Here is a 144,179-nt window from a genome sequence, read left to right on the forward strand (position 1 = left end):
GTGGGGTAAAAGTAGATGCGGACCCGAGGAAAAATCTATGAAGCCCTGGTAGAGCCATGTGGTTCGAGTAATAGAGACAATATCATCGTCGCTCACGCATTGGTCAAGGTAGAGAGCGGAAGGGTCCCCGTGCGGATTATGAACCCACACAACCATGCCATAAAGTTGTATCGGCAACAAGCCATCGCCATACTGACATGGACCACATTCCAAGATGTTCTTGACCCAAAGTTAGGAGTGAGCCAACATAACACCCTCGCCCTCAGCGAAAGTGAAAAGGATTGGTGGGATGATATCCACATTGGAGATAGTAATACCCCAGCCGAACAGCAACAAGGAGCGCTCCAAGTGGTGAAGGAAAACTCTAATGCGTTCAGTCAAAGCCCCACTGACTTTGGAACCGTTACTACGGTGAAACATCGCATTGTGACCGGAGCTGCGTTACCCATTAAAGAAAGGCATAGACCATTGGCACCGGCCTTATACCAACCCGTTCGGAGAATGCTCGAGGACATGAAAGCCACTGGCGTGATACAAGAAAGTCATAGTCCTTGGGCGGCACCGATGGTGTTAGTGAAAAAGAAGAATGGACAATTGCGTTTCTGTGTCGACTATCGTAAATTGAATAAGATCACTCATAAAGATGCATATCCGTTACCCAGAATCGAAGAGTCACTCACCGCCTTAAAGTCTGCACAATATTTCTCTACTTTGGACTTAACCAGTGGTTACTGGCAGATTATGATGGCTCCTTAAGATCGAGAGAAAACGGCATTCACAACACCAATGGGTTTACACGAATTTAATCGGATGCCTTTTGGATTATGTAACGCTCCAGCGACCTTTCAAAGGGCCATGGAACATTGTTTGGGTCATCGGAACTATGAAATGGTTTTATTATATCTTGACGATATAATTATTTTCTCCCGGTCGTACTCGGAACATCTACAACACCTACAAGAAGTGTTCCAACAGCTCGCCAAGTATGGACTTAAATTGAATCCTGCCAAGTGCCATCTACTAAAACCCAAAGTTCATTACTTGGGTCACCTTGTAAGTGTGAATGGAGTGGCTCCCGATCCAGAAAAAGTCAAGGCAGTCCACGAATGGCCTGTTCCCAGGACTATCAAAGATGTTCGGAGATTTCTTGGATTTGTGGGATACTATCGGCGATTTATGAAAGACTTTGCCAAAGTGGCATCCCCTTTACACGAACTTCTGCGAGATGTACCCAAGAATGATCGGGGGATGATAACATGGACAACCCGACAGCAGACGGCATTCGACCACCTAAAGAAATTCCTGACGGAAGCTCCTCTGTTGGCCTACCCCGACTACCAACAACCCTCCATTCTCTACACCGACGCGAGCAAGCAGGGGTTGGGTGCCGTATTGGCGCAGGTGCAAGATGGCAAAGAGAAAGTAATTGCTTATGCTAGTCGTGGTCTTAGAAAGACAGAACGAACAGCGCTTTCAAATTGGAGTTTTTGCCGTTGGTGTGGGCTATCACCGAAAAGTTCAGAGATTATTTGGCCGCAACCCCTATAGCCTGTAGCCTATACGTGTGATGCCTCAACAAGATATAGCCCCTGGCTAGTCCAAGAAAACCCTACATTCCCCTTGCTACGTGAGGCATCACTGTAAACTGGCCTAGAGACAGCCTGAACACCCTTCTTCCATGCAAAAGAGAGGGCGATGTTCACTGTAACAAGGGAACATAAAGGACCCAGGTTGCACATGGGGAGAACGAGGACATTCTCCCACGCGCCCGCCCTGCAGGGTCCCGCGACCCCGGCGGGAAGGATCCGGGAACTTAGGAGAGTCAGTTAGAAGTGCGTAGGAGCGACAGTGAGGAGACTAAGGAGACCGGCGAGGACGGGACATGACGGATCAAGCACCCAGTGTGATCAGCGCTGTTTCTCTTCCCCTTTCAGCTTACCTTTTCGCGGCCAGACCCAGCGGTGTCAGCGGTGGACGACGAGCGGCAGCAGAGAAGGAGCCGCCGCAGCTGAACGGAGAGGCGGACCCGACTCGACCGCACGGAGGACGGCCTCAGCTCCTGCCCATCAGGAAAGCAGCGGGTGGAGCTTGCTGTGGGGACCGGACAGTCCACCCTTCCCCGGAGAGGATTCCTGGTGACAGCTCGGCTGCGGAGACAACAGGTACAGCTGCAGCCGACCGGGAGCCATAAAGCAAAGACCCTAGAACGGTACCAGCGCTCTGCATTCTTCCCCCAACACTGCTAGGGCCCTGCATAACCTATTTCGGCAGTGAAAAAAAGTGTATACTCAGCGCTATATGTACACTGTTTTTAGTTAAACTATAGTGTGCAGTCTGTCATATAGAATAATTGACTCAGTAGAACTAAAAAGATACATATAAATGAATTCTTTATCCAATATCATTAAAAATGACACATTTCAAACAAACAAGCAGCATATATTAGCAACAAATAATTAATAAGTATTAATAATAATTAATATAGCATACAATATGGTGAACTTTCTTTGTTATAATACTGTATAAAATTGAAATACACTGGCGTCCCAGTGTTTAATAAAATGTCCCGCAAGGAATAATCACAGCCTTGTAATGGTGAGCTTTTATATAAATTGGTGTATAGTTACCCATGTGCTGGTTCCTGAGAATTTAAATGAACAGGGTCCGTTTGAATATCTGTGCACATATAAGGGTATGTATTTAGTTGAGCTGATTAAAGCTGGTTTAGAAACTGCCGTGTAATAACTACGGCTGTACTCCGGGCAATTGGAGAATCTTGATAGCCTGTATATAGGACTCCAAAGAACTCGCTTCCTCGTCACGGGTGTTAGACCTCACTGTGGAGGCCAGCAGCAATCACTCAGTGCGGGTGAACGGAGTCCCGGATGTCTACAGCACAACACAGAAATCAATGTCAGTGCTCCAGCTGAAAGCCGCCGGCTGAAGCGCCCGGCGTTTACCAGGCCGTGATGGATTATGGCTGTGAGAAGCCGTATGCAGGATCAATCAGCAGGTATAGCCGAACAACTGGACATAGAAAGTGGGCGTCTATTTCAGCAGTGAAGAGTAAAGGAGAGAGAGAGAGAGAGAGAGAGAGAGAGAGACAGCTCAATCCTAAAAAGAGAGAGAGAGAGAGATCAGTCCTAAAAAGAGGGAGAGAGAGAGAGAGACTGATCAGTACTAAAGAGAGAGATAGAGAAAAACCATCAGCTTGTCACGTCAGAATAACTCTCCGTCACAGATATTTGAGAAGACAGCTGTCTGTGTACAAGGATAATACAGCGTAGTGACTGCCCTACAGCAATAGCACTCTGTTGTCCTCACCACTAGACAGCTATTATAAACTGAGTATGTACCCCTCTAATAGTGAAATGGTTTCCCTTTTCCCTGCTTCAGTCCGTCAGCATCGTTAGAGAAGGTACCCAATTGGAGGCCCAACAGCCGCGGTCACTTGCAAAAAGCCACTAGGAGAACTTCCCACGTTACCTATCTACCGACAGGGAACTAATGCATCTCCTTGGTGTATATGAAATAGCCGTCAGTATATGTCCCGGTGCCTCTGACAAAACCGGAAACCCCCTGATGTGATTTAAGTTTCCATAACCGTCTCAGGGTATAGCAGGTCCTTTCGCCTACACAAGATCGGCCTTGACTACAGTCATTTCTGTTATTGTCACTAGTTCACATAAGGTACCCAACGTGCACCAACGTTATTCTATTCAGCTGAACTAAGGGAGGGATGGACATACAGGGACTGTGGCGCTAGCGAAAAAGGGACAGTTATCACTTAACCATTCCAAAGTGTTTATATTCAATGATTTGTGTGAAATTGTATTTGAATGATAGTATTGATGTAGTGAAATTGTTACAGAAGAGTTGAGTCCAATTTACACGAATCTAGACTGATACAGTTAGAATGAGAATTACAACCAAGGTTCCAGTTTAATAAAATAATTTTATTGGTTAACACAGTCGAAATTATTGACTCAAGTAGTGTGAAGAGAGGAAGGTGAGGTAAACGTATAGCGGCATCCAAGAACCTTCAGTATAGACACCTGCTCCCATCCTGTCTGTGGACCAGAGAAGAGACCTGTGGAAACAAACAGAAAAGGTATTGTTCCTCAATTAATACTTACCCCTGTTCTCGGTCATTAGACATATATAAAAACACATACATATCAAAGCCCTTTTCAGCTAAATTGGCTTATTCATATAAGGTATAAATGGTTCCACCTGTTGTAGGAAAAATATAATAACAGTTCCTACAAAAAATCCACTTACATGTAGTTGAATAATATAGGATAAGTTACACGATCACGTTTAGTTCATTAATAGGAGACTCCTTTATAGAAACTGTCTCTTAAAGTGGTTATTTCAATGTGTCAGTTACAGGGTCAGGGAGTGGTGGTGAGATGAATTACAGATGGTAAAATATGAGGTTAGGCGTGATGGTGAGTGAGGTGTATATCAGCATTTGAGGGAAGGTATCTATGAGTAGTAGTAGATAAGACGTTCTCTATTCAGCACTGATTGATGGGCGACAGTTATTCAAGTGGGTGGTTGGTAAGGTAGTATAGCAAAGGCAGCAATACTTACATCTGTGCCTGCACAAAGGTGGTGCGATATGTGCCTATCACCATAGGTGACTACTGTCAGCCTACCTATACATATACAGTATATAAGGACATTGAGGTGGCTAAAGGTAGGCGATAGCTAAGCCCATTGTGGTGCTAACCACACCCCTTATATGGAACGTACCGCAAAGCACTAGTCACCCTCCACCTCCGTGATGCTGAGACCCCTTATGGCGGCACACAATAGGCCCATCATGAATTTCAGCTCCAGGCCCTTGCGGACCTTAATCTGGCACTGAGCGCATGCGCAGTCTGACGATAATCGCACGATTTGCAATTTAGCGATCCCTACTGTCAGCCTACCTATACATATACAGTATATAAGGACATTGAGGTGGCTGAAGGTAGGCGATAGCTATGCCCATTGTGGTGCTAGCCACACCCCTTGTACGGAATGTACCGCAAAGCATTAGTCGCCCTCCACCTCCATGATGCTGAGACCCCTTATGGCGGCACACAATAGGCCCATCATGAATTTCAGCTCCAGGCCCTTGTGGACCTTAATCTGGCACTGAGCGCATGCGCAGTCTGACGATAATCGCACGATTTGCAATTTAGCAATCCCTACTGAATTAGGCCCACCGCCTGTACCTTCCATCGTGTACATATTCTGCTTCAATTAAATATCTGTATTGCTCTATAGGACAGCCTAAAAGTGTGTACACACAGTGAGATCCTTGCTATGCCCGATTTTGACTATGCGATTTCCCTTGACTATATTGTCAAAATCTTACAGATTTATCTCACCGTGTGTACACACCTTTACATTTGCAAAGTAAAACTTAATGTGAAAGCCAGAGGAGAGGCCTGTCCTGGCCCCCTCCTCTCTAGGAGACCCTTGTGCTGTGCCAGAGTCTAGTGGACATGCGCCGGTCTCCGGAAATGGCGCAGAGGCTTTTTCCTGGTGACTTTCTTACTGCACATGCGCAAAACACTGGGAAAATAGCAGCCGCACCATTTTCCCAGTGATTTGTGCAACGCTGCTGTTGCCGACGCAGGACTCCAGAGGGGTAAGTATTCAAGAAGTAAGTGCAGATGAAAAAATGATGGTCTAATATTACTCACTATATTTTTTGGAGGGGGTTGATTCTTTTTTATCTTTTGATATCAATGCAATTGTTTCTGTCAGGATCTTGGCAGTAAGAATCCTGTCAGCGGAATGCCGACGCTCACAGTGCCGACAGATTCCGGTACGTATTTTAACCCTACCCCTTACCCACCCCTCCTGCAGCCTAACCCTAACTGTACCCTCCCACAGCCTAACCCTAACCATCCACTCCAGCAGCCTAACCCTCCCAACCCTAACCCTTCCCCAGTTCCTAATGCTAAACCAAGCCCTTACCCCAGTACTTACCATCGGGATCCGTCGGGATTCTCACCGTCAGGATTCTGAACACAGGGATTCTGACCTTTGGTATTCTACCTCAGGATCCTGACTGCATCACCTTTCCATGCATTAGAAAAACTGCTGTAAACCTTTAGTGTAGTAGTGTAATTGTTAAGCAGTGTTAGATCTACAAACAGGGTAAATACCGCAAATGATTATTATCTGTTGTTGTCTTTTGTGAATTAATTTAAATAATTGTATTGTTTGTAATTTTACATATTTGAAGAGCACCTTTCAATCATTATAAAAACTACTGCAAACATTTTGTGTAATAGTATAATTTTTAAACAGTGTAGAGTAAATACCAGTACTTCTTCTTATTATTTTTATACAGTATATTGCTAAGCTGTGTAATGAAAGCACACACTGACTCTAGACTTCTTCACTACGGCTTTATTTCATCAGGATGATCACAGACCAGTAACCATTACACAATAAATGTTCATGGTCCTGACACTAGCTACAGTAACAGAGATCTATTCCATAGTCACTGGCCAGCTTTCCCAGTGTTGGTCATCGTCATAAATCTCCCTAGACAGCCTTTTTATACCTTAGACTCCTCTTCCAAGACTGACAGGCAAATGACACTCCCTCCTTGCCTTTAAAAGGAAGCTCTTCACAGCTGTTCTGGTTGTTAAATAACATGCTTTCAACTGCCCCAGTCTGAAGAGGAGAACTGTGTCAGCGTCCGCAGTCTTACCTCCGGCGTGCGTCCGTGGGGGTTACCATTCCAGTGGCTGGCAGGGCTGCGGTGACGGGGAGTTGCTGTAGCGGGGTCCTCTGTGGTGAGTACACGACTTCCAGAGGCCGGGGCCAGGGTCTAGTCAAGCGGAGTGCTGCAGCAGGGAACTGCTGCGGCAGGTCCTCAGGTGTGAGTGCTCAGCTGCCAGAGGTCAGGGTCCAGAGCCTGGTGTGCTGAGTGCTGTGTTCGGGCGTGTCCTCTGTGCTGGAGGCCGCCATGTTGGAGACCAAGCTGGGCCAATAGTGTGTTCCCACTCTGTGTACAGCCAATCCGAGGCAGCCTTCCCTTACAAAAGAGGGCTGGTTCAGAGCAAAGGTGCCAGTGCTTCTAGTTACTTTCTCATGTAAAGGTGCTCTAGCTCTGTGCTCCCAGGTTACTCCAGGTGCCCTGGTTTAGTCAGCTTTTGTCTGGTGGTCCTTTCACTGCAGCAGCCCAGTTGTCTATAGTCTGCCTTTATCCGTGGTGCGCCCATGTGGGTCTCAGGCCATTGAGGGGTTCCGGTTGGGAGCGGTGTTTCCACAGACGTCTGTTCTTAGATTTAGTGATCTTCAGTCTCGTATTTCAAGCCATAAACCACAGTCTTCAGTTCTTCAATTCAGTGTTCTTCAGCCTTATAGTTCGTTACAAATCACAGTCTTCAATTCTTCAATTCTTGTGTTCTTCAGCCTCGCCTTTCAAGTTACAAATCACAGTCTTAAATTCTTCAAATCCAGTGTTCTTCAGCCTCATCTTTCAAGTTACAAATTGCAGTCTTTAATTCAGTATTCTTCAGCCTCGTCTTTCAAGCCACAAATCGAAGTCTTCAGTTCTTCAATTCTGCTTTCTTCAGCCTCGTCTTACAAGTCACAAATCACAGACCACAGTTCTTTAACTTCAGTATTCTTCAGCTTCATTATCCAAATCACAGTGTACAGTTTTCAACTCATTAAAACTTAAGTACTCTTTTCTTCGGTGTCCTCCTTCTTCTTCTTCTTCTTCTTCTTCTTCTTCTTCTACAATTCCTTAAAGGCACATACCCAAGCCTTCATCCCATGAATAGGAACTACATTCTACCTCCTCGCCTTCTGCCTTTGCAGGCAGCTGTCCCTTCAGTCAAATCTCAGTTGTTGGTACCACAACTTAAGCCTAGCGTGACAAACTGCACTGAAATGAATCAAGCAAGTAAGACACATATTTCCTATCCTCCAAATGCATGGTTTTCCTGGGCTTAACAGATAAACTTCCCTAGTTCCTTTGTAGCACAATGCCCCTATTTCCACATATACCCCCACCTAGTGTCAACAAGTCAGACGATTTCCAGGACAGGGCATCCTCATTTTTGTGTAGGACCCCAGGCCTTTGCTCCACTGTAAACTAAACAGGTTGCAGCTCCAGAAACCGACTGATAACCTTGGTGTTCACCTCTCAGTTTCTTGCATCCATTCTAATGTTCGGGTGCACTCGTACCATCGACACACCACCAAGATTAAAAACTTAGACCGCAACTTGAGAATAACGTGAAAGATGCTCTGGAGAACTCCAGGTTGCGGCTCAAAGCTACTCATGATAAAACATGTAATGCTTAAGACCATTGTCCCCTGGGCAGAACATCAGGATTATGAAGGGATCTTCCAACAGACCAGACAGCTATGTGGTGCAATCTGACAGTGTTTTGTATGAGCGCAACAGGTGCTGCCTCCTAGGTGTGTGTGAGCTAACACATCCACTTCACCTGACACCAACTGAGGGTGTCAGAACACCCATGATCATGGACAATGAGTCCCCAGAAGAAGCACGTATTGGGGTGCAGGACAGTCCCATGCCCTTGACTAATAGTATACACCCAAAACACCACTACCCCTTTCTTTATTACCAGGTCTGGGAGAATTACCAGGCCAAAACCAAAATTCCAGGACTATGTTATTTAATCTCCCAAGTTTTCAGTTTTTTTGTTGCACACTGTCTCTGTATCCAACACCTGTCACACTTTCTTACACCTATACACTTGTTTATTGTTGTTTGTTGAACAAGGGGGATATAGATATATGCAGTATGTGTATTGCCTCATTACTACTAACAAATATCAGTCGATGGCCTGATGGGCTGGGCTGGACTTCTAAAGGCCTCTTGGCGGCCATGTTTAGATGGGGCATGCCGTGAGGCCACGCCCCTCTGACACATAACCAAGCCCCATTGTTCTGTGCCTTTGCAGACAGTGCCAGGCACGGAGCTTAGCTCCAATCTGCCCTTGGTTGCAAGGTCATCCCTATGGCCGGAACCCTGCCTTGAGTGTTAAGGGTGAATAACCCTGCCCAAGGTATTGGTGTTGAAAACATTCTAAATTAGAGATTGAGCAAGAAATGTCCTTATGTCCCTCTCTCTTACAATATATTCATTATTTTTACTGGGATAAACCTAGTTGCTATTGAAAGAAAGTAGACACGGCACAGTTTATTGAACGGTTAGTAGTATTATTTATTTATTAACAGATTCTTATATAAAGCAGCATATTCCATTGCGGGCATAGCCAGATTAAGGGGTGATGCAGGGCATACTGTACCCCGGGCCCCCGGCAGAGATACTCGAATATAATGTTTCATGAGCTACAGACAGAGCTTTCTGACCAGAGGAAAGATTAGAGGGTGGAAAGAGCTGTAAGTGACAAAGGGATCCCAGCTTCTCCTCCTCCCCGTATGGGTGTCTGAGTCCTGTGTAAACTGTTATGCAACTAAAACATTGGGGTCTAGAGATAGAGACACACACAGAAAGTCCTCCTGAGGCCTGTCCCACTGTGTCAGTAGTACAGATGCTGCTGCTATTCTTGCATGTGACAAGATAAATTATTTTATTTTTCTATGTGTATTTTAAGGTTAAGTTGTCTAAATCCCAGTACAAGAAAAGTTTATAAAATAGTTGTCTTTCAATTAGGTGGAGCTATAAACAGTACACCGGCATTATTAAACTATTAGTTAAAACTAATATACACCATTGGTTTAAATTTAATATACACAATTTATACCTCCCACCATGACCCATTCCAGGAGGGACAAAATGCTCTCTACCTGGACTTCCTTCTTAATTTATGATTGCAACCACCTGTATTGAAATACCTTTCTTATCAATTAAATAGTTGAACACAGGTGACACCAATCATGTATTAAGTGAGAAGTCCAGGTAGAGCGCATTTTGTCCCTCCTGGATTGGGGCATGTTGGGAGGTATGCACAATTTAATATACATCCCCACCTTCCATCAGGGCCCCCCCCTGTCTTAAGTGCCCCGGGCACTCCCAAGGCTTAATCCGGCCCTGCATGTGGTACCTGGGGCCACATGACAACACACAAAACAGGCCCCGCATACATGTTGGCCTACCAGGAATCTTCCTGGTTTACTCTATGGCAAGTCCGCCCATGGAAACAACAGTGATAAAACTGGGTAATGACAGTCACAGAGGTAGGAAAGACTCGCTCGCAAGTTTATAATCTATAGGGAATAGGCAATGATATTGATAGTAGTACCTAAATAATATACTGTAAATGAAATGCATTAATTGACCATAGTGTAAATATTCAGTAGCTATTTAATATATCTCCAGCAATAAACGTAAAGATTAATGAGCGTCAGTGGTGCAAGTAGAAAATATGTCTTCTAGGTACTGTGCGCGCGCGCACTTCAAAAATTGGGTGTGGCCAAATGCCACATGGGGCGTGGCCAATGAAAATGGGGGCGTGATACACATATAAGGGGAAGGGGCAGATACACATATGACCCCAATAGTGTCAGATACACGTTGCCCCACAGTGCCAGATATACATTGCCCCACAGTACCAGATATACAAATTCCAATAGTTACCACCCTTTATTCCAAGCGCTTTTAGAACACCCCAGGCAGGAATTCAATCTCTTAGAGAGCTGGAGTATATGTCCTTTAAAACAAAATATACAACACAGACATAGTGTAATACTGTTGAAATTTGGTATAAAATAAATAAATAAGGTCCAGACTCGTACCCCAAGTTGTGGTCTACAATAGTAGACAATATCGCCTTAATAGGAACAGATCACCAACTCGCAAATATCCTGGCACCTCTATGGTCCTTTAGGAAAAGTTCCCCTTCTTACTCCACCGAAGATATATGTGAATCAAAATAATTTCCAGATAGTGTATTACCGTAAAATTTATTGATACATACAACATAAAAAGTGATCTACAAGATGGGTTCTCACCAGATGGAATGGTCTACACAAAATGCATTTGTTAATGATAAAACCAGGCGTCCCCAGAGTTGATCAAGTACAGCCAGGCAAGAACTCCACATGTATTCTGCTACCTTCACCTATAGGTCTCTTCCCCCTTTCTAAAAAATGAGCTGTATAATTTTCTCTTTCATCTAGGGGCTGGTATCTATTTCGCGTCTGAATGTTTCTCTGCCATTCAGCTGTATCCCATTTGTTTCTATTTTGTACATAATTGGTACTATAGTTCCTCCAATTAGGGGAAGAATCTTCCCAACGATTGATAATAGAATAATACCCTGGGCGTCTATTAGTAGTTTGTCCATTTTCCTCATTATTTGAGAAATCCCTCCGTATGGGAAGTTTGTTCTTATTACTCAAACTTCTATTGGCCTTCGGGTCATATGGAACTTTAGGTCTAACTGATATTTATTTCGTTTCCTTTTTGTGTATCTTCATTAACCTTTGGGATAAGTTCTAATTCCCGTCTGTCCCTTGCGAATTTGGTGGTCTTCCTAGCTATGATGGCTTTTTCAGATCTATCTAATCTATACTCTATTTTAGCTTCCTTTTCTTTAAAATCTACCTGATCCATGAAGGGAGTGATTAGCTCTCTATAGCTCTTTATCTCTTCATCTAATATCCTTAAATCTTTTTTTCTTTCAGAGATAATCAATTCCATTAGTTTAAAGGAACAATTTCTAGTTATTTGATCCCACTCACTTTTGAACTGTTCAGTGGCTGTAACAAAACTGGCCTTTTTATCTATTTTTAGGCCCTTAGGGATAAATATACATTGCCCCACAGTGCCAGATACACATTGCCTCACTGTGCCAGATACACATTGCCCCACAGTGCCAGATACATATTGCCCCCACAGTGCCAGATACACATTGCCCCACAGTGCCAGATATGCTCCCAGTGCCAGATACAGAAATGCCCCAACAGTGCTAGATATGCTCCCAGTGCCAAATGCCACATGGGGCGTGGCCAATGAAAATGGGGGCGTGATACACATATGGGGGGAGGGGCAGATACACATATGACCCCAATAGTGTCAGATACACGCTGCCCCACAGTGCCAGATATACATTGCCCCACAGTGCCAGATATACATTGCCCCACAGTGCCAGATACACATTGCCTCACTGTGCCAGATACACATTGCCCCACAGTGCCAGATACATATTGCCCCCACAGTGCCAGATACACATTGCCCCACAGTGCCAGATATGCTCCCAGTGCCAGATACAGAAATGCCCCTACAGTGCTAGATATGCTCCCAGTGCCAGATATGCCCCAGTAGTGCCAGATACACATGCCCCCACAGTGCCAGATATGCCCCCAGTGCCAGATACACATGTCCCCCCAGTGCCAGATATGCCCTCAGTGCCAGATATGCCACCACAGTGCCAGATACAGAAATGCCCACAGAGTGCCAGATATGCTCCCAGTGCCAAATATGCCCCCAGTGCCAGATACACATGTCCCCGCAGTGCCAGATATGCCCCCAGTGCCATATACACATGTCCCCCCAGTGCCAGATATGCCCCCAGTGCCAGATACAGAAATGCCCCCACAGTGCCAGATATGCCCCCAGTGCCAGATACACATGTCCCTCCATTGCCAGATATGCCCCCAGTGCCAGATACAGAAATGCCCCCACAGTGCCAGATATGCTCCCAATGCCAGATATGCCCCCCAGTGCCAGATACACATGTCCCCCCAGTGCCAGATATGCTCCCAGTGCCAGGTACACATGCCCCCCCTTCCCCTGCTGCTCACCACTGCTGCTGTCTTGATCCTGTGTGTGAGGGGAGGAGAGAGCAGCGTGCGCCTCTCCTGCCTTTCAGTCTCCGGCGGCGGTGCGGGTGTCTACCTTTAATTCAGCGCCAATCCGTAAGCCAATCAAAGCTCGCGGTCCGGCAGCCAATCAGGAGCCTTGGCTGCAAGACCGCGAGCTCTGATTTGCTCACGGGCCGGCGCTGAATTGAAGATAGACACTGAGGGGAGGAGAGGCGCGCTGCGCTCTCCTCCCTTCAAGCAGCAGCAGCGGAGGGAGGGAGAAGCGGCCCGGCGGTGGTGGGTACGGCGTACCCACAGCTAAATTCTTAAGGGTACGCCGTACCCACCCGTACCCACCCACTTGCACCGCTGATGAGCGTATAAAACTTATATACTGTAAGTGAATAAAATCTTGAAAGCATAGATCACAATGCACAAGGAGTGTGTCTGCAGATTCACGCATAAAGAGCTAGAAAGCCCCCCAGAAATGTATAAAAATGATAGTTCAATAAAAAGAACAATTGGTATGAACTAGGAGTGAATCTCCCCAGATTGAATAATTTACCAGATCTGATGAGAGATATGGGATCTTTCCTAGGCACAATAAGAAAATCTGGATGTGTATCAGCCTCTTGACTGCAGCCTGGGGGTCATTCAGGTGCCCATTGTTGCAAAGTGCCGAATATTGGTACGTTGCGCTTGCGCAGGACCTGTTCTGCACCTGCGCAAATGGGTTCTGCAACATAGGACAAAGAACGGCAGCAGACTGTCAGTGATTGAATGTCTTCTGCCTTTTGGGGGGAGGGGGTGGCAATGGCCTCCATTTGTGAAAATGGAGGCGTGTTGCTGCCGCTTAGATGGTGGGAAGGGATCAGGGATCTCCATTGTGGGACGTAGATTTCCTGGTCTATGTCAGAACGCTGCCGATAGTGAGTGAGTGATCTGATGCTCCAATCCTAGGACGCAGCTCAGATCACTACTGTAGCAGAAGGCGTCTGCTTATAATCACCATACAGCGCTATCACTGGTGCTTCCAAGAAATATATGAGTGGCTTACAGTACATCAGTAGTTCTAGACTCTTATTGGTCTGTTGCCCCTGGACTAAACAATATGCCTGCAAACTCATAAAAATTAATGATCAGACTAATTCAGACTTGCTCTGACAGTAACAGTAATAATAATAATAATAATAATAATAATAATATTCTAATAATAATAATAACAACAACAAATTGTATACAATATGTTTTTTTTTTTTTCAAACTTTCAATAAGTTTTATAAAGGTTCCCCCCTTTTTTTTTTCTTAAGAGTTTATTTTATTTCCAGAACTCAGAAGCCATGAAGCAAAGAACAAATCCATAGAAAATAAAACAACAGTATAAGTACCAGATTTTAAGCATTTCATCCCAATACCACTCAGTTAGTACAACCAGATGTTTACATATGATCCCACATTACGGCAACCTCTCCAGCATTGGTCTGAAGCAGTACATAAATCTTCTGCAGCCTGGCAGGGAACAGATTCCAACTATAATAAACCTTTTAGGCATTCTCTTTGAATAGAGATGAAGTTCTGTGATCCTCTCTTGCATATCAGACCAAGTATAATATAGTTCACCTTTAATTTAGAACTACATTTATTTTAATGCAAAATATCACCTGACGGTGGCAATCATAAATGCAAATATTGTGGACTTGCTACATATATGAAATAAGAAAATGCTGGTAGAATTATGATGTAGATGTGTACATGCAGAAATGGAAAGGAACAATATTTAGTTGTGTCCAACATGCTGAAAGATCATTTCATAAAATGTCATTGCCTCTAAATTATTCTATTGAATTAGGCAAATTCCATAGAATACCCTAATAATCACTGGGGCCAGTATTACACAAATCTCAGTGTTCCAGATGTCGTGTCTTGCAACTCATTCTGCAGACATCATGCAGGACATATGTTTTTACTTTGTTGTACTTATAATCAAGTAAAGTGTGCTTGCATAAATACATCAAGTCATTTTCCATTTGAGACATATTATCCAGGAAGAACGCTATCTGAAAGTAAGTTAGTCCATCTGTTTTCTTTGTATATGAGGTCTCAGTATTACCACAGCAGTGTATAGGGTTTGGTGGAACAGTGTGTATGTATAGGTATTGAATTGACAGTATCAACATTTATTAATGGAAATCTAAAGGGCTCAATTGCTTAAACAGTTGCATCAGTCTAAAAAAAAACCTCATAAGAAATAAACTGTATTTCGTATCAAATAATAGTCCTTTATAGTGTTAAATGTTAATATGATAGTTTCACATTTATACATTCAGAATGTATTTGGTTTTGTTTTGTAACTGACGCAACAATTACATATAAGGGGCTAAAGATAGAAATGTAAAGATTATTTCTGAGATACATCCAAACTATAAAACGCAAAAAGAAAAGAGACATATTTCTCTTTATACTAATAACAATAAATGATATTAGCTATTTACCTCTTGTTGGCATCTGACTTGCCTTTATTTGCCTACTAACTTAGTACTGTCACCTATATCGGGTGTACAAAGCTGCGGAGTGTCACTTTAACTCCCGTTGCGATATCTAGTTGGCCATGGACTATTCAAGTGCTCAAGCTGAGTTAAAAAGGGGTTTATATTTGTGAGTATAAGGATTAGTTGTCACACATTGGAGTGATAACAATTCATTTTATAGTTACCACTTATATGGTGGACACAGGTATATGTTTCACCTACAAGACGCAGCTGCCTTGGGTAAACTCAGACCAGACTTTATAGGGGGCCTATCTATCTATCTATCTATCTATCTATCTATCTATCTATCTATCTATCTATCTATCTATCTGGCTATTTCGCAAGTGGTGCCCTCATCTTTTTCAGTGATCGAGTAGTCTGGTAGAAATGCGGTGCACTTGCATTCATCGTCATGTTTCTGATAGAGATGAGCGGGTTCGGTTTCTCTGAATCCGAACCCGCCAGAACTTCATGTTTTTTTTCACGGGTCCGAGCGACTCGGATCTTCCCGCCTTGCTCGGTTAACCCGAGCGCGCCCGAACGTCATCATGACGCTGTCGGATTCTCGCGAGGCTCGGATTCTATCGCGAGACTCGGATTCTATATAAGGAGCCGCGCGTCGCCGCCATTTTCACACGTGCATTGAGATTGATAGGGAGAGGACGTGGCTGGCGTCCTCTCCGTTTAGAATAGATTAGAGAGACACTTGATTTACTAATTTTGGGGAGCATTAGGAGTACTCAGTACAGTGCAGAGTTTTGCTGATAGTGACCACCAGTTTTATTTATAATCCGTTCTCTGCCTGAAAAAAGCGATACACAGCACACAGTGACTCAGTCACATACCATATCTGTGTGCACTGCTCAGGCTCAGGCCAGTGTGCTGCATCATCTATTATCTATATATAATATTATATATATCTGTCTGACTGCTCAGCTCACACAGCTTATAATTGTGGGGGAGACTGGGGAGCACTACTGCAGTGCCAGTTATAGGTTATAGCAGGAGTCAGGAGTACATAATATATTATATAGTGAGTGACCACCAGACACACAGTGCAGTTTATTTAATATATCCGTTCTCTGCCTGAAAAAAGCGATACACACAGTGACTCAGTCAGTCACATACCATATCTGTGTGCACTGCTCAGGCTCAGGCCAGTGTGCTGCATCATCTATATATATTATATATCTGTCTGACTGCTCAGCTCACACAGCTTATAATTGTGGGGGAGACTGGGGAGCACTACTGCAGTGCCAGTTATAGGTTATAGCAGGAGCCAGGAGTACATAATATTATATTAAAATTAAACAGTGCACACTTTTGCTGCAGGAGTGCCACTGCCAGTGTGACTAGTGACCAGTGACCTGACCACCAGTATATATAATATTAGTAGTATACTATCTCTTTATCAACCAGTCTATATATTAGCAGCAGACACAGTACAGTGCGGTAGTTCACGGCTGTGGCTACCTCTGTGTCGGCACTCGGCAGCCCGTCCATAATTGTATATACCACCTAACCGTGGTTTTTTTTTCTTTCTTTATACATACATACTAGTTACGAGTATACTATCTCTTTATCAACCAGTCTATATTAGCAGCAGACACAGTACAGTGCGGTAGTTCACGGCTGTGGCTACCTCTGTGTCGGCACTCGGCAGCCCGTCCATAATTGTATATACCACCTAACCGTGGTTTTTTTTTCTTTCTTTATACATACATACTAGTTACGAGTATACTATCTCTTTATCAACCAGTCTATATATTAGCAGCAGACACAGTACAGTGCGGTAGTTCACGGCTGTGGCTACCTCTGTGTCGGCACTCGGCAGCCCGTCCATAATTGTATATACCACCTAACCGTGGTTTTTTTTTCTTTCTTTATACATACATACTAGTTACGAGTATACTATCTCTTTATCAACCAGTCTATATTAGCAGCAGACACAGTACAGTGCGGTAGTTCACGGCTGTGGCTACCTCTGTGTCGGCACTCGGCAGCCCGTCCATAATTGTATATACCACCTAACCGTGGTTTTTTTTTCTTTCTTTATACATACATACTAGTTACGAGTATACTATCTCTTTATCAACCAGTCTATATATTAGCAGCAGACACAGTACAGTGCGGTAGTTCACGGCTGTGGCTACCTCTGTGTCGGCACTCGGCAGCCCGTCCATAATTGTATATACCACCTAACCGTGGTTTTTTTTCTTTCTTTATACATACATACTAGTTACGAGTATACTATCTCTTTATCAACCAGTCTATATTAGCAGCAGACACAGTACAGTGCGGTAGTTCACGGCTGTGGCTACCTCTGTGTCGGCACTCGGCAGCCCGTCCATAATTGTATATACCACCTAACCGTGGTTTTTTTTTCTTTCTTTATACATACATACTAGTTACGAGTATACTATCTCTTTATCAACCAGTCTATATATTAGCAGCAGACACAGTACAGTGCGGTAGTTCACGGCTGTGGCTACCTCTGTGTCGGCACTCGGCAGCCCGTCCATAATTGTATATACCACCTAACCGTGGTTTTTTTTTCTTTCTTTATACATACATACTAGTTACGAGTATACTATCTCTTTATCAACCAGTCTATATTAGCAGCAGACACAGTACAGTGCGGTAGTTCACGGCTGTGGCTACCTCTGTGTCGGCACTCGGCAGCCCGTCCATAATTGTATATACCACCTAACCGTGGTTTTTTTTTCTTTCTTATACATACATACTAGTTACGAGTATACTATCTCTTTATCAACCAGTCTATATATTAGCAGCAGACACAGTACAGTGCGGTAGTTCACGGCTGTGGCTACCTCTGTGTCGGCACTCGGCAGCCCGTCCATAATTGTATATACCACCTAACCGTGGTTTTTTTTTCTTTCTTTATACATACATACTAGTTACGAGTATACTATCTCTTTATCAACCAGTCTATATATTAGCAGCAGACACAGTACAGTGCGGTAGTTCACGGCTGTGGCTACCTCTGTGTCGGCACTCGGCAGCCCGTCCATAATTGTATATACCACCTAACCGTGGTTTTTTTTTCTTTCTTTATACATACATACTAGTTACGAGTATACTATCTCTTTATCAACCAGTCTATATTAGCAGCAGACACAGTACAGTGCGGTAGTTCACGGCTGTGGCTACCTCTGTGTCGGCACTCGGCAGCCCGTCCATAATTGTATATACCACCTAACCGTGGTTTTTTTTTCTTTCTTTATACATACATACTAGTTACGAGTATACTATCTCTTTATCAACCAGTCTATATATTAGCAGCAGACACAGTACAGTGCGGTAGTTCACGGCTGTGGCTACCTCTGTGTCGGCACTCGGCAGCCCGTCCATAATTGTATACTAGTATCCAATCCATCCATCTCCATTGTTTACCTGAGGTGCCTTTTAGTTGTGCCTATTAAAATATGGAGAACAAAAATGTTGAGGTTCCAAAATTAGGGAAAGATCAAGATCCACTTCCACCTCGTGCTGAAGCTGCTGCCACTAGTCATGGCCGAGACGATGAAATGCCAGCAACGTCGTCTGCCAAGGCCGATGCCCAATGTCATAGTACAGAGCATGTCAAATCCAAAACACCAAATATCAGTAAAAAAAGGACTCCAAAACCTAAAATAAAATTGTCGGAGGAGAAGCGTAAACTTGCCAATATGCCATTTACCACACGGAGTGGCAAGGAACGGCTGAGGCCCTGGCCTATGTTCATGGCTAGTGGTTCAGCTTCACATGAGGATGGAAGCACTCAGCCTCTCGCTAGAAAAATGAAAAGACTCAAGCTGGCAAAAGCAGCACAGCAAAGAACTGTGCATTCTTCGAAATCCCAAATCCACAAGGAGAGTCCAATTGTGTCGGTTGCGATGCCTGACCTTCCCAACACTGGACGTGAAGAGCATGCGCCTTCCACCATTTGCACGCCCCCTGCAAGTGCTGGAAGGAGCACCCGCAGTCCAGTTCCTGATAGTCAGATTGAAGATGTCAGTGTTGAAGTACACCAGGATGAGGAGGATATGGGTGTTGCTGGCGCTGGGGAGGAAATTGACCAGGAGGATTCTGATGGTGAGGTGGTTTGTTTAAGTCAGGCACCCGGGGAGACACCTGTTGTCCGTGGGAGGAATATCAAGTGAAAAAAAATATGGCGGGTGGGAGGAAGATCAAAGGCGCTGCTGTACACGTAACGAATATAAATAAAGAAAAAATTGTAGGATATACTTGCAAAGAACTGGGTGGTTCCTCGTTAATCTTTTTCTACAGATCCAATGATTACCAGATGTTTACATGCAAAAAAACAAAAATGGACAACAAATGTATAGTAATGTCTATAATGAGTTCAATTTTTGGTGTGTTCTCCTTTGAAATAGAGCCCTGGTAATGTGGAGGTTACTCTTGATAGGAGATAAGGAAAGTTTCTCACCACCGCTTCACAAACATAGGTACACGTACCAAAACTCACATAGAGTTAAATATCACCATACATATAAGGGTATCTTTTTTTACTTCTAATTATAATGCATGGAATAAGATCCGTACAACGAAAACGTACCACACTCACGTTTTCAACAGGTGGTATTCCACACGTAACAGTTTCTTTGAATAGATGAGTGACTCTTCTCTTCCAAAAAGATTCAATTTATTGTAGCGTGATACAATTTAAAAAATAATATAAATAAAATCTCCTTAATCCATTACAAAAAAATCCAGGATAGAGCAAAATGTGGGTCAGAATGGAAATATGACAAAACACAAGTGAATTCCGGACTTACACTTGTGAACACAAATGCTGCATATTACCTTGGATTGATGTGGATGTGGGAGAATTAAAAAGCACTGTCTGATATCACCAACGCCGTTTCGACACAAGGTCTTTTTCAAGGTGGGAGATTTTATTTATATTATTTTTTAAATTGTATCACGCTACAATAAATTGAATCTTTTTGGAAGAGAAGAGTCACTCATCTATTCAAAGAAACTGTTACGTGTGGAATACCACCTGTTGAAAACGTGAGTGTGGTACGTTTTCGTTGTACGGATCTTATTCCATGCATTATAATTAGAAGTAAAAAAAGATACCCTTATATGTATGGTGATATTTAACTCTATGTGAGTTTTGGTACGTGTACCTATGTTTGTGAAGCGGTGGTGAGAAACTTTCCTTATCTCCTATCAAGAGTAACCTCCACATTACCAGGGCTCTATTTCAAAGGAGAACACACCAAAAATTGAACTCATTATAGACATTACTATACATTTGTTGTCCATTTTTGTTTTTTTGCATGTAAACATCTGGTAATCATTGGATCTGTAGAAAAAGATTAACGAGGAACCACCCAGTTCTTTGCAAGTATATCCTACAATTTTTTCTTTATTTATATTCGTTACGTGTACAGCAGCGCCTTTGATCTTCCTCCCACCCGCCATATTTTTTTTCACTTGTTAACCCTTTGTGATCTGGATTTGGGCAGATCACAGGAAGGTAGGATTGGGCAGCTAGCTTTTGCGCCAGAACTCACACACTTTTATATTTCCGTGGGAGGAATATGGCCGTTGACATGCCAGGTGAAAATACCAAAAAAATCAGCTCTTCGGTGTGGAGGTATTTCACCAGAAATGCGGACAACAGGTGTCAAGCCGTGTGTTCCCTTTGTCAAGCTGTAATAAGTAGGGGTAAGGACGTTAACCACCTCGGAACATCCTCCCTTATACGTCACCTGCAGCGCATTCATAATAAGTCAGTGACAAGTTCAAAAACTTTGGGTGACAGCGGAAGCAGTCCACTGACCAGTAAATCCCTTCCTCTTGTAACCAAGCTCACGCAAACCACCCCACCAACTCCCTCAGTGTCAATTTCCTCCTTCCCCAGGAATGCCAATAGTCCTGCAGGCCATGTCACTGGCAATTCTGACGAGTCCTCTCCTGCCTGGGATTCCTCCGATGCATCCTTGCGTGTAACGCCTACTGCTGCTGGCGCTGCTGTTGTTGCCGCTGGGAGTCGATGGTCATCCCAGAGGGGAAGCCGTAAGCCCACTTGTACTACTTCCAGTAAGCAATTGACTGTTCAACAGTCCTTTGCGAGGAAGATGAAATATCACAGCAGTCATCCTACTGCAAAGCGGATAACTGAGGCCTTGACAACTATGTTGGTGTTAGACGTGCGTCCGGTATCCGCCGTTAGTTCACAGGGAACTAGACAATTTATTGAGGCAGTGTGCCCCCGTTACCAAATACCATCTAGGTTCCACTTCTCTAGGCAGGCGATACCGAGAATGTACACGGACGTCAGAAAAAGACTCACCAGTGTCCTAAAAAATGCAGTTGTACCCAATGTCCACTTAACCACGGACATGTGGACAAGTGGAGCAGGGCAGGGTCAGGACTATATGACTGTGACAGCCCACTGGGTAGATGTATGGACTCCCGCCGCAAGAACAGCAGCGGCGGCACCAGTAGCAGCATCTCGCAAACGCCAACTCTTTCCTAGGCAGGCTACGCTTTGTATCACCGGTTTCCAGAATACGCACACAGCTGAAAACCTCTTACGGCAACTGAGGAAGATCATCGCGGAATGGCTTACCCCAATTGGACTCTCCTGTGGATTTGTGGCATCGGACAACGCCAGCAATATTGTGTGTGCATTAAATATGGGCAAATTCCAGCACGTCCCATGTTTTGCACATACCTTGAATTTGGTGGTGCAGAATTTTTTAAAAAACGACAGGGGCGTGCAAGAGATGCTGTCGGTGGCCAGAAGAATTGCGGGACACTTTCGGCGTACAGGCACCACGTACAGAAGACTGGAGCACCACCAAAAACTACTGAACCTGCCCTGCCATCATCTGAAGCAAGAAGTGGTAACGAGGTGGAATTCAACCCTCTATATGCTTCAGAGGTTGGAGGAGCAGCAAAAGGCCATTCAAGCCTATACAATTGAGCACGATATAGTAGGTGGAATGCACCTGTCTCAGGCGCAGTGGAGAATGATTTCAACGTTGTGCAAGGTTCTGATGCCCTTTGAACTTGCCACACGTGAAGTCAGTTCAGACACTGCCAGCCTGAGTCAGGTCATTCCCCTCATCAGGCTTTTGCAGAAGAAGCTGGAGGCATTGAAGAAGGAGCTAAAAGGGAGCGATTCCGCTAGGCATGTGGGACTTGTGGATGCAGCCCTTAATTCGCTTAACAAGGATTCACGGGTGGTCAATCTGTTGAAATCAGAGCACTACATTTTGGCCACCGTGCTCGATCCTAGATTTAAAGCCTACCTTGGATCTCTCTTTCCGGCAGACACAGGTCTGCTGGGGTTGAAAGACCTGCTGGTGACAAAATTGTCAAGTCAAGCGGAACGCGACCTGTCAACATCTCCTCCTTCACATTCTCCCGCAACTGGGGGTGCGAGGAAAAGGCTCAGAATTCCGAGCCCACCCGATGGCGGTGATGCAGGGCAGTCTGGAGCGACTGCTGATGCTGACATCTGGTCCGGACTGAAGGACCTGACAACGATTACGGACATGTCGTCTACTGTCACTGCATATGATTCTCTCAACATTGATAGAATGGTGGAGGATTATATGAGTGACCGCATCCAAGTAGGCACGTCACACAGTCCGTACTTATACTGGCAGGAAAAAGAGGCAATTTGGAGGCCCTTGCACAAACTGGCTTTATTCTACCTAAGTTGCCCTCCCACAAGTGTGTACTCCGAAAGAGTGTTTAGTGCCGCCGCTCACCTTGTCAGCAATCGGCGTACGAGGTTACATCCAGAAAATGTGGAGAAGATGATGTTCATTAAAATGAATTATAATCAATTCCTCCGCGGAGACATTGACCAGCAGCAATTGCCTCCACAAAGTACACAGGGAGCTGAGATGGTGGATTCCAGTGGGGACGAATTGATAATCTGTGAGGAGGGGGATGTACACGGTGATATATCGGAGGGTGAAGATGAGGTGGACATCTTGCCTCTGTAGAGCCAGTTTGTGCAAGGAGAGATTAATTGCTTCTTTTTTGGGGGGGGTCCAAACCAACCCGTCATATCAGTCACAGTCGTGTGGCAGACCCTGTCACTGAAATGATGGGTTGGTTAAAGTGTGCATGTCCTGTTTTGTTTATACAACATAAGGGTGGGTGGGAGGGCCCAAGGACAATTCCATCTTGCACCTCTTTTTTCTTTTCTTTTTCTTTGCATCATGTGCTGATTGGGGAGGGTTTTTTGGAAGGGACATCCTGCGTGACACTGCAGTGCCACTCCTAGATGGGCCCGGTGTTTGTGTCGGCCACTAGGGTCGCTAATCTTACTCACACAGTCAGCTACCTCATTGCGCCTCTTTTTTTCTTTGCGTCATGTGCTGTTTGGGGAGGGTTTTTTGGAAGGGACATCCTGCGTGACACTGCAGTGCCACTCCTAGATGGGCCCGGTGTTTGTGTCGGCCACTAGGGTCGCTAATCTTACTCACACAGCTACCTCATTGCGCCTCTTTTTTTCTTTGCGTCATGTGCTGTTTGGGGAGGGTTTTTTGGAAGGGACATCCTGCGTGACACTGCAGTGCCACTCCTAGATGGGCCCGGTGTTTGTGTCGGCCACTAGGGTCGCTAATCTTACTCACACAGCTACCTCATTGCGCCTCTTTTTTTCTTTGCGTCATGTGCTGTTTGGGGAGGGTTTTTTGGAAGGGCCATCCTGCGTGACACTGCAGTGCCACTCCTAGATGGGCCCGGTGTTTGTGTCGGCCACTAGGGTCGCTAATCTTACTCACACAGCTACCTCATTGCGCCTCTTTTTTTCTTTGCGTCATGTGCTGTTTGGGGAGGGTTTTTTGGAAGGGACATCCTGCGTGACACTGCAGTGCCACTCCTAGATGGGCCCGGTGTTTGTGTCGGCCACTAGGGTCGCTAATCTTACTCACACAGCTACCTCATTGCGCCTCTTTTTTTCTTTGCGTCATGTGCTGTTTGGGGAGGGTTTTTTGGAAGGGCCATCCTGCGTGACACTGCAGTGCCACTCCTAGATGGGCCCGGTGTTTGTGTCGGCCACTAGGGTCGCTAATCTTACTCACACAGCTACCTCATTGCGCCTCTTTTTTTCTTTGCGTCATGTGCTGTTTGGGGAGGGTTTTTTGGAAGGGACATCCTGCGTGACACTGCAGTGCCACTCCTAGATGGGCCCGGTGTTTGTGTCGGCCACTAGGGTCGCTTATCTTACTCACACAGCGACCTCGGTGCAAATTTTAGGACTAAAAATAATATTGTGAGGTGTGAGGTATTCAGAATAGACTGAAAATGAGTGTAAATTATGGTTTTTGAGGTTAATAATACTTTGGGATCAAAATGACCCCAAAATTCTATGATTTAAGCTGTTTTTTAGTGTTTTTTGAAAAAAACACCCGAATCCAAAACACACCCGAATCCGACAAAAAAAATTCGGTGAGGTTTTGCCAAAACGCGTTCGAACCCAAAACACGGCCGCGGAACCGAACCCAAAACCAAAACACAAAACCCGAAAAATTTCAGGCGCTCATCTCTAGTTTCTGATACTGTTTGTGCGCATAACAGTTCTTGCTATTAAAGGAATTCATTCTATCAGCCAGTGGTACAATTTTTTTTATATATATTGTATATTATTATATCCCCTCCTTACTTGCCGAGCATCAGGGACACCGGTGCCTCATTCTTATTTGGGAATAAAGTAAGAAAGAGCAGGTAACTGTGTACCTGGACAAACCATGTTGCACGGCAGCTGGGGCAGATTTATTACGTTCAGAGAGAATTCGATGTGAGAGGGGGTGTCCTAGCTGAAATCCAAATTGCAGTGTAAAAATAAAGCTGCCCAGCATTTGTGGGCTACATGCAAAAGCAAAAGAAAGGAATAACCCAGAGTTCTTGGGCGCTTAGATATGGGGTGCTCTGTCAAGCAGCAGCCGTAAAGACGGGAAGTCACTCCCACAATAGGTAGACAAAAAAAAGCAAATGAAGGCTGCGCTAAATTATTACATAGAACAACAATAATATCTGATAATTCAATATTTAATTAAAAGTGAATATATTTAATATAGGAATATAAACCATCAATGGTAGTTCCAAATAATAACATTAAAAAGTACACATGGTAGACTAAATAAAACCAGGGTTACCCATAGGCCAGGAATATATGCAATATTGGATTCAGGAAGTCCGTTCCAGATTTGTTTCACCTTTTTGAAAAAGCTGCCACACTAGTGCAGCGAAACGCGTCAGCCTACAGGGACCCATGCCAGGAACTTCTACCTAAAAGTCCGGACCATCCCCTACTACATTCCAGCACAAGATCCATATCGGAGGGCATCTGTTATTTGGCTGAACTGTCGAACTTTTGCCACCGCATTGCATGAGGAGCTCACCATTCACCACCTTGGAGCAACATATCCTCTAGCGGTAAAGCCACAATTTTGTATATATACACCTCCTAAATCTGTAGTTGCTAGACATATTGATTATTGGGGGAACAAATCTGGAACGGACTTCTTGAATCCAATATTGCATATATTCCTGGCCTATGGGTAACCCTGGTTTTATTTATTCTACCATGTGTACTTTTTAATGTTATTATTTGGAACTACCATTGATGGTTTATATTCCTATATTAAATATATTCACTTTTAATTAAATATTGAATTATCAGATATTATTGTTGTTCTATGTAATAATTTAGCGCAGCCTTCATTTGCTTTTTTTTTTGTCTACATGCAAAAGCAGCCAGTATTTACCCAGCATGCAAAAAAAAATAAATGTATTTGTTCCCCTTACATTACAACATGCTTTGTACAGGTGCACAGTTACTTGCTCTTTCTTAGGTGCATTCACAGCAAACAATGTGGGCGTTCCCGACCAAACGGAACGACCAATCATTCAAATCATTCCATGTTTATGAAAGATAACGAAGCCAATGCGCGCACCTGCAAGTTGTTAGTGACAGCCTCAGATCTTTTGTACATGCAAGAATATCTTTACAAAGAATTAAGGTTCAAAAATGGTTGAGATAAAAAAAAAGGGGCAGACTAGATGGGCCAAGTGGTTCTTATCTGACGTCAAGTTCTATGTTTCTATGTTTAAGAAGATCTGAGGCTGTCGCTAGTGATGCCATGCTGGCCCTCGCTCCCCCCACCGTCATTCATTGCCACCGTCATTGGCAAGTGTGTATGCACTTGCCAATGCCGGCTCGGCCGCCGCTGGCGATGTTTCATAGTCTCATGTGTAACCACATTTACTTTATTCCAAACATACTAAGCATCAGGCTCACAGTCTCTAATTGAACCTTTGTTGAGCTGTTTAGTTTCCCGTAAACACATCAGTATAAGAATATGTAGGAAAAGCTGACAGGATCTTTCAGAAGGGGCTGGGTTAATCCCACAGACAATTGACCATTCTAGCAGTTGAGGCATGTTATGTTTTGGAATTGAGTGCATTACTCCCCAGCCTGCCTGCCCATACATCCTGCACCCTCCCCCAATTCACACTGTATATCTGATTAACCCTGCAGATAGAAGCAGTACTTCATGAAGTTCTAGTCCTTCTCAAAAGAACAGAATTCCAGAAAATGTTCTTTTAATCTTAGGGAGTGATGCGCTACATATTGTAAAATAAATTGATATTAGAAATCAGAAGATTCCATTATCATACAATATATATATATATATATATATATTTATTTGGAAAATAATTGCTGCATGCATGCTCATATATATATATACATACATATATATATATATATATATATATATATATAAAACTTAATCATTATTATATAAATTATTATTATTATTATTATTATTATTATTATTACTATTATTATATTTCCACTTATTTTAATAAAATTGCCCTTATTTTATTAAAATCAGTAATGTTTTTCGAAGGCTTTTATAGGACAATGGTTAATCCTTAAGCAACATTTTTTTATTGCATAAAAGATCATTCTAAGCATGTTTGCCTCAATCTGCGTAAAATAATATCTTTATATGTAACATTACTGCAATGCTCCAAAAAAAATTATCAAAAATATTATCTATAATCCCCAGATAAGTATGAATATTGGTGAATTGCTTGGCTATCAGTATAGTGCATTTGTCCACATCTGTAATCCTTAAATCTATGAAACTTTTACCAGGTTAGATGTGAAACAGCATCACATGTAGGGTTATTGTTCTCTATCTAATCTTTTGTAGATGTGACTAGAGGGGGTGGTAGGAACCAGATCTAGCAGGGAACAGCCGGTCCTACTACTAGCCAAGTAAACAACCTCTGTCTGTCAGTCACACCTAATTGTGTGCGAAACTCAATGCTTGTCTGTGTGTGCAGACCAGACTGTTCCTATTATTACTTTATTTTACTAGGTTTTATTGTAGCTATATGTTTTATCAGCTAAGTAGAATGCCATTTAAATAATCTAGTTCACTTCATAGCAAACGTTATCTTTATTACATTCATTTATTTGTACATCATGTACACTATATATATATATATATATATATATATAAAATATATATATATTTATATATTTATATATGTGTGTGTGTATATATATATATATATATACTAATTAAAGAATATAAACTGACACACAGTAAAAAAAAAAAAAAGCTATCGCTATATTATAGGCTGCATTTATTGTGTTTGCACCAGTATATGTAGATGTCCAATGCAATAATTTAATTGCTTACATCGCACAAAAACATGATGGTTTCATTGTGAATGTTTCAGTTTGCTTCATAGAGTCTAACATGTTATATGGAATGCATTAAGGTCCATACACACTTAACGATAAAATGAGCGACGTCGCTCATTTTCCCCCTCCTTGAGCGACGTCGCTCATTTTCCCCCTCCTTGAGCGACGTCGCTCATTTTATCGTCAAGTGTGTATGCCGCCAGCGACGACCGATGCGCGGCCCCGCGGGTCGGCAACGATCGTCGCTGTCGGTAGGGCATGCATGAAGGATGTGGACTGTCGTCCACGACCTTCATGCAGGGCTGGCGGGGGCGTGACGTCACTGAGCGATATGAGCGGTCATATCGCTCAGTGCGTACAGGCGGCCGCCGACCGGCCGGCCCGGGAGGGGGAAACGTTAGACGATGTCGCTCACAGAGCGACATCGTCTAATGTGTATGCACCTTTAGGAACACAAATACTACTCTGTTGATTTTACTACTGAATGATCCTTACACAAAGTTTTTCAATAAAATAAACACGTTTTTTTGTTTATCAACTACTTGAAAAAAAATCTAAACAGACGATTTTAATGTTACTTTGTGTAAGGATTATTCAGTAGTAAAATCTACAATGAATAGTATTTGTGTTCCTAATGCATTCCATATAACATGTTAGATTCAATGAAGCAAAATAAAACATTCACAATAAAATCGTCATGTTTTTGTGTGTTATAAGCAATTAAATTATTGTATTGGACATCTACACACAATAAATGCAGCCTATAATATACAGATATCTGTCTTATTTTTATTTATTTTCGCTGTATGTCAGTTTATAATCTTAAAGTAGTTTATAAATAAATATATATATATATATATATATACATACACACATATATACAGTATATACATACTTTCAGTTTATTTTGCGCATTGATCTATTTATTATATGCTATTATTATTAGAATGAACATGTACACTGACTCTGCTTTTTCAATTTTGTAAATTTTCATTTACACTTTTTTTTAAAGATTGAAAAAGCAGAGTAACTTAATGAAAATGAAAAATAGAAAAAAAAGTTTGCCACATATTTTAGTAATTATGGGGTATATATACAAAGACTTGGAGAAAGATAAAGTGGACAGAGCTAAAGTACCAATCAACCAGCTCCTAACTGTCATTTTTCAAGGGCCCTCATTCCGAGTTGTTCGCTCGCAAGCGGATTTTAGCAGATTTGCTCATGCTAAGCCGCCGCCTACTGGGAGTGAATCTTAGCATCTTAAAATTGCGAACGATGTGCGATTACACACCTCGTAGCAGTTTCTGAGTAGCTCCAGACTTACTCGGCATCTGCGATCAGTTCAGTGCTTGTCGTTCCTGGTTTGACGTCACAAACACACCCAGCGTTCGCCCAGACACTCCTCCGTTTCTCCAGCCACTCCTGCGTTTTTTCCGGAAACGGTAGCGTTTTTTCCCACACGCCCATAAAACGGCCTGTTTACGCCCAGTAACACCCATTTCCTGTCAATCACATTACGATCTCCAGAACGATGAAAAAGCCGCGAGTAAAATTCCTAACTGCATAGCAAATTTACTTGGCGCAGTCGCAGTGCGAACATTGCGCATGCGCATTAAGCGGAAAATCGCTGCGATGCGAAGATTTTTACCGAGCGAACAACTCGGAATGAGGGCCATAACCTGTAACATTTGACTCAGAATTGTCCTTTGCTCCCCACATTCAATCTGTCTCAAAATCATGTTACATGCATCTAAGAAACATATCCAAAATGTGATCATATCTTACACAAGACACTGTTAAAACCCTAATCCATGCTCTCATTATCTCCCGCATTGATTATTGCAATAGTCTTCTTACTGGTCTAAAGGCCAGTACTCACCGGCCAATGTAGGAGAGATGTGTGCTGAGTGAACCGCTCAGCACACATCTCTCCCCCTGCTCAGCACAGTGCGATGTGTGCTGAGCGTGCGGGGGGAGTAGGGGGGCGCTCATTTCACCCAGCGGGTGAAGTGAGCGATCCGCTAGATTGGCCAATCTAGCACCAGCGATAGCGATGCGCGGGACTGCACATCGCTATCGCTGTGAGGGGTACACACAGAGAGATCACTGCTTAAAATCTAAGCAATCTAGTCAGATTGCTTAGATTTTAAGCAGCGATCGCTAAGAAGAGACTCCCACCATTACAATCCATTCTGAATGCAGCGGCGAGGCTAATATTCCTTGTTGGACGTTCATCGTCTGCAGACCCACTTTGTCAGTCCCTCCATTGGCTATCTGTATTCTACCGTATTCAATATAAAATACTGTTACTCACACACAAGGCTATTAACCATACTACACCAACATACATCTCTTCACGTATCTCAAAATATCTCCCAACCCATCCCCTTCGCTCTTCACAAGATCTACGTCTCTCATCCACACTTATTACTTGCTCCCATGCACGATTACAGGACTTTCGTCGGGCTGCACCCACTCTGTGGAATGCCCTACCACATACAATAAGACTCTCCTCTAGTCTCCAAACCTTCAAGCGTTCCCTGAAAACTCTCACCTATTCAGACAAGCTTATCAAATTCCAGAACCGCTCACATTACCATCATAGCTCGTCCTATCCAATTATATCCTCACAGTATAGTCGACACATCCCCCACATATTTTTTTCTTCACTCACCTTTCCCCTGAACTTGGTTCATCACTGCTGTGATGCGATATCATGCAGCCCACCAAGAACCTTTACAATCTGGTGAACAACTATGCAATAGATAGCACCTATCCTTGTGTGTCAATGCCTATTTCCCCATAGATTGTAAGCTTGGGAGCAGGGCCTTCCTGCCTCTATGACTGCTTGTTTTTACCCAGTTTTGTCTTCTAATTGTGTCCAGCTGTAAAGCGCAACGGAATTTGCTGCGCTATATAAGAAACTGTTAATAAATAAAATAATAAATAACATGGCAGTTAGGAGCTGGTTGGCTGGTGCTTTATTTTTGTCCACTTTATCTCTTTCCAAAGCTTAGACCCCTAAAATTACTCTATGCATTTTATGCATCGGTGATTATTTATTTATTATCCGTCACCTATTTGGTGCAGCATATGCTGTTACGCTTTGCAAAAAACAGTTATAAAACAAGAATGGGTAATAACAGACAGACATAGAGGTAGGAAGGCCTTGCTCGCATGCTTCCAACTATAGGGGAATAGGCATTGATATTCAAGGACAGTGGCGGATCCAGGGGGGGGGCACGCGGGCCCGTGCCCCCCCTGTCATGTCTGGCACTTAAAAAAAAAAAAAGCAGTCCCTTGAAAAAAGAAGCGGCGGCGCAGTTCACTGGCGCCCGCCGCGATGAAGGGCCCAGTGGCAGCGGCAGCAGTAATGAGTCAGAGTGACTCATTACAGTACGCTGCAGGCAGCCGGCTGTAGTAAAGCCGGAAGTCTCTGAGGAGAGGGGAGGCTTTCCCCTTCTCTCTCCTCCCCTCCTTCACGGTCCAGCCACAAGCGACATGCGACTGACCGACAGCCGCTGTGCTTGGCGGGCCGCACATGAATCAGGCAGGCGACTCGGCAGCACCCGGACTTGGTGGGGCAGCAGCAGCCCTCATGGGCACAAGGTCAGTGAGAGGGCTTCAGGACAGGGAAGTGGGCAGCATGCCAGCACTGACTATCTTCTCTGGTGCAGCCACATAAATAGATTCATATATGTATATATGTATGTGTGTATATATATATATATATATATATATATATATACACATACTGTTTGTGTGTGTGTGTGTGTGTGTGTGTGTGTATATATATATACTGTATATACACACATACTGTTTGTGTGTGTGTGTGTGTGTGTGTGTGTGTGTGTGTGTGTGTGTGTATATATATATATATGTACTTGTGCTTTATTGATTTTTAGATAGGATACATTAGGCTGTTTGCTGGGTTCAGTAGCCCCTGCCTCCCCCCCCCCTCTCTCTCTCTCTCTCTCTCTCCCCCTCTCTCCCCCCCCCCCCCCTCTCTCGCTTTCTCGTTCCCTCTCCTCTCAGTTATTGTGTTAAGCTTCCATGTTTTCTTCTGTCTGTTTCCCCAGCGATACTTTCCCTTCATGTCTCTGTAAACTTCACTACAAATGTCTCACTACTCCCTCCTACTCCTACAGAGACCTTAGGTACCCACTGCCTCTCCCTGTCCCCCTCTCCTTGTTACCCACTGCCACCTCCCCCTGGCATCACCCACTTTTTCCTCGTCACCCTTTCCTCGGTGTTACCCACACTGCCTCTCATTGTCACCCTCTCTCTGTCACCCACTGCCTCTCCGTCTCCCACTATGTCTCCTTCACCCACTGCCTAACCCTCTTCTTCTCCCCTGCGTCACTATAAACCCATCACCCTCTCTCTCCTGTTACCCTCTGCCTCTCCAAAGTGTCACCCTCTTCCCGTTTTATGAATATGACATTCCCTTTGAGGCCATGACCCTTGTTGCTAGGTCATGCCCTTGTTGTGAGGCCCTGCGCACCTTCATGGGACCGCACGCCGAAGGCGTGCATAAGGTGCCCCCCCTGTCATTTTTTCCTGGATCCGCCCCTGTTCAAGGATGATCAATATAACACAATTATTTTCTTTCAATGTTTCAAATTAGATTTCAGGCTTGAAATGCATTCAGTTTTCACAGAAGAATGTGCATATGTTTAATGATATGTATTGTGTCATGTTTGTTGCTTTACTTTACTATGGTCTGGAAAGATAAGCGTTTTCAGTCATTGACTAACCCTTTGCAAATCATGGACAATGGCAACAGACATATATCTTCCGGCTCTTAGACAATGTTTACAGCCATATAAACCAGAGGACAATGTAGTACTTTTAAAATTAGTGGGTCCGCATAAAGGGGGTAATTCAGACTGGATCACTGCAGCCGCAGCGATCACAGTCTGAATTACTGTGTGGAGTGCGCACGCACAGCGGCCGCACTGCGTGTGCGCACCCCGTGAGCCCAGTGAGATGCTATCAGCATCTCTCTGGCTGCGATCACCTCTGGCGGTCGCGGGGCGGGAGGGGGCGTGCCAATGGTGTTAGAACGCTGTTGGCGGGGTGCGGTCTGGACAACGGAGGAGTGTCCGGACCATTGGGGGGTGGGCCGTGGCCGCTGCGACCTGGGACGCGGCCAGTAGCTCCATGCCAGCGCGGAAGCTGCGGTGGCAGGGAGCTACTTGTGCTTTTGTACATGTGCGGGGAAGGGGGGGGGGGGGGTAGGGCCTGACATGCGGGGCGGACTAGCCCTGTGCTTGGCGTCCCCCCACATGTCAGGGTAACTGATCGTATATGTGCTAAATTTAGCACATCTACGATCAACTCTGAATTACCCCCACAGTCATTAACCAACAAGATCTATTAAACTGCCGGCAAAATAATATATTTTAACTAGAGATAAGCGGGTTCGGATTTACTCGGTTCTTAACGCCAGAACTATCGCAAGTTCTTTTTTTCTGGATATTTCTTATTGGCTAACCAAAACACGTGAGGAGATTCGGGTAAATCCGAGTAAATCCAAGTAAAACCGAACCCGCTCATTTCTTATTTTAACATAATGTGGATAATTAAGTTTTCTATAACTTTACAATTATTTAATTAAAAAACCCGCTTGATTACATTTATTGTGCTGCAGTAGTCCTCCTTTCACATGGCAGTAAGCATCCTTTGATATCCGGCAGTAATCTATGTTGCTGCTGACCAAGAAGAAGGTTATCTGTGTCGCTACAAGTTTATTTCTAGTGCAGCTTTCTGTTTACTGTACTTTATGCTCCATTCATTTAATGCATGTTACTGAGGTCACTCCTCTGCTGACCTTCTCAACACATATAAAAATGCAATTTAACAACCATATGCCTAATGCACACATTCCTTCACTGGTCTTGAACTTGTAATTGCTTAAAGCTAGGTCCCCACCTATATAATCAATGGGCCATTCTTTCGATTTTGACCCATTCATTCACGTGAAATCGCCAGAGTGTGTACGCACCTTTTGATGATGCTTTATCAGATGAAAACTGGTCAAATCGTAGCATCACATCTTATGTACTGTTTAATATTCATCTGATTCGATAGTGTCATATTAAACCAAAAGATGTAGTGTATCACTGCTACTGTATGTACTAATGGCCTAATGCAGGAGATTTCACTGTATCTGTAAGTTAACTTTAGTACATAGCAAGGATATTTTTATTCAAAATATAATATCCATTGTAATATTGACTGTTAATAATTGTGACAGTGCAGCATGTATTAATACATAGGCCCTTAATCCCCTATATGTGAATTAAAAAGTTGGTATGAATCATGAAAGCCAAATGTAGTGTTAAGTATTAACTTGATAAAACATTGCAGCTCCATTGGTTATATATATCTGCAGCTGAAGTATCTGCCACATCTGTAGATCAGTGTTCTGATGAGATACAGAGGATGCAGTCATAGGGAGTCATTCCGACCCGATCGCTCGCTGCAGTTTGTCGCAGCGCAGCGATCGGGTCGGAACTGCACATGCGTTGCCGCCGCAGTGCGCCGGCGCATGGCAGCTTTCGTTACCTAGCGATCGCCTCTGAGACAGAGGCGGCCGCTAGGCGGGAGGGGGCTGAACAGTGGCGTTAAGCCGCCGTATAGGGGGAGCGGTCCATTGGGGGGGAGCTGCGCTGGCCGGGAGTTACTCGGGGGGGGGGGGGGGGGGTGCGGCACTGACATGCGGGGCGGACTAGCCCTGTGCTGGGCGACCCCCCGCATGTCTGAGTTTACGATCGTAGCTGTGCTAAACTTAGCACAGCTACGATCAACTCGGAATGACCCCCATAATGTAATACGGATCATGTAATGGTTAGCATTACTGCCTAACAGCACTGAGGTCATGGGTTCAATTCCCATCTTGACATTAACTGTGTGGAGTTTGTATATTCTCCCCGTGCTTGCGTAGATTTCCTCCGGGTGTTCCGGTTTCCTCCCATAATCCAAAAACATTTACTGTTAAATTAATTTGCTCCCAACAAACAAAATATGTTCTTAGGGCAGACTAGATGGGCTAAGTGGTTCTTATCTCATAAATAAATAAATAAATAAATATTCTGTTGTCAAATTCTATGTTTCTATGTAATTAAGTTATTTCATTGGTGCTATTGATGTTTACAATGTTAACATTTATAATATCAACACCACAATGTCGGCATCTGCACAATGTCCACATGTACACAATGTAAACCAGAGCTGGATTAAAGGTAGTGGGGACTCCCACCAATAAAACTGACTCTTCCCCCCGCGCCACTGTCACTTCTATGCCCTTTAAGGTTCTCCTTATATTGAAATAACGGGCCAATGATTGTATAGGTGTGTATGCAATTCCGATGCAGGAGCATTAGCCAATAAGCTATTTACAGTATAAAGCTCCTGCAATGGCCGGGAATGGGTGGTAGAGTCTTAAGAACAGTTTAAGCTTTAACCCCTTCAGTGGCATGCCTGGAAATCTTCCGGACTCGCCAGCGATGACAGCGCTGGCAACCCCGGAAGATTTCCAGCCATACTACTGACTGAGATCCCAGGGACAGCCATGCAGCGGAGTTTAGCCCACCCCCCGGACTCCTATTGGCTGGGGGGCGGGCCTAGCAGTAAAATACCTTAAGCTGATTGCACCCGGCGTTCAACAGGCAACTTGCCTTGCCCCAACAGACGCCCCCCCTGCACCTTCCCTCCCCCCCTCTCCCACTTTAATTTACCCCCCCCAGGGTGTGTTTTTAAATTAAAAACTTGCCACTGAGGGGGTTAAGGGGCCCGACCACCTGATCCCATAGAAGTCCGGACACTGTACTATGTCTGCACAGTGTGTATGGTGCTCGCAGGCAGCTGACGGGGTCACGCTGGGGACACACAGCATGGCTGATCAGGAGTATTTACCTCAATCAGCCACTAATTATATAGGTGTGTACCCACCTTAGGGGAACAGGAGAGAGAGAGAGTGAGAGGAGGGGGAGAGACAAAGAGGGTGTCAGGGAGAGAGAGTGAGCGGTTGAGAGAGAGAGGGGGGAGTGGAGCATGAGAGAGAGAGTATCAAGAAGAAAGAAAGAGGAGTGAGATAGAGAAAGGGGGTGTCAAAGAGAGAAAGGGTGTCAGGGAGAGAGAGAGAGAAGAGAGAGAGAGGATGTCGGAGAGAAAAAGAGAGGGATAAAGACAGAAAGAGAGACAATGAGAGTGGAGCGAGAGAGGGAGAGAGAGTGTCAGTCCCTCTACGACTGCTTTGATATAGAGGCACATCACTCCTGTCAGTCACTCTGTAAATGCTCCGATAGAGAGGCACATCCCTCCTGTCAGTCACTCTGTGAATGCTCCGATAGAGAGGCACATCCCTCCTGTCAGTCATTATACGACTGCTCTGACAGAGAGACACATCCCTCCTGTCAGTCACTTTGCAGCTGCTCTGACAGCGAGGCACATCCCTCCTGTCAGTCACCCTGCAACTGCTTTGATAAAGAGGCACAGCCCTCCAGTCAGTCCGTATGAGACTGCTCTGATAGAGAGGCACATCCCTCCTGTCATTCACTCTGCAACTGCTCTAAAAGAGAGCCACATCCCTCCAGTCAGTTCATCTGCAGCTGCTCTGATAGAGAGGCACATCCCTCCTGTCAGTCACTCTGTGGCTGCTCTGATAGAGAGGCACAACCCTTTTGTTAGTCCCTCAACAACTGCTTTGATATAGAGGCACATCCCTCCTGTCTGTCACTCTGTGAATGCTCCGATAGAGAGGCACATCCCTCCAGTCAGTCCATCTGTGTGACTGCTCTGATAGAGAGGCACATCTCTCCTGTCAGTTACTCTGATAGAGAGGCGCATCCTTCCTGTCAGTCACTCTGCGGCTGCTCTGATAGAGTCACATCCCTCATGTCAGTCCCTCTACAACTGATTTGATAGAGAGGCACATCCCTCCTGTCAGTCACTCTGTGAATGCTCCGATAGAGAGGCACATGCCCCTGTCAGTCACTCTGTGAATGCTCCGATAGAGAGGCACATCCCTCCTGTCAGTCACTCTGTGAATGCTCTGATAGAGAGGCACATCCCTCCTGTCAGTCACTCTGCGACTGCTCTGATAGAGAGACACATCCTTCCAGTCAGTCACTCTGCAGCTGCTCTGACAGAGTGGCACATCCCTCCTGTCAGTCACTCTGCAGCTGCTCTGATAGAGAGGCACATCCCTCCTGTCAGTCACTCTGCGACTGCTCTGATAGAGAGACACATCCTTCCAGTCAGTCACTCTGCAGCTGCTCTGACAGAGTGGCACATCCCTCCTGTCAGTCACTCTGCAGCTGCTCTGATAGAGAGGCACATCCCTCCTGTCAGTCACTCTGCGACTGCTCTGATAGAGAGACACATCCTTCCAGTCAGTCCATCTGTGACTGCTCTGATATCCCTCCTAACTTCATCCTTGGGCACAGTAGTGAATAAAATGATGGTAAACTTAATTTGTTAATTCATTGATATTACTCAACTCAGTAATACACAACCTTCGATAAAGATGAATGTGAAATGGTGTATTTTCCTATTGTTATTTTGTAATGAATGAATTAAGATGAAATTCAGCAGAAATGCATTTATCATTACTATTCAGCACAATTTCTGCATTACTTTATGCATACTAACTAAATTAATGCTCATTCCTGACAGCAAGCAATACACTATTGGTATAAAGTCTATGATAATTTTATGTTACCTTTAGAAGTGGGGGTAGTTTTGGAAAACCAATGTAATATAAGAATCTTAAAACAGAAGTAATGGGTCAAGAAATAAGGCAATGTTATTGGAAAACTGGCACACAGTAGTTACAAAAGTGTCTTGTAGTTTCCTGTAGATCATTACGAATAATAGCAGGTATATTTTGAGATACTGTGTAGTTGACAGACATGCATCACAATATATTTTAATGCTCCCATGTATATCATAGCATTGATGTTAGCAGAAAATAGAAAGCCAAAAATAATTATTTGTACTGATGTATTAGTTTCCTTAACACTCTTCCCGTCCAGTCACCTCTAACCATCACTGAAACAATGGTGAGAAGTCTGAGCAGGCACAAGATGCAGAATTGAAGGAAACCAGAAAATACTGGAATTGCAACCCTGACATGACATGCTCAGTTCTCGCCTAAATGACACCTACTGTGGGGGTAATTCCAAGTTGATCGCAGCAGGAAATTTTTTAACAGTTTGGGCAAAACCATGTGCACTGCAGGTGTGGCAGATATAACATTTGCAGAGAGAGTTAGATTTGGGAGGGTTATTTTATTTCTGTGCAGGGTAAATACTGGCTGCTTTATTTTTACACTGCAAATTAGATTGCAGATTGAACACACCACACCCAAATCTAACTCTCTCTGCACATGTTATATCTGCCTCCCCTGCAGTGCACATGGTTTTGCCCAATTGCTAACAGAATTCCTGCTGCGATCAACTTGGAATCACCCCCAGTATACGTACCACATGCACAGGATTTATGTAGAAGTACTGAATCAGCCAGAAAGTATTTGAGATAATACTATTTTAGAAACACAAAACAGGAATAATATTAAAGGGGATAGTCAATTTACTGCGGCTAATTGTTGCAATTCCACAAGTTTAATAAACAATGTGTTATTATTTTACATAATTACACTTTTCTCTTACGTCCTAGAGGATGCTGGGGACTCCGTAAGGACCATGGGGATAGACGGGCTCCGCAGGAGACATGGGCACTTTAAGAAAGACTTTAGGTATGGGTGTGCACTGGCTCCTCCCTCTATGCCCCTCCACCAGACCTCAGTTTACTACTGTGCCCAGAGGAGACTGGGTGCATTACAGGGAGCTCTCCTGAGTTTCCTGTCAGAAAGTATATTTGTTAGGTTTTTTATTTTCAGGGAGCCTGCTGGCAACAGACTCCCTGCATCGAGGGACTGAGGAGAGAGAAGCAGACCTACTTCTGTGAGTTTCAAGGCTCTGCTTCTTAGGCTACTGGACACCATTAGCTCCAGAGGGATCGGTACGCAGGTCTCACCCTCGCCGTCCGTCCCAGAGCCGCGACGCCGTCCTCCTCGCAGAGCCGGAAGATAGAAGCCGGGTGAGTATGAGAAGAAAGAAGACTTCAGAGGCGGCAGAAGACTTCATGATCTTCACTGAGGTAACGCACAGCAGTGAAGCTGTGCGCCATTGCTCCCATACACCTCACACACGGCAGTCACTGTAAGGGTGCAGGGCGCAGGGGGGGCGCCCTGGGCAGCATATAAACCTCTCTCTGGCAAAAATAGGTATATATACAGCTGGGCACTGTATATATAAAGAGCCCCCGCCAGTTTTTAGTATATTTGAGCGGGACAGAAGCCCGCCGCCGAGGGGGCGGGGCTTCTCCCTCAGCACTCACCAGCGCCATTTTCTCCACAGCACAGCGCTGAGAGGAAGCTCCCCGGACTCTCCCCTGCTTAATCCACGGTGAAAGAGGGTTTGAAGAAGGGGGGGGGGGGGGCACATAATTTGGCGCATTTATACAGGGGCGTCAGAACATTTATAGGTTGGGGGGGCAAGATAGAGCCTGAGCTTGGCGCCCCTGGGGGCGGAGCCACCAGAGGAGGAGGCGGAACTACCGAGACGAAATGGAGGCGGCACCACGGTCGGGAGAGAGAGGGAGTGTGTCAAGGATAGAAAGAGGGAGAGAGAGAGACATGTTAGGAAGAGAGAGAGAGGGAAACAGAGTCAGGGACAGAGAGAAACAGTGTCAGGGAGAGATAGAGTGTCAGGGAGAGAGAGAAGCAAGAGGAGAGAGTGTGTTAGGGAGAGAGAGTGGGACATAGAGAGAGGGAGCAAGTGGGAGAGACACGGGAGTAAGTGAGCGGGAGAGACACTACCTGTTTGCACACTACACAGCACAGCCACACAGGTCTCCTATGAAAGGCGGCACTCCTCTGCATTAGGTCACACCAGGGGCAAACACAGAATTTGTGAAGGGGGGTTTCTGTACGTGTGTGTGTGTGTGTGTGTGTGTGTGTGTGTGTGTGTGTGTGTGTGTGTGTGTATATCTATATATACATATATATAGCAAGGGATCACTCTACACATATAAGACGTGGGTGTCCTCCAACTCCATAAGGAAACAATATACAACAAATCATGTGCCATTCACAAACTTCATAATAAGGGTCAAGCCGACCACTAGTACTGTAGTGATAAAGGTTTTAATAAACTATAGAATAACACTATAACACTAGTGGTCGGTTTGACCCTTATTATGGAGTCTGTGAATGGCACCTGATCTATTATATATAACAGGCTTTGGGTGTGTGTGGGGTTTGGGGGTCCAGATATGCGATATAGTACTGTATGTGTGTTTATAAGGATAGATATATTGCACACATCTTCATCTATGTAAGCCCTCCAACATGTCCATGGCCCATGTTTCCTTTTTTTTTCATTGGCATCTTCCATAATAGGCTGCATCCAGTATTAGAGACAGCAACATGCTTGTCCCTCTCAGCACTTTGCGCAGAGCAATAGAGAGCAGCTACTTCTGCTCTCAGCGCTAGTTAGGTGAACAAGTGGGACCCTGCTAGAGCGCCGGAGGACAAAGACGCACTCACACCGCATGCTTCTCCCGGTCTCATGGTGCTGACATATACAGATGGAGCAAGCTCCTTCTGTGCTAGCACTCTCATCAGGGTAAGTGAAAGTAGCACTGTCTGCATGCAGCAGCGCCTCACTCAGCTCACTGTAGTTGTCTCTGTCACTGGGCCACGCCCCCTAAATAGCCGCGAATCGCGGCACTGATCTGCTGGGAGTCGGGGGCGGGGGTCCCTGCACTGCACGCATGGAGGTTGTGATATGTGGTCTTCAACTGACCGCACATCGCTCCTCCTCTTCATCATCCAGCGCCTCTCAAGTTTTGGGGGGGCGAGCTGCCCCCTTGTCCCCCCTGTTCCGACGCCCCTGCATTTATATATGTACAAACAGCGCTACTTGGTAAACATATATTTATATAGTATTTTTTCCTGGGTCATATAGCGCTGGGTGTGTGCTGGCATACTCTCTCTCTGTCTCTCTAAGGGCCTTGTGGGGGAACTGTCTTCAGATAAGAGGATTCCCTGAGTGTGTGGTGTGTCGGTACACGTGTGTCGACATGTCTGAGGTAGAAGGCTTTCAGGGGGAGGAGGAGAAAATGAGTGTGGTGTCTCCGTCGACAACGCCGACACCTGACTGGATGGATATGTGGAAGGTTTTAAGTGCTAATGTAAATTTATTGCACAAAAGATTAGACACAGCTGAAGCTAGGGAACAGCCAGGGAGTCAACCCATGTCTGTCCCTATGTCGCAGGGACCTTTGGGGTCTCAAAAGCGCCCACTATCCCAAATTGTAGACACAGATACCGACACGGATTCTGACTCCAGTGTCGACTACGATGATGCAAAGTTACAGCCAAAATTGGCTAAATGTATTAGATATATGATCATTGCAATAAAAGATGTTTTGCATATCACAGAGGAACCCCCTGTCCCTGACACGAGGGTACACGTGTATAAGGGAAAGAAACCTGAGGTAACCTTTCCCCCCCACATGAGTTGAACGAATTATGTGAAAAAGCTTGGGAATCTCCAGACAAAAAACTGCAGATTCCCAAAAGGATTCTTATGGCGTATCCTTTCCCGCCAACGGACAGGATACGGTGGGAATCCTCCCCTAGAGTGGACAAAGCATTGACACGCTTATCTAAAAAGGTAGCGCTGCCATCCCAAGATACGGCTACCCTCAAGGATCCTGCTGACCGCAAGCAGGAGGTTACCTTGAAGTCCATTTACACACATTCTGGTACCTTACTCAGACCGGCGATTGCGTCGGCCTGGGTTTGTAGCGCGGTAGCAGCATGGGCAGATACCTTATCAGCGGAAATTGAGACCCTAGATAAGGACACCATTTTATTGACCCTAGAGCATATAAAAGATGCTGTCTTATATATGAGAGATGCTCAAAGAGACATTAGTCTACTGGGTTCTAGAATCAATGCGATGTCCATTTCTGCTAGACGAGTCCTATGGACCCGGCAATGGACAGGTGATGCCGACTCAAAGAGGCATATGGAGGTTTTACCTTACAAGGGTGAGGAATTGTTTGGGGAAGGTCTCTTGGACCTGGTCTCAACAGCTACAGCTGGTAAATCAAATTTTCTACCTTATATTCCCTCACACCCTAAGAAAGCGCCACATTATCAAATGCAGTCCTTTCGATCACAAAGAAACAAGAAAGTACGAGGTGCGTCCTTTCTTGCCAGAGGTAAGGGCAGAGGAAAAAAGCTGCACAACACAGCTAGTTCCCAGGAACAAAAGTCCTACCCGGCCTCTACAAAATCCACCGCATGATGCTGGGGCTCCGCTACAGGAGTCCGCCCCAGTGGGGGCACGTCTTCGAGTTTTCAGCCACATCTGGGTTCACTCACAGGTGGATCCCTGGGCAATAGAAATTGTTTCCCAGGGTTACAAGCTGGAATTCGAAGAGGTGCCTCCTCGCCGGTTTTTCAAATCGGCCCTACCAGCTTCTCCCCCGGAAAGGGAGATAGTGTTAAATGCAATTCACAAATTGTATCTTCAACAGGTGGTGGTCCAGGTTCCCCTGCTTCAACAAGGGAGGGGATATTACTCAACCCTGTTTGTAGTCCCGAAATCGGACGGTTCGGTCAGACCCATTTTAAATTTAAAATCCCTGAACCTATACTTGAAAAGGTTCAAGTTCAAGATGGAATCGCTCAGAGCGGTCATCGCCAGCCTGGAAGGGGGGGATTTTATGGTATCTCTGGACATAAAGGATGCATACCTTCATGTTCCCATTTATCCACCTCATCAGGCGTACCTGAGATTTGCGGTACAGGATTGTCATTACCAATTTCAGACATTGCCGTTTGGGCTTTCCACGGCCCTGAGGATTTTCACCAAGGTAATGGCGGAAATGATGGTGCTCCTGCGCAAGCAAGGTGCCACAATTATCCCGTACTTGGACGATCTCCTCATAAAAGCGAGATCAAGAGAGCAATTGCTGAACAGCGTCTCACTTTCACTGAAGGTGTTACAGCAACACGGCTGGATTCTCAATATCCCGAAGTCGCAGTTGGTTCCTACGACTCGTCTGACTTTCTTGGGCATGATTCTGGATACAGACCAGAAAAGAGTTTATCGATAGAAAAAGCTCAGGAACTCATGACTCTGGTCAGGAACTTATTGAAGCCAAAACAGGTGTCAGTGCATCACTGCACTCGAGTCCTGGGAAAGATGGTGGCATCATACGAAGCCATTCCCTTCGGCAGGTTCCATGCGAGGACTTTCCAATGGGACCTATTGGACAAGTGGTCCGGGTCACATCTACAAATTCATCAGTTGATCACCCTGTCCCCCAGAGCCAGGGTATCTCTCCTGTGGTGGCTGCAGAGTGCTCACCTTCTAGAAGGCCGCAGGTTCGGCATTCAGGACTGGATCCTGGTGACCACGGACGCAAGCCTCCGAGGTTGGGGAGCAGTCACGCAGGGAAGAAACTTCCAAGGTCTTTGGTCAAGTCAAGAGACTTGTCTTCACATCAACATCCTGGAACTGAGGGCCATATACAACGCCCTACGTCAAGCGGAGACCTTACTGCGCGACCGACCAGTTCTGATCCAGTCAGACAACATCACCGCAGTATGCAAATAGGGGTTTGTGAGGACTGCGCTTTCACCTGGTGGTAAATAAAGAGTAGCTGCTATGGAGAGAAGTAAGGTTACCACAGACCTTATTTGTAATGTTATAGGAAAAAATTTTACTCCCAGCGCTTGCTCGATATCACACATATAGCTTGTAGGTTGTAAAATAAATTTTTGTTTTTATTCAAAATTTATACAGAAAGTCATAAATATATATTATATGGTAAAAATATATATATATGTGTTGCTTATAAATATCAGAGTTAAAATTTTGAAATACCGGTATGTATTGATAACATAAACACAAACAAAAACGGGTAGACACGCTGTTAAGATTGGGTCCGGACACCGACACTGTCCTCCCGCGGCAAAAGCTCCATTCAGTCTGCCGGCAGACAACAACGGACTCCGTCCTTACACCAGCGCCCGCTTACACGCCGCCAAGGGGAGCCCCGGGCTGAACACAGAAGACCGCCCGGACGGGTGCATGCAAACACCCCAGCACGCTATAAGCAGCGGCATTCAGCAGGACACGGAGGATCCCCTGGACGAGCGCAGCAGCACTTTCAGACCTCAGAGACTGTGAGTAACGATACAGACTTGAACTGATACACTGTATCCATCTGCATAAAATCCTTTTGGACGGAAACTAAGTAACAACATTGTTACATTCTCCAGGACTATTACCACCCATACTGTTTTTCATAAACAATTTTGAATGACCAAAAGCAACTCACTGTGCACATACATATTGGATAGAGTAAAACGCTTAACAGCGTGTCTACCCGTTTTCTTCAAAACATCCTTAAGAATTTCTCTTCATCTGGTACTTTTCTACTTTTCTATTTTCACTAAACTCTAAGTCCTTTCTTATTTTTGTCTTATTTCTGTCTTGTTTATATGTTTTTGTTTGTGTTTATGTTATCAATACATACCGGTATTTCAAATTTTAACTCTGATATTTATAAGCAACACATATATATATATTTTTACCATATAATATATATTTATGACTTTCTGTATAAATTTTGAATAAAAACAAAAATTTATTTTACAACCTACAAGCTATATGTGTGATATCGAGCAAGCGCTGGGAGTAACATTTTTTCCTATAACATCACCGCAGTGGCTCATGTAAACAGCCAAGGCGGCACAAGGAGCAGAGTGGCAATGGCGGAAGCCGCCAGGATTCTTTGCTGGGCGGAAAATCATGTAAGCGCACTGTCAGCAGTGTTCATTCCGGGAGTGGACAACTGGGAAGCAGACTTCCTCAGCAGACACGACCTGCATCCAGGAGAGTGGGGACTTCATCAGGAAGTCTTCGCACAGATTGCAAGTCAGTGGGGACTGCCCAGATAGACATGATGGCATCCCGCCTCAACAAAAAGTTACAGAGGTATTGCGCCAGATCAAAAGACCCTCAGGCGGTAGCTGTAGACGCCCTAGTGACACCGTGGGTGTTCCAGTCGGTCTATGTGTTTCCTCTTCTTCCTCTCATCCCAAAGGTGTTGGGAATAATAAGAAAAAGAGGAGTACAGACAATTCTCATTGTTCCAGATTGGCCACAAAGGACCTGGTATCCGGATCTACTGGAAATGCTCACAGAAGATCCGTGGCCTCTTCCTCTACGACAGGACCAGTTGCAACGGCATGGCGGTTGAACGCCGGATCCTAGCGGAAAAGGGCATTCCGGATGAGGTCATTCCTACTCTGATAAAGGCTAGGAAGGACGTGACAGCTAAACATTATCACCGTATATGGCGAAAATATGTTGCTTGGTGTGAGGCCAGGAATACTCCTATGGAAGAATTCCATCTGGGCCGTTTCCTTCACGTCCTACAAACTGGAGTGAATTTGGGCCTAAAATTAGGCTCCATTAAGGTACAGATTTTGGCCTTATCCATTTTCTTTCAAAAAGAATTGGCTTCTCTCCCAGAAGTACAGACTTTTGTAAAGGGAGTGCTGCATATTCAGCCTCCTTTTGTACCTCCGGTGGCGCCTTGGGACCTTAAACGTGGTGTTGAGTTTCCTTAAGTCGCACTGGTTTGATCCACTTCAAACGGTGGAGTTAAAATATCTCACTTGGAAGGTGGGCATGTTATTAGCCTTGGCTTCGGCTAGGCGAGTGTCGGAATTAGCGGCTTTGTCTCATAAAAGCCCATATCTGGTTTTCCATATGGATAGAGCGGAATTGCGGACCCATCCTCAATTCTTGCCTAAGGTGGTGTCATCTTTTCATATGAACCAACCTATTGTGGTGCCTGTGGCTACGCGAGACTTGGAGGATTCCGAGTCCCTTGATGTAGTCAGGGCTTTGAAAATTTACGTGGCCAGAACGGCTAGAGTCAGAAAAACAGAAGCACTGTTTGTCCTATATGCGGCCAACAAGGTTGGCACCCCTGCTTCAAAGCAGACTATTGCTCGCTGGATCTGTAACACGATTCAGCAGGCGCATTCTATGGCTGGATTGCCGTTACCAAAATCGGTTAAGGCCCATTCCACTAGGAAGGTGGGCTCGTCTTGGGCGGCTGCCCGAGGGGTCTCGGCACTACAACTATGCCGAGCTGCTACTTGGTCGGGTTCAAATACCTTTGCAAAGTTCTATAAGTTTGATACCCTGGCTCAGGAGGACCTCCTGTTTGCTCAATCGGTGCTGCAGAGTCATCCGCACTCTCCCGCCCGTTTGGGAGCTTTGGTATAATCCCCATGGTCCTTACGGAGTCCCCAGCAGGGCCGTCTTTTCGTATGGGCTCAATGGGCTCTTGCCCAAGGGCCCCAGGAGTATAAGGGCCCTATGCTGATAGCTGAGGTCCCCTCTTTCCAGGGGTTCCAGATTTTTGAAAATCGGCCCTGGGGAACCAGAGATATCGGACTTCAAAGCAGTGGTCCCCATCCGAGCCTGTTAATTGCTCTTCCCAGCCAAATATCTCGGGCTCTGTATGACTTAGAGTTTTTCTGAGGGTACATTTCAAAATCTGTGACTCTCCACTTTCGGTGGACACTGGCAGCTTGTCTCTACTATGCCCAGAACCAGAGATATCAGCCTTCCAGCAGCCGGTCCCTGCTCCAGCTCCACATGCCTAATATGCAGTTTTATATTTTTGTTGGTGGATTTCTCTGGTTCCTGAACTGTGATACCCAAGTCCCAGTACCTCCTAACAGGTGGGACTCTCTAGTTTTTTTTATCCCATTCAAAGCTAAGGAACTTGAGATATCTGCAGTCAAGTAAGCTGCTCTCTCACCAGAAAATGATGAAAATTATGCCCACTCCACTATCTACCCCTCCCTTATGTATTAAACACCCCATATCACCCTGGAAGTCATGTACCGGGGCCCCTTCATTCAGCCCAATGCCTCCTTCTACAGTTTAGTGTTCTCCCTCCCGCCCCATCTGTACAGTAAAGGAGTAATTAGCAGAAATGACTGCTCCAGGTCCTACATGCTGAGCGCAAGATAGAACACACCCTACCACACGGGACATCAAAGCTGCCGCTGATAGCACCCTCCACCCCTACCGCTGGAGGATGAGTAAGGGCCCCAGTGTGTTGCTGTGCCCAGGGGCCCACACTGCTGTTAAGACGGCCCTGGTCCCCAGCATCCTCTAGGACGTAAGAGAAAATAAGATTTTAAACCTACCGGTAAATCTTTTTCTCGTAGTCCATAGAGGATGCTGGGCGCCCGTCCCAAGTGTGGACTACTTCTGCAAGACTTGTATATAGTTTTGCTTACATAAGGGTTATGTTATAGTTTTCATCGGTCTTGGACTGATGCTATGTTGTTTTCATACTGTTAACTGGTTAATATATCACAAGTTATACGGTATGATTGGTGTGGCTGGTATGAATCTTGCCCTTAGATTAACAAAAATCCTTTCCTCGTACTGTCCGTCTCCTCTGTGCACAGTTAATCTAACTGAGGTCTGGAGGAGGGGCATAGAGGGAGGAGCCAGTGCACACCCATACCTAAAGTCTTTCTTAAAGTGCCCATGTCTCCTGCGGAGCCCGTCTATCCCCATGGTCCTTACGGAGTCCCCAGCATCCTCTACGGACTACGGGAAAAAGATTTACCGGTAGGTTTAAAATCTTATTTTTTCCTTTTTATGTATGTGAACTTCTGTTACAAATTACGTTTAAAAAACACAACTGTCCAATTCCACTTCATAGATGACCTCCAAGGAATGCGAGTATCATAGCAACACTATAGACCTATTTCACTCTCAGTACAAAGCCAACAGCTAAGTAAACTCACAAGTTTCACTAAGATTTTTTTTTCTCTAAGGGGCTTATTTATTACTAATTGTGTTTTTCATCATATCAGATACATAACGAATGAACTTGCAGCTCACAGCTCCGATTTATTGGAACTATTTATCATATTTTGCCTGGCAGTACAGTACATCAGAAAGACTCTCTTGCTTTTGTACTTCAAGAGTAGCTCCCAGCTAGCGCAGCTCCTGCGTGCTGGCCGGGAGCTACTCGCCGCTGCCCAGGTCGCAGCGGCTGCATGTGATGTTACGCAGCCGCCGCGGCCCACCCCTGGCACGGTCCGACCACGCCTGTGTTGGCCGGACTACGCCCCTTAAATGGTGGCTTAACGCTGCCATCCCGTCCCTTCCCGCCCAGCGACCACCTCTGCCTGTCAATCAGGCAGGTTCGATGGCTAGCTAAAGACAGCCCTCGGCTGTCTGGCATGCGTCGACGCCGCAGTTCAGGCCTGCTTGCTGCTGTTCGAACACGCACAGCACTGATCAGGTCTGAATTAGCCCCTCAGACCTCAAGAAGTTTGCTACAGATTGTTTTATGCAGTTGCTTCCTACAGTCGCTATCACTGACTTCCTTCTGGATCATATACATTGTCTTTCTAAGGCAAGGACTGCCCCATTGGGTGCCCCTAGGGACACCTTGATGCTCCTACACTACTTTCATATCAAGGAACAAATTCTTCATGAGGCCATGCCTTCGGATGTCTCTGCCCCTATACTGGGGGACCTTCAGGTGTTTGGTGACCTATCCACTGCTACACTGGACATTTTTCAGATTATTTTACCCAGTCACTAAGGCTCCCCAGAAGACTGATATTCTTTATTGCTGGAGCTTTCCTACAAAGCCGCTCATAAGATGCAATGGCTCCACGATGGTATTAACACCCCTGACGCTGTTATAAAGCTTTGAGTCTCATGGAATCTAGAGGACATCTCTTTGAAACATACTGTATAAATTCTGCATAGAGTCTATACACACTATAAAAAGTTATTACCCCTCAATCCCCTCTGTCTGGAGTTGGTGATGGAATAAACAGCACAGCAGTGAACTCACATGTCTCTGTGTCCTTATGGCTGGATTTACAAACATATGAACAAAACATGGTGTCAGAAGAAGTTTAACTTGGACTGCTAGTGCTCTCAGAGTATGAAAGAATCCTGCAGAAGTCTGTAAGGCTGTGATATTCAGTGCCTGCAAAGCCTGCCGTGTGCTCCTCTCTTCAAACAGTGAGTAACCATGGATAAACTAGCTCCTCCAACCGGCATGCTGATGTTTGGTAACATGTCTGAAAACTGGAAAAGATTTAAGCAAAGGTTTAATATATATCTTGCTGCATGTGGAGCTGATACAGAGGCTGACAAAACGAAGGCATCCATTTTCCTCCATGTGATAGGAGAGGATGTGCTGGACATTTATAATAGTTTTCAGTTTGATGAGGGGCAGAATATGGTGCTATCTTCTATAATGCAAAAGTTTGAAGATTACTTTGTGCCAAGGAAAAATGTGACCTATGAAAGATATAAGTTTTTCACATGTGATCAGAAGTCTGTAGATGGATTTGATCAGTATGTTACAGAGCTGCAATCACTCAATAAAACCTGTGAGTTTGGTGATTTAAAGGATTCACTGATTAGAGATCGTATTGTCTGTGGAATACCTGATAATGGACTCAGAGAGAGATTGCTGAGACAGCAAGACCTAACACTAGAAAAGGCAGTGACTATGTGTAGATCTGCAGAAATAACTAGATTTCAAGCCACAAGGAAGTTGATGCTGCTGTCCATGTAGTGCAGAACACAGAGCCAAGCAAACCTCCATTCTCAAGAATGAAGCAGTCTAAGCCACAGTCTAATAAGGAAATGTGTAGTAGATGTGGAAATGCTCACAATCCTAAAATGTGCCCTGCTTATGGTAAAACCTGCATGAAATATGGTGGACTTAATCATTTTGCCAAATGCTGTAAAATGAAAAGGGAAACAAGCAATATGCATGCTGTTAAACAAACAGAGGAATTCTTTGTGGATTGCATTGAACTTTGCAGTGCAGAAAAGAAAGAATGGATTGTCCCTTTAACTGTGAATGAGATTGTCATTCCCTTTAAGCTTGATACTGGCGCGCAGGAGAATTTAATATCGTTTCAAGACTATAAGACTTTTAGCGTAAAACCTAAAATTCATCCAGCCAAAGTGAAAGTTACAGGGTACACTGGGGAGGAAATTCCTGTGAAAGGTACATGCTTAGTGACACTGAAATATAAGGGACAACAGTTTAAAACATCTCTACTGATTGTGGATAAAAATGTGCAACCGATTCTAGGATTAAGTTCCTGTGAGAAACTAAGCTTGCTAAAGAAAGTTTTTATGGTGACATCACAAGTAGAAGATGACTGCAAATCGATGTTTACAGAATACAGAGACTTGTTTGAAGGTCTAGGTTGTTTGCCTGGAGAGCATAAAATAAATATAGACACGCAAGTTTCTTCAGTGATACACCCCTGTAGAAAAGTGCCGTTTGCGCTGAGAGAAAAACTGAAACAAGAGTTAAATCGCATGGAAGCCTTGGGTGTGATACAGAAAGTTGATGAGCCTACTGAATGGGTAAGAGCCTTAGTAATTGTTGAAAAGAAAAATGGACAACTCAGAATATGTCTAGAACCCAGAGATTTAAACAAAGCTATTAAACAAGAACATTTCAAACTACCAACCAGAGATGAAATCATGTTGCAATTTGCGGGAGCAAAATGGTTCAGTAAATTGGACGTATCTTCAGTATTCTGGCAAATGAAGCTAGATGAGGCCAGACAAAGCTTTGTACATTTAATACACCAGAAGGTCGATACAGATTTCTTCGAGTACCATATGGAATATTGTCTGCTCCTGAAGTATATCACAAAAAGATACACATGATTTTTGAGCATATTCCAGGTGTTGAAACAATGATGGATGACATTATTGTCTGGGGATCTACAAAGGAAGAACATGATTCTACATTGAGACAAGTAATGGAACTTGTCAAGAAAGTGAATCTAAAGCTAAACAAGGACAAATGTGAATTTGGCGTGAATACACTTACCTTTATGGGCGACGTGGTCTCGGATCAAGGTGTAAAACCAGACCCAAGGAAAATATCAGCCATAGTGAACATGGAACGTCCTAACAACAAAGGCAACGTCAGAAGATTCCTAGGAATGATTACTTACTTAGGAAAGTTTATTTCTCAACTCTCTGAATGAACAGCCTCTCTTAGATGGTTGTTGGACAAAGATAACGAGTGGATGTGGTCACATGAACAAGAAGAAAGTTGGCAAAACTTGAAACAGATCATTACAGAGCAACCAGTGCTAAAATTATTTGATCCTGCGAAAAGAATAAGAATTTCAGCATATGCTTCACAATTTGGCCTAGGCTCAGTGCTGTTATAAGAACATGAGGATACATGGCAACCAGCAATCTATGCATCAAGAGCACTGACAAGTGCTGAAACAAGGTATGCTCAGATAGAAAAAGAACTTCTAGCGATCACATATGCATGTGAGCGATTTCATCAGTTTGTGTATGGTCAAACATTTACAGTGGAAACTGACCACAAGCCATTGGTAGCTATCATAACTAAATCATTACATGACTGTCCCATGAGAATTCAACGAATGCTTATCAGACTACAGAAATATGATGTACACTTGCTATACTGTCCCGGCAAATACATGTACATTGCTGATACACTTTCTCATGCTGTGAACAAAAGTGAAGGTTTCAAAAGTCTGATGGATGAAGAGATAGAAGCCTATGTTAATTTGATCATAGCTTTTCTACCAGTGTCTCTTGCAAGACAAGAACAGATTAGGAAAGAAACTGAGACAGATGACACAATGAAAGTGTTGAAAGATATCATTCTGAAAGGTTGGCCAGCAGAAAAACATGCGTGCCCGCTGTCTATCCATGATTATTGGATGTACCGCAGTGACCTTACAGTTGTCGATGGTATTATTTACAAAGGCAATAGGTTTGTCATACCTGCACGACTAAGAAAAACTATGCTGTGCAAGATACATGAAGGCCACTTAGGAGAAGAAAAATGTAAGCGGAGAGCGCGTGAAGTTATGTATTGGCCAAGAATGAACCAAGACATAGCACAGACTACAGCTACATGTGAATTATGTCTTATGTATAGACCGAAACTACAAGTCGAGCCACTGAGTCCTCACGCAGTGCCAGAGAGACTGTACCAGAAAGTTGGCGCAGATTTGTTTGATTGTAATGGGAAAACGTACATTGTCGTGACTGATTATTACTCTAACTACCCTGAGGTGAAGACATTACATACAACTACTAGTAAAGCCGTAATCAATTGCATGAAGTCAATCTTTGCAAGGCATGGTGTTCCTATGGAAGTGTTCACTGACAATGGTCCTCAGTTTTCCAGTGCTGAATTTAGACAATTTGCTGATGAGTGGGAATTTGTCCATACTACGTCAAGTCCACACTATCCACGCCCAAATGGGTTGGTGGAAAGTTCAGTAAAAACTGTAAAGAGTCTCATGAAAAAAGCTCAAGAAGGTAAAGAAGATTTCTACAAAAGTCTTTTAATATACCACAGTACACCTTTACAGAATGGACTTTCTCCTGCACAAATGCTGATGGGAAGGAGGATTAGAGCAAATCTCCCGATACATGATGAACTGCTTAATACACATAACTCAGCGTTGGTCAGACTGAGTAAGGAACGTCAACAGGCGAAACAGAAACTGTTCCATGACAGGCGAGCAAAAAGCTTATCTGATCTATAATCGGGTGACCAAGTCCATCTCAGAGATCATGAGAAAGGTATTTGGGGGCAGAAAGGTATTGTGCAAGCACAAGTAGCACCAAGATCTTATACTATACGTACAGAGCGTGGAACGGAAGTAAGAAGAAATCTGGTGGATTTAAGATCTCAACCTAACCATAATGAAGACAACATGACTGAAGAATACCCTTCATCTGACATGTATGATGATCCTCATAATGGTGAACAAACCACGATTCTAGAAAGGTCCAACATGGTAGATGAAACACAGACTGTGTATGAAAGACCCAAAAGGGAAATACGCAGACCTGAGAGACTCATTGAAACGTGTTAGATGATGTTCTTAATATGATGTTAATTGTTGCATTGAAGCGTACAGGGCTTATCTTTAAAGAAAAGAGGATGTGATGTTAGTGTATTAGAATGCTTAATATTTGTAGACACTCCCTTACTAATGTGTGTAAGCCTGAATCTTCAGTATGGTCCCTGGGACCAGGGGGATGCTGGGAAGTGGGTGGTCCAGTGTGTAGTGTGTCTGAAGTTGGTGATGGAATAAACAGCACAGCAGTGAACTCACATGTCTCTGTGTCCTTATGACTGGATTTACAAACATATGAACAAACCCCCCCCCCCCCCCCCCCCCCATTTTTGAGTGCCAAATATCACCTTTTTTACATGTCAAATGATCCCCATAAAAAAAGCTGGTGTAGCTATTTTGTTGTCTAATACATGTAATTTTGTTCTGGAAAACCAGATGATGAATCAGTAGGGTAGGTTCCTGATTCTCACAAGGAAGTTGAATGATGGTCTGATCACTCGGCTCTCAGCTTATGTTAGGACGATGCATCCCATAGAACCCTTCCTCATCCTTGGTGACTTGGCGACCAATCGCTCCTCAATTCAGACGCTAAGATGACCATTTCCCTGTCCCTGTAACTGTTCTTAGAGACTAATAACCCACAAGACATGTCTTTGTTTACTTTCTGGTGTTCTCTGAAGGCAGTAGTTAGGGTCTCGTTGATCCAAGCTGCAGCCCATCTCAGTAAGCTTTCTTGGTGTCGTCAGGCTGAACTAGAGTCTCATTTGGCTGATTTAGAGTCCAAGCACAAAATGTCCCCGTCTAACGGCAAACTCTATCATGCGGGAGGAGGTGAATGTCCTTACTTTGAAGGAGGTCCATTCTATGCTCCTCAAACTAAAAAACAAATTCTATGTACAGGGTAATAGGACAAGAATATTACTGGCGAGGAAATTGAGGGGGAAGCTCAAGTCAGAATTCAAAAGATTTCCAATTTGAAAGGAATGAAAGTTTCAGACCCTTCTAAGATAGCCAATGCATTTGCGAAGTTTTACTCAACATTGTATAATATGTCTAATGACCCTATTACACCTCAACCAACTACTGAGGCTATAGACAAATTCCTTGAAAATATCCATCTTCCCTCCCTGGATGCAACTGGTCTGTGAACCTTGGAGCGCCCTTGGTCTGCAGAGGAAATAGACATAATGATTGACTCTCTTCCCATCGACAAGGCCACTGGTCCTGATAGACATATTAATACATACTACAAATGTTTTAAAGACTCTCCAGTTTTCAGAATCAGAATCAGCTTTAGTGGCAAGGTACACTTGCGTATACTAGGAACTTGTTTTCGTTTTACAGTGCAGCAGCCAGGGGGGAACACGTGGACAAGAGGGGGGGTTGTGTGTGGGGGGAGAATATATGCAGTATACAGATTAAGTAAAAGTACACAGTGTTCGTTCCAGTCAGAAGATCGGAGTAGAGTGACTTGACAGTCAACATGGCGATTTGTCAGGAATTCAGCAGGTGGACTACTTGAGTAAAGAAGCTTTTGAGGCTTCTGGTGGGAATGGCCCTGTATCTTTTCCCGGATGGCAGCAGGTTGAGCTCGCTATAGCCCGGGTGAGGCGGATCACTGACTATCCTGGTCACCCATTTTTTGGCTCTGGACCGGTACAGGTCATGGACAGGCAGGAGGTCAACTCTGATGATCTTCTCAGCAGACCTTACCACTCTTTGGAGCCTGCGTTTGTCTCTCTCACTGGCGGAGCTATACCAGACGATAATCGAGGAGCACAGGACAGATTCTTCAATTGCGGAGTAGAAGAGGAGCAGGAGATTCTGTGGGATGTTAAACTTCTTAAGTTGCCTTAGGAAGAACAGCCTCTGTTGCGCCTTTCTGATGGTGGCATTTGCATTTGGTCCCCACTTGAGGTCTCTAGAGATCATGGTCCCCAGGAACTTGAAGGAGTCCAGTAGCGTCACCACACTATCGGCTATGATTAGTGGGGGTGCTTCAGCTGGTTTATTCCAAAAGTCTACTACCATCTCGACGGTTTTTAGTGGGTTGAGCTCCAGGTTGTTACAGCTTCACCACTGGGCCAACCGATCCACTTCCCGTCTGTAGTCCGATTCATCCCCTTCCTTTATGAGGCCGATGACGGTGGTGTCGTCTGCGAATTTAATGATTTTAACCAACTGGGACTCAGAGGAACAGTCATTAGTGTACAGAGAGAAGAGCAGGGGTGAGAGGACACAGCCCTGGGGTGCCCCAATGCTGATGGACCGAGCTTGTTGTTATGATTCCTGTACTCCAGACCGGAGGAGATCTTATGGCAGGGATCTGAGTACAGGAAAATAAGCTGGTTGTGGGAGCTGGATAGCCTAGTAACCCCTGGCGCCCTAACTCCGTTGTCTCGCCCGTGTTATCAGAAATCCCCTGCGAGACTATGGTTGCTTGAGCCCATGGCAGCCGCGTTCGAAGGGCGGATTATGTCTGCCCAACCCCGATGCCCCCGCAGGTCTTAATGGGAGACAAGGGGAAGTCCGAGACAGGGTGATAACAAGGGGCCCTCTGACTAAGCAACCAGGCCAGGGGTTACAAGCTAACTAACTAAATCAAAAGGTATGTGCGGACTAGCCGCCAGGAAAAAGGACAACCAAGGATCCACTGATCCGACACTCCTATCCGGCACCGCCGGACACCAGAGTGGATCTGTGGAAGCGGAATCCTCCGCAAAGCTCCAGAACACAATTAAACAAAATAATAAACAGAAGCGGACAAGCCGCAACACACGGCTGCGCCGCGACTCACGAACACCACCAGATGTTAAAGGTGCTCGGTCAGACTCCAGGAACAGATGGTAACTTCCGAGTACAGGATCTCTGAGGACAGGAACAACCGAAAAGACCGGGACTGGGAACTCTCTGCAGCAGACACAGGCAAACAGGAAGCTATCACCGGCGTCTGTAAGAAGTCCTGAGGGTGCCTTTATTCAGGCACCCTCCAATCAGGATCCAGACAGGACAATCAAATAGAAATGCCGTGCAGCTTGCATGCTGCACGGCCAGCACATAATCAGGGTAATGAGAATAGACCCAGCAACGGGGAACGCGGCTGAACGTGGCGTCCCCGTTGCTAAGGTCAGAGCGGCTCCGTGCGCCCGGCGTCTTAGCGTTGCCAGGGAGCCGGCGGCTGAACGCGCACGGCGTCCCTGGTTGCTAGGCGCCGGGCCGCACGGCCGAGCGGACCCCGGCGCCTAACAGTACCCCCCCCTTGAGGAGGGGTCAAGGAACCCCTAAAGCCAGGTTTCCGAGGAAATTCACGAAAAAATGCCCTTTTGAGCTTTGGGGCATGAAGGTCTTCATCCAGGACCCACGACCTTTCCTCTGGCCCATAACCTCTCCAATGCACCAAAAAATAAAGCCGACCCCGGGACAACTTGGAATCGAGAACCTTCTCAACCAAGAACTCTTGCTGACCCTGTACATTAACTGGTGATCTCCCCTGAGATTTTTTACGAGGAAATCTGCTGGACGAAACATATGGTTTAAGCAATGAGCAATGGAAGGTATTTCCGATCCGTAAAGTTTTTGGTAAACGTAACCGGAAAGCAACTGGATTGACTTTTTTGATAATGAGAAATGGTCCAATATATCTAGGACCCAATCTGGCTGAGGTTTGTCGAAGTTTGATGTTGCGAGTCGACAACCACACCCTGTCTCCTACTTTAAAAGTGCACGGCCGCCGGAGCCTGTCAGAAATTTTTTTTTCCCGGAAAGCTGCTTTTCTGAGAGCCAGGTGCACTTTTTTCCAAATAAGTTTAAGATGAGAGGTCAGGGCCAGAGAGGAGACAGAGGAATGTTGAAAAAATGAATTAGCTCTGGGGTGGAAACCAAAAACTGCAAAAAATGGAGACACATTGGTGGAGGAATGACAGGCATTATCATAAGCAAACTCCGCCAATGGAAGAAACTCAGACCAGTCATTTTGGAGTTTGGCCGAGTACAAACGCAAATATTGTTTTAGAGATTGGTTAACTCGCTCAGTCTGTCCATTGGATTGTGGATGATAGCCGGAGGTTAATGATAATTTCATCTTTAATGAAGCACAAAAAGACTTCCAAAATTGCGCAATGAATTGTGGACCCCTGTCAGAAACAATATCAGTGGGTAACCCATGGAGTCTGAAAACATGACGGAGGAACAAGACTGCCAATCCCTGGGCAGATGGCAATCGGGGAAGAGCAATAAAATGGGCCATCTTGCTAAAACGGTCCACTACCACCCATATAACTCGGCATCCGGCTGACAGAGGGAGATCCACCACAAAATCCATGGAGATATGCGACCATGGCCTAAGAGGAACTTTCAAGGGCATAAGTTGACCAATAGGCAAAGAACGGGGAACTTTATGCTGTGCACAGACCTGACACGAAAAAACAAACTCTTTAATGTCTTTGGAAAGACCAGGCCACCATACTGAGCGGGATACTAATTCCAAAGTCTTAGCGATTCCCGGATGCCCTGCAACTTTGCTATCATGAAATTCCGCCAAAACAGTTGCTCTCAAAAACTCAGGAACAAAAAGACGACTAGCAGGAGTATTTCCCGGAGCTTGATGTTGAAGCAGCTTTAATTGGGAAAATACATCCTGTGTGAGACCTGCCTGAATGACTGAAGGCGGAAGTATGGGAGTAACAGGGCTGTTGTCTTGAACCGGAAGGAAACTGCGTGACAGGGCATCTGCCTTGGTATTCTTGGAACCTGGTCTGAAGGTGATAATGAATTTGAAACGAGTAAAAAATAAAGCCCAACGAGCCTGTCGGGCATTCAGTCGTTTAGCCGATTCAATGTATTGAAGATTTTTGTGATCAGACAAAACTGAAATGGTGTGGGTAGCTCCTTCAAGCCAATGTCTCCACTCCTCGAAAGCCCATTTAATAGCCAGCAATTCCCGGTTACCAACATCGTAGTTGGATTCTGCAGATGAGAATTTCCTGGACATAAAGGCACAAGGATGTAACTCAAGGGAATCTGGATCCTTCTGAGAAAGGATAGCCCCTACTCCAACCTCCGAGGCATCCACCTCAATAATGAAAGGTAATTCTGGGTTGGGATGTCTAAGGACAGGGGCTGAGACAAAGGCTTGTTTTAAGGCCTGAAAAGATAACTCCGCTTCACATGACCAATTGGTAGGATCTGCTCCCTTCTTAGTAAGTGCCACAATGGGAGCAACTAGGTCAGAGAAAGAGTGAATAAATCTTCTATAGTAGTTTGCAAACCCTAAAAACCGCTGAATTGCTTTTAAATTGGTGGGTTGCGCCCAACTAAGGATGGCTTGGAGCTTTTTTGGTTCCATTCGGAATCCCCTAGGGGAAATAATGTACCCTAAAAAGGATACTTCCGTGACATGAAATTCACACTTCTCCAGCTTGGCATATAAGTGATTTTCACGTAATCTCTTTAGCACCTGACGCACCTGGGTAACATGTTGTTCCACGGAGTCAGAATATATCAAAATATCGTCTAAATAGACCACGACGAATCTTCCCAGAAACTCACGGAGCACATCATTAATGAGATCCTGGAAAACTGCCGGAGCGTTAGATAGGCCGAATGGCATGACCAGATACTCATAGTGGCCCGACTGAGTACTAAATGCCGTTTTCCACTCATCCCCTGACCTGATTCTGATGAGGTTATATGCTCCTCTAAGATCAATCTTAGAAAAAATAACAGCCGAACGTAGCTGATCAAAGAGGACAGAGATCAGCGGCAGAGGGTAAGTATTCTTTACTGAGATTTTATTCAAAGCTCTAAAGTCAATGCAGGGTCTGAGTGAACCATCCTTCTTCTCTACGAAGAAGAAACCTGCACTTAAAGGGGATTTAGATGGCCTGATAAACCCTTTCCCAAGGCTTTCTTTCACATACTCATTCATGGCCACAGTTTCAGGACCAGACAATGCATATAACCTTCCTTTAGGCAACGTGGCACCAGGAATTAACTCAATGGCACAATCATAAGGCCTATGGGGAGGCAAAATATCCGCATTGCCCTTGGAAAACACATCAACAAAATCCTGGTATTCCCCAGGAATATGTGCGGAACTGGCGGCAGCTACTCGGATAGGAAGCGTAATACATTCTTTATCACAGATGGTACCCCATTGTAGGATCTCCCCAGACTGCCAATCAATGACGGGATTATGAAAGGCCAGCCAAGGATGACCCAGAACCACAGGAACTGCTGGACAATGGGTAAGGAAAAACTCAATTTTTTCAGAATGCAGAGCTCCCACCGAGAGCAAAACAGGAGGTGTACATAGAGAAATAACCCCATTGGATAAAGGACTCCCATCTAAACCATGCATGGTGATACACCTACCTAAGGTTAGCTGAGGAATACCTAAGGCCTTGGCCCATGTTAAATCCATAATGTTTCCTGCAGCTCCACTGTCCACAAAAGCAGAGACCGAGGAACAGAGGCTGCCATAGGAAACTTTAGCAGGAACCAACAGTGAATTATTTGAGGAGATGAGCTGCAGACCAAAGTGAACCCCCTCACAATTCACTTGGTCAGGAAGTTTCCCAACTTGTTTGGACAACTACGGGCAAAATGTCCCTTACCTCCGCAGTATAAACACAGACCATAATTTTGCCTCCTGGTTCTTTCTTCCGGAGACAATTTGGAGAGACCAATCTGCATAGGCTCCTCTATGTCTACAGGAATGGAAGGAACCCAGGGAGAGGACCCGACAGATGCCCCTTTTTCAGCCCTCCGCTCTCTGAGCCGACGATCTATTTTAATAGATAGCTCCATGAGGTTATCGAGGGTCTCAGGAGCGGGATACTGGAGGAGACTGTCTTTTATAGATTCCGATAAGCCGAGGCGAAACTGACTGCGCAGGGCTGGGTCATTCCAGCCACAGTCGTTCGACCAACGGCGAAACTCCGTACAATAATTCTCTGCGGGATTCCTACCCTGTCTAAGAGCACGCAACTGACTTTCTGCGGACGCCTCTCTATCAGGGTCGTCATACAATAGCCCTAAAGATTTTAAAAAGGCGTCTACAGACGATAAGGCCGGATCGTCTGTCTTTAAACCAAAAGCCCAGGTCTGAGGATCCCCCTGAAGTAGAGAAATAATAATCCCAACCCGCTGAGCCTCTGTACCTGAGGTAACTGGTCTTAAACGAAAATACAGTTTGCAAGATTCTTTAAAATTAAAAAACTGTTTTCTATCCCCAGAAAAACGGTCAGGCAGATGCATTTTTGGTTCAGGGATGACCCTCGGGGAAGTCCGTAACAGATCTTCCTGTGACCTCACCCGGAGGGACAGATCCTGAACCATCTGAGTAAGTTCCTGAATCTGACTAACAAGAAGCTGGCCAGGGTTTGGCCCAACACCGGTGGGATTCATAAGGCCGACAAAAATCTCCCAACTAAAAAGTGAAAAAATTTACTGTAAGTTAAATCTTTTCTTTTGTGGGCCGGTGATAATGTTATGATTCCTGTACTCCAGACCGGAGGAGATCTTATGGCAGGGATCTGAGTACAGGAAAATAAGCTGGTTGTGGGAGCTGGATAGCCTAGTAACCCCTGGCGCCCTAACTCCGTTGTCTCGCCCGTGTTATCAGAAATCCCCTGCGAGACTATGGTTGCTTGAGCCCATGGCAGCCGCGTTCGAAGGGCGGATTATGTCTGCCCAACCCCGATGCCCCCGCAGGTCTTAATGGGAGACAAGGGGAAGTCCGAGACAGGGTGATAACAAGGGGCCCTCTGACTAAGCAACCAGGCCAGGGGTTACAAGCTAACTAACTAAATCAAAAGGTATGTGCGGACTAGCCGCCAGGAAAAAGGACAACCAAGGATCCACTGATCCGACACTCCTATCCGGCACCGCCGGACACCAGAGTGGATCTGTGGAAGCGGAATCCTCCGCAAAGCTCCAGAACACAATTAAACAAAATAATAAACAGAAGCGGACAAGCCGCAACACACGGCTGCGCCGCGACTCACGAACACCACCAGATGTTAAAGGTGCTCGGTCAGACTCCAGGAACAGATGGTAACTTCCGAGTACAGGATCTCTGAGGACAGGAACAACCGAAAAGACCGGGACTGGGAACTCTCTGCAGCAGACACAGGCAAACAGGAAGCTATCACCGGCGTCTGTAAGAAGTCCTGAGGGTGCCTTTATTCAGGCACCCTCCAATCAGGATCCAGACAGGACAATCAAATAGAAATGCCGTGCAGCTTGCATGCTGCACGGCCAGCACATAATCAGGGTAATGAGAATAGACCCAGCAACGGGGAACGCGGCTGAACGTGGCGTCCCCGTTGCTAAGGTCAGAGCGGCTCCGTGCGCCCGGCGTCTTAGCGTTGCCAGGGAGCCGGCGGCTGAACGCGCACGGCGTCCCTGGTTGCTAGGCGCCGGGCCGCACGGCCGAGCGGACCCCGGCGCCTAACACTTGTGAGGTGAATCCCCCTGCTTTGACCACTTGTATTCTGTCGGTCAGAAAGTCCACGATCCAGGAACAGAGTGATTCCGGGACCCCTTGGCGGAGTAGTTTGTTGTAGAGTATGCTGGGGTTGATTATATTGAAGGCCGAGCTGAAGTCTACAAACAGGATCCTCGTGCAGGTTCCAGGCATGTCCAGATGCCGCAGGATGTGGTGCAGGCCCAGGCTGACAACATCCAAAATGCACCGATTCGCTCTGTAGGCAAACGGAAGGGGGTCTAGATGGGGGCTGGTCACAGCTTTAAGATGGTTCAGAACCAGGCGCTCGAACACTTTCATGACCACAGACGTCAGTACAATTGGTCTATAGTCATTCAGGCTTGTGATATTAGGTTTCTTGGGGATCGGAACAATTGTGGAGGTTTTGAAGCCGGAGGGAACTTTACGTATTTTTAGCGGTTTATTAAATATTTTGGAGAATATGGGGGCTAGCTCACCAGCGCATGCCCTCAGGGCAGATGGGGATACTCCGTCAGGAGCCTTGCTTGGATTGACCCTCTTGAACATCTCCTCCACCTCCTCATGGGCAATCTGCAGTGCTTGGGGTTGGCAATCAGAGGTGAGGGCAGTGGGGAGGAGTTGGTTTGGTTCACAGGGAGCTTCTTTGTCGAACCTGCAGTAGAAGAGGTTCAGCTCGTTTGTTAGCCTCTGGTTCATGGTGGCGTGCTTAGGGGGTGTCTTGTAGTTGGTGATGGCCTGCATACCTTTCCATACGGATACATGGCCCTTGGTTGAGAGATCTTTTGCCAGCTTGTCCGAAAACTGCTTTTCCTTTCATTAGGGAGTTTCTAGCGCAGTTGTATAGTGCTCTATCTTTGCTGCTGTAGGCCTTCTCTTTGGCCTGGCGAAGTTGCCTCAGCTGGGCGTTGAACCATGGCTTGTTGTTATTGTAGATTCGGTAAGTCTTGGTAGGTACACACATGTCCTCGCAGAATCTGATGTAGGATGTTGTGGTGTTGGTTAGGTCGTTCAGGTCGGATGCCGCAGCTACGAAGACCTCCCAGTCCATGAAGTCAAAGCAGGCCTGTAGCTTCACCTTAGCCTCATCGGTCCATTTCTTGACCGTTATGACAACTGGCTTGGCCGCTTTAAGCTTCTGCCTGTATGTGGGGAGAATATGGACAAGGCAGTGGTCGGATAGGCCGAAAGCAGCTCGGGGGATTGACCGGAAGGCAGACTTGAGGGTGGTGTAGCAATGATCCAGGGTGCACCCTTCTCTTGTGTCACGTGTTGTTTGAACTTTGGTAGTTCCTGGCTTAGGTTGGTCCTTTTCAAGTCACCCAGCACAAGTAGCAGAGAGTACGGGTGTTTTTGCTCTATGTCTGTTATGCTGGCGGCCAGGTGTTGCAGGGCTTCGTTTGTGCAGGCTTGCGGGGGGATGTACACTCCCACAAGGACATTTGTGGCAAATTCCCGAGGGGAATAGAAGGGGTTGCAGTTGATGCATAGCATCTCCAGGTGAGGGCTGCAAGATTTGCCTAGGATCGTGACATTGGTATACCATCTGTCGTTGATTCAAAAGCAGATGCCGCCACCCTTCGATTTCCCCGAGAGTTCCTTGGAGCAGTCTGCCCTATAGAGTCCAAAGCCGGGTAGGGACACCAGGGGGTCCGCAGCCACATCTCCATGAAGCAAAGGACCGATGACCCGGCAACGCCTGACTTTGCACTGCCCAGGAGGAGGGACAGCTCATCAAGCTTGTTCGTTGGTGAGCGCGCATTTGAGAGAACGATCACAGGGAGTGCTGACCTGTGCCCTTTCCGCTGCCACTTCACTAGGGCGCCCGCGCGTCGGCCTCTCCTCCTAGCCCTCGGTATCCTGCTAGGGCCTGCATTAAGTCTTTCGCCCTCCATCACACCCTCCGCTGAGCTGGCTGCATAGCTGCTGCATGTGCGAGATGCGCTGGTACAGTTTGAGTAGGCTGCGTCGGGGCGAGCCGGGGAAAGGGGGTCTCAATCGTTAGTCGCGGGCCGCTTGCCAGGATGTGCATGCGTGGGTGGCCTCCCTGGGGTCTGCGCCGGGGGCCATGACTTCGCCGCAGCGTTCGGCCCCTTTTCTGCTGTCCCGGGTGTCCCCTCTGCTTGCTTCTCAGCCAAAGGTTCAATCGCAAGCGCCTTGACAGGTACCATTTGATATTAGGCATGAAGATGAAAGTAAACCATTCATGAAAACCTTGGCAGAGGGGTTAGAGTATGAGGTAAGATACCAAACTTGCAATGAGCTGCATTGAGATAGCCCCAATGTAGCCTGTCAAATGCATTTTCTGCATGCAATGATAAGAGATAGAGAGGTTCATTCAAATATAATATGTTAATTGACAAGAGGTAACACTGTATGAAAATGCAGAGTAATGCAACTGCTACTGTAAATAAACTATACTCAGCTCTGCAGTAGCCTCAAGGAACGGTCCATAGCTTGTGGAAGTCCAATTGATGGTGTAGGCTGATCTGCAGCATCCAGAGCCCGTTGTCAGTAACCGCTGGCAGGTTAGGTTGTTGGTGAAGCTGGGGATCAAGCACTGTTGATAGCTGTTACAGCAGCGGTGATTCCGCTGTTACTTGCAGCGAGCCGATGGTCGCCGATGGGGGTTATCTGTTGTGGGGGAGGGGGGGTCTGTCGGGTGTTCCAGGACTCCGCAAAAATTTTACAACGGCAGTGGGGAGACCGCCGCACACTGCACTATTTAGCGGTCACTGAGGAGCCGCCGTAATATCCTCACTGTGAGCAGCATGGGACTTGCTTGGCAGCCTGCAGGGACAGCGGTTCTGACTCTAGTACCTTACGGAAGAAGGGACACGAGGGAGCAGGGGCGGAGCACGCAGAAGACACAAGTGTGCCCTGCGCTGCCTAAATATAAGCAGCGCGGTCACATACTCCAGTGGACTACTGGTGAAATTCCGGATGGTGCGCCCACGCTGCAAATACGCGGAGGGCAAGGCACCATCCGCACACACGGAGTTACGGCTCTGTGCCAATCTATCTTACTATAAGCCAAATAGTTCCAAAACAGAAGCCCTTCCATTAATTCCCCTCCCTCCACCCCTGACCATTTACACACTCTTCGAGCTGAGCACTCGTATTTGTGGCAGGATAGAAGCCTTAAATACCTTGGGATTCAGATAACCTCTCTGACTTGATCTACTGTAACTGCTCCCCTGTATTGGGTAAGATTTCCTTAACCATGTCCGACTGGATGATGCTATACATTTCTTGGATAGGCCATATTGCGGTGCTGAAAATGAAAATAGTCCTTGGGTGAGGTTACATCGACAGTCATTTTGCTCTCTCCTATGCTCAGATTCAGATTCAATACTTCCTATCTCATAAAGAGTTCTATAAATTCTCACAATTAAGACATTGGCTATTTAGCATTACACAGTCCCACCATGTTGTGCCAATGCTTCTTAGTTATATATGTGATAAGCTTATTAAAGCTGACAGCAAGGGGGGCATAACGTGGTGGTATTGCCCTCTGGCCAAGAAATTCTCCTTAGTGAAGTAGAAAATTGATCTCTCCTGCTCCCTATCAGAAGATGATTGGCACTCATGCATCCAGACCTGCTTTCGCCTATCCAAATGTGTATCTCACTCAGAACAATTTTTTAAGCTCCTCCACCACTTATATTTAATGCCAGTTTTACTGCATACGATATGGCCTTCAACTCCCAATTTATGTTGGTGTAATTAATTGTGGTCACTTCAGTTCTCTTATTCATGTATTTTGGTTTTGCCGCACATCATTTTCTGGTCTCTGGGCCTCGGTTTTGCTGCTTATTCCTATAATTCATGATACCAATATACCTCCTCACACCTTATTAGCCATTTTACATATATTCCGAGGAGATATTTCCACGAACAGTCATTATGTTATGGGCCATATCCTCATCGCGACTAAGTTACTGATAGCCCAGCATTGGCAGACACCCTATGTCCCTTGTATTGATACTGTAGTAGCCAATGTTCAATCCCTTTATGAATTTGAGATTGTGGGCTCCACGTACTCCCCTTCGGCCTCCAGTTTCTCGATACAGTGCTTTGGTTGGTCTGACTACCAGACAATCAAGAAGCCAGAGGCTCGGAGACGGCCCTCTCCCCCCTCGGCTCTATTGTCTGATAACGGTGATTGACTTAGCAGTTATCCCCATCCGTTCACCCGGTTTAGCCATTCTCATTGTAATTTCCTCTCGTTCTTTAGAATTGTTACAATAATTTGATATCTCTAACCCCTTTCAGACCGCCATCTTTTAACACACATGAGCGCGTATAATCCATGTTGCTGTGCGGTCTGAATCGGCCCAGTTGGAATAATCCAGGTTGAGCCACCTGGTATTCCAACTCATGTAGCGAGCAGGGTTGAACACGTGTTCAACCCGGTTCGCTGTGCTGTGTGAACATGCAGCCGGGTGGATGCATCCCCTTTCCGATTCACTCTGTGTGGACAGGTGTTGCCTGGAAATCATGTGATCTCTAAGCACTGCGTCACTGTTGACGTCCCCAACCCAGCAATATGCCGGGTTGGGGACAGCGGCGGCGAGGGGCCTGATGCAGGTGGCATGCGGGAAGCACCCATGTCAGGCTCCAAGGTACGACCCGCCTTGAGTGGTGTGAAAGGGGTATTATTTTGGCTCTACACTGAATTCTCCTAATGAGTGTTGCTCGTTAATTTATTGTACTATACTTTTTCTCATTGAGAACACTGGCTTTGTTAAATACGTTGGTTACATATATCATGGAGCAGCTGACCGTTCTGCATTATTTTTGAAGGAAATTAGGTTCTAAATTAGGTCCCTAAATGCTAAGTGGCATTTTCATAACCCTTTCCAAACTTTCACCTACTTTATTTTTTTCCACTATATTTGTAATTATCCACTCAAAAATAGTGGAATGATAAGAACATCTATATCAATCTGTGCAATTTATGGCATTTGGTGTTTTGAAACAAAATAAAAGACATAAAGACGGTGCTTCTAGGTCAAGCCAAAAGGTCTCTTGTGATCCGGGCATTATCATCTCGTCTCGCAGCTGTCTGATAAGTCATCTGCACCACTCCTGCAAACTAGGAAGGGTCCCACTGACAAAGGCAATTAATACATTATTTTGCACTATAAATAATTATACGAGAAAGTCCACTGTGATTAAATCCTCCTCCTCCTACTCCTCCTCCTGATAGCTAGTTCTCCATTAAATAATCCAGTTATCTACAAGGTCTTTCTCCTGGATGTCAGAACATTTTACTCCTCTGTGCTGTAATCTCTGTCAAACTGACTCATTACATGCCGCTGTGTGCTGCGGGCAACCGCTGCCCGCAGCACACAGCCGCCCAGACAGAGAGGAGAGGAGCAGCAGTACGGGGGTAAGGAGAAGGAGGGAGGTGGATGAGGGAGCCGCAGCAGCGCTTTACTACTGGTTGAGGCGCTGCTGCTGCTGTCCCTCTGCTTCACTATAGGCTGTCTTCCGAGAACAGCCTATAGTGAAGCAGAGGGTCAGCAGCAGCAGCGCCTCCGCCAATAACACAGCGCTGCTGCGGCTCCCTCCTCCACCTCCCTCCTCCTCCTTCTCTCCTGCCCGGGAATCGTGACCAGAAGCTGCACCGAGGAGCCTGAGCCAGCGGAGAGGGTAAGTATAATTCTTTCTTTCTTTCTTTCTTTCTTTCTTTCTTTCTTTCTTTCTTTCTTTCCTGTCTTTCTTTCTGTCTTTCTTGGGACTGTCTGCCGTAATGTGTAAAAAGGGGGAATCTGCCTGCCGCAATGTGTAAAAATGGGGAATCTGCTTGCCGCAATGTGTAAAAAGGGGGAATCTGCCTGCCGTAATGTGTAAAAAGGGGGACGCTGTCTGCCGTAATGTGTAAAAAGGGGGAATCTGTCTGCCGTAATGTGTAAAAAGGGGGAATCTGCCTGACGTGATGTGTAAAAAGGGGGAATCTGCCTGCCGTAATGTGTAAAAAGGGGGACGCTGTCTGCCGTAATGTGTAACAAGGGCACGCTGTCTGCCGTAATGTGTAAAAAGGGGATGCTGTCTGCCATTATGTGTAAAAAGAGCATGCTGTCTGCCGTTATGTGTAAAAAGTGTACGCTGTCTGCCGCTATGTTTAACAAGGGCACGCTGTCTGCCGTTATGTGTAAAAAGTGTACGCTGTCTGCCGCTATGTGTAACAAGGGCACGCTGTCTGCCGTTATGTGTAAAAAGGGGACGCTGTCTGCCATTATGTGTAAAAAGGGGGACGCTGTCTGCCGTTATGTGTAAAAAGGGGGACGCTGTCTGCCGTAATGTGTAAAAAGGGGACGCTGTCTGCCGTAATGTGTAAAAAGAGGAATCTGTCCGCCGTAAGGTGTAAAATGGTCTCTACCTGGTGTAGTGGTGCTACTGTGCGGCGTAATTTGAATAATGGAGACTACTGTGCACCGCTATATGAATTGGTATTATTTTGTGGCCACACCCCTTCCCCACGAAGCCACGACACTATGTATTTTTGCACGCGCTTACGGCGCGCACTGCCCCTGTTTTGCATGCAGGGGTGGGGCTCCGATGCCGTTTCTTGCATACAGTGCTAAAATGTCTAGTTACGGCATTGTTGCTAGGTATCCATTTCTCTGGCCCTGAGCAGGTCCCCCTCACCAGATCCTCTCCAGGAGTGAGGGGGTGGACTTGGATGGGATGGGGGGGGGAGGGCCCAAAGCATTTTGTCGCACCTGGGCCCACCGCTCACTAGTTCCGCCACTGGTCCCCGAACTATAATATACTATACATGGGGCTTAATTCAGATCTGATCGCAGCAGCAAATTTGTTAGCTAATGGGCAAAACCCTGAGCCAGCGGAGAGGGTAAGTATAATTCTTTCTTTCTTTCTTTCTTTCTTTCTTTCTTTCCTGTCTTTCTTTCCTGTCTTTCTTTCTTTCCTGTCTTTCTTTCTGTCTTTCTTGGGACTGTCTGCCGTAATGTGTAAAAAGGGGGAATCTGCCTGCCGCAATGTGTAAAAATGGGGAATCTGCTTGCCGCAATGTGTAAAAAGGGGGAATCTGCCTGCCGCAATGTGTAAAAAGGGGGAATCTGCCTGCCGCAATGTGTACAAATGGGGAATCTGCTTGCCGCAATGTGTAAAAAGGGGGAATCTGCCTGCCGCAATGTGTAAAAAGGGGGAATCTGCCTGCCGCAATGTGTAAAAAGGGGGAATCTGCCTGATGTAATGTGTAAAAAGGGGGAATCTGCCTGACGTGATGTGTAAAAAGGGGGAATCTGCCTGCCGCAATGTGTAAAAAGGGGGAATCTGCCTGCCGTAATGTGTAAAAAGGGGGACGCTGTCTGCCGTAATGTGTAAAAAGGGGGAATCTGTTTGCCGTAATGTGTAAAAAGGGGGAATCTTTGCCGCAATGTGTAAAAAGGGTGAATCTACCTGACATGATGTGTAAAAAGGGGGAATCTGCCTGCCGTAATGTGTAAAAAGGGGGACGCTGTCTGCCGTAATGTGTAACAAGGGCACGCTGTCTGCCGTAATGTGTAAAAAGGGGATGCTGTCTGCCGTTGTGTAAAAAGGGCATGCTGTCTGCCGTTATGTGTAAAAAGTGTACGCTGTCTGCCGCTATGTTTAACAAGGGCACGCTGTCTGCCGTTATGTGTAATAAGTGTACACTGTCTGCCGCTATGTGTAACAAGGGCACGCTGTCTGCCGTTATGTGTAAAAAGGGGACGCTGTCTGCCGTTATGTGTAAAAAGTGCACGCTGTCTGCCATTATGTGTAAAAAGGGGGACGCTGTCTGCCGTTATGTGTAAAAAGGGGGACGCTGTCTGCCGTAATGTGTAAAAAGGGGACGATGTCTGCCGTAATGTGTAAAAAGAGGAATCTGTCCGCCGTAAGGTGTAAAAGGGTCTCTACCTGGTGTAGTGGTGCTACTGTGCGGCGTAATTAGAATAATGGAGACTACTGTGCACCGCTATATGAATTGGTATTATTTTGTGGCCACACCCCTTCCCCACGAAGCCACGCCACTATGTATTTTTGCGCGCGCTTACGGCGCGCACTGCCCCTGTTTTGCATGCAGGGGTGGGGCTCCGATGCCGTTTCTTGCACACAGTGCTAAAATGTCTAGTTACGGCATTGTTGCTAGGTATCCATTTCTCTGGCCCTGAGCAGGTCCCCCTCACCAGATCCTCTCCAGGGGTGAGGGGGTGGACTTGGATGGGATCGGGGGGGGGGGAGGGCCCAAAGCATTTTGTCGCACCTGGGCCCACCGCTCGCTAGTTCCGCCACTGGTCCCCGAACTATAATATACTATACATGGGGCTTAATTCAGATCTGATCGCAGCAGCAAATTTGTTAGCTAATGGGCAAAACCCATCCGGGAGGAGGCAGCCAGGTCAGAGCAGCAGGGGCGTGGCGATGATGGAGGATGACGTTATGGGGCAGGATTCGGGGGCGTGGCCACATGATCACGTCATCGTCTAGCAATGCTGATAATATTGGCATTGCAAGGCAGGGGGCGGGGCTGGGATGAAGCGAATCGCGTCATCTGACCCCCTGACCGCCCACATTGAACTGTGCCATTGGGGGTTTGCTAGGGGATGTGTGTGTGTGTGGGGTGGGGGGGGGGGGCGCTCGGCCGGGAGACTTGCCCACTCTTTTCCGGGGGGCTGGGAGCACCACCCGATTTTTAGGAGAGTTGGCAAGTATGGCAAAACCATGTGGACTGCGGGTGGGGGGGGGGGGGGCTCAGATATAACATTTGCAGAGAGAGTTAGATTTGGGTGGGGGGTGTTCAAACTGAAATCTAATTTGCAGTGTAAAAATAAAGCAGCCAGTATTTACCCTGCTCAGAAACAATATAACCCACCCAATCTAACTCTCTCTGCAAATGTTATATCTGCCCCACCTGCAGTGCACATGGTTTTGCCCATTAGCTAAGAAATTTGCTGCTGCGATCAGATCGGAATTACCCCCATTGTACTTCTCTCTCATAGGGGGTAATTCAGACCTGATCGCTGCTGTGCAATGCGCCGGCGGGTTGCACAACAGCATCGGACATCGGTGCTTAGCGACGGGATGGCGCGAAAAAAAACGCAGGTGGGCTCAGGCGTTTGGAGGGAGGGTGTCTGACGTCACCTCCAGCCCCGATCACCAGGAATACATTGTAGCGGCTGAGTAAGTCCTGGGCTGCGCAAAGACTGCACAAACTGGTGTTTGTGCAGCTATCTGATTGCAGGGCTGCAAACAATGCACCCTAGCGATCAGGTCTGAATTACCACCATTACTGTATAATCTCTTTTTTTTTTAAAACTCTGCAGTAGTTTACCTAACGAATCTTACTAATCTATTTTACTGCTCATAGAACAAAAAACACAATTTTTATTTGGTTTTAAATGCTTTGAGTGCACTTTGTGCAATATGCAGGCCCGGCGCTACACGCTCAGTGAAGGGATGCAGTGCAGGAAGTCGCTGGGACGAAGAGGCGCTCCCCCTGCTCTGCATCCCTTCCCTGCTGCTGCGCCGTCCTGTCCCCCCTGCTGCTGCTGTCAGCTGCAGTGTCTGTCACTGTATGACAGGCAGCGGCGCTGGTAGCATGAAAAGCCCACTCCCCTCCCCTCACCTGTGTGACAGCGGCTGTATGGATCAGATGAGGGGGCGGAGCTACACAGAGCGGAAGGGGCAGAGCTAAACAGATCGGAAGGGGCGGAGCTAAACGGACCAGGCCACTGTAGAGAGAGGGACAGTAATTACAGCGGTAGCCAGCCAGACTTAGGTAAGTGGAGGGTGAGAGAGAAATGTATGTGTGTGTATGGTGGGGATGTGTGTGTGTGTGTGTGTGTGTGTGTGTGTGTGTGTGTGTGTGTGTGTGTGTGTGTGTGCATGGTGCATTACATATAATGACGCTACTACTACTGGGGGGGCATTACATGTAAGTACGCTACTACTACTGGGGGGCATTACGTATTAGGACGCTACTACTGGGGGAGGGGGCATTACGTATAAAGAAGCTACTACTGGGGGGGCATTAAGTATAAGGACGCTACTACTGGGGGAGGGGGCACTACTTATTAGGACGCTACTACTGGGGGGCATTACGTATAAGGATGCTACTATTACTGGGGGGTGCATTACGTATAACGATGTTACTACTACTGGGGGGGCATTACGTATAAGGAAGCTACTACTGCTTGGGGGCATTACGTATAAGGACGCTACTACTACTGGGGGGCATTACGTATAAGGATGCTACTATTACTGGGGGGTGCATTACGTATAACGATGTTACTACTACTGGGGGGGGGCATTACGTATAAGGAAGCTACTACTGCTTGGGGGCATTACGTATAAGGACGCTACTACTACTGGGGGGCATTACGTATTAGGATGCTACTATTACTGGGGGGTGCATTACGTATAACGATGTTAGTACTACTGGGGGGGCATTACGTATAAGGAAGATACTACTGCTTGGGGGCATTACGTATAAGGACACTACTACTACTCGGGGGCATTACGTATAAGGACGGTACAACTACTCTGGGTGCATTATGTATAAGGATGCTACTACTACTGGGGGTCATTACGTATAAGAACGCTTCAACTACTGGGGGTGCACTACGTATAAGGACGCTACTACTACTGTAGGTACATTATGTATAAGGATGCTACTACTACTGGGGGGGCATTATGTATAAGGATGCTACTTCTACTGGGGTGCATTACATATAAGGATGCTACTACTACGGATGGGACATTACGTATAAGATGAATAAGATTGTGCTACTGTGTGGTGTAATTTTAAATTGGGACACTATTGTGTGGCCATGCCCCTTCCTTGTGAGACCACACCCCTTTTATCGGCGTGCACCAAAGGCGCGTGCTGACACTTTGTTGAATATGGGAGGGCGCAAATGTATAGTTTGCAGGGGGGCGTCGAACACCCTAGCACCATAGGGCTGAATTGAATGCAAGTCGATTTGCAAAGCATAAAGTGAAGTTTGTCTCTGTGAATGCTCTTAAATCAGGCATATGCAATGACTGGCAACTCCAAGTAATACGCAAACCAGGAGACGCTCTGAGAACGGCCGCAACGGTAGCGCTCAAGACCGCACAGACTTTTAGCTACTGTAGAGACACGGGACGCCGGTCTCTACCACTGATAGTGATCATTGGACATCTTATTCATCTCCGCATTAGATTCTGAGTGCATGGAACTTTCAAATGAACTGAATGATTTTTGCACCACAGTACTTTACATATTTGATTCATGCAATATTGATTTATGCATTAATGCAATGTATATGTATGCAGATTCAATTTTAATTAATCAGAAGTAAAGGTTTCAGAACCAGCTCAGGTTATTGCATTTCATTGGCAGATCTCGATCATTACACAACAAAGGATTTAACAAGCCAGACTACAGGCATTAGACCAGTGGTTTCCAAACTTTTTTGAATCACGGCGCCCTAGAATATCAGAATTTATTCACGGCACCACTAGGCCAAAAATTTCTTATTGAGAAATTTAGAAAGAAATATTACATTAAGTAGATCGCGTTTATATGTCATCCTTAGGGTCAGTTGTGTGGTGAGGGACAAGATTTGCTTCTGTTTGGCCACATATTTTATGACTGGCAGCCACCAGCACTGGTTTTGCCTATTATATTGACCATGAATAATTTGAATTGGTCCTGGACCACCAACCCAGGGCACCCCTGCAAGTGTCCCGAGGCACCCCAGGGAGCCACGGCACACAGTTTGGGAACCTCTGCATTAGACACTGAGGAATTATAGCGCAGTTAGGTTAATAAACCAACTTTATCCCAATTATTTGAAAAGGGGAGTGGACATCCCCTATAACTGCAGCACACCCCGTTCACATGAGTAACATAACTCAGTGCGCAGACCTTTCCATCCCTTCGCAATCAGATCACATTTGTCCTAAGGTCGGCAGCAAGAGGTGTCACACTGATCTACATGGGTCTAATGGAGAACAGAAAATATAGTGTTAAGTTTGTTTAACTTTCAGGAAAAAGCAGCACCTTATATCACAAGTATTCGGGCCGCTGCGGCCTCTACGTGTATGCGAATAACCTCTAAGAATATATGTACGTTGCGTAGGCACGCGGACACGCAGTGAGCACAATGCAGCTACACGTGTGGGTGAATACACTTTTAAACCCCTAACAGGAATGGAATGCGACACCGATTGTATATGTTATGTTGTGGTCTAACGCAGCAACAAATATTTACTTAAAAGGGGGTTCACAGAGAAATACAACAATACAAGAGAAAAGCTACAACCATTGGATACATACGTTTGTTCGCCTGCGCCACCCGGATCCGGTCCTCAGTCAATCTGGCAACATGACCTTCAGAGAATTAGTCTGGGACCGGCCAGGAGGCTTGGCTTTTATACAATTGTCCAACATAATACAAAGGCATCTGTAATCTCTTCTTTCATAGGTCAAAGGGCTGGTTATTTACAGAACATGAGGGGTAATAGGTCGGTTTGAATAGGTGGGCGATGCCTGGTCCAGGTGCACTTGCACTTGTCCTCCACTGGGTTCCTGCCGAATATCAGGAGTACAGTAAATACAGTGTGATATTAATATTGTATTCCTGTGCATATCTATGCGCAGGAGCATGCTACATTCTGCAAACTGCCATCGGAATATTGCCCTTCAAATACTGTACATCTGGATACCAAACACCACCTCCTAACCTAATTCTGTCCCCTCATATCCTGTAAAGTTGAATCCCACTGTTGCTATACTTCTGAAGCAAATGTAACTTGCTGGTGTGGTGCGTGTAGGCTATGTGTAAATTATGTGCTATGTGGATTAAATATCAGATATGTCTTTGTGGCTTTTCCATGCGAATGCTACCGTATTTACTCATACCACGCGCTAATATGCAGGACCTCGTGAGCCAATATACGTAACGTGCGAGTATGCGCACGCACGGCAGAACAAGCACACGCACGGAGGCCACTCTGTGTGGTGTTTGCACGTTATGCATGTGGGTATAATATTTTCGACTTCGACAATAGGGAGAATAGAGCTAACATGATATTCTCACAATTCAAAATGCCACTGTCAATACATCAGAAGTAGGGAATTTCTTTAACATCTTTACACATTTAGAAAAGTTAGTCACAAAAGAAAACAAACTTTGGTGGGATACACAAACCCTTAAGTGGTACCATAACAATATGGTCATACCAAAAGGACTTAGAATAAAGAAATCTCCTACTTTAAACAATCCCAATGTGACATTTTCTGAGAAATGGAATAATATTCTTATTGACTGTTCACATCAATTAACACAATTGCTGATAGACACGCACACAGAGGAACTAGCGAAGCTAGACTCATGGATACACCAATTAAACTCAGAACTTGAACCGTATGAACAAGACGCAGAATACCGCACTCTGGAGGTCATTCCGAGTTGATCGCTCGCTAGCAGTTTTTAGCAGCTGTGCAAATGCTATTCCGCCTCCCACAGGGGAGTGTATTTTAGCTTAGCAGAAGTGCGAACGCATGTGCAGCCGAGCTCTGCAAAAACAGTTTGTGCAGTTTCTGAGTAGCTCTGAACCTACTCAGCGCTTGCGATCACTTCAGCCTATTCGTGTCCGGATTTGATGTTATACACCCGCCCACCCACGCCTGCATTTTTGCGCAGAAATGCCGTTTTTTCACCTGATTGCTGCACTGCGAAAATCGGCAGCGAACGATCAACTCAGAATGACCCCCTATAACTGAATTGACACTCAAAAGAGTAAAACAAGGTGAGGATAAAATCATCAGCACGAAGAAAAACAAAATACTGAGAGACAAATTTGGTTTATGTAAGAAACCTAAACCCACACATAGAAACACACCGAAATACAGCTCCACCTCCGGCTGGAGGAAACAAGATACAATAAACAAACCCAGAACTATTGATCCACCCAGAACCCCCATTTACAAAATGCTTAGATTGACTTACCAACAGTACATGACCAAATTACATTCAAAGAATAGTGACAGAGGACAAGCTAACACACAATCCAGAACACTTACAACACCCAGCAACTCAACTATAAGTACAGAGTACGATACCTCATTTTCCATACAAGATATAGAAGAAGAATTCAATCAGAACTTGGCTAGACACTCATTAGAACAAGGCTGGTTAGACATTGGATCAGAATTAGCAGAAATCACTGCACAAGAACCCACACAACACACCAATAGAGAAAAACAAAGTACGAACAAACCAGAAGAATCAGAGCGAGAGAACCCTGCAAAGAAAATCACACAACCATCATGTGCAGGTTCTTTTTTAGAGCTAAGGACAGACCGCAATTAACATGAGGGGTCTGTCAGAACACCAAACAAACAAACCAAGAGAAAACTAGTAGAACACGACAATCACATCAGTGCACTTCACAAGGGACTTAAATTTGCACCGACAGTTGCTATAAACAAGTTTGATACACACTTGGATATACAGACATTTACACGAAAATTAACACGTAAGAAATTCTTCCAAAAGACTCCATTACCACAACACAAACCGCCAGAGGAAGATCCATGCCTACATACAAGCCTCAAACCAAAGTCACAATTTTTACTCCAGTTACATGATGGGCAATCATATAGCCACATCCACCAGCACGGTAGAGAAAGAGGTAATGAAATTAGAGAATAAACAGAAAGGATCAGAGAAGCAGAATATGACAAACACTGAGCAAAGAGCACTTAAGGATTTGAGAGAAAACAGAAACATCATCATAAAACCAGCAGACAAAGGGGGGAGGGGGGGAAACCAGCAGACAAAGGTGGGGGGGGGGGGGGGGGGGATAGTGGTCTTAGACAAAGAAGATTATCTGAAGGAAGCAAACCGAATACTAGACAACACAAACCTATCACAATACATTGATACTTACCTACAACCATATGTCCAACAACAAAAAGCATACCTGAGAGACACTGCTGATATCTTAAAAAGACTGCAACTGATCACATGGAAAGAAGACTACTGTCTGGTTACCAGTGATGCTAAATCACTATACTCAATCATCGTTCATTCACACGGTATAGCCAGTACACTATATTATCTGGAACAAGATAAGAGCATGACTAAAGAACAGAAAGAGTTCATCATTAAGGGTATTGAATATATACTCACACACAATTACACATGGTTCAATGGCCCTCATTCCGAGTTGTTCGCTCGCAAGCTGCTTTTAGCAGCATTGCACACGCTAAGCCGCCGCCTACTGGGAGTGAATCTTAGCTTAGCAAAATTGCGAACGAAAGATTCTCAAAATTGCGAATAGAAATTTCTTTGCAGTTTCTGAGTAGCTCGAGACTTACTCTGCCACTGCGATCAGTTCAGTCAGTTTCGTTCCTGGTTTGACATCACAAACACACCCAGCGGTCGCCCAGACACTCCCCCGTTTCTCCAGCCACTCCCGCATTTTTCCCAGAAACTGCAGCGTTTTTTCACACACTCCCATAAAACGGCCAGTTTCCGCCCAGAAACACCCACTTCCTGTCAATCACATTACGATCACCAGAACGAAGAAAAAACCTCGTAATGCCGTGAGTAAAATACCAAACTTCTTAGCAAATTTACTTGGCGCAGTCGCAGTGCGAACATTGCGCATGCGCAATTAGCGGAAAATCGCTGCGATGCGAAGAAAATTACAGAGAGAACAACTCGGAATGAGGGCCAATGACCAATACTACCTTTAAGTCACTGGGACTGCTATGGGGACGAGGTTTGCACCAAGTTACGCAAACTTGTTCATGAGCAGGTGGGAAGACGATACCATGCGGTCTGACCGGGAACTTGACGCAAGCCTCGTCCTCTGGACAAGACATATAGATGACATTTTCTTCATCTGGCAAGGTGCTCACGACTCACTTACTAGATTCATCACACATATCAATAACAACAACCAAAACTTAGAATTCACCACTGTATACAGTAAAATGAAGGTAGAATTTTTAGATCTAAATATATTTATCACAGATAACGAAATACATACCAACACGTTCAACAAACCAGTGGATGTCAATAGCTTCATACTAGCCTCCAGCTGCCACCACCCAAACTGGTTGAACAGTATCCCAGTAGGCCAATTTAAAAGACTCAAGAGGAACTGCTCTCGAGTCAGTGATTATGAGACACAAGGACAAGAACTGAGTATAAAATTTAGGGAGAAACAGTACGATACAGAAAAGGTACAGACAGCATATACTACGGTTAAGGAAAGTGATAGGCCTCCCCTCCTACAATACAAAAAGAGACCAGAACAGAAAACAGACAAAGAAGAGATCCTTTTCATAACACAATACACGAAACAAGCAAATCAGATTAAAAAGATCATAAACAAACACTGCCTGATTCTACTTCAAGGTGACACACTAGCAGATATCATACCTCCAAAACCAAAAGTAGTGTTTCCGGAAAGCACCAGACATTAAGAAGAAGTTGGTACACAGCTACATACCACCCAGAGGCGGAACTACCGCCAGTGCAACCAGTGCGTTGCACTGGGGCCCGCCACTTTCCAGGGGCCCAAAGCATGTAATGAGTCAAACTGACTCATTACATGCCGCTGTGTGCTGCGGGCAACCGCTGCCCGCAGCACACAGCCGCCCGCAGGACACAGGAGAGGAGCGCAGCGGTCACAGGGTTAAGGAGAAGGAGGGAGGTGGAGGAGGGAGCCGCAGCAGTGCTTTGTTACTGGTTGAGGCGCTGCTGCTGCTCTCCCTCTGCTTCACTATAGGCTGTCTTCCACCGCTGTGAAGCGCATCCTAGCATTCACAGCGGCGGACAACAGCCTATAGTGAAGCAGAGGGACAGCAGCAGCGCCTCCACCAATAACACAGCGCTGCTGCGGCTCCCTCCTCCACCTCCCTCCTCCTCCTTCTCTCCTGCCCGGGAATTGTGATCCATCTCTGCCAGAAGCTGCACCGAGGAGCCTGAGCCAGTGGAGAGGGTAAGTATAATTCTTTCTTTCTTTCTTTCTCTTTCTTCATGGTCAAAAAGGGGGACTGTCTGCCGTGATGTGTAAAAAGGGGGAATCTTCCTGCCGTAATGTGTAAAAAGGGGGAATCTGCCTGCCGCAATGTGTAAAAAGGGGGAATCTGCCTGCCGCAATGTGTAAAAAGGGGGAATCTGCCTGACGTAATGTGTAAAAAGGGGGAATCTGCCTGCCGCAATGTGTAAAAAGGGGGGAATCTGCCTGCCGCAATGTGTAAAAAGGGGGAATCTGCCTGACGTGATGTGTAAAAAGGGGGAATCTGCCTGCCGTGATGTGTAAAAATGGGACGCTGTCTGCCGCTATGTGTAAAAAGGGCACGCTGTCTGCCGTTATATGTAAAAAGGGGGACGCTATCTGACGTAATGTGTAAAAAGGGGACGCTGTCTGGCGCAATGTAAAAAAAGACTAATCAGTCCGCCGTAAGGTGTAAAAGGGTCTCTACCTGGTGTAGTGGTGCTACTGTGCGGCGTAATTTGAATAATGGAGACTACTGTGCACCGTTTTATGAATTGGTATTATTTTGTGGCCACACCCCTTCCCCACGAAGCCACGCCACTATGTATTTTTGCGCGTGCCTATGGCGTGCACTGCCTCTGTTTTGCATGCAGGGGTGGGGCTCCGATGCCGTTTCTTGCACACAGTGCTAAAATGTCTAGTTACGGCACTGTTGCTAGGTATCCATTTCTCTGGCCCCGAGCAGGTCCCCCTCACCAGATCCTCTCCAGGGGTGAGGGCGTGGACTTGTATGGGATGGGGGGGGGCGGACCCGAAGCATTTTGTCGCACCTGGGCCCACCGCTCGCTAGTTCCGCCACTGATACCACCAAAAAACAAAACACAACTACTATGGACGGAACACATAAAAATGGGGGCTTCTACCACTGTGGGACCTTCTACCATATATATGATGCCCTTGCTGTGGCATGTTATGTTGTTCTGTATTTTAAATCTTGTGTAATTTGAAACAGACATTACTGCAAAACATCACACCTACCCAAGCAGTAATGTCTGTTTCAAATTACACAAAATTTAAAATACAGAACAAAATAACATGCCACAGCAAGGGCATCATATATATGGTAGAATGTCCCTGCCCGCAACAATACATAGGAAGGACAATACAATCACTCAAAATTAGAATAAACAAACACATACAGAATATAAAAAAAGGTTCGGAAGAACATCCACTTTCCTTACATTTACAAAGAATATCATGAATCAAATCCCACACTACTCAAGTTCACAGGGCTGAAGGAGGTTAAGAAAAACTGGAGAGGGCGAGACTACATACACACCATCAACAGGGAAGAACTGCGTATGATAATCAATATGGGGACCCTAACACCCAAAGGCCTCAACCAGGACAATGAAGTACGATCCATAATTTGTAAATGAAGATAATACCTTTACATCCTGGGTTCAAACACTCTCTATAAGCCCACTAGTATCCACGTAAATACATTCATAACAACTAGGTAACAACTTTTTGATAGGATGAATACATTTATACAGAAAACAGGCACAAAATTAGACTATTTTATTCAATTCACACTTATTGAAAAAACATAATACAGTCTGCTGTTACATATTCACATGCAATGTTCAAAACAGGCTGCATGAACAATGGGAATTTATGTATAAAAAAAATGTAAGATCTAGTAGCAAACAATTTAAGTTATTTACTTGTATCAAGAAATGTTACTGTTATCAAGAAATCTGCAACATTAAACAGTGGTGGGCATTCCGAGTTGATCGCTCGCTAGCAGTTTTTAGCAGCCGTGCAAACGCTATGCCGCCTCCCACTGGGAGTGTATTTTAGCTTAGCAGAAGTGCGAACGAAAGGATCGCAGAGCGGCGGCAACGTTTTTTTGTGCAGTTTTAGAGTAGCTCTATACCTACTCAGCGCTTGCAATCACTTCAGACTGTTCAGTTCCTGTTTTGACGTCACAAACACACTCTGCGTTCGCCCAGTCATGCCTGTGTTTTTCCTGGCACGCCTGCATTTTTCCGAACACTCCCTGAAAACGGTCAGTTGACACCCAGAAACGCTCACTTCATATTAATCACTCTGCGGCCAGCAGTGCGACTGAAATGCTTCGCTAGACCCTGATTCTCAACTGCTGATATAAGCAAGTAAAGCTACTGCCCTGGAGTCACTGCAAACTCATTAGCAATTGTGTACACATTCACAGCCTATACAGAAAAACAAGGAACATTGGGTCTAAGGGTTGGCCATGTACACAGACTGTACATGGCAGTAGCGACGCAGGCGGCATGTTTTTGTATGTACGAGCCCGCAGGTGATGGCAGATACACCCCCCGAAAACAGCCATGACACTCTAGCATTTTTGCAACCACTCCCTGTTTACAGTTTACACCTCCAAACGATCACCCCATGTCAGCCATTTTCCCATGAATCCCTAAGTATGAGCATGGGTCACAGCGGCAACTTGGCGCATGTACAGTGCGATCACAGCACATGTGCGGTCTGCCGATAATCGCTCACTTGCATTAACATTGACCACAGCATACAAACATGAATTAAGCCCATTGTACTTGCATTAGTTTTGCAGTGGTATATAAGCTGAGGGAAGCGGTCATCATACCGCTAGTCGGGATCCCAGACGCCATAATTCCAACGCCAGAATCCCGACTAGCGGGAAAATACCACAGCTGGAATCGCTGCGCCACAGGTTTTCCTCCCTCTGTGGGTGTCCACGACACCCATAGAGGGAGAATAAATCCTGTGGCGAGGGCAGTGCCAACGAATCACTGTGCCCGCAGCGTGGTGAGTGCAGCGAGCCCACATGGGGATTGCTAGCGCTCGCCCCGCTGCAGGTATACCCGTGGCCGGGATGCCGCTGTTGGTATACTAACGGCTGGGATCCCGCCCACTGGTTTTACCTACAGATCCCTAAGCTAATGCTCTCTTTTATCAGCATTTTGTACATAATGTGTCTCTAAATGCATGTGTCCTATAATAGGAGTACAAACAACAAGTCTACTGTGTATAATAAGATATTGCCACTCATGTTCAAAGGCTTATCTGAAATATTTACCATTCTGATCAGCTACTGTAACCTTTAATGTAGAGATTTACATATAAATCGGTACATTTTATTAGTAATTGAAGAGGTGAGTGGATGAAGGTGTTATGTTACATTTAGAATACATTCATCCACTCGCCTCTTCAATTCTTTCATAACAACTTGTATTTATGTCTTATGGGTCTTTAAACCAGAAGCAAATATTGGTTTTGTATACAATGCCTATACACTGTAAATGAACACCCAACTCCAACCTCCAAGTTACTTCAATGAGCTTTGCAGTAACATTTATATAAATATGTAAATGTTTTAATTTAAAATGAATAATTAGAAATACATCAATTGGTTATATAACAATAGAGTTGATAAATGGTTTTGTTTTAACAGAAAATCAGTACATACAAAGGAACAGAAACGTAAGACAATGGACCTGACAATTAAATCACACATTGCTCTTCAAGGCAATGCACAATAAATTGTCAGAGCCTATTGCAGCTTGATGGCCTGATCACATCTGCAGGATCTAAAGCCTTTCACTGTATTGCTGATTGCAGGTCAGTGAAGGACACGTCTGGACAAGATCAGGATTATGCTGGCCATACACTTGTGAGAGATCGGGTACAATCATGCGATTGCAATAAATCGCAGCGACAAATCACATGGATCACACGCCAAACGCATGTGTCCCCCGACACCAGAGCCGGCCATAGGCATAGGCAAACTAGGCAATTGCCTAGGGCATTTGATATGCCTAGGGGCATCAGCAGCTTCTGCTGATTAAAATGATATGTGGCATGCCTATATTCTGTGTGTAGCATTTCGTATGCAGATACAGTCACAGTCTCACACAGTATATAGGCATGCTGCATATCATTTTAATCAGCAGAAGCTGCTTGTGCATCCTAGCCACACAGTAATGCAAATAAGATGCATTTTCATAAAAAAAGGTTACCAACGTTAGCATTGAGGCAAGATTTATGAGGACACATCTATATCCAAGCAGAGGCAGAAGTCACAGTGTTAGTGGCAGTGTGATTGCTGTGTGCATGTGAGTGGGTTGGTTGTGCAGTAGTGTTCGGAATATGTGTCAGGAGCATTATGTGTGTCATGTAAAAATGCATTAATAATGTGCAACATGTGTAAAGGGCCACTATGTGTGTCATTATGTGAATAAGGGCATTAATAATGTGCGGCATATGTGTAACAGGGTACTACTGTATGTGTGTCATTATGTGTATAGGGGCACTAATAATGTGCAGCAAATGTGTAGGGGGCACTATGTGTGTCATTATGTGTATAAGGGCATTAATAATGTGCTGCATATATGTAAGTGACATTATGTGTAAAAGGGCATTAATAAAGGTTGTCATAATGTGTAAGGCGCATTATGTTTATAAGGACATTAATAATGTGTAAGGAGCATTACTGTGTGGAATTATGTGTATAAATGCATTACTAATGTGTGGCATTATGTGTAAAAGGTGCTCTACTATGTGGCGTTGCGTATAGAAAGGGCACTACTGTGTTGTCCAATATGAATAAAGAGCAATAAGGTGTGGTGTAATGTGAATAAGGAGCAATTCAGTGTGATGTTATATGAATAAGGGGCTCTACTGTGAGGAGTAACGTTTATAAGGTAAAGTGATACTACTGTGTGATGTAATATGAATTATGGACACTATCGCATGATCAAATGTGAATAAAGTTGCAGTACTGTGTGGCGTAATTGGAATTGGGGTTACTATTGTGTGGCCATACCCCTTGCCAGCAAACACACACCCCTTTTTGGGCTGTGCGCCAAATGTGCGAACTGTTCCTATTTAAAATATAGGGGGTACAAACATCAAAATAAGGACTGCTATGGGTGAGGGATGATGGTGCTGGGAAAGAGGTGCAGGGTCAGAGGCGGAACCAGCGGTGGTGCTAGGGGACATCAGCCAAAATCTTGCCTAGGGCATCATATTGGTTAGGGCCAGCTCTGCCCGACACGATGCACGGGCATGCTGGCCGAATCTCGCATCTCAAGATATTATGTGCTGCACATAATATTTATCTCATCGCATGTGTGATCGCATGTGGTTTTTAAACATATGCAATTTATCGCACTACGATGTGCTATCTGTGTTGTGTTGACCTAATTTCCTGGACACTCCCATCCACCCCTTGTGCTCAAGTATATACTGGAAGAAGGAGGACGCACGCTGCTCTGCTCTCTGCCAAACAAGGGGGCAGATGTAGTAACCTGGAGAAGGCAAAAGGAAGTGATAAACCAGTGATAAATGCAAGGTGATAAACACGCCAGCCAATTAGCTCCAATATGTAAATTAGGAGCTGATTGGCTGGTGCATTTATCACCTCGTACTTATCACTTCCTTATGCCTTCTCCAGGTTAATACATCTGCCCCAAGGTATTCAGGCTACCCCACTGATCACCAATGTTTTATTATGCTGGCTCACTGCCATACCTCCCAACATGACCCTCTCCAGGAGGGACAGAATGCTCTGTTCCTGGACTATTCTCTTAATGTATGATTGCCATCACCTGTGCTGAAACACCTTTCTTATCCATTAACCTATTCAACACAGGTGCCAGCAATCTTAAATTAAGAGAAAAGTCCAGAAGCAGAGCATTGTGTCCCTCCTGGGGAGGGACATGTTGGGAGGTATGCACTGCTCACCAATGTGTAATGGCCCCACACTGCCCACCAATGCATTATTATGCTGGCCGATTACAGGTCGCAAGGGGCATGCGATTTATCGCATGATCATATGCACATCGAATGCCGGAAAAAGCACTTCATATGCGATTTATCGCATGGGGAGCCTCAAGTGAAATTGCAGTGCGATATCGCATCCCGGACAATCGCACGTATGTATGGGCACAATTACTGTGTGGCTGAGTTCTGTTGATGAACTCCTATGTGTAGCAATATATATTAATATATTTACCAACCATTTCCAGTGACAGTCACAGATTTTAATTATTTGTTCTTAAAAGTTTTTCTCTGTTGAAATGTCCTATTGAAATTATTTATTTTCTATCCTCGTTGTCTTTTCTTATTTTAATGACTCCATCAACTAAATGATTGCCATCACCTGTGTAGAACTAGTTATTTGATGAAAAAGGTGTTACAGCACATGTGAGGGCAATCTTAAATTAAGAGGAAAGTCCAGGAAGAGAGCATTTAGAGTTCTGACTATATAAAGTATATGAAAAATACAAAGAATATATTAGAAATATCTTCATTGTATTATTCTAATAATTTTTATAGTCAAAACTCTGGAGTAAACAGTCTATGACAGGTGAGACAGTGCCTCCCCTGCCTACCTTGTCCTCACATCTCTGATCAAAACTCACCAAATTTCCAGAAGTATACACTGCTGCACCTGTGTATAATGCCCACATGAAGCCTTTCATTCAGATATTGGCCCTTATTACGAGTTGTTCGCTCACTAGCTGCTTTTAGCAGCCGTGCAAATGCTAAGCCGCCGCCCTTTGGGAGTGTATCTTAGCTTAGCAGAAGTACGAACGAAAGGATCGCAGAGCGGTACCAACATTTTTTTGAGCAGTTTCAGAGTAGCTGCAGACCTACTCCTAGCTTGCGATCACTTCAGACCATTTAGTTCCTGTTTTGACGTCACAAACACGCCCTGCCTTCAGCCAGCCACGCCTGCATTTTCCCAGGCACGCCTGCGTTTGTATCTGACACGCCTGCATTTTTCAGCACACTCCCTGAAAACGGTCAGTTACCTCCCAGAAACGCCACTTTCCTGTCAATCACTCTGCGGCCAGCAGTGCGACTGAAAAGCTTTGCTAGACCTTGTGTGAAAGTACTTCAGCTGTTGTGAAAGTATGTCGTGCATGCGCATTGCGCCGCATACGCATGCGCAGAAGTGCTGCTTTTTTGCCTAAACGCTGCGCTGCGAACTAAAACAGCTAGCGCACAACTCGGAAATGACCACCATTGTGTGTAAATCTGGCTCTGATACTCCCCAGTGCAGGGCCGTTTCTTGGGGCAGGCGAGCAGTGCAACCGCACTGGGCGCCCGCCGAGGCACTAACTGTGGCTCCCTGCTTCCCCCTCCTATTTCTCCCCGAGTAACCCGCACGGGGGGCGGAGTTTCATGGAATGACGTGGTTGCGTTGTTACGTCACGACGCAACCCCGTCACTCTGCGAAACTCCCCCCCCCCCAGCGGAGTACAGAGGAGGATCCATGTTAGGAAGAGGGAAAGGCCGGCGCGAGGAGCGACTGGTGAGGCGGGCCGAAGAGCGGTAATCGCCTCTGTAAGTAGTCTCTCTCTCTCTCTCTCTCAATGTGTAAAATGGGGACACCTGCCGTAATGTGTGAAATGGGGACTTTTGCCTGCCGTAGTGTGGGGATTTAATGTATCAAGGGCATTGCGGTGTGTGGCATAATATGGTGCAGGGGGCATTACTGTGTGGGGCTTAATATGGTAGAATTTTTTTTCCTGTGGTGGTCATGATCTGTTGGAGCAGGGTCAAAAACTGGATTGTGAGGTAGTCTTTTCAGACAAGGCCATGCCCATTTAAATGAGGCCGCACCCATTTGGATGAGGCCACGCCCCCTTGCCGTGCGCGCGCAAGTTTTTTTTTTTTTTTTTTACATCTAGGTGTGTGGGGGGGGGGGCGCACATTTTTTTATGTCATGGGGGGGGCGCATTTTTAAATCTCGCACTGGGAGCCAAATTGGCTAGAAACAGCCCTGCCCCAGTGCCTACCTACTGAGCCATTTACCTCACCGTACGTCCCTGGATACAATGAACAAGACAGAGTACAGGAATGTAAGACAATTGCCCTGGCAAGTAAGTCACACATTGGTCTTGAAAGCAAAGCACAAACACAGTGACAGAAGCTGCTGCAGTAGAGCAACCTGATTACAGTTGCAGGCTCCAAATCTATTTAGTAAATCATGATCACTGGGCTCAATTCAGAGATGGATGCAAACCCAATTATTATGAGCGATTATCGGCTCTTTGCACATGCGTCTAATGCTGGGTATACACAGCCAAAAAATGCCTGTCAGACAGTACCGATGTCACAGGCAGACACTGTGAGATCTCTCAGTGTTTGTCAGCTGGGTGGCGGATTTTACCTGGGGGGGCTGCAGTCCTGCAGCCCATAGGTAAAAACCACCACTGCTTGTGACACAGAAAAGGAAATTGGGAAAGAGGCTAAGAGCCTCCTATATAAACATTATCATTGCTTATTGTAGGTGCCACAAAAATAACTGTCCATATCATATAAAATACAATTGCACATAACAAGAGTGGGCTACTAGTACACACGAGACTGATGAAGGAGGAACAGAAGTGACTCAAAAAACTTTTATTCAACATTTAAAAACTAAAAATCTTCCTATAATAATAATAATAATAATAATAATTTTATCTATATAGCACTTTTTTCCTGCAGGACTCAAAGTCGCTTTACATACATCAAAGAGATGGTACATTGCACAAAGGCATTACAATTACATAAACCTGAAAAACATCCTACATAAATATAATACAAGATTAAAGCTGCTCCTCACCTCTGTTAAGTGCATCTGCGGCCACAAGAGGCCGCCACACAAACCAAATTACTCACATATGAAAGTGAATGTGATACTGCAGGGAGAAGTTACAGTCTGCTAACTTGCTGCTGCTAACATTAATAATACTGATCTGACTGTTTCACACTTACTGCATATGGAGAGAAAAGGCTGGGGGGAGAGAGAGAGTGGGGGTAAGGATAGATAGGGACTGTAGGGGTGGATAGTGAGGTAGAGGCAAACAGGGACTGGGGAAGAAAAAGAGAGGACAGGAGGGTTGGAGCAGATAGGGACTGGGGAGAGAGAAAGGAGTAGGGGCCGATATGGACTGTGGGGGTGGGAGAGGGGGCAGGGGTTGGGGTAGATAGGGACTGGGGAGAGAATGGAGTGGTAGGGGCAGATAGGGACAGTGGAGAGAAAGATGCAGATTTTTTTCAATAAAGTCAACTCTGTGGTGCCACCTATGGCCACTGGACAGTACCTGATTGAGCTCCATTAAGGACACGGACACACACACATAACCCATGTACACTGCACCCCTGACCATATAGTGCCCCTATATACACTGCACCCCCACCCTCTTCCATATTCTGCACCCCATACCATATACTGCCCCTAGATACACACTGCTCCCCCCATAATCCTCCATATAGTGACCCCTATATACAGAGCACCCCATTCCTCCATATACAGCTCCCGCCATATTCCACATACTCTGTACCCCCTCCTCCATATAATATGCTGCAAACCCGGTTACTTGCCATCCCAAGACTCTGGAAAAATAACAGCAGTAACCAGGAAATGGATGCAGGAACCAACAGATGGTACCGCAGTTCTCAGAGCAGGGGCACTTATGTATGGCCACTTACAGGCGGGGGTAGAAGGTGAATCAGTCTGGCAGGAAGAGGTGAGACACTGTCAGGTGAGCAGTGCTGTGACCAGGAGGAGTAGGGGTCGATGCTGGGGCTGAAGATGATGCTGGTGAGGAGGAGGCAGATAACCTGATAACCGCAGGCAGAGCCGGCCCTAACCAATATAATGCCCTGGGCAAGATTTTGTCTGGTGCCCCCTAGCACCACCGCCTCTGACCCTACGCCTCTCTCCCATCACTATCACCCTTTACCCATAGCATTCCTCATTTTGGTGCCTCTACCCCCTATATTTTAAATTGGAAGAGTGCCCACATTCGGCACACAGCCCAAAAAGGGGTGTTTTCTTGCTGGGAAGGTGCATGGCCACACAATAGTAACCCCAATTCAATTTACGCCAGACAGTAGTGCAACTTTATTCACATAATATCATGCGATAGTGTCCCTTATTCACGTTACATCACACAGTAGTACCACTTTACCTTATATACGTTACTTCTTACAGTAGTGCCCCTTATTCACATTACATCACACTGAATTGCTCCTTATTCACATTACACCACACCATACTGCTCTTTATTCACATTAGACCACACTGTAGTGCCTTTTCTATATGTTACGCCACACAGTAGAGCACCTTATACATACAGTATAATGCCACACATTAGTAATGCCTTTATACACATAATACCACACAGTAATGCCCCTTACACATATGACACACATTATTAATGTCCTTATAAACATAATGTGCCTTACATATTATGCCAACCTTTATTAATGCTGTTATACACATAGTGGGCCTAATTCAGTAAGGATTGCAAATTTTGCTGGTCAGGTCTACAATAATTGCCTAACATTAGTGACACCTCAACCGTAACTCCATCAGATACAATCACCATCCAAAGAATCGTGGAGGATCATTTTAATGACATTGTATAAATAGCCATGTCACAGGCAATTTGGAGGCCCTTGTACAAACTGGCTTTGCATTACTTAAGCTGCCCACTCTCCAGCGTGTACTTGGAGAGACTTTTCAGCACAGTCGGGAACCTTGTGTAGGAGGTTACTTCTTCAAAATGTGGAAAAGATTAAGTTCATCAAAATGAACTGGAAATTCCTCTTGGAAGACCTTTCCTGGAAATTACATCAAAGTACAGGGACTTCTGTAATGGTGGATTCCAACTGGGAATTAATTTTGTGTGAGGATGATGTACAACCTGATGAGGGTGAGGATGGCAATTATGATGACATCTTGCCACTGTAATGCTGTTGCCTTAAGCTGATTGGTAGCTTGTTTTGTGGGGGCCCAAACAAACCAAGCACTTCAGCCACAAAAGTGACGCTTCCTGTTGCTGAAGTGCTTGGTTTGTTAAAGTGTGCATGTCCTTTTTAATATCCAACATAAGGATAGAAGGGCCAAGGACATTTCCATTTTGGCAAAATCTGCAACCACTAAAATCACATGGTGGGGGCCGCCCTGCACAGGGCAAAGCTGGCGAGCATGTGTGGCACCACCCCATGATGCAATCTCAATTCAATTGCGACCGCAACGCAAATATCTCAAATAGATGTTGACCGTGCCTACGCAGCATGGCTGCGTAGGCAGGGGCATCGCCGTCATGTTTTCGAATGCAGGTGACATCATCAGCCAGCCTAGAAAAGGGCCTCCGATTGCTGCATTGCCGTCCCAGGACACCCATCGCCTGTCAATCATGATGCAAATGCATACTTCTGGGATGCAATCTCATCATGAGTGCCACACATGTGCACTGCAGCTGCGGCATGTGCACAGATAGACGAAAATCATATGGACTGACCTTGTGATTTGTTTATTATCATTCCAAAACATATTATAAAATAAAATTGTAAGCGCTTCAATTGAAATGGCAATATGCGGATTCAGAGGGACACCAAGGTACGTGCCACATCTGTCATTTAGGAAAATTGTTATTTTATTTTATTCAGGGGCAGCAACACAGTATGCAAAGATGTGCACTAGAAGGGAGGGTGAAGGGGTGCCATTCAGTGTTGTAAGGTGCAGTGCGCTGATTAAATAATTATGTTTCGTCATCACCTTCATGTCCCTGACTGCAGTGCTGCTGACTCAGGTGGGTGGCAGCCATCTTGCAGCTTCTGGCTGGTCAAGGTCCCGACATGTGTGTGGTGTGTGTGTGTGTGTGTGTGTGTGTGTGTGTGTGTGTGTGTGTGTGTGTGTGTGTGTGTGTGTGTGTGTGTGGTGTGTATATCTGTGGTGTGTGTGTGTGTGTGTGTGTGTGTGTGTGTGTGTGTGTGTGTGTGTGTGTAGCCAATTGACATGACAGCAAGCAAGATGATTCACAGCTTATGTTATTCTATGACTGCTCAGTCTCTAATTTCTAGCCTAGTAGCAGTCTACATATTGGCCACAAGATGTCTTCACACCATTTATTTTTTTTAATTTTGTTTGCTAAATAGCCAATTAACATGAACGTGAGATGATTCACAGTCTATATTATTTGGAGGAACATTTCAGTGAAACCTTCATTGGTTCAGTAGTTGTAGTGTTTATCCCGCACATACATACAGATCCACTTGAAATCTTCCTTTGTCAGACTTGGCCCTGTGAAGCTGGATTCCCTCCACATGTCGGAGGGGAGGGGCAGTTCAATTTGCATTTTCACCCTGCTACCACTCTGCTACTATTTAAAACTGTATAGATTTGGAAGCTGTTATAGAATACAAGAATGTAGTGCATTGATGGTTTTGAGTATTCCCTTTCTTAAACCTTTGCAGTGAAATCTGCCATACAGCCATACACTGGGGCAAAAAAGTATTTGGACAGCCACCGATTGTGCAAGTTGACCCACTAAAAAAGATGAGAGAGGTCTGTAATTTCCATCATAAGTACACTTCAACTGTGAGAGACAGAATCTGAAGGAAAAAAAACAGGAAATCACATTGTATGATTTTTAAACAATTTACTTGTATATTCTTGTGGAAAATAAATATTTGGACACCTACCAAGCAGCAAGATTTCTGGCTCTCACAGACCTGTTACTTCTTCTTTAAGAAGCTCTTCTATCCTCCACTCTTTACCTGTATTAATGGCACCTGTTTGAACTGTTGTCTGTATAAAAGACACCTGTCCACACCCTCAAACTGTCAGACTGCTACCTCTACAACTTGGCCAAGACCAGAGAGCTGTCTAAGGTCACAGGGACAAAATTGTAGAGCTGCACAAGGCTGGGATGAGCTACTCAACAATAGGCAAGCAGCTTGGTGAGAGGAGATCAACTGTTGGCGCAATTAATAAAAAATGGAAGAAATACAAGATCACTGACAATCTCCCTCAACCTGGGGCTCCATGCAAGATCTAACCTCGTGGGGTATCAATGATCTTGAGAACAGTGAGGAATCAGTCCAGAACTCCACGGGGGGACCTGGTCAATGACCTCGAGAGCTGGGATCACAGTCACAAAGATTACCATTAGTAACACACTACGTCATCATGGATTGAAATCCTGCAGCACCCGAAAGGTCCCCCTGCTTAAGCCAGCACATGTCCAGGCCTATCTAAAGTTTGCCAGTGACCATCTGGATGATCCAGATGAGGATTGGGAGAATGTAATGTGGTCAGATTAGAGCAAAATCAAACTTTTTGGTATACACTCCACTTGCCGTGTTTGGAGAGAGAAGAATGATGAATGGCATTCCAAGAACACCATACCCACTGTGAAGCATGGGGATGGAAACATCATGCTTTGGGGCTGCTTTTCTGCAAAAGGGACAGGACGACTGATCTGTATCAAGGAGAGGATGAATGGGGCCATGTATCGTGAGTTTTTGGGCAAAAACCTCCTTCCCTCAGTAAGAGCATTGAAGATGGAACGTGGCTGGGTCTTCCAGCATGACAATGACCCCAAACACACCGCCCGGGCAACTAAGGAGTGGCTCCATAAGAAGCATTTCAAGGTCCTGGAGTGGCCTAGCCAGTCTCCAGACCTCAACCCAATAGAAAATCTGTGGAGGGAGTTGAAAGATCTTGTTGCCCGGCAACAGCCCCAAAACATGACAGATCTAGAAAAGATCTGCATGGAAGAGTGGGACAAAATACCTGCTACAGTGTGTGCAAACCTGGTCAAGAACTACAGGAAACATTTGACCTCTGTAATTGCCGACCGAGGTTATATTACAAAGTATTGAGTTAAACTTTTTCTAATTGTTGTTCTAATTGTAAAGCGCAACGGAATATGCTGCGCTATATAAGAAACTGTTAATAAATAAATAAATAAACTTTTTGATTGTCCAAATATTTATTTTCGTCAAGAATATACAAATAAATAGTTTAAGAATCATACAATGTGATTTCCTAGTTTTTTATTCAGATTCTGTCTTTCACAGTTGAAGTGTACCTATGATGGAAATTACAGATCTCTCTCATCTTTCTAAGTGGGTCAACTTGCACAATCGGTATATACCATCACCATGTACTACTGAGCTGTATGGCTAATTGTTTTCATCACTTAAGGAAGCCAAAGCCAGTCCAAATCTTGAAAATGATGAATGGGCCATTAGGTCCCTCACAAGAGAACATTGTTAGCATGGTCAGGCAGTAACTGTACACACAGTGCAGCCATTATCCTACTGAATCTACCTTCGGTACAGAGGCCCTCATTAAGGTATACGGTTAGCATACCGCTCGTCGGAATCCCGGCTGTCACAATACCAACGCCGGGATCCATTCGGCATCCCGTGGGGTGGTAAATCATACCGAACCCCTCATTAGATGTTACTACAGACATTATATAAATGTGCACAGATACATAATTCAGTGTAGCTAGGAGAAATACTGAATGTGAAAATGGGAAGTGGAGATTAAAGAGGAGGCGAGGTGGCAATCATTAGCAGACCAAAGAGGGTAGGAGGGAGTGTATAAGGAAACAAGGCTTGGATGTAGGGAGAAACAGTGAGGTTGAGAGCTATGTAGGTGAGAGAACGGAGTTTAACTATAATTCTGAGTGGTATAAGGAGCCAAAGGAGAGACTAGTAGAGATTGGCAGAAGAGGTAAACATAGAAACAAAGAATTTGATGGCAGAAAAATTAAGAACCACTTGGCCCATTAAGTCAGGTAAAATGACAAGAGAAGACAATGAGGTGGGCAGCAGAGTTGATGAAAGACTGGAAAGGGGTGAAGTGAGAGTCAGGACTGCCAGAGAGGAGCAGAATTCAGCAACTGAGGTGGGAAATGATAAGAGAATGAATGACAGTTTCAGTTGCTTTCGGGGTGAGGAAGGGCCTGATTCTGGAATAATGCACATATGGAAACAGCAGGATTGCATAAGGGTTGGATATGTATGTATGTGGGGGGATCAGGGCAAAGCTAAGCATGACACCTAAGGCACTGGACTTTGGAAACAGAAGCGAGAGAGGGACATTGTCCACAGATAGGGTGGCAGCAGGGGTTGCCTTGGCTAGGGGAAAGACAATGAGTTCAGTTTGCCAAGGGAAGAGGTGTAAATGGAGAAGAGAAGGAGCCCAAGGACAGAACCTTGATGGACCACAATGGGAAAGGGAAATTAATATGCCTGTGGATACAGAGAAGGAACAAGTTCGAACCAGAAGAGTGCGCATATGTGAAGCCTAAAGGAATGGTGGATTTGGAGGAGAAGAAATGATCAATGCTGTCAAATGCCAATGTGAGTTCAATGAGTATAAGAATAGAGAAATGACCTTTGAATTTGGTGGTGAATCTGTAATAGGGACTGCTCTCATTGGCATCTACCTCAGTCCAGCGAGTATGACATTCACAGCTGATTTCATTTAAAGACCACAATATAAGTTGTAAGAGATCTGGACACTGCTGATCACCTAATGGCCAGATCTTATCTAATGTAGGGACAGAAGTACTAAGCATTGGAAGGTGAAAAGGTGGAGAGAGATAAATACCAACCAATCAGCTCCGGTCATTTTTCAAACACAGCCTGTAATATGGCAGTTAGGAGATGATTGGCCAGTACTTTAACTCTCTCCACTTTATCACTTTATCACTATCCAAGGCTTTGTACATCTCCCGGTTTGTGTATGAAATCCAGCGGTCGAGATTATGCTGCTGAGAATGCCAATGATTTTAGTGTGAAGTATTTTGCCCTTTACCCCTATCCCACCCCTCCCGCTGCCTAAACCTAACTATTCCCCCCTTCCCCCGCAGCCTAACCATAACCCTCTCCCTAGTGGCTAAATCTAACCCAAAACTCTCATACTCACATTGGGGATCCATCTGCATTCTCAGCGTCATGGTCCCAGTGTCAGGATTTTGACCATTGGGATCCCAACTGCTGGGGTCCTGACCGCATCTCCATCTCCCAACCAGTCACTAAGGTACGTTGCCAAATCAGATGTGACCAACTGTACATGTTTATTAACATCCAGTCTGCAGTATGATGCTTGATGATTGAGGGGTCTACTGTAAGTACTAAGCCTTGGAGAAAGAGAAAGTGGACGGAAATAAACTACCAACCAACCAGTTTGATGAAAACTGTTCCGTGATTTTCTGTATCTAAGATGTGTGATTTATTAATCAACATATGAAATGTGTTGTCTATACACTTAATACATGCCCAAAGACAAACACAACAAACCACTATTTGGATCCATATGGCTGGAGCCAAGGGATGTAGAATGAACGCACAGCACAGCAGCATATAACAGAAGAGTATCAAACCACCCATAACTCTCTACCTAACCTCGGAGTAAAGAGCAATCACACCGCAGATAAACTATAATCTGAATATAACATTGCTTTAACCACTAAAACACACTACTTTAAGTGCACTTTCAGGGGTGGTACATGACTTTCCATGAGGGTTCTGCTATTGTACACATTTGTGAACACATTAACATTTCTTGATTGTAACACTAGTGAACAGACTGATCGTCAGTCTCCTGGTATTGTTTATTCTTTTGTCCAAATTGTTTATTTTCAGTAATTGTAATTAGCAAACCTTGTTTTCCACAAAATATGTCTGCTCGGCTGTCTGTGTAGGGGAAGTAAAGTTACTAGATAGGATTACTCCAGAACAATAAACATCACTCCTACTGACAGACCTGTCTGCTGCATAGTGAAGAACAGCACCATTTACATATTATTGCTTGTTCATAAATACACATTTTACCACAGACTGGGTTACACCAATATTTGTTCCACCTGCCTGATATGGTGTTATGTTACAAAGATCTTTAAGTGCAAATATTCCCTTGCTGTAGTTTACGGATTCACAGCAAAAATGTGCTTTTGGGACCTTATAGGCCTATTTGCTTATTAATGCCATCAGTTTTTCTGGTGTGGGAGATTAAAGTGGCTGTAAATATTGAATTGCGCTAAACAGACAAGTTGGTCACTGGCACAAATGAGCAAGCAATGCAGATCTGATTTCAGACTTGTGACCGGGAAATTGATGGGTATAGCATAAGAGCAAATTCCCGAGTCACAGCCCATCTCTGGTAAAGGGAGTTTGCTGTCAGACATACCGAAATCCCAGGTTTATGCCTGTTCCATACTTCCCTACTCTCCTTGATCGGCCAGGAAGCTCCTGAAAATCGGGTGACCCCCCCCCCCCCCCCGTTCTCCCGTCCCCCCGAAAGTGTAGGCAAGGCTACCAAGTCCCAACATCGCTGCACAAAAGTGGGCGGTCCAGCCAGCCAATGACGCGTTTCTTTCTGAATCGCGTCATCCTAGCCACACCCCAGATGTGTTTTGCCGTTAATCTCACATTATATAGGGGGGTGTGGCAACAACGAGGTGTCCTGGCCGCATGTCCCCATACCGCCCCCTCGCCTCCACCCCCGCCCTCTGTGACCAGAGGTGTAGCAAGGTGTCATGGTGCCTGGAGCAAAGTGTGTTTTGGCGCTCCCTGCCCCTGTACTGAATTGAAGGCATGGCCACCAGGGCCGGTTTAGACCTTGTGGCATCCAGGGCGAAAATTTCTTTTGCCCCCCCCCCCCCCCCCCCCCCCCCACAGGTTAAATATAGTGCGCGCCGAAGGCGCGTCAAGAAATAGGAGCGTGGCTTCATAGGGAAGGGGCGTGGCCGCAGTTATGCACCCTGTAGTTATGGACCCAGTAGTTGTGCCCCCTGTACAGAGCTGGATTAAGGCTATGGGGGGCCCGGGGCACTTCAAACAGCATGGCCCCTAACAAGGAAGCAGGTGAATTATTTATGGTGGGATGGCGGCACTTCCGTAATAAATCCACAAACTGCAGAATACTGCAACGTGCCTGACGACAATGTACTTAAACTTCAAAACGTTGCAGAATTCTGCAGTTTGTGGATTTTTTACCGAAGCGCCACCGTCCATGGGTGGTGTATATGGGCTCGTCAGTGAGGTCCTCCGGAGGGCACCGGGACTTTACTTCTGCCAGCGATGAAAGGAATATCTGCTTTGTATGTACTGTGGAACCAAAAGTCACTGCTCCCTCCGCTGGTCAGAAAGGAGTGAAGCTCAACATCTTGAGGTTCAGGCAGAAAAGTTGCCTCAAGTTATCGTCTCGGACTCCCTAACTTCTAACAAGGGTGCTAATGGTTCCCTGAAGGAGGTCTATTATTGGGATCCCGGTGCCCTCCAGAGGGGACTTTACTTCTAGTCAACGGTTGTGCTGCCCGTGTCCAGTATATATATATATATATATATTATATACACACACACACACATACAGTATATGTTTACAAATACTCACACACACACATATATATATATATATATATATACACACACACATATATATAAATATATATATATATTACACACAAACACACATTACGCATACACACCAAGCCAACACGATACAGAGCCAAATATTCCAATTTAATAAATTGCAGCATTATAAAAAAAAACTAAGAAAAAAAAATACAGCCAGCTTACTTTTGTCTCTGCTGCTGGCAGGCTACAAGTGACACTAGGGATTGCCATCCGTAAGTGACAGGAGAGCGAGAGCTCGTCCCTCCACTCATGCACCCTCCGCTGGCTCCACGTTCCACGCTTCTTTTTGCACTGCAGCCTGCATGCCCAGTAAATGATTGAGCTGCAGGCTGCACGTTTACTCTCCATTGGACAGCTGAGCCGTCGCAGCTGTCCTGCACTTCTATGCGGTGCCGCGGCTGTAATTAGGTTGTCAGGGCAACCCATGGGGAGCGCAGCGCCGCAGATCGGAGGTCTGATCTGTGTGCAGGCGCAGGAGGCCCTTTTAGGAAGGGGGGCCTGGGGTACTTACCCCCCGGGCTCCCCCCTTAATCCGGCTCTGCCCCTGTAGATTTGCCCCCAGTAGTTGTGCCCCCTGTAGATTTGCTCCCTGTACATTTGCCCCCTGTAGCTGTGCCAGAAGTAGCTGTGCCCCCAGTAGGTGTGCCTCCTGTAGATTTGACCCCAGTAGTTGTGCCCCCTGTAGATTTGACTCCAGTAGATGTGCCCCCTGTAGATTTGACTCCAGTAGATGTGCCCCCTGTAGATTTAATGTAATATTCTAATTTTCTGAGATTTTGGATTTGGGGTTTTCTTAAGCTGTAAACCACAATCATCAAAATTATAACAAATAAAGGCTTGAAATATCTCACTTTGCATGTAGTCTATAGCCCATTTAAGTTGAATTACTGAAATAAATGAACTTTTGCACGATGGGGGGATGGGGGTTAGAACACTGGTGAAATCTTGCATCGATTTCACCTGTGTATGCAATGAGCTGGGCTTTTGTATTTAGTATCAAAATTTAGGTCGCTGGTTCAGACTGGGTGTGCAGTGAATATACATATCAAGACAGTCAATAATGAAATGTAAACGTATTATGTCGTATACATCACATAAACAAGTTGTGTCTATGTTGAGACCTTCTATAAGAAAAAAAAATCTTGAATTTAAACTAACATTGTAAATTGTTAACATTCCCCATAAATGTTCTGTTTTCTCCCTGTCAAATTAACAGCCGATCGGTGTTGGTTAAATCTGTGTAGAGCTGATGTAATGTGTGCTGCTGATTTGCAGCAGCCTGTGTGCTGGAATGTGAGATCATGCTGCAGTCCTGATGAAATTAGCCTTTGTGATTGCAAACTAGGAGATGAGTTACCACCATTCAGACCACGGGAGGCAGCAGAGAGCAGGGCTGTGTTACAGCTGTTGTGGTACGTGAGGGGATGTCTGTCCTCTCCATTCCCATAGTCTAGCTGTATAAGTATAAGTTGCAGGCATGACATCTCCAAGGACCGAGGACAGTAAAGCGCAGACCACAATATGTACAGCATACCCCCAGCCCCCCAAGCATGTGCTGCACATGCAGCTGGCCGGGAGTCTGTGGCTATAAGTGTACACCACTGCTAAATATAACCTCGGTGCAAATACTGAGCCAGCAATATACATCGCATAAATACGTTCATCTAGAGCCAAAGCAACGCTTCTTGTTTGTGTGTTTGTTTTTATAGCTAAAACTACTTATATTTGTTATTCAACAATTACAAACCTTGCTTTCAAGTAAACGTTACAGATTGATATCACCCAATAAATATGGCAATGAGAATTGACAACGTTTATAGTTACAGTCAGTATACCCCATCTTCAGGGCATGTTTTGTTTATTGTTTGATTTTATGTTTAGATTTTTATTTATTTATAAATAACAATTTGTCCTGTTATACTAAGCATAAACAATCTGTTACACCGTTTACATTTTTATTCCGTGTGTCCTGTCGGTGTGGACCTAGGTCACCTTGTGTGAAATGTACACGTGTCACCATCTTACCCCTTCACTGGAAACAAAAAATTGGGGCCCATTTATCAAGCCTTGGAGAGTGATAAATAGCACAGTGATAAAGTCCCAGCCAATCAGCTCCTAACTGACATGATACAGGCTGTGTTCGAAAAATAACAGTTAGGAGCTAATTAGTTGGTACTTTATCACCGTGCTATTTATCACTCTCCAAGGCTTGATAAATCTGGGCATTGTTCTTTATACTGAATATAATTTCCATCCCCAGGGATGGCGTTACCCGGTTATCAGTGTAAAGAATGATGAGAAATTGAGTTTTTGATGGAACAGGATTTAGTATTGTCGTGTTTGCTGCCTTTAAATCCGGAATAGTCAAATGATGGCACTGAGATGTCATTAATGAGAGAAGTATACAGTAATGAATGTATGGCTAAACAAATATGTACATTAAAATTTAACCGAACATTTAATTTACGAGATAGGACAGGAGTTACCAATTGCTCAGTAAACATGAGTTTAGGGGCAGTGAGCGTGAAGAATAACAGGGTCAATGCTATATTTTCTGATCCCGATTTTATTTTTATTCATCAGTTATGGCGTTTTTATACAGTGGATACTAGACATGGATGGGTGTTTATCTTTTTACTGTATTTCCAACTTCAGCGCTGACTTGCAATAAAGTCAATTGCTGGCATGCAACAATGTTTCCAGAATCCACCATCCTGCATACAGGGGATACGTTTACAGCAGCCCATGGCTCTATGGCAATTGGAGAACTATATGTACTAACCGACCCCGACAAGCTGGAACTTGTAGTACAATTAGAGAGCCTAAGGTGAGAAAGAAGCTGCCACTTGATATCAATACATATACTTTCCTCCTTTGTTTTGCAGCTGTATTATTATGTGCCTATATACTCTGCAACATTTTAATTGTGCAGCTTTTCAGTCCCTCCCAACCCTTTAAAATAAACAGCTCACATCATGTACCTTAAATAAGCAGAAATGTCGTATAATGAGGGATCGCAGTCACGTTTTTTAAAAAAAACTAGAAAGCATGTGCTGCAGATCAGTGTGAGACCAAAGGCAACAATACAAAAAAGTCTGAAAAACAAGCAGGTCTTGCATGCACACTTACTGCTCTATAGAAGGCTGCAGTCACAGAGGTCTGCACAGCATTGCAGTAAGATTGCATCACTCGCTAACTTTACGAAGGATTAATGTTTGGGATGCATTGTAGGAGTCGCTGATGAATGCAGGCAGAATACACATCATGTATACACATCTCTTATAGTGGAATAAGAAAAACATGTTGATCGGATTAATCAGTTTGGGGGAGGGAAGATTTGGCAGAGGAGAAAAAAAAACACAAAGGTGCAAAATAATGAAAGCTGAAAGGCGACTGCAGAGAAATGAGCTCAGTGCAGGAGTGATTTGCTGAAATGTCTTTGTCTGAGATCCCCCCACCCTCCTCTCTATCTCCTGCCATAAACACTCTCCCTGCCTGTACTGCTGCAGACACTGGCTCCGGGCTGCCAGTTCTCCCAGCTGTGCGGATAGGGGGGCGGGGCCACAGAACTGCTGTAACCGGGCAGGAAAGAACGTTGCGAACGTGAGCTGATTTGTGATTGGGTATCACGAGTAGTGGGCGTTCCCTGGGCTCTCAGTCAGGACGAGCCTCCGCACGGCGGCTATATAATGGACGGGACGAGTGAGAAGGTTGCCAGTGCCAGGGATGGTAACTCGTAACGGGGTGCGTTGTGCAGTACTCGGGTAATAGCTGCCGGCGCACACTCTTAGCACTTAACATAAGCAGTTGGACCTGAAGTTTTACTTTATCCGTCTCCTTCCTTTTATAAATCCTTTATCCTCAGCCCTCACTCCAGCACTGTAAGTATCCGCTCCTATTGTTCTCTTATATCATTTGGGTTTAGCTGGGTATTCCGCTTGTGGGGTGTCATTAATGTGAGGCTTGCTTGCCTGTATTGCTTCTAAACGGGTTCAGCGTAAAATCTGGGGGTTAGGAGTAAGCCGGAACAGTTCCTGACTCCGGAACACAGATGAAGCTGTGTGCAAGTCTCTCTGTGCCGTTTTCTCTATGACGGATGTCTCGTACAGCGGGACGGGCACAGAGCGCTGCACAGCGGCAAAAGTCGCTGTAGGGCGCCGTTCCGGTGTCCGGACTGTTCCGGCCGTACTGCTTCTATCCCATCCGCTTGAGGGCAGCGGCTGCGGGTCAGGAGGGGGCTGTAACCTCTCCCTGCACTATGTGCTGTGTGTCCTACTAGGGCCACGCACAGACCGGTCATCAGCGATACAGGCTGCTTCAAGGAGCTGCTCCGGAGTACGAGTCGTTCCGGCTTTCACCTAATCACGTTAATGTATTACATGTAATGTAATTTTAGAACAATGAGTTGTGGCTGTATAAAACTTATTGTGTTAGACATTAAGTGGCCTAGTGAACCATATTTTGGGTAGTCCCTCATCAGCTTAGAACCCCTAATATAAAGGTTACATGTGCACATCTGACTAGTTTATTCTTGTCCTATTGTAGTAATATACTGACCTCATACTGCAGCACCTGACTTTCTCCTTTGTTTTCTTCTCTTCCAGTGATTGCAACTTGTTTGGCACAAGCCCTAGAAAGCATTAGCCATGCCTGCCAGGGGTGGTATGTTCTATCCTATGGTTCTGTCTCTGCCTCCACCAATCCTTGAGGAACCCCAGGAACTGTGGAATGGACAGTGTGCTGACTTGTCACAAAGATGTTCCAGTGTCACCAGTTCAGATTGTGAATCTCTCAATAGTAGCAGCAGCTCATCCTCCGACTCTGACTGTGGTAAGTGGTCGTACTACATTACTGCTGTCTTATCTGACTTTTGCTGCAACCCTATTGAATGCTCAGGTGGTAGTGAAATCCTTACTGCTTTGCCTGTTGTACGGTGTTGCTTTAAAGTTTACACTGCGCATACATCTGTCTTCAGACTTGTGAGAAAACGGAGTGGCAACGTCTCTAAATGTAGCTTTCCTTTTTCCTTTACAGGCTTTGATGACTTTGACAACATTTCCATACCAGACTCTGAGCTTCTCTGTGACCCAGAAGGTGAACAGCTGTGCCCCAGTCTCATCAAGATGATAAAACGCAGCCTTACCAAAGCAAAAATTAAATCCCTGCGATGTTCCCAGCTCCTCCTGCCTGATGATCTCCTCATCCACTTGGGCCCTGAGCTGATGCATCTGGCTTACAGTGAGCCTTGTGGACTAAGGGGTGCACTTATTGATCTATGTGTGGAGAATGGCAAGGACTGCCACACTGTAGCACAACTAGAAGTTGATCCATGTGTAGTCCCTACTTTCCAACTGACAATACTGTTCAAACTGGACTCCAGATTATGGCCTAGAATTCAGGGCCTTTTCAGCACCAAGCCGGTCCCTGGGTCTGGACAGTCCTTGAAACTAAGCCCTGGGTTTAAGGTTCTTAAGAAGAAACTGTACAGTTCTGAAGATCTTATTGTTGAAGAATGCTGATCATTCATGAACTGAAAAAATGAAACTAAATGTCTGTAGTTTGGGGTCCTGAAATCCAGTGAAGGCTTAGTGGGGTAGAGAACAATGACTGTTTTTCTTTGGGTTTTGGGGTGGGTTTGTTTTATTTCCTCCCTCTGAGGTTTTTGTGGGGTGGTTTTGGCTCGTTTCTTACTGTTTCCCCTCCCCCCTTGTTCTGGCTTTGCCCTCTTCATTACCAGACACCTTCCATTTTGTTTGTCTTTTCTGATAGTTCATGGGGGTTTCCATTCCCACTGCCAAATTTCATGAGCAACATTTGCTGTACTGTGACCCTTGCACTGGGTGCTGCAGTACTCTTATGGCTGTGACTGTAAATTGCCAGTGGTATGCACACAAGTATCGAAGTTTGACACCATGCACTGGGATTACTGCAATTTTGTATTTTGTTTTTTTATGCTTTGGCAGCTGGTCTGCACTAACTGTGGTTTAGCTCTACCTCTCATAGAGGATGAATAGTACTAACTGAGAACCCAACAAACCAAGGTACAACTTTCCTCTTGGGACCAAATGTGTCTTGGGTTCCACTGTTTGCACCTCACTACTGATTCATTGGCAGCTAGAAGAGGTTCATATTGGTAGCTATACTGCAGATAACCTATCTGGAAAGCACTAGAATTCATTCATTTGTCTCTGTATTCTGACATGCTGCTTTTAATATGGTTTTAGAATAATATTTATATACACTTGATGTTCAAGTAAAAATCCACACAATGTGCCTTTTTTTACTTTTCTAATAAACTGTAAAAAAAAAAAAAAAAAACCTGTTGTCTTTTTAAAAATAAACTACTTGCATGTAATATGTGGGTCAGGAATGATGATGCTGTAACTGATGACTTAGGCGCTTGATGTCAATATAAAAGTCTCGACTATGCAAGACGGCAGACTTAGCGGCATGGTCTCTGCTTGCTCCAAAACCTACATTCTGCTTATTTTATGACTGTCATCATACTTTCCTCTGATTAAAGTCCATCTGTACTTGTACACCAGTTGGATACACTGAGCATACATCTAGGGATAGCACAATGATAGGCACTGGATTCAGTATGTCTTGCCGGTGGTAGACCCTATACACTACAGTCACTTTCCAAAAGGAATAAAACTTGTATTACACACCCAAGCAGGTCACAATGCTGAAATAGTGGTTTACATGTGACTAACGTCATGTGCATAGGCTTCACTTAATAGTATGTATCGGTACACTACATATTACTGGGACTAGATTCTACTTAACCTCGATTTGTGTCTTCCATGAGCTTCACAATTCTCTATGCAACTGTCCTTTTCCCACCTGCCAACAATGGGAACTGCTGTAGCCACTGTAAAGTATCAGCACTTCAGTAATTAAGCATCCCAGTATTGCCCTAAGGATACATGCTCCAGCGGCTGCACCAAAGCACACGTAGGAGATATGAGCTCCAATAAACTAAAGGCCCGATTCATATGTATACAAATGCAGTGGTTTATGTGGTCTCTAGGTTGACAGTCATTAGGTCGACCACTCTTGGTTGACATGGAAAAAGGTCTACATGAGTTTTTCAAATTTATTTCTTTTTAACCATTTTCATACTTTTATACATGTGGACTACAATTGGAAATGGTAACCTATGCTGAGCGCAGCGAGGCACGTTGCCTGAAGCTCTTGTCCTTTTTCCATGTCTACCAATATCAGGTGTTGACCCTATGATCCACACCTGGTTTATGTACATATCTGATGCTTGTGCAGACTGAGTCCTGAGAGATCACACACACTGCCTCCAGTTGACATGCTGTTTGGTGGCAGCGCTGTCTGCATCTCATAGGAAACGGGGTATGTTCGCCCTGCTTCCTAGGATAAGCTAGTGTCTATGGTCATGATGGTGACCTATTGCTGCGTCTTTGGTTGTAGCACTCTGATATAAAATGTTGACAGGAGGTGTCATTCCTTCAGATGCCTCCTGCAGACATTGGCCTATTTTTGCACAGTCTTTGTCCAAAGGGGATGCGGTCAGGATGCCGCCGGCCGGAATCCCGGCGGTCGAAATACTGACGCCGGAATCCCGACCGCCACAATCCCGACATATTCTCCCTCCGTGGGTGTCCACGACACCCATAGAGGGAGAATATAATAGTGTGCTGAGCGTAGCGAGGCACCATGCCCGCAGCGTGGTGAGCGAAGTGAGCCCGCAAGGGGCTGCGTTCCGCTCGCCACCCCTGTCGGGATTGTGTGGTCGGGATTCCGGCGTCGGTATTTCGACCGCCGGGATTCCGTCCGGCGGCATTTAGTACTGATCCCGTCCAAAGACTCACCTGCTGTACAAAATTGTCCACCTATGAAATTGTGTTCATGGAGAAAAATGTAGCAAGCAGAGTGTATGGTCATATACTCTCTGTGGTTGTGACAGGTACCTGTACTTCTACATTGGAGTTCATTTTTACTACTTTTGTTATCTGAAGCCAGTAAAAAAAAATTGGATAATGGAGGAAACTCAAATGTTTCACACATATATTGCTTTGGTGGGAATTGGCTTCGAATGCAGTGGGTAATGCCAGCTTTTGCTGGTGGTGCCCTACAGAAGTCTATGGGCTACTCTCCATATTTTCCCCTGGGAGCGATCAAGTTGATTGCCACGTTCTTCTGCGCAGGTGCAGAGGGATTTCCATGTCCAAAACCCGGAGGTCTCGACATCACAAAGGACAGCTCTTATCAGAAGAGCTGTCCTTTGGGATACTAATTGCATAGGTAAGTACATATGTGATTAGTGTCTATGTGGGAGGTACCACATATTGGGGTGGGATGTACTAAGCATCACATCCGCGATGTGGTACATCTCACCACTTAGAGCGTACATCCAGTACTAATCACATATGTACTTACATAAGCAATTAGTATCACAAAGGACAGCTTTCCTGATGCCCTTTGTAATGTCGGCACTTCCTGGTTTCGGACCTGGGAGTCTCTCTGAGCATGCACAGAGTGACATAGGGGCATGTGGAAAGAAACCCATAGGCTTTTACTGGGTTACCCATCACATTCCGGAGCTTGGTACATAAGAAAAATGTGGCAAAAGTCAGATAAAAGGAGTTTTGAGTTTTTTTGTAGAGATGAGCGGGTTCGGTTCCTCGGAATCCGAACCCGCCCGAACTTCATGTTTTTTTACACGGGTCCGAGCGACTCGGATCTTCCCGCCTTGCTCGGTTAACCCGAGCGTGCCCGAACGTCGTCATCACGCTGTCGGATTCTCGTGAGACTCGGATTCTATATAAGGAGCCGCGCGTCGCCGCCATTTTGCACACGTGCATTGAGATTCATAGGGAGAGGACGTGGCTGGCGTCCTCTCCGTTTATAGAGATTTGAGAAGAGAGTGAGACAGAGAGAGACACAGTAGTAATTTGGGGAGCATTAGGAGGAGTACTAGTACTTGCTGAAGTGATAGAGAGAGATAGTGTGACTGTATTATCTGACTTGTGGGGGAGACACTGACAGTGGGGAGCAGTTAGAGTCTGAGAGCAGCACTCAGGACTCAGGAGTACATAATATAACGTACAGTGCACACTTTTGCTGCCAGAGTGCCAGCCACACTGCCATTGTTTGTGACCACACTGACCACCAGTATAATATATATTGTGATTGTCTGCTTAGGACTCAGGAGTACTACTTGCAAGTTGCTGATAGTGTGACCAGTGACCTGACCACCAGTTTAATAATCACCACCAGTTTATGAGTTTAATATATATTATATATATATATATATATATATATATATATATTTACCCAGGTGCGGCACTCGATGTCTCACAAAACAGTCAAGAGATAATTTGCTGGTCAAACAACGTTTCAATGCTCGTAAGCACTATCGTCAGGTTTATTAGAAAAAGACAGACAAAACATACCTTATATACACGTGCACCCGTGGAACGCACCGCGCCGACCGCTGAGGAAAAACCACCTCTCTTTCGGCCGCGGCTGATTACGTCATTCTAAAGTGACACCCATCACCATGACAACACATACACATTTAAAATAACGGACCTGGAATTACAAACAACACATGATTGATAAATTTTTAGAGCTAAACTTACGACTACTCACATTCATAACTCATAATGTATAATTTATATACTTATACTTATTCTTTATCCAAAACAACTGAAACTCAGATATTCGTTTAGTCCCCGCGGCGCTACTACATCCAGTCGGTGAATCCATTGCACCTCTCTCTGGATTAGTAAACGATTCCTGTCACCCCCTCTGACTGGTTTTTTCACCCAGTCGATCATTCTGTATTTGATACTTGGAATGGAGTGTTTAGCCTCTGCAAAGTGACGAGCAACAGGTTGCTCCGATCTCGTGTTACTATTTAGTGCTGCTCTTATTGCAGATCTATGTGCTGCCATACGATCCTTAAATCTCCCCTGTGTCTTCCCTATGTATGAAAGACCACAGGGGCAGATTATTTGATATATCACATAACACGAGTTGCAAGTTAGATGGTGACGGATAAGAAATTTTTTGCCCGTATGGGGATGATAAAATGAATCACCAGGTATCATATAACTACAAGTTGTACACCCACATTTAAAATTATATATAATTGTATATAATATATATATAATATTGTATACCACCTAGCACCTACCCGTGTTTTTTCTTTTTTTTCTTCTTTTTCTTCTTTATACATACTACTATAGTAGCTTACTGTAGCAGTCTGCGGTGCTGCTGAGCTGACAGTGTCCAGCAGGTCCGTCATCAGTCATTACATAATAAATATATAATATATATACCTGTCCGGCTGCAGTACTAGTGATATTATATATACATATATATTGATTTCATCTCATTATCATCCAGTCTATATTATCAGCAGACACAGTACGTTAGTCCACGGCTGTAGCTACCTCTGTGTCGGCACTCGGCAGTCCATCCATAATTGTATACCACCTACCTGTGGTTGTTTTTTTTTTCTTTCTTCTTTATACGTACTACTATAGTAGCTTACTGTAGCAGTCTGCGGTGCTGCTGAGCTGACAGTGTCCAGCAGGTCCGTCATCAGTCATTACATAATAAATATATAATATATACCTGTCCGGCTGCAGTACTAGTGATATTATATATACATATATATTGATTTCATCTCATTATCATCCAGTCTATATTATCAGCAGACACAGTACGTTAGTCCACGGCTGTAGCTACCTCTGTGTCGGCACTCGGCAGTCCATCCATAATTGTATACCACCTACCCGTGGTTGTTTTTTTTTTCTTTCTTCTTTATACATACTACTATAGTAGCTTACTGTAGCAGTCTGCGGTGCTGCTGAGCTGACAGTGTCCAGCAGGTCCGTCATCAGTCATTACATAATAAATATATAATATATATACCTGTCCGGCTGCAGTACTAGTGATATTATATATACATATATATTGATTTCATCTCATTATCATCCAGTCTATATTAGCAGCAGACACAGTACGGTAGTCCACGGCTGTAGCTACCTCTGTGTCGGCACTCGGCAGTCCATCCATAAGTATACTAGTATCCATCCATCTCCATTGTTTACCTGAGGTGCCTTTTAGTTGTGCCTATTAAAATATGGAGAACAAAAATGTTGAGGTTCCAAAATTAGGGAAAGATCAAGATCCACTTCCACCTCGTGCTGAAGCTGCTGCCACTAGTCATGGCCGAGACGATGAAATGCCCGCAACGTCGTCTGCCAAGGCCGATGCCCAATGTCATAGTACAGAGCATGTAAAATCCAAAACACCAAATATCAGTAAAAAAAGGACTCCAAAACCTAAAATAAAATTGTCGGAGGAGAAGTGTAAACTTGCCAATATGCCATTTACCACACGGAGTGGCAAGGAACGGCTGAGGCCCTGGCCTATGTTCATGGCTAGTGGTTCAGCTTCACATGAGGATGGAAGCACTCAGCCTCTCGCTAGAAAAATGAAAAGACTCAAGCTGGCAAAAGCACCGCAAAGAACTGTGCGTTCTTCGAAATCCCAAATCCACAAGGAGAGTCCAATTGTGTCGGTTGCGATGCCTGACCTTCTCAACACTGGACGTGAAGAGCATGCGCCTTCCACCATTTGCACGCCCCCTGCAAGTGCTGGAAGGAGCACCCGCAGTCCAGTTCCTGATAGTCAGATTGAAGATGTCAGTGTTGAAGTACACCAGGATGAGGAGGATATGGGTGTTGCTGGCGCTGGGGAGGAAATTGACCAGGAGGATTCTGATGGTGAGGTGGTTTGTTTAAGTCAGGCACCCGGGGAGACACCTGTTGTCCGTGGGAGGCATAGGGCCGTTGACATGCCTGGTGAAAATACCAAAAAAATCAGCTCTTCGGTGTGGAAGTATTTCACCAGAAATGCGGACAACATTTGTCAAGCCGTGTGTTGCCTTTGTCAAGCTGTAATAAGTAGGGGTAAGGACGTTATCTTACTCACACAGCTACCTCATTGCGCCTCTTTTTTTCTTTGCGTCATGTGCTGTTTGGGGAGGGTTTTTTGGAAGGGACATCCTGCGTGACACTGCAGTGCCACTCCTAGATGGGCCAGGTGTTTGTGTCGGCCACTAGGGTCGCTTAGCTTAGTCATCCAGCGACCTCGGTGCAAATTTTAGGACTAAAAATAATATTGTGAGGTGTGAGGTATTCAGAATAGACTGAAAATGAGTGGAAATTATGGTTTTTGAGGTTAATAATACTTTGGGATCAAAATGACCCCCAAATTCTATGATTTAAGCTGTTTTTTAGTGTTTTTTGAAAAAAACACCCGAATCCAAAACACACCCGAATCCGACAAAAAAAATTCGGTGAGGTTTTGACAAAACGCGGTCGAACCCAAAACACGGCCGCGGAACCGAACCCAAAACCAAAACACAAAACCCGAAAAATTTCAAGTGCACATCTCTAGTTTTTTGACGCATTTTCCTTTTAGTACATCTGACATAACGTCCATGGAAAAGTCAAATGATACAAAAAAAAAAAAAGATATGTTTTCTTGACCTAATGAGCAGATATATTACATAGTGATAAGCAAAATAGATTTTTACGTGTAGTTAAAGTGATTCTGTCTTTCAAACCTTATAAAAACTATTTTCATGATGTAGCTAATACTCCTTTTACACTCGCACTCCCGGGTCACTCCCGGGATGCGTCCCAGGATGCCTTCCCGGGACTGACCCCTTTCACACTGCACTAAGACCTGGGATCGACCCGGGACAGCCCCATTTACACTGATCCCGGGATATCCCTGCAAATGCATATGCATGTCATTAGAAATGGCCTTTTCTGGCTCACATAGATGAGGTCACACTAGTCAACAAAGGGAGGGGTGGTGCCTGCTCACACCATTGCTGCAGTCATGGCCGACGGAGTACCAGTGTGTATGCCTGAGCTCATGATTCTTTCTGCTTTGCAGATGTTTCATACAGCCACTGACAGCATGATGCAGCTTGTCACACTGTGCAGTATACTGCACATATATTTTATGAGGAGGAGGAGGGCACAATTTATGCTGGATAGGGCTGCTAGTCGCCGCCAATATTTGCGCAGGAGGAAAGCCCTCATATCATCCAGGATGAGTACCATCCTGAGCGTGAGTATGGGCCCTAACCGCTCATTTTGGTCCAGAGATCGCCGGCACGGAGAAGCCTTTATGAGGACCGTGGAAGCTTACCAGGATGAGGAGTGGATGGCTAACTTCCGTGTGTCTCGTGCAACCTTTAACTACATCCTGGAATTACTTACCCCAGCACTTGACATGCAGACCACCAGGCTTAGGAAACCCATCGAGGCACGCAGGAGATTAGCTATTGCATTGTGGTGGTATGCTACCCCAGGAGAGTACCGCTCAGTCTCATGCTTGTTCGGTGTTGCGATCTCCACCTGCTGTGTCATAGTCCACCAGGTGACTAAAGCAATTGTATCTACCTTATACAAGCACTTCATATCTCTACCACAAGGACAGCGCTTACAGGATACCATCAAAGGATTTGTGAAGCGAGGCTATCCGCAGTGTGGAGGAGCGATTGATGGGACACACATCCCCATTATTGCCCCACGTGACAACCATGCTGACTATTTTAATAGGAAGGGCTGGCACTCCATCATATTACAGGCTGTTGTGGACCACAAATATTGGTAAGTGTTTATTTTTGGGGTGGTGGGATGAGTTGCATGTGTGAGTTTTACATTCTAACTTTTTTAAATTTTACTGTTCTTTAGTTTCCTAGATGTGTTTATTGGCTGGCCAGGCCGATCTCATGACTCCCGAGTTCTTGCCAAATTCTGACCTGTACAACATCGTAGAGGAGAACCAGGGAGGCTGGCTGTACCCCAAAGAGTGTGCAAAGATTGTGAATGGGGTGGAGATCCCTGTCCACATCATCGGGGATGCTGCATACCCTTTACGCCCCTGGATTATGAAAGGCTACACCCAACAGGTCCAGTTAAACCCAGAGCAACAAACCTATACTCACACCCTGAGTTCAGCAAGGATGGTGGTTGAGAATGCCTTTGGTAGGTTAAAAGGAAGATGGCGTTGTTTGATGAAGCGCAATGATGTGGACCTAAAGAATATGCCTAATGTAGTAGCTGCGTGCTGTATACTGCACAACATCTGTGAACTGAAAAATTAGCTATTCCTTCCTGAGTGGACTGTGCAGGACCCTGAGGTTATAAACCCACATGTGGAAGGTGCTTTGTTTGGGACTGCCTCAAACTCCGCTGCAGAACAAATACGCCACACTATTACGTCCAACCTTGCAGCACTGGTACAATAGTGTTTAAGAATCAGCACAACATGTTTGGTGAATTACGTTTTTTTTATTTTGTATTCCACCTTTGATCTTTGGTTTCAATATTTATGATTTTCCAAAAAAACCACATTGCCACAAACTTTGTATATATGCAGAAACAATGTAGAAAACACTGAAAACATGGTCTACTGTTACGCACAAATGGGAATGTTATGCATAGATTTGCAAACAAGTTTTGATTGGCATTAAAAAAAAAAATACACTGGTAGGCTTGTAGATACAACACCATAAACCACGGTGTCCCTGCAGTATATTATTACTGTGTAAAAAATAAATAAAAAGTGCTTTAATGTAGACACTATACAAAAAAGAACATAGAAAAAAAATTAAAGAAGGCACAAACAGTTGTGCATAAACAATGACCACACTGTGGTTATTTAACAACAAATAACAACAATAAGAAATTCACTGTGTTTCACGGCAAATTGCGCAGTACAGTAAACTCTGTGCTTTGCGCACTAGATGGTGCAGTATTTGGGGCATAGTATGGGCCAGGATTAAATGATGAAAAACCCTGCTCAGGGTATTGTGAGTTGTGGTGTTGGATTGGTGCTCTTGAGGTATTGGTCATACGCTCATAGAACGCCATGTTCATTTGGTGCAATTCCCTGTGGCGGTCATACTGCTCTCTACTCATGCGTTCCTGCATTGTCATGACTTGGGAAAGAAATGCATCATGCATTTGGCGTTCTGCCTCTAGAAACCTGTCGAGCCTTGCATCCTCCTGTGCGGACATTGTAGCGTCCATCTCTCGGAGTTGGTCGACAAGGACATTTGACATGGCTTTAGCCACTTGCTCCGCTCTGTTCAGTTTCTTCCTTCTAGGCGGTACGGTGTACACTGTGAAGAGAAGAAATACAAAATGAGCGTATATAAAAATAGCAGCGTTAGCAAACATGTGTTTGTGGCATTAATCCACCTACACACTAGCTACTCTGCAACATTGAACTATTTATAAAAATGCAAAGCCCCCCTGGGTGGGGGCAGAAATTGCAAAGCGTGCCACTGTGCCAGCAGCGTGCTGAGCGCAGTGATCCTGCAAGGGGTTCATTTGCGCTCGCCACGCTGCTGCCACACTGGCCACTCATACTACACACATAACCGGATGATTAACAATTGTGGATTTGTGCTATGAGTGTTATTTTCTAAACATGTACTTACTGTTTTTCTGTAAAGTTGGGGTGACGGTACTTTGTACAGACCCACTGTCACTGGTCTGAGCTTCCACGACGTCTTCAATGGTTGCAGTTATGCTGTCGTCGTTTCTGGATGTGTTTATGGACGGCTGGGAGGATGTGTCGCTGTCCTCAGGTGTGTCGTCGATTCACAACGGGGATGACGGACAGACGTCACTGCTTGTCTGTGTCTCTTCTGGAGTGCCTTCTGTAGCAGTGTACTGTGAACTGGAAGACAGACTCACCGGACTGCAGAGAGCTGTGTTTCCAAAGATATTGGCGCAGATGTCATAGTACTGCCAGTCGATACGGCCAACACCGCTCTTTTTCCTGTTGTTGTCATGCACCTTCAGGAACTGCTTTTTAAGAGTTTTCATTTTGTTTAACACTTGCTGCTGTGTGCGGATGATTCCCCTGGCTTCCAGCATCTTGGAGATGTTTTTATAAATCACTGCATCTTTAACTGTGCCTGTGATCTGCCTCATTATTTCCTCCTCTCCCCTAATGCTCAGCAACTCTCTAACCTCCTGGTCTGTCCAGGTCGCCATGCTGCCTTCCTCACACGCATCAAGGACGCTCCCCAGGGCTCTGAAAGATGACATCATCTTTTCTGAGCCCATGAAAGCTCCAATCGGAGGCCTTTTAACAGTCCCGGGTAGTGAATCCCGGGACGGGCCCTTTCACACTACCCAGCTTCCCGGGACGGTCCCGGGACCAACCCTGGTCGAGACCAGGGTTGAAATCCCGGGATGCTCGACCCGGGAAATTGTCCCTGTACCCTTTCACACTGACAAAAATCCCGGGATGATGCGCGTTCACGTGCAATATCCCGGGATTTTCATGCGAGTGTAAAAGGGGTATAAGTGATAGGGCTCTTGTGTGCAAAGTCATTTGTATATTCTTTTCAATCTTTTCAATCTAATGGACACAATCTTCCAGGATTCAGCGGTATCCGGACTCCAGATCGATAGCAAAAAGGTCGACAAACCTTAGGTCGACGCCAATTGGTCGACAAACCTTAGGTTGACATGGACAAAAGGTCGACAGGAACAAGGTCGACATGGAAAAAGGTCGACATGAGTTTTTCACGATTTTTTTCTTTTTTGGAACCTTTTCATACTTAACGATCCACGTGGACTACGATTGGAACGGTAATCTGTGCCGAGCGAAGCGAAGGCACCATGCCCTAAGCATGGCGAGCGAAGCGGTGCACTAATTGGGGTTCCCGGTCACTCTACGAAGAAAACGATACACAAAAAAAAAACTCATGTCGACCTTTTTCCATGTCGACCTTGTTCCTGTCGACTTTTTGTCCATGTCGACCTAAGGTGTGTCGACCTAAGGTGTGTCGACCAAATGGTGTCGACCTAATGTTTGTCGACCTTTTTGCTGTCGATCCTGAGTCCCAGACCCGATTCAGCTGGCCTCTTGGATTTCTTTTGGGGTTTTTTCTGAGTCAATGGTACCTATAAAAATGCACAGAAACTAGCAAATTATAATCGGAGCAATATAGTGGTCCAAGGCTATAATTTCTCTAATTTTATTTTAAAAGCGCTCAGAATTATTAGTGGATAATGGAGCAATATGGTGCCTTTCAAATGTACAATAATAATACATAATTCTGAGCAGGCCATAACCAGGGATGTGCAAGCAGTGCTATCGGCCCCATGGCCCCCTGCAACCAGTAGCACTGCTGCAGAGCTCTTCCGGGACATCCAAGGTAAGCTCTGTATAGGCACCCTGCAGCCTGTGGCACTACTGAGTATAAGGTATGCTCTGGGCAGGCACCCTGCAGCCTGTGGCACTACTGAGTATAAGGTATGCTCTGGGCAGGCACCCTGCAGCCTGTGGCACTACTGAGTATAAGGTATGCTCTGGATAGGCAGCCTGTGGCACTACTGAGTATAAGGTATGCTCTGGATAGGCACCCTGCAGCCTGTGGCACTACTGAGTATAAGGTAAGCTCTGGGCAGGCACCCTGCAGCCTGTGGCACTACTGAGTATAAGGTATGCTCTGGGCAGGCAGCCTGTGGCACTACTGAGTATAAGGTAAGCTCTGGATAGGCACCCTGCAGCCTGTGGCACTACTGAGTATAAGGTAAGCTCTGGATAGGCACCCTGCAGCCTGTGGCACTACTGAGTATAAGGTAAGCTCTGGGCAGGCACCCTGCAGCCTGTAGCACTACTGAGTATAAGGTAAGCTCTGGGCAGGCACTCTGCAGCCTGTGGCACTACTGAGTATAAGGTATGCTCTGGGCAGGCACTCTGCAGCCTGTGGCACTACTGAGTATAAGGTATGCTCTGGGCAGGCACCCTGCAGCCTGTGGCACTACTGAGTATAAGGTATGCTCTGGGCCGGCACTCTGCAGCCTGTGGCACTACTGAGTATAAGGTATGCTCTGGGCAGGCACTCTGCAGCCTGTGGCACTACTGAGTATAAGGTACGCTCTGGGCAGGCACTCTGCAGCCTGTGGCACTTCTGAGTACAAGGTATGCTCTGGGCAGGCACTCTGCAGCCTGTGGCACTACTATGTACAAGGTATGCTCTGGGAAGGCACTCTGCAGCCTGTGGCACTACTGCGTACAAGGTATGCTCTGGGCAGGCACTCTGCAGCCTGTGGCACTACTGTGTACAAGGTACGCTCTGGGCAGGCACTCTGCAGCCTGTGGCACTACTGAGTACAAGGTATACTCTGGGCAGGCACTCTGCAGCCTGTGGCACTACTGTGTACAAGGTACGCTCTGGGCAGGCACTCTGCAGCCTGTGGCACTACTGAGTACAAGGTATACTCTGGGCAGGCACTCTGCAGCTTGTGGCACTACTGTGTACAAGGTACGCTCTGGGCAGGCACTCTGCAGCCTGTGGCACTACTGAGTACAAGGTATACTCTGGGCAGGCACTCTGCAGCCTGTGGTACTACTATGTACAAGGTATGCTCTGGGCAGGCACTCTGCAGCCTGTGGCACTACTGAGTACAAGGTATACTCTGGGCAGGCACTCTGCAGCCTGTGGCACTACTGTGTACAAGGTACGCTCTGGGCAGGCACTCTGCAGCCTGTGGCACTACTGAGTACAAGGTATACTCTGGGCAGGCACTCTGCAGCTTGTGGCACTACTGTGTACAAGGTACGCTCTGGGCAGGCACTCTGCAGCCTGTGGCACTACTGAGTACAAGGTATGCTCTGGACAGGCACTCTGTGTTACGATCCTGATGCTCAGGACAGGGGAGATCTTATGTAGTGAGTCCTGAGCACCAAGACGGAATGCTGGGATTGGGAAATGGGAAGGAAATAGCCCCTAGCACCCTACCTCCGTTGTCTTACCCGTGTTATCAATCCACGCCTGAACGACTATGGTTTCTTGGGCCCATGGCAGCCGCGTTTGAAGGGCGGATTAGGTCTGCCCAACTCCGATGCCCCCTCAGGTCTTAAAGAGAGACAAGGCGTGAACTGAGACAGGGTAATAACAAGGGGACCTCTAACTGAAACAACCACGCTAGGGGCTATAAACTACCTAAAAACTAAACGTATGTGCGGCACGCCGCCAAAGGAAAAGAACTACAAAGAAACCACTGTCCACTCCCCTACACGGCACCGCCGAGTTCCGGGGAGGAAAGTGAAAGCGGAAACCTCCGCAAATGCACCAATTCACAGTAAGTAAACACTAAGCGGCATAGGCCGCAACACGCTGCAGCAGCCGCTACTCACGACACCGGGCGAGAACCCCAGATGACAAACAGGTTCGCAAGGACTAGAAGGATTCCCAGGACCGGCTTCGGACCTCCAAAGTACCAAAGGGCAGGGAGCAAGATCCACCAAACACGGCTGACAGGAACAGAGTTCTGCAAGGCAGGAACAGCATAGAAGAAGCTATCACCGGCGGGGCTGCAGTGTGCTGGCTCACATAAAAAGGCCCTGCTGGCCAATAACAGGAGGGCCAGCAGGACCAGCCCCCAGACCCTAATTACTAGTTGCCGTGCAGCTGCCCTGCTGCACGAGCAACCTAATTAACTATTCTTAGCAACGGGGAACGCAGTCCACCTGTGGCGTCCCCGTTGCTATGCACCCGGCGTCCCTGCACGCACGGCGTCCTGCGTTGCCAGGGACCCGGCAGCTATCGTGCGCACGGCGTCCTGGCGTTGCTAGGCGCCGTGCGGGGGACAGGGAAGGAGAGAGGCGCGGCGGCCGTGACCACTGCTCAGTCAGGGCACGGCCGAAGACCGCCGCGCCTAACAGTACCCCCCCTTGAGGAGGGGTTAAAGAACAACTAGAGCTAGGTTTCTGAGGAAACTCCTGAAAGAAAATCCTCTTCAGCTTGGGAGCATGTAAATCTTTATCCAACACCCAAGATCTTTCTTCAGGGCCATAACCTTTCCAGTGGACCAAAAAATAGAGCCGACCCCGAGCAAGCTTAGAATCTAAAACCTTCTCCACCAAGAACTCTTGTTGCCCCTGAACATCCACCAGAGATCTACCCTGGGATGTCCTCTGAGGAAATCTCCTGGAAGAAAAATACTGTTTCAAAAGAGAACAGTGAAAAGTATTGCCAATTTTGAGAGATCTCGGCAAGCGTAGCCGAAAAGCAACTGGGTTGACCTTCTTAATGATAAGGAATGGTCCAATAAATTTGGGTCCCAATCTAGCCGAAGGTTGTCGGAGCTTGATGTTGCGAGTTGACAACCATACCTTATCTCCCACCTTAAAAGTGCAAGGACGTCGGAGCCTATCAGAAAATTTCTTTTCTCGGAAGGCAGCTTTTCTCAAGGCAAGGTGCACCTTTCTCCAAATTGTTCTGAGATGGGAGGTTAAGGTCAACGAGGAGACTGGAGAATGAGGAAAAAAAGAGTTGGCTCTAGGATGAAAGCCAAAGACTGAAAGGAATGGGGACTCCTTGGTGGAAGAATGACAAGAGTTATTATAAGCAAATTCGGCTAACGGAAGAAATTCAGACCAATCATTCTGGAGTTTGGCCGAATACAACCGTAAATACTGTTTTAATGACTGGTTAACTCGTTCGGTTTGTCCGTTAGATTGTGGATGGTACCCAGATGTTAAAGAGAGTTTCATATTTAATAAAGCACAAAAACGTTTCCAGAAACGAGCAATGAATTGCGGACCCCGATCAGAGACAATATCCCTGGGCAACCCATGGAGCCTGAACACATGACGGAGAAACAAGACTGCCAACCCTTGAGCAGAGGGTAATCGGGGAAGAGCAATGAAATGAGCCATCTTACTAAAACGATCTACTACCACCCAAATGACTCGAAATCCGTCTGAAAGAGGAAGGTCCACCACGAAATCCATGGATATATGTGACCATGGCCTGAGAGGAACGGCTAAAGGTACGAGTTGCCCGATCGGCAATGAACGAGGAACCTTATGCCGTGCACAAACCTGACAGGAATGGACAAATTCCCTTACATCTTTAGAAAGACTAGGCCACCACACCGAGCGAGAGACTAACTCCAAGGTCTTAGTGATACCTGGATGACCAGAGACTTTGTTGTCATGAAACTCAGCTAAAACAGTGCCTCTCAGAAATTCAGGGACAAAGAGACGATCAGCAGGAGTCGGTTTAGGAGCCTGCTGTTGAAGCTGGACTAACTGAGTAAATAAATCCTGTGTGAGGCCTGCCCGGATGACAGATGATGGAACTATGGGGGTAGTAGCAGGATGGTTATTGTGAACCAGAAGAAAACAACGTGACAGGGCATCAGCTTTAGTATTTTTGGAACCGGGCCTGAAGGTGATAATAAACCTGAAACGAGTAAAAAACAAAGCCCCAACGTGCCTGCCGAGCATTAAGCCGTTTAGCTGACTCAATATACTGCAGGTTTTTATGGTCAGTAAACACTGTAATAGTATGCCTAGCTCCCTCCAGCCAATGCCTCCACTCCTCGAAAGCCCATTTAACTGCCAGCAATTCTCGATTACCAACGTCATAGTTGGATTCTGCGGAGGAGAATTTCCTGGACATGAAGGCACAAGGGTGTAATTCCTGAGACTCCGGATCTTCCTGAGATAGGATAGCCCCCACTCCAACCTCTGAGGCATCTACCTCGACTATAAAGGGGAGCTCCGGGTTAGGGTGCCTGAGAACAGGAGCCGAGACAAAGGCCTGCTTTAAGGCCCGAAAGGCAGACTCTGCTGCAGGCGACCAATTGGAAGGGTCCGCTCCTTTTTTAGTCAATGCTACTATAGGAGCGACCAAATCAGAAAAGGTGTGAATGAACCGCTTATAATAGTTTGCAAACCCTAAAAAGCGCTGAATTGCTTTTAAATTTGTGGGTTGCGCCCAATTAAGGATGGCCTGGAGTTTTTTCGGTTCCATGAAAAATCCCTGGGGAGAAATAATATACCCCAAGAAGGACACTTCCGTGATGTGAAAATCACATTTCTCTAGTTTTGCGTATAAATGATTCTCCCGTAGTTTTTGAAGAACCAGACGCACATGGGTAAAATGTTGTTCTATAGACTTAGAATAAATCAAAATGTCGTCTAAATAAACGACAAACGAACTTTCCAAGAAAGTCACGAAGAACATCATTGATGAGGTCTTGAAATACCGCAGGAGCATTTGACAGCCCAAAGGGCATCACCAGGTATTCATAATGACCCGACTGTGTGCTGAAAGCCGTCTTCCACTCATCCCCAGATCTTATTCGGATGAGATTGTAAGCTCCTCTAAGATCGATTTTTGAGAAGATAACGGCAGAGCGTAACTGATCAAAAAGTACTGAAATCAAAGGCAAATGGTAGGTGTTTTTAACAGAAATTTTATTCAGAGCCCGAAAATAAATACATGGTTTGAGCGACCCATCTTTTTTCTCAACAAAAAAGAATCCTGCACTCAAAGAAGATTTCGAAGGCCTAATGAAGCCTTTTTTCAGGCTTTCCATAGCCGTGGTTTCTGGCCCGGAGAGGGCATATAATCTCCCCTTAGGTAAAGTGGCCCCGGGAACTAAATCTATAGCGCAGTCATAGGACCGATGGGGAGGCAGAACGTCCGCATTACCCTTGGAGAACACATCAGCAAAATCCTGATATTCCAGAGGAATAAGTTCTGGGGTAACTGCCGCAACCCGGACAGGATGGGAAATACACTCCTTAACACAAAAAGGACCCCACTGGGAAATCTCCCCAGACCGCCAAGCTATGGTGGGATTATTAAAGGCAAGCCAGGGGTGACCCAAAACTACTGGAACTGCCGGACAATGTGTAAGGTAAAATTCTATTTCTTCTGAATGTAGGGCCCCCTCTGTCAGCAATACCGGAGGTGTGCGGTGAGTAATAACCCCATTGGAAAGCGGACCCCCATCAAAGCCGTGCATGGTGATACGTCTATCTAAGGGTATCAGTGGAATGCCTAAAGCCTTAGCCCAAGCTAAATCCATAAAATTTTCTGCAGCTCCACTGTCGACGAAGGCCGACACCAACGAACTGAGGCTGCCAAAGGAAATCTTTACCGGAACTAATAGAGAATTATTAGAGGAGATTAACTGCAGACCCAAGTGAACCCCCTCACAATTCACTTGGTCAGAGCGTTTCCCGACTTGTTCGGGCAGTTACGTGCGATATGTCCCTTACCACCACAATACAAACAAAGACCAGAACTTAACCTTCTGGTTCTTTCCTCTGGGGACAGCCGGGAGAGACCCATTTGCATGGGCTCCTCGACGCCCTCAGGAAAAGTATATACACATGGATTAGGCCTAAAAGTTGTTCCTCTTTCAGCCCTCCGCTCTCGGAGACGACGATCAATTTTAATAGCGAGCTCCATGAGTTTGTCTAGAGTCTCAGGAGCGGGGTACTGAAGGAGACTGTCTTTAATCACTTCCGACAGACCGAGGCGAAACTGACTGCGCAGGGCCGGGTCATTCCAGCCACAGTCGTTCGACCAACGGTGAAATTCGGTACAATACACCTCTGCTGGATTTTTGCCTTGCTTAAGGGCACGCAGGTGACTCTCAGCTGATGCTTCTCTATCTGGGTCGTCATATAAGAGGCCTAAGGATTTAAAAAAGGCGTCTACTGATAACAAAGCAGCATCATCCGCTCTTAGCCCAAACGCCCAGGTCTGTGGATCACCCTGAAGTAGAGACATCACAATCCCGACCCGCTGAGACTCAGTACCAGAGGAACGGGGCCTTAAACGAAAATAAAGCTTACAAGCTTCCTTAAAATTAAAAAAATCCTTTCGGTTACCTGAAAAACGGTCAGGTAAATGCATCTTTGGTTCTGGAACCATACTCGGGGAGGCTCGCAAAAGATCTTCCTGCGATCTCACCCGAAGAGTAAGGTCCTGAACCATCTGAGTTAATTCCTGTATTTGGTTAACCAAAAGCTGACTGGGGTTTGGCCCTAAACCTGCCGGATTCATGAGGCCGAATTTCTAGGCCCACCAATACAACGGAAAAAATTAAACCCCCTTTTTTTTTATGTGGGCCGGTGATAATGTTACGATCCTGATGCTCAGGACAGGGGAGATCTTATGTAGTGAGTCCTGAGCACCAAGACGGAATGCTGGGATTGGGAAATGGGAAGGAAATAGCCCCTAGCACCCTACCTCCGTTGTCTTACCCGTGTTATCAATCCACGCCTGAACGACTATGGTTTCTTGGGCCCATGGCAGCCGCGTTTGAAGGGCGGATTAGGTCTGCCCAACTCCGATGCCCCCTCAGGTCTTAAAGAGAGACAAGGCGTGAACTGAGATAGGGTAATAACAAGGGGACCTCTAACTGAAACAACCACGCTAGGGGCTATAAACTACCTAAAAACTAAACGTATGTGCGGCACGCCGCCAAAGGAAAAGAACTACAAAGAAACCACTGTCCACTCCCCTACACGGCACCGCCGAGTTCCGGGGAGGACAGTGAAAGCGGAAACCTCCGCAAATGCACCAATTCACAGTAAGTAAACACTAAGCGGCATAGGCCGCAACACGTGGCAGCAGCCGCTACTCACGACACCGGGCGAGAACCCCAGATGACAAACAGGTTCGCAAGGACTAGAAGGATTCCCAGGACCGGCTTCGGACCTCCAAAGTACCAAAGGGCAGGGAGCAAGATCCACCAAACACGGCTGACAGGAACAGAGTTCTGCAAGGCAGGAACAGCATACAAGAAGCTATCACCGGCGGGGCTGCAGTGTGCTGGCTCACATAAAAAGGCCCTGCTGGCCAATAACAGGAGGGCCAACAGGACCAGCCCCCAGACCCTAATTACTAGTTGCCGTGCAGCTGCCCTGCTGCACGAGCAACCTAATTAACTATTCTTAGCAACGGGGAACGCAGTCCACCTGTGGCGTCACCGTTGCTATGCACCCGGCGTCCCTGCACGCACGGCGTCCTGCGTTGCCAGGGACCCGGCGGCTATCGTGCGCACGGCGTCCTGGCGTTGCTAGGCGCCGTGCGGGGGACAGGGAAGGAGAGAGGCGCGGCGGCCGTGACCGCTGCTCAGTCAGGGCACGGCCGAAAACCGCTGCGCCTAACACTCTGCAGCCTGTGGCACTGCTGAGTACAAGGTATGTTCTGGGCAGGCACCCTGCAGCCTGTGGCACTACTGAGTACAAGGTATACTCTGGGCAGGCACTCTGCAGCCTGTGGCACTACTGTGTACAAGGTATGCTCTGGGCAGGCACTCTGCAGCCTGTGGCAGTACTATGTACAAGGTACACTCTGGGCAGGCACTCTGCAGCCTGTGGCACTACTGAGTACAAGGTATGCTCTGGGTAGGCACTCTGCAGCCTGTGACACTACTATGTACAAGGTATGCTCTGGGCAGGCACTCTGCAGCCTGTGACACTCATATGTACAAGGTAAGCTCTGTGCAGGCACTCTGCAGCCTGTGGCACTACTATGTACAAGGTACGCTCTGGGCAGGCACTCTGCAGCTTGTGGCACTACTGAGTACAAGGTACGCTCTGGGCAGGCACTCTGCAGCCTGTGGAACTACTATGTGCAAGGTATGCTCTGGGCAGGCACTCTGCATCCTGCGGCACTACTATGTACAAGGTATGCTCTGGGCAGGCACTCTGCAGCCTGTGGCACTACTGAGTGCTAGGTACGCTCTGGGCAGGCACTCTGCAGCTTGTGGCACTACTATGTACAAGGTACGCTCTGGGCAGGCACTCTGCAGCTTGTGGCACTACTGAGTACAAGGTACGCTCTGGGCAGGTACTCTGCAGCCTGTGGAACTACTATGTGCAAGGTATGCTCTGGGCAGGCACTCTGCAGCCTGTGGCACTACTATGTACGAGGTATGCTCTGGGCAGGCACTCTGCAGCCTGTGGCACTACTGAGTGCTAGGTACGCTCTGGGCAGGCACTCTGCAGCTTGTGGCACTACTATGTACAAGGTACGCTCTGGGCAGGCACTCTGCAGCTTGTGGCACTACTGAGTACAAGGTATGCTCTGGGCAGGCACTCTGCATCCTGCGGCACTACTATGTACAAGGTATGCTCTGGGCAGGCACTCTGCAGCCTGTGGCACTACTGAGTGCTAGGTACGCTCTGGGCAGGCACTCTGCAGCTTGTGGCACTACTATGTACAAGGTACGCTCTGGGCAGGCACTCTGCAGCTTGTGGCACTACTGAGTACAAGGTATGCTCTGGGCAGGCACTCTGCAGCCTGTGACACTACTATGTACAAGGTACGCTCTGGGCAGGCACTCTGCAGCCTTCGGCACTACTGCGTACAAGGTATGCTCTGGGTAGGCACTCTGCAGCCTGCGGCACTACTATGTGCAAGGTATGCTCTGGACAGGCACTCTCCAGCCTGCGGCACTACTATGTGCAAGGTATGCTCTGGGCAGGCACTCTCCAGCCTGCGGCACTACTATGTGCAAGGTATGCTCTGGGCAGGCACTCTCCAGCCTGCGGCACTACTATGTGCAAGGTATGCTCTGGGCAGGCACTCTGCAGCCTGTGGCACTACTGCGTACTAGGTATGCTCTGGGCAGGCACTCTGCAGCCTGTGGCAGTACCGCGTACAAGGTATGCTCTGGGCAGGCACCCTGCAGCCTGTGGCAGTACCACGTACAAGGTATGCTCTGGGCAGGCAGCCTGTGGCACTACTATGTACAAGGTATGCTCTGGGCAGACATCTGCTTCTCAGAGCCTGCTGCCCAGCCCCATGACATCACTGCCACCCTGTTAAAGCACTGGTTATGTGTGTGATAAAGTATGCAGGATGTGGGCCTGTGCACCACCCAGGCAGCCAGGCCAAAGATAGCGTTAATGCATAGGATGGCTTCCAATACTGCTGCCCATTCCCCAGAACTACAATATACCCTTTTGCTGTGTGACTACTGTTCTTATGCAACTGAGGACATTTTACAGGGGAAAAATCTGATCTTGTTACCAGCGCATATGAAGACTTTTGCACTATGCGTCTTAAACATTGCTTGACCAGCTTTCTTTTCTTAACTCCATACAACGCTTTCTTTTCTTAGCGCCATACAACAATCTTATTGGCAATGTAATGGCAAGCGCCAGCTATAACCTAGCTTTATTTCTATGCAATATGCACCAATCATTCTACAAATATGTGTCACCTACTCATTATGGAAGTTAAGCATCATAATTGGATAGTGTTTAATTGCTTTACAAATGTTCTGCAGGACAGGGTGTTTCTATTAAGTATCCATGCGTTCCGTATCCTGTCATATCCAGTACAGTCATCATATTAGTGTCAATCACTTTCTTGGAGCGTGTATTATCCTAGCTGTAGGGATGTTTGTGGCACAGTGTTGAGTTTTTCAAATTTATTTCTTTTTAACCATTTTCATACTTTGATACACGTGGACTACAATTGGAAATGGTAACCTATGCTGAGCGCAGCGAGGCACGTTGCCTGAAGCTCTTGTCCTTTTTCCATGTCTACCAATATCAGGTGTTGACCCTATGATCCACACCTGGTTTATGTACATATCTGAGGCTTGTGCAGACTGAGTCCTGAGAGATCACACACACTGCCTCCAGTTGACATGCTGTTTGGTGGCAGCGCTGTCTGCATTTCATAGGAAACGGGGTATGTTCGCCCTGCTTCCTAGGATAAGCTAGTGTCTATGGTCATGATGGTGACCTATTGCTGCGTCTTTGGTTGTAGCACTCTGATATAAAATGTTGACAGGAGGTGTCTTATTCCTTCAGATGCCTCCTGCAGACATTGGCCTATTTTTGCACAGTCTGTGTCCAAAGGGGATGCGGTCAAGATGCCGCCGGCCGGAATCCCGGCGGTCGAAATACTGACGCCGGAATCCCGACCGCCACAATCCCGACATATTCTCCCTCCGTGGGTGTCCACGACACCCATAGAGGGAGAATATAATAGTGTGCTGAGCGTAACGAGACACCGTGCCCGCAGCGTGGCGAGTGAAGCGAGCCCGCAAGGGGCTGCGTTCCGCTCGCCACCCCTGTCGGGATTGTGTGGTCAGGATTCCGGCGTCGGTATTTCGACCGCTGGGATTCCGGCCGGCGGCATTTAGTACTGATCCCGTCCAAAGACTCACCTGCTGTACAAAATTGTCCACCTATGAAATTGTGTTCATGGAGAAAAATGTAGCAAGCAGAGTGTATGGTCATATACTCTCTGTGGTTGTGACAGGTACCTGTACTTCTACATTGGAGTTCATTTTTACTACTTTTGTTATCTGAAGCCAGTAAAAAAAAATTGGATAATGGAGGAAACTCAAATGTTTCACACATATATTGCTTTGGTGGGAATTGGCTTGAATGCAGTGGGTAATGCCAGCTTTTGCTGGTGGTGCCCTACAGAAGTCTATGGGCTACTCTCCATATTTTCCCCTGGGAGCGATCAAGTTGATCGCCACGTTCTTCTGCGCAGGTGCAGAGGGACTTCCATGTCCAAAACCCGGAGGTCTCGACATCACAAAGGACAGCTCTTATCAGAAGAGCTGTCCTTTGGGATACTAATTGCATAGGTAAGTACATATGTGATTAGTGTCTATGCGGGAGGTACCACATATTGGGGTGGGATGTACTAAGCATCACATCCGCGATGTGGTACATCTCACCACTTAGAGCGTACATCCAGTACTAATCACATATGTACTTACATAAGCAATTAGTATCACAAAGGACAGCTTTCCTGATGCCCTTTGTAATGTCGGCACTTCCTGGTTTCGGACCTGGGAGTCTCTCTGAGCATGCACAGAGTGACATAGGGGCATGTGGAAAGAAACCCATAGGCTTTTACTGGGTTACCCATCACATTCCGGAGCTTGGTACATAAGAAAAATGTGGCAAAAGTCAGATAAAAGGAGTTTTGAGGTTTTTTGACGCATTTTCCTTTTAGTACATCTGACATAACGTCCATGGAAAAGTCAAATGATGCAAAAAAAGAAATACGTTTTCTTGACCTAATTTATTTATTTATTTATTAACAGTTTCTTATATAGCGTAGCATATTCCGTTGCGCTTTACAATTAGAACAACAGTAATAGAACAAAACTGGGTAAAAACAGACAGACAGAGGTAGGAAGGCCCTGCTCGCAAGCTTACAATGAGCAGATATATTAATACATAGTGATAAGCAAAATAGATTTTTACGTGTAGTTAAAGTGATTCTGTCTTTCAAACCTTATAAAAACTATTTTCATGATGTAGCTAAGTGATAGGGCTCTTGAGTGCAAAGTCATTTGTATATTCTTTTCAATCTTTTCAATCTAATGGACACAATCTTCCAGGATTCAGCGGTATCCGGACTCCAGATCGATAGCAAAAAGGTCGACAAACCTTAGGTCGACGCCAATTGGTCGACAAACCTTAGGTTGACATGGACAAAAGGTCGACAGGAACAAGGTCGACATGGAAAAAGGTCGACATGAGTTTTTCACAATTTTTTTTTTTTTTGGAACCTTTTCATACTCAACGATCCACGTGGACTACGATTGGAACGGTAATCTGTGCCGAGCGAAGCGGAGGCACCATGCCCGAAGCATGGCGAGCGAAGCGGTGCACTAATTGGGGTTCCCGGTCACTCTACAAAGAAAACGACACCAAAAAAAACCTCATGTCGACCTTTTTCCATGTCGACCTTGTTCCTGTCGACCTTTCGTCCATGTCGACCTTTTTTCCATGTCGACCTAAGGTGTGTCGACCAATTGGTGTCGACTTAATGTTTGTCGACCTTTTTGCTGTCGATCCTGAGTCCCAGACCCGATTCAGCTGGCCTCTTGGATTTCTTTTGGGGGTTTTTCTGAGTCAATGGTACCTATAAAAATGCACAGAAACTAGCAAATTATAATCGGAGCAATATAGTGGTCCAAGGCTATAATTTCTCTAATTTTATTTTAAAAGCGCTCAGAATTATTAGTGGATAATGGAGCAATATGGTGCCTTTCAAATGTACAATAATAATACATAATTCTGAGCAGGCCATAACCAGGGATGTGCAAGCAGTGCTATCGGCCCCATGGCCCCCTGCAACCAGTAGCACTGCTGCAGAGCTCTTCCGGGACATCCAAGGTAAGCTCTGGATAGGCACCCTGCAGCCTGTGGCACTACTGAGTACAAGGTATGCTCTGGGCAGGCACCCTGCAGCCTGTGGCACTACTGAGTATAAGGTATGCTCTGGGCAGGCACCCTGCAGCCTGTGGCACTACTGAGTATAAGGTATGCTCTGGGCAGGCACTCTGCAGCCTGTGGCACTACTGCGTACAAGGTACAAATATGTGTCACCTACTCATTATGGAAGTTAAGCATCATAATTGGATAGTGTTTAATTGCTTTACAAATGTTCTGCAGGACAGGGTGTTTCTATTAAGTATCCATGCGTTCCAAATCCTGTCATATCCAGTACAGTCATCATATTAGTGTCAATCACTTTCTTGGAGCGTGTATTATCCTAGCTGTAGGGATGTTTGTGGCACAGTGTGTGCTGACAAATAAAAAGTGTTTCAATAATCAAGGGGGGGGCTCTACCTTCTGCCAGAGCTTTATTGGTAACTTGAACTGTCTGTAGAAAAAATTCTGAGAGTTTCCTCACAAAAATGGGAACAAATCAGCTTTGGTCAGGACCAACTTGAAAGATGTGGAGTTAGCAGACCATTATTTCTAGCACATTGGTGATTTATTACAGTGCAATTTATCACTCTTCAAGGCTTGAGAAATCTGGCCCTTAAACATTTGCTGTTTCCTTTCCAGGAGGAGATGTAGGTAGTAATAATAATGATTAATAATAATAATAATAATAATAATAATAATAATTTTATTTATATAGCACTCTTTCTCCAATGGGACACAAGGCGCTTAACAGATACATAGCATAATATAGTACAGAAAATAATGAAGTACAGAACAGTTTTTCATAAAATACAGAAGCATGAAGATACTAAAAGGACATTATGGAAATGCTTGAGTAAACAGGAAAGTCTTGAGTCTACTTTTGAAGGATTCTATAGTTGTTGCCTCTCGCACTGTGCGGGGAAGTGAGTTCCATAGAGTCGGAGCCGCATGACTAAAAGCTCGACCCCCAGATGAATTACGGTAGATTCTAGCATTACTAAAAGTCCTTCATCTACAGATTGCAGTAATCGAGTGGGGCAGTATGGGATCATAAGCTGCTTCAGGTACTTTGGGCCCTGGTCATGTAGTGCTTTGATTCTCAGTAAGCCAATCTTGAAGATGATTCGCCATCTTACAGGCAGCCAGTGAAGGGAGTAGAGGATGGGTGTTATGTGGCTAGAACCGGGCTGGTTGGTTAATAGCCTGGCAGCTGTGTTTTGCACCAGCTGTAAGCGGTGCAATTCTTTTGCTGGGAGACCAAGGTAGAGGGCATTACAGTAGTCTAATCGAGATGATACAAATGCATGTATGACTTTTGGCAGATCATATGAGGGAATTAAGTGCTTGATTCTGGCTATGTTCTTTAGGTGAAAGAATGAGGATTTAATTGTGGCTGATATCTGATGTTTAAGTGTCAAGCCACCATCCAGAACAACAGCAAGATTCCGCACACAATCAGTGGTTTGTAATTCTGAATCCCCGAGTGTAAGTCCAGTTGGTTGGCTATGCTGCAGTCTTGTTCTTTGATGTTGGTAGGTGGAGATGGGGACGGGGTAGGTAGGTGGAGATGGGGACGGGGCAGGACTAGACGCGTCATTATGTCATGCCTCTTCATTATATAATGCCACAATTCCCACATATTTTAATGCGGGTGGGGCTAAAATGACACAATTACCATAGAATTGCGTAATTGAGCCCTGTCTTCTTGGTGACTGTGAATTCCCCGTATTATTCTCCCAGTTTTGCCCACTTCCCTAGGAAGTGGGTGGGATGCGGGAAGAATGCCCACTTTTCCTGTGGTGCAGAAGACTACCCCAAAAATTGGTGTTTCCCATAGGTTCCGGCAAGTATATCATATGATCAGAGGCGGATTGGCCATAGGGTTTACAGGGAAGATTCCTGGTGGGCCGACGCACCCGCAGGGCCTGTTTTGTTTGAGGACATGCAGTCCTAGTTATAGACATAATGAATAAGATGCCAAACAATTTGCATATATGAAAATGACTTTGCCACTTAGCCTGTGATTGCAGATGATCTAGTGTATGCCCTGTCTGCCTGCTTGGCTGACATATAAGTTTGAGTGAATAGTGATTCGGATACGGTTGGTGTAATAAGCAAGAAAATATATCTTTCTAAAGAATGATATAATTTCCTAAATTCTAAAGGTGTATCATATAATGTGCTCATAATATTTAATTTTATTTCTTTTTAACTTCCCCCTTGATGCTGGACAAGTCTTGGGGATAGGGTGCTGCTACCATGGCCCATGGCTAGACCTTACACCTCTGGTGCTGCCCAAGTGGGGCCACTAGTACAAATTTTTCCAGGGCCGCTTTTTGTTCCCAGTCCGCCCCTGCATATGATATATTATACTTTTGTGGATGCGTTTTATGCAAAATTTATATTTTATTTTGGCATACACATGACATTGAATTGGTTCTTCTGAGGATTTTGTAATTCAGATCTACCCTTTTCAGACAGAAAATGAAATTACCGGATGAAGCATGAAAAACACGGGTCCTTTTTCTGTGTGAAAGGGTCAACCCTGGTTGAAATTCTCCTGGATTTCGACCCAAGAATTTACCAGGGTTGGAGACCTGGGAATTTCGACCCGAGTTGAACCTTTCACACAGAGGAAATACCCGTTTTGATCCGCAAATTACCAGGTCAAAATTCTTGACCCGGTAATTTGCTTCTTAGAGTGAAAGGAGGGTTCAGACAGAGACAGGCAAAATGACCTGGCACTGAAGTGCCGGGATTTCTGTCTGAAAGGGGTATTTTAATGTCTAATAGTGAATAAGTTTGTTGCATATATGTATGGGATATACATTCCCATTCTCATGCATTCTGTATGATGCTATGGGAATCACATCTTTCCAGTTCTGCGAACAAGATGGCAGCCAAATTCCCAACATATATTGTAGGAATATTTGCCTGTATTTTCTATGTAATGCTATCCAAACTAAAAGTGTTTAAATGCCAGAGCCGCTAGTGTCTTCTTTCACTGCGTTGCTACTAGAGATGAGCGTGTTCGATTCTCTGGTATCGGCATCACATCGGCGCTATCTACACTCTGGCATTGGAGAGTGTACTGGACGGATGTCTCCATGTCAGTACTGGATGGCGTTGTGTGCGGCGGGTGGGGGAGCCCTCTGTGCTGTAACTGAAAAAGGGGTGCTCTCTATTTGCTGTATCTGAAAAAGGGGTGCGTTCTCTGTCTGCTGTAGCCGGAAAAAAGGGGTGCTCTCGCTGTCTGCTGTATCTGAATAAAGGGTTCTCTGCCCGTCCATCCAGGGGATCTGCCCCAGTGTAAAATTAAAATAATAAAACTAAAAACAAAAAGCCTAAAATTCTAAAAAAATGTATCAATATATATATATTTTTTTTTTGTGCTGTACCCCAGTGTATTATACAGTTTTTATTTTATTTTCATAATTCCTGTGACACTGCCGGACAGACCACAGTATATTATTTCTTACTCATTCACGTATTGTGTGATGCTGTCGGTGAAGTTAACCGTAGTGTGTTATTCACAAAAAACAAATGGTACAACACTATGTGGCGCTACCAATGGTGAGCTGCAGAGAAGTAAACTGATTAAGTCACCACCCTTAATTAATTAGTACAAATGGACAAACAAAAAGTTTACGTCTCACTTTGCGCTTCCCAATGTCCTCAAATTCTTCATAGTATACAGATGTACACCTCAGTAAATCGATGTATATAGGAAAAAAATATACAAAAAACAACAATGTGTAAGACTGTATGAATGAGTCCAAACAAAAAATCCCAAATGTGTAGGAAACAAAAAGGTCATAAGTCCTCTCTCCAGCATGCATCAGAAGGATCCCTCAGCAAGCGTTTCACACCCAAGGTGTCTGGATAATATTAATGGATGCTCACATGTGTGCTTACATGAATATTGCAGGAACTTGCACATAAAGGTTTCTTTCACAATCCCTTATTGTATTGAAGTGACCATAGGTTCCTCATGAATGTCTCAGAATAAATTAAAAAGAGACGTATATGTAGTTTCCGTTTATTGGAAACAATTTTATTAATAAAATTTTTTAATGGGAAATCTGTCCCTTACCCTAGCAACATGAGTGGGAAGATAATACCTGGGTAATCCAACACAATGTTGACGGGAAATGGACAGTAACTGCACTCTATACAATGCATTTTGGCGCACTGCAACACCATTATCAAGTAGAGTGCTACAATTAAAACACTCTTGTAAAAACACTGTCTGTCTATACCAGGTCCTGCAGTTTCCTGCTCTGCTGATAGTCAAATGGTTATGGGATTTTTTGATTGGACTCATTCATACAGTCTTACGGATTGTTGTTTTTTGTATATTTTTTTCCTATATACAACGATTTACTGTATACTATGAAGAATCTGAGGACATTGGGATGCGCAAAGTTAGACGTAAACCTTTTGTTTGTCCGTCGTGTGTAATTATTATATACATTTCTGACTCATTTGTGCGACGCTGTCAGTGAAGTCAACGCAGTGTGTAATTATTATATACATTTCTGACTCTTTTGTGTGACGCTGTCGGTGAAGGTCAACCCCAGTTTATGTTGATATAAATGGAGGCTACTACTAGTGCTGAAGCTGCTGCCACTAGTCATGACATTGACAATGCAAGTCTGTCAACGTCATCTGCTAAGGCAGGTCAGGGTATGTAAAATCATTTAATTTTAGAGTGGTAAAGAAAAAAGATCCAAAAGGAAAGTTAACAGCAGGGGCAGTAAGAGAAACTGCGCATTCAGAATCTGAACCATCAGACATTCTTATGGAACGTTTAGGGGTGTCCACGTCAGCTGACATTTCTCACACTGTCCTCATAGAGAAGCCTCTTTCACCTCCCTCCACCATTTCTGAACCATCTGCACATGTGGAGAGCAGTACAAGTAAAGATGGTGATGAATCTGAAGAGGAGGGTGATGAATCTGATGAGGAGGACATAATACACATTGAGGATTCGTGTGGGGAAGTGGGACAGGATGAGGGGGATATGTGTGTACTATCTGACAGTGAGGATGTTGATGAAGATGTTGCTTGTATAAGTCAGCCACCGGTGGCTGCAGTTGTTGACCGTGATAAAAAGAAAGCCATTGCGTTGCCTGGGCATAAGACCAAAAAAGCCACCTCTTTGGTGTGGGATTATTTTAACCCTCTGCCTTCAAGCATGCACTCACCTCTCCTATTCTTAAAAACCTACCCTTGATCCAAACACTCTCTCCATCTACCGACCCATGTCTCTTCTCCCTTTTGCCTCCAAACTCCTTGAGCATATTGTCTACAGCCACCTTACTTCCTTTCACTTCACTGCTTTACCCATTCCAGTCTGGCTTCTGTCCTCTCCACTCCACCGAAACTGCCCTTACAAAAGTCTGCAATTACCTCCTTGCTGCTAAATCTAACGGCCACTACTCTCTTCTTATTCTTCTTGATCTCTCTGCTGCTTTTGACACTGTGGACCATCCTCTCCTACCGCAAATCATTCACTCCATTAGTCTGCATGATACTGCCCTCCCTTGGTTGTCTTCCCTCTCTGACCGTTCATTCTCTGTCTCCTCTCATAACTCCACCTCACCCTCACTTCCACTAACTGTAGGTGTACCCCAAGGTTCTGTCCTTGGTCCTCTTCTTTTCTCTCTCTATACATCCTCACTAGGTAAGCTCATTCTTTCTTTTGATTTCCAATATCATCTCTATGCTGATGATACTCAAATCTATCTTAACTCTGCAGACCTCTCCCCTGCTCTCCTCACTCGTATCTCCAACTGTCTCTCTGCTACCTCTTCCTGGATGTCCCAGCGCTTTCTTAAACTTCACATGTCTAAGACCGAGCTGATCATCTTCCCTCCCTCCCGCATAACCTCACCTCCTACAATCTCATTATCTATTGATGGCACAACTATCTCCTCTAGCCCCCAAGTGCACTGTCTTGGAGTAATCCTTGACTTCTCCCTCTCCTTCAAACCACACATTCAGCACCTCTCGCAAACCTGCCGTTTTCATCTAAAAAATATTACCAGGATCAGACCCTTTCTGACCCAGGATGCTACTAAGACCCTTATCCAACACGGGTCATCTGCAGACTGGACTACTGTAATCTCCTCCTGACTGGCATTCTTGACAAATACTTCTATCGACTCCAATCTATCCTCAATGCTGCTGCCCAACTCATTTTCCTCACCAAACACACTATGTCTACCTCTCCTCTCTTACAAGACCTTCACTGGCTCCCCTTCCCTTTCAGAATCCATTTCAAGCTTCTCACACTCACTTACAAAGCCTTCACCCACTCCTCTCCCATCTTCATCTCTGACCTTATCTCCCTTTACACTCCCACCCATCCTCTTCGCTCTGCTAATGCACGCCGACTCTCCTGCCTACTGAAGACTTCCTCCCACCACTACCTCCAAGATTTTTCACGTGCTGCTCCATTTCTCTGGAATTCCCTACCTCTTCCCCTCAGACTCTGCACCTCTCTACATAACTTCAAACGGGCTCTCAAGACCCACTTCTTCACCAAACCCAGCCAAATCTCATCCTAACCCTCTGTTCCACGCTCTCTATGTACTCCATCTGTGTCACCACTGTCTGTCTACCCTTGCCCTTTAGAATGTAAGCTCTCACGAGCAGGGCCCTCTTCCCTCATGTGCTTATCCTTTTTCTTACTTTTATAATCTTCAGTTGCACCAAATCCAGCAGTCTTCTGGCCCCTGATACTTTTTTCAGTGTCATCTGCTGATGTAGCTATGTTTATGTACCCTGTACTTGTCCTATATTGTCGTCAACTGTAAGTTGCTGTTTTCCTGTTTTGATTATTTGTTTATGTACTCTGTAGTTAGGCGCTGCGGAATCATTGTGGCGCCATATAAATAAAGGATAATAATAATAATAATAACAACACCAATCCTGACAATGTTTATGAAAGCATCTGCTCCATTTGTGAGGCCAAATTTAGTAGAGGTAGGAACTTTAGCCATCTAGGCACCGCCTCCATGTTACGTCATTTGCGGCGAAGACATGAAATTTATTGTACAAGATTATAATGTAATTAACACCTCATCATCAACATCCTCAGAGTAATAACTTAACAGAGGAAGTCCTTCTATAAAAAATTTTGTGGGGCCCCAAACAAACCAATCATTTTAGCCACAAGTGACGGTCCCTGTCGCTGAAATGATTTAATGCATTTCCTGTTTAATATATACAACATAAGGGTGGGTGGGAGGTCCCAAGGACAATTCCTTCTTGCACCTTATTTCTTTGCACTAGGTGCTCTTTGGAGCATTTTTTTGGGCATAGTTTCTATAACTGCCATCCTGTCTACCACTGCAGTGCCACTCCTAGATGTGCCAGGTATTTGTGCCACCCACTTCGTCCAGCTACCTTGGTACATCCTAAACTGGAAAAAACAATATTGTGAGCTGTGAGGTGTTCAAAATAGACTGGAAATGATAATGAATGTTATTGAGGTTACTAATACTGTAGGAACAAAAACACCCCCAAATTCTGTGATTTTAGCTGTTTTTATGATAAAAAAATAAATAAATTAGAACTAAAACCAAAACACACATGGGCGATTTTGGCAAAACCAATCCAAAACTAAAACATGAAAAAAACAAAAACAAAACTGGAAAAATTGCCAGGCGCACATCTCTAGTTGCTACATTTGCTTTAGTAAATTATTTAAAAGTACAGGTTGAGTCTCCCTTATCCAAAATGCTTGGGACCAGAGGTATTTTGGATATGGGATTTTTCCGTATTTTGGAATAATTGCATACCATAATGAGATATCATGGTGATGGGACCTAAATCTAAGCACAGAATGCATTTATGTTACATATACACCTTATACACACAGCCTGAAGGTCATTTTAGCCAATATTTTTTATAACTTTGTGCATTAAACAAAGTGTGTCTACATTCACACAATTCATTTATGTTTCATATACACCTTATATACACAGCCTGAAGGTCATTTAATACAATATTTTTAATAACTTTGTGTATTAAACAAAGTTTGTGTACATTGAGCCATCAAAAAACAAAGGTTTCACTATCTCAATCTCACTCAAAAAAGTCCGTATTTCGGAATATTTGGATATGGGATACTCAACCTGTACTAATATCACAGATATGTGTGTTACAATTATTTAGTTTCCATCTAGTAGAGATGACTGTTCTTAGAAGTAGCTTTCACATATAAGATAGCTGAATTAATAACCATATGCCAAAGGCACACGTGCTATATCGTACAGCAATAAGATATCAGCAACTATAACTATGTTGCTGACCAGGCAGGCATATACAGTATATATATATAGGATTCCACTTCGGAACAACTGGAAGTTTAAAGTTCCCTTTAGCATTCCATGTCAGCACCAAGACCCTGATAGATCTTTTCCACTCTCCAAGAAGAGAAGAGACCCAGGCTGATCATCCAACATTTGTGCAGACACTGCTGAATGAGGCTTGACCGTAGCACTCACAGATGATAGCAGATGGCTATAGCAATTTGCACCTAAGATTCTATGGATCATGGGGGTCATTCCGACCTGATCGCTCGCTGCAGTTTACCGCAGCGCATCGATCGGGTCGGAACTGCACATGCGCTGCAGTGCGCTGGTGAATGACGGACAGCCGAAGGCTTCGTTCCCTAGCGATCGCCTCTGTCTGGTTGACAGGCAGAGGCAGTCGCTGGGCAGGAGGGGGTGGCACGTCAGCGTTTGGCCGCCGTTTTGGGGGCGCGGTCTTGCCAACGCAGGGGTGGGCGGATCATGTGGGAGGCGGGCCACAGCGGCTGCGGGATGTCACACACAGCCGCTGCCACCAGGGGCAGCGACGAGCAACTAAATTTAGCACAGCTACGATCAACTCGGAATGACCCCCCATGTATACAAATATACACAGGCGTTTATGAGCATCCATGAGCAAGAAAGAACATCCCCACTAGCAGCCACATACAGTACTTCTAGATGTTGGAAAGTGTTATTTCATTCCAGGAAGCTAAAAGTAGAAATTTGGATGTTGCAATTTAAACTCTCAGCCACACACTGAAAATGAATCCGGTGCTACTCGCTGCAGTGTTAACTAAATCTCCCTGTGCATAGTCTGCATTACAAATGCATATACCCATGTTATCTACCAAGAGTCATTCCTTTCCAGTGGTTTTCATAGATACATGCTTTACTTTTTTGCTTGGTGTAAAAAAAATGAAAAGAACAGTAGTGGCATGTAAAGCAGGGTACACATGTAGCGATGTGTCCCAGAGATGTGTGCTGAGCGATTTAGCACAGAACACTCAGCACACATCTCAGGATGCTCAGCACACAGCGCGATGTATGCTGAGCGAGGGAGGGGGGGGGGGGACGCTCATTTCTCCCAGCGGTGAAGTGAGCGATCTAACTAGATTTGGCATGCATGCAGTCTAATCTAGAACCAGCGATAGCGACGCGCAGGGCCGCGCATCTCTATCCCTATGGGGCATACACACGGAGTGATCCGTGATTAATTTTTAAGCAATCTGGTCAGATTGTTTAGAATTTAAGCAAACATCTCTCCATGTGTACCCCCCTTAAGAGATCAGGGTTATTAATATATGCTAAAATCACACACACACACACACACACACACTTATGAGAACAGAAAATAGTAATAACTTTTCTTTTATTACTATAACTCATAATTGTCCTGATTACAATGTACTGTTTCCTGACTGGCAGAATGTTGATAATGCCCCTGGGAGATGTTCCATGCACATACTGTGACACAACTGCGCTGCTGACATATCAGAAGGGATGTCGTCACGTCTGATACTTAGCTACAGAATTTTGGGAGGTATGAATGAGCCTCCTTGTTGATGTTCAACCATCATTTTATATAGATTACATAAATAGAGGCGGCACTCAGATGGATACAAGTACTGCAGCAAGCAGGATTGAGGATCAATGTTTCCAGATTTAAGTCCCCACCACGTGTGCCTCCTCCGGAATGTGGGTCCGGTATGAAGATGCCCACAGATGACGTCATCATCCATCGCCGTTGCCGTGGCTGCAAAAACATAAAACCCAAAATAAAATAAGGCAGGTGACAGAGGTCAAAAATATTTGATGAAAGCACAAATCTAATCACCGTGTGTCAGCAGGACCAGTATATTTGGATATCAATTGTAGCAGCATATAAACATGTAATGCATGAATTTAGACACACAGAAGGTCCGTCCTATGGGCATGATGGGAGTTTCGTGGGCATGTTGCTGAAGTGTTGTGTACACAGGCGCTTTATTGCTCACATGATGAAACCATCTGCAGGAGCAGCAGCAGAAGTATTGGCCAGAGCAGTTGGTAGTGTATTCATTATACCATCGTGTCTGACAAATATTAGGAAGGCCATAAAATCTGATCTTCAAATGCGATCAGTTTTCTTCTGATAAAACATGATTGTAAGGTCATACACACTCTTAAGATTTCTCATGAACGGGTCAGAATCAAAGACCTATCCGACGATTGCATAGGTGTTTACCCAGCTTAAAAGTTTCCGTGGCTTTCAAAACTGATGATATTTGAGATAACATTGTAATTGTAGAGGGAGTGATTTGGCTTCCTGTCCTGCAATCTCAGTGAAGGACACAAAGAACAATAGCTTGCATTCAGCTTCATAACAAATGCAAAATATCTAAGCTTTTGTCATGGTATGGATTATTATTATTATTATTATTATTATTATTATTATAATATTTTATTTATATGGCGCCACAAGGGATCTGCAGCGCCCATTATACAGTACATAATCAAATGAGCAAACAAGAAAACAGCACTTACAGTTCAAAACAATATAGGACAGGTTAAGAAATCCAGAGGTTAGGTGCCATCAAAGGGAGTATGGAGTATAAGATAGTATAAGTAAGAAAAGGAAAGGCACATGAGGAAAGAAGACCCTGATCTTGCGAGCTTACAATCTAAAAGGTGAAGGGCTAACAGACCGGGGTGACACAGAAGGGGTAGACAGTGAGCATAGACAAGAGGGTTAGGAGGAGAGTTGGCTGGGTTTGGTGAAGAAGTGGGTCTTGAGAGCCCGTTTGAAGTTTTGTAGAGAGGTAGAGAGCCAGATGGGGAGAGGTAGAGAATTCCAGAGATAGGGAGCAGCACGTGCAAAATCTTGTAGGTAGGAGTGGGGAAAGGGGGGGGGGGCAGTAATCAGTAGGCAGGAGAGGTGGCGTGCATTAGCGGAGCGAAGAGGACGGGTGGGAATGTAAAGAGAGATAAGGTCAGAGATGTAAGAGGGAGAAGAGTGGGTGAGGCCTTTATAGGTGAGTGTGAGAAGCTATAATTGGATTCTTAATCCAGTGAAGGTCCTGCAAGAGAGGGGATGTGGATGTAGTATGTTTGGTGAGGAAGATGAGATGGGCAGTAGCATTAAGGATAGATTGGAGGATTGGAGTGGAGAAAGGCATTTTTTAGGGAGGCCAGATAGGAGGAGATTGCAGTAGTCCAATTTGGAGATGACCAGTGAGTGGATGAGGGTCTTAGTAGCGTCCTGGTTGAGAAAGGGTGTGATCCTGGAGATGTTTTTGAGATGGAAACGGTAGGTTTGTGAAAGGTACTGAATGTGTGGTTTGAAGGAGAGGGAGGAGTCAAGGATTACTCCAAGACATCGCACTTGGGGGCTAGAGGAGATAGTTGTGCCATCAATGGATAATGAAACCGTGGGAGGTGAGGTTATGCGGGAGGGAGGGAGGGAAGAGCAGAGGAGAGGTCACGGGAGGAAGGGTAGATTTGAGTATCATCAGCGTAGAGATGATATTGTAAGTCAAAAGAGCTAATGAGCTCACCTAATGAGGATGTGTAGAGAGAGAGAAAAGGAGAGGTCAAGGACAGAACCTTGGGGGACACGGACACCTACTGGTAGAGGAAGTAGGGGGGAGGTGGAGTCATAAGAGGAGACAGAGAATGAACGACCAGAAAGGTAGGAGGACAGCCAGGAGAGAGCAGTATCATGCAGACCAAGAGAGTAAAGGATTTGCAAGAGGAGAGGGTGGTTCTTCAATGTCAATATTTAAATATCTATATATCTATCTATCTCAGTTAATGCTATTATTTTTATGTAAGACATCTGGTTATTTAGGTTAAGTGTCTCTTTAAGGTTTGATTAGATAAACTGGCATGAGTGTACAAATACTAATTACAATGCCATGTAATTTGAAAATAAATGAGTGAGTCATTACAACGTGCAATCTACTGTACAGAGTGTGCACATTACAAATCAATAGTATACATACTGTAATAATATGTGCAAATCATACATTTCAGAAGAGGAACTGATTGTAATCATTATTATACTTAAGAGGCTCAATTTGTCCCATGTGTGTACTATGATTTGTATACAACACTAGCAGCTGAGATTATCATTGGTCATAGGCTATATACACGCATCTCCTCCAGTGATGCAAGTAGAAAAAATGTCTTATAGGTACTGTGTGCGTGCGCCCAAAAAATGGGTGTATTAAAATGGGGGCGTGATACACATATGGGGGAGGGGCAGATAAACATAGGACCCCAATAGTGCCAGATACATGTTGCCCCACAGTGCCAGATATACATTGCACCACAGTGCCAGATATACATTGCCCCACAGTGCCAGATACACATTGCCTCACTGTGCCAGATACACAAGTGCCCCCAGAGTGCCAGATATACATTGCCTCACAGTGCCAGATACACATTGCCCCACAGTGCCAGATACACATTGCCCCACAGTGCCAGATACACATTGCCCCACAGTGCAAGATACACAAATGCCCCCAGAGTGCCAGATATACATTGCCCCCCAGTGCCAGATACACATGTCCCCCATTGCCAGATACAGAAATGCCCCCACAGTGCCAGATATGCCCCCAGTGCCAGATACAGAAATGCCCCACAGTGCCAGATATGCTCCCAGTGCCAGATATGCCTCCAGTGCCAGATACACATGTTCCCGCAGTGCCAGATATGCCCCCAGTGCCAGATACACATGTTCCCGCAGTGCCAGATATGCCCCCAGCGCCAGATACACATGTCCCCCCAGTGCCAGATATGCCCCCAATGCCAGATGCAGAAATGCCCCCACAGTGCCTGATATGCCCCCAGTGCCAGATATGCCCCCAATGCCAGATACACATGTCCCCACAGTGCCAGATATGCCCCCAGTGCCAGATATGTCCCCAGTGCAAGATACAGACATGCCCCCACAGTGCCAGATTTGCCCCCAGTGCCAGACACACATGTCCCACCAGTGCCAGATATGCCCCCAGTGCCAGGTACATATGCCCTCCCCCCTTCCCCTGCTGCTCACCACTGCTGCTGCTGTCCTGTGTGAGGGGAGCACAGCCTGCACCTCTCCTGCCTTTCAGTCTCCGGCGGCGGTGCGGGTGTCTTCCTTTAATTCAGCACCAATCCGTGAGCCAATCAAAGCTTGCGGTCCAGCAGCCAATCAGGAGCCTTGGCTGCCTGACCGCGAGCTCTGATTGGCTCACGGGCCGGCGCTGAATTGAAGGTAGACACTGAGGGGAGGAGAGGTGCACGCTGTGCTCTCCTCCCCTCAAGCAGCAGCAGCGGAGGGAGGGAGGGAGCTGCGGCCCGTCGGCGGTGGGTACGGCGTACCCACGGCTAAATTCTTAAGGGTACGCCGTACCCACTCGTAGCCGCACACTTTCACCGCTGCTCTCCTCTTAATCTGCCACTTATCTCCTTGATCACCATCAATCTGGATTTTAACTGGAGGGACAGTTACAGGATACAGCTGGTCAGAATGGGACACATGGCCCACACCATAAAATAAGCAAAGTGCTTGATAATAATCAGTCCAACTGGATCTTAATCACCTTGAGAAAATGCAGTGAGAATGATGTGATTGGTGCTGGCAAATGTATGTAAGGTAATCCTCTGACCGCACAAAAGCCTCATGTATTTTTTAAGTATTGCGGTCTGCACACAAGTAGCCAAGTTACATCGTAGTCAGGCAAAAGTATCTGCCCACATTTGGCCACCATTAGTCCACACTGTAAACTTGTGGCTACCCGTCTGCCCCTCCCCATTAGTATGTAAGCTACCTAGGTCCCTCTTCCCTCATAAGCTTTTACCTCCCTTATTATTTCATCTACTCTACTAGGGTGACCATATTATCCCTTTTACCTGGGACGCTCATGGATTACACAGGTTCTGTGGCTGGCTGACTTCAAGCCTACATTTCACCTGGTTTTAAGCAGTCACAGAACCTGTGTAATCCATGAGCACTATTGCAGCAATGCAGGGACGTGCGGTGAGCTAAATGGCTCAGGAGGCACTGGCTAACCCCAGAGCCAGATTTACATGCAATATATAAGCCAAAGGGTACATCTGGGCATTATACACAGGTGCAGCAGTATAAACTCCTGGAAATTTGGTGAGTTATGATTAGAGATGTGTGGAAAAGATAGACAGGGGAGGCACTGCCTCACCTGCCATAGACTTTTTATTCCAGAGTTTTGGCTATAAAAATTATTAGAATAATGCAAAGAAGTTATTTCAAACAAATTATTAGTATTTTTCATATACTTTATTCAGTCAAAACTCTGGTTTAAACGTAAGTATGACAGGAAAAGCTCTGCCTCACCTGCCTCACCCCACCACACGTCACTGCAGCAATGTTTATATACCATGCACTTGCATTGCCTTGTAATATAAGTCACTGTTTTCTTGTGCGCTCATTTGTTTATGTACTTTCTTAGGCGCTGCAGAACCCTTGTGGTGCCATATAAATAAAGGATAATAAATAATAATGGTTAAACATAAACTGTGCCTGTACTCATTGCTGACCCACATCCCATATGTGCTCGTTTCTAAGGTTAATGCCAAGCATTCGATACTGTATTGTATTTTCAATGGCCTATGGTGTCAGGCGGAATTATGTACAGTAAAATCATACTCGCCTACCCTCCCGGAACAGCCAGGAGGCGGCCGAAAATTGGGTGGTGCTCCTGGACACCCAGAAAGGTGGGCCAGTCTCCCGTACTGAGCCACCACCTGCTCCCAGCCTTCCATTTACCCTACAGAAGCAGGCAATGCAGCTGTGAAATTCTGTGATTCACGTTGAATTGCGTCATTGTAGCCACACCAATAATCTTGGCATTATCTAGCTGGGACCGTGGCCATGATAACACAAATACGCCCCCTGCACCGCATAATGGGGGTAATTCCAAGTTGATCGCAGCAGGATTTTTGATAGCAACTGGGCAAAACCATGTGCACTGCAGGGGAGGCAGATATAACATGTGCACAGAGAGTTAGATTTGGGTGTGGTGTGTTCAATCTGCAATCTAATTTGCAGTGTAAAAATAAAGCAGCCAGTATTTACCCTGCACAGAAACAATATAACCCACCCAAATCTAACTCTTTCTGCACATGTTATATCTGCCTCCCCTGCAGTGCACACAGTAGCGGATCTTGCCACGGGCAAGCAGGACTTTTGCCCGGGGCGCCGCCTTCCGGAGGGCGCTGGCGCCATCCGGAGGGCGCCGCACCATGGCAAGATCCGCCACTGCTGTGCCCTCCGCTGCCCGCTGTGTCCCCCGGCTCTGCGGCCCCGGCTGTGGTCCCCTGTGAAGGGAACTAGACGCGTAGCGTCTAGTTTCCCTTCGCGGAGAGGACCTTTGCTGACCTTTGATGACGTCATCGCGCACCGCACAGCAAAGGTCCTCTCCGCGAAGGGAACTAGACGCTACGCGTCTAGTTTCCCTTCGTGGAGAGGACCTTTTGCTGTGCGGTGCGCGATGACGTCATCGCGCACCGCTCAGCATTTAAGCGGCGCTTCTACTGTACAGGGGGCGTAACTGGCCATGCCCCCTGTATTAAGCCACGCCCCCATTCCCTGCCCGGGGCGCCGAGGGCCCTCGAACCGGCCCTGAGTGCACATGGTTTTGCCCAGTTGCTATCAAAAATCCTGCTGCGATCAACTTGGAATTACCCCCAATGGGGGTAATTCCAAGTTGATCACAGCAGGAATTTTTTTGCAGTTGGGCAAAACCATGTGCACTGTAGGGGGGGCAGATATAACATTTGCCGAGAGAGTTAGATTTGGGTGGGTTTATTTTGTTTCTGTGCAGGGTAAATACTGGTTGCTTTATTTTTACACTGCAATTTAGATTGCAGATTGAACTCACCACACCAAAATCTAACTCTCTCTGCACATGTTATATCTGTCCCCATAGGCGGATATAGGGGGGGGGGGCACTCGGGCCCGTGCCCCCCCTGTCATTTTTTTTCAAAAGGAGAACAGCAGCAGCACTACTGCTATTTACGTCAGTCAGATTTGATAAAAGAGCCGGCAGGCACTAGGACCCGCCGCGGCTCTAACAGCAAGTCCATGTGGTAACCAATCGGGAGGCCCCCTGCTCACACCTACCTCCCCAACTGCCAGCCGGCCAGAGTCCAGCCCAGGCACGGGGTTCAAATGCCAGCATCGAGTAAGACGGTTACTTATGACGGCACAGAAGGCTTCATTAGCCCTCACTGCACTGCACATTAATCCCAGCGTTTCCTCCTCCACTTCCTTTACCACCATGCTAGGTGCAGTCAAACTCAGCCTCAGCTTTGAGAAGGCGGCCCGTGTGATTGTGACAGGGTTGTCCTGCAGATGTCTTATGCTGCTTGTTGGAGATCCAGCTGGCTGCTTCTACTGATCAAAGATGGGCAGTTCATGTCCTGAGTCTCAGTGTAGTGCCCAAAACATGGTATGCTGCACCTGCCACCACCAACTAAAATCTTTAATAATTATATTGTGCTGGGTTGCCTTCCAGGCTCCCATAACTAATGGAACAGGTGGCCAACATTTCAAGGCCCAATCAGCCTTTCCATCAGGGTGAAACATTATCAATAAACCAGCAGGGATGCGCTCCTACAGCTAATCATTACCTGATGGTTTATTCTGTGAGGTCACACCCCCTGTGATACCACACCCCTTATCTGGGAGCACGCATGCCTTAGGTGCATGTAAATATAACTATTACCGTTCCCCTATCATGGTGCCCCCCCTTTCATTTTCTTCTGGATCCGCCCCTGTCTGTCCCCCCTGCAGTGCACATGGTTTTGCCCAACTACTACCAAAGTTCCTGCTGCGATCAACTCAGAATTACCCCCAATATACAGCGTCACACCCCCGAACTGTTCTCCTGTACTGCATCATGCCACCCGAGCCTCCCCCTGCTGTGCTGACTTGCCTGTTCCCTCCCGTAGAGGGACTTCAGGAAGGCGGCAAGTATGAGTAAAATCCAATTGGCTGTTAGAG

At 45.6% G+C, this 144,179-nt stretch overlaps 1 protein-coding gene and 1 long non-coding RNA gene across 2 annotated transcripts; one reads left to right on the forward strand and one right to left on the reverse strand.

The window, feature by feature from the left end:
- Positions 1-3,946: 3,946 nt before the first annotated feature.
- LOC135056383 (uncharacterized) lies at positions 3,947-100,273 on the reverse strand. Its single transcript, XR_010243966.1, has 3 exons — positions 99,921-100,273; positions 73,858-74,109; positions 3,947-4,090 (listed from the first exon to the last, which is right to left on the reverse strand). It is a non-coding gene; the product is annotated as an uncharacterized LOC135056383 (long non-coding RNA).
- Positions 100,274-100,486: 213 nt separating this feature from the next.
- DDIT4 (DNA damage inducible transcript 4) lies at positions 100,487-103,086 on the forward strand. The gene is made up of 3 exons (XM_063961467.1): positions 100,487-100,672; positions 101,396-101,621; positions 101,826-103,086. The coding sequence occupies exons 2-3, from the start codon at positions 101,438-101,440 to the stop codon at positions 102,308-102,310; spliced, it is 669 nt and encodes a 222-aa protein (XP_063817537.1). The 5' UTR covers positions 100,487-100,672; positions 101,396-101,437; the 3' UTR covers positions 102,311-103,086.
- The last annotated feature ends 41,093 nt before the right edge of the window (positions 103,087-144,179 follow it).

Source organism: Pseudophryne corroboree, chromosome 3 (genome assembly GCF_028390025.1).
Source record: "Pseudophryne corroboree isolate aPseCor3 chromosome 3, aPseCor3.hap2, whole genome shotgun sequence".
NCBI classification, from domain to species: Eukaryota; Metazoa; Chordata; class Amphibia; order Anura; family Myobatrachidae; genus Pseudophryne; species Pseudophryne corroboree.

What these genes read in the sequence shown, in the direction of transcription:
- DDIT4 (XM_063961467.1), top strand. Translation starts at nt 101,438, where the DNA reads ATGCCTGCCAGGGGTGGTATGTTCTATCCTATGGTTCTGTCTCTGCCT. An exon ending in ATCCTCCGACTCTGACTGTG is followed by an intron (nt 101,622 to 101,825) that starts GTAAGTGGTCGT and finishes TTTCCTTTACAG; the next exon opens with GCTTTGATGACTTTGACAAC.